This window comes from Heterodontus francisci, chromosome 36 (genome assembly GCF_036365525.1).
Source record: "Heterodontus francisci isolate sHetFra1 chromosome 36, sHetFra1.hap1, whole genome shotgun sequence".
Classification (NCBI taxonomy): domain Eukaryota; kingdom Metazoa; phylum Chordata; class Chondrichthyes; order Heterodontiformes; family Heterodontidae; genus Heterodontus; species Heterodontus francisci.
In genome coordinates this window covers 3,890,120-4,019,370 of record NC_090406.1, presented here as the reverse complement: position 1 = coordinate 4,019,370, position 129,251 = coordinate 3,890,120, and the positions used below count along the sequence as shown (strand labels likewise).

At 49.3% G+C, this 129,251-nt stretch overlaps 1 protein-coding gene and 2 long non-coding RNA genes across 5 annotated transcripts; 1 reads left to right on the top strand and 2 right to left on the bottom strand.

Annotated features, from left to right (window-relative positions):
* The first annotated feature begins 16,467 nt into the window (after positions 1–16,467).
* On the top strand, positions 16,468–126,418 carry LOC137351514 (single-stranded DNA-binding protein 2-like). 3 transcript variants are annotated; one of them, XM_068015983.1, is made up of 18 exons: positions 16,474–16,616; positions 17,231–17,303; positions 17,428–17,489; positions 20,239–20,323; positions 92,424–92,513; positions 99,200–99,283; positions 100,930–100,989; positions 101,245–101,311; positions 104,630–104,700; positions 105,321–105,388; positions 107,078–107,126; positions 107,473–107,508; positions 108,011–108,062; positions 109,272–109,342; positions 112,679–112,757; positions 114,047–114,075; positions 119,560–119,661; positions 122,477–126,418. In XM_068015983.1, the coding sequence occupies exons 1-18, from the start codon at positions 16,561–16,563 to the stop codon at positions 122,504–122,506; spliced, it is 1,164 nt and encodes a 387-aa protein (XP_067872084.1). In that variant the 5' UTR covers positions 16,474–16,560; the 3' UTR covers positions 122,507–126,418. The 3 variants fall into 3 exon arrangements, with proteins under 3 accessions (XP_067872085.1, XP_067872086.1, XP_067872084.1); XM_068015984.1 differs by lacking the exon at positions 99,200–99,283 and having other exon boundaries at positions 16,468–16,616; XM_068015985.1 differs by lacking the exon at positions 92,424–92,513 and having other exon boundaries at positions 16,472–16,616.
* On the bottom strand, positions 44,854–48,301 carry LOC137351340 (uncharacterized). Its single transcript, XR_010969489.1, has 2 exons — positions 48,183–48,301; positions 44,854–46,185 (listed from the first exon to the last, which is right to left on the bottom strand). It is a non-coding gene; the product is annotated as an uncharacterized lncRNA (long non-coding RNA).
* LOC137351515 (uncharacterized) lies at positions 75,102–92,312 on the bottom strand. Its single transcript, XR_010969511.1, has 2 exons — positions 92,205–92,312; positions 75,102–75,400 (listed from the first exon to the last, which is right to left on the bottom strand). It is a non-coding gene; the product is annotated as an uncharacterized lncRNA (long non-coding RNA).
* Positions 126,419–129,251: the final 2,833 nt, after the last annotated feature.

Sequence of the window (129,251 nt, the reverse complement as noted above, 5' to 3'; positions counted from 1 at the left end):
TTCACCACCTCACCCCTCCCCATCACCCTCACCACCTCGCCCCCTCCCCATCACCCTCACCCCCTTCACCCCTCACCCCCTCACCCTCACCACATCACGCCCTCCCCATCACCCTCACCCCATCACCCTCACTCCCATCACCCTCACCCCCTCCCCATCACCCTCACCCCCTCACCCCCCTCACCCCCTCCCCTCACCCTCACCCTCACCTCACCCTCACCCTCACCCCCTCACCCTCACCCTCACCCCCTCCCCATCACCCTCACTCCCCCCTCCCCCCATCACCCTCACCCCATCACCCCATCACCCTCACCCCCTCACCCCCCTCCCCCATCCCTCCTCACCCCCTCCCCATCACTCTCACCCCCTCACCCTCACCCTCACCCCCTCACCCTCTCCCCCCCTCCCCATCAACCCTCACCTCCTCCCCCCATCACCCTCACCCCATCACCCCATCACCCTCACCCCCTCACCCCATCACCCTCACCCCCCTCACCCTCACCCCCTCACCCTCACCCCCCTCACCCTCACCCTCACCCCCACCCCATCACCCTCACCCCTTCACCCTCACCCCCTCACGCCCTCCCCATCACCCTCACCCCTTCACCCTCACCCCATCACCCTCACCCCTTCACCCTCACACCCTCACCCTCTCCCATCACCCTCATCCCTTCACCCTCACCTCCTCACCCTCACCCCCTCACCCTCACCCCATCACACTCACCCCATCACCCTCACACCCTCACCCCCTCCCCATCACCCTCACCCCATCACCCTCACCCCATCACCCTCACCCTCACCCTCACCCCCCTCCCTACCCCCTCCCCATCACCCTCACCCATCCACCTCACCACCTCACCCCCTCCCCATCACCTTCACCCCTCCCCATCACCCTCACCCTCACCACCTCACCCTCACCACCTCACCCTCACACCCCATCACCCTCACCCCCTCGCTCTCACCACCTCACTCTCACCACCTCACTCTCACCACCTCACCCCCTCACCCTCACCCCCTCCCATCACACCCTCGCCCTCACATCCTTACCCCCTCCCCATCACCCTCACCCTCCCTCACACCCTCTCCCTCACCCTCACCCCATCACCATCACCCTCCCCCTCACCCTCACACCCTCACCCTCACCCCATCACCCTCACCCTCACCCCATCACCCTCACCCCCTCCCCATCACCCAACCCATCACCCTCACCACCTCACCCCCTCCCCATCATCCTCACCCCTTCACCCTCACCACCTCACTACCTCCCCATCACCCTCACCACCTCACCCCCTCCCCATCACCCTCACCCCATCACCCTCACCCCATCACCCTCACCCCCTCCCCATCACCCTCACCCCATCACCCTCACCCCATCACCCTCACCACCTCACACCCTCCCCATCAACCCCTCCCCATCACCCTCACCACCTCACCGCCTCCCCATCACCCTCGCCCCCTCACCCTCACCCCATCACCCCCACCCCATCACCCTCACCCCCTCACCCCCTCCCCATCACCCTCACCCCATCACCCTCACCCCATCACCCCCTCCCCATCACCCCATCACCCTCACTCCCTCCCCATCACCCTCACAACCTTACCCCCACCCCTTCACCCTCACCCCATCACCCTCACCCTCACCCCTTTCACCCTCACCACCTCACCCCCTCCCCATCCCCCTCACCCCATCACCCTCACCCCACCCTCACCCCTCCCCATCACCCCATCACCCTCACTCCCTCCCCATCACCCTCACAACCTTACCCCCCTCACCTTCACCCTCACCCCAAAACCCTCACCCTCACCCCTTCACCCTCACCCCCTAACCCTCACCCTCACCCCTTCACCCCCTCACTCTCACACTCACACACTCACACCCTCACCCACACCTCACACCCTCACCCTCTCACCACTCACCCTCACACTCACACTCACACTCACACCCACACCCCACACCCCACCCTCACCCTCTCCCCATCACCCTCTCACCCCTCCCATCACCCTCACCCCTTCACCCTCACCCCCTCCCATCACCCTCACCCCTTCACCCTCACCCCTTCACCCTCAACCCCTCCCATCACCCTCACCCCTTCACCCTCACCCCCTCACCCCCTCCCCCATCACCCTCACCCTTCACCCTCACCCCCTCCCCCTCACACCCCATCACCCTCACCCCTTCACCCTCACCCTCACCCCCACCCCCTCCCCATCACCCTCACCCCTTCACCCTCACCCTCTCACCCCATCACCCTCACCCCTTCACCCACACCCCTCCCATCACCCTCATCCCTTCACCCTCACTTCCTCACCCTCACCCTATCACCCTCAACCCTTCACCCTCACCCCTCCCCATCACCCTCACCCCTTCACCCTCACCCCATCACCCTCACCCCATCACCCTCACCCCATCACACCTCACACCCCATCACCCTCACACCCTCACCCCCTCCCCATCACCCTCACACCGATCACCCTCACCCCATCACCCTCACCCCATCACCCTTCACCACCTCACCCTCACCACCTCACCCTCACCCATCACCCCTCCCCATCACCCTCACCCCCTCACTCTCACCACCTCACTCTCACCACCTCACTCTCACCACCTCACCCCCTCACCCCTCACACCCCTCCCCATCACACCCTCAGCCCTCACATCCTTACCCCCTCCCCATCACCCTCACCCTCACACCCTCTCCCTCACCCCTCACCCATCACCATCACCCTCCTCCCCTCACACTCACACCCTCACACCCTCACCCTCACCCCATCACCCTCACCCTCACCCCATCACCCTCACCCCTCCCATCACCCAACCCATCACCCTCACCACCTCACCCCCTCCCCATCATCCTCACCCCTTCACCCTCACCACCTCACTACCTCCCCATCACCCTCACCACCTCACCCCCTCCCCATCACCCTCACCCCATCACCCTCACCCCCTCCCCATCACCCTCACCCCATCACCCTCACCCCCATCACCCATCACCCATCACCCTCACCACCTCACCCCCTCCCCATCAACCCCTCCCCATCACCCTCACCACCTCACCGCCTCCCCATCACCCTCGCCCCTCACCCTCACCCCATCACCCCCACCCCATCACCCTCACCCCCTCACCCCCTCCCCATCACCCTCACCCCATCACCCTCACCCCATCACCCCCTCCCCATCACCCCATCACCCTCACTCCCTCCCCATCACCCTCACAACCTTACCCCTTCCCCTCCTTCACCCTCACCCCATCACCCTCACCCTCACCCCTTCACCCTCACCACCTCACCCCCTCCCCATCCCCCTCACCCCATCACCCTCACCCCACCCTCACCCCCTCCCCATCACCCCATCACCCTCACTCCCTCCCATCACCCTCACAACCTTACCCCCTCCCTTCACCTCACCCCATCACCCTCACCCTCACCCCTTCACCCCCTAACCCTCACCCTCACCCCTTCACCCCCTCACACTCACACTCACACCCTCACACCCTCACCCTCTCACCCTCTCACCCTCTCACCCTCACACTCACACTCACACTCACACACACTCACACCCACACCCCATCACCCTCACCCTCTCCCCATCACCCTCTCCCCCTCCCATCACCTTCACCCCTTCACCCTCACCCCCTCCCATCACCCTCACCCCTTCACCCTCACCCCTTCACCCTCAACCCCTCCCATCACCCTCACCCCTTCACCCTCACCCCCTCACCCCCTCCCCATCAACCTCACCCTTCACCCTCACCCCTCCCCCACACACCCATCACCCTCACCCCTTCACCCTCACCCTCACCCCCACCCCCTCCCCATCACCCTCACCCCTTCACCCCTCACCTCACCCCATCACCCTCACCCCTTCACCCACACCCCCTCCCATCACCCTCATTCCTTCACCCTCACCTCCTCACCCTCACCCTATCACCCTCACCCCTTCACCCTCACCCCCTCCCCATCACCCTCACCCCTTCACCCTCACCCCATCACCCTCACCCCATCACACTCACACCATCACACTCACCCCATCACCCCTCCCACCCTCACCCTCACCCGATCACCCTCACACCCATCACCCTCACCCCATCACCCTCACCCCATCACCCTAACCCCATCACCCTAACCCCATCACCCTCACCCCCCTCACTCCCTCCCAATCACCCTCACCCCATCCACCTCACCACCTCACCCCCTCTCCACACCCTCACCCCCTCCCCATCACCTTCACCCTCACCCCCATCACCCCCTCCCCATCACCCTCACCCCCTCACTCTCACCACCTCACCCCCTCACCCTCACCCCATCACCCCTCCCCATCACCCTCACATCACACACCCTCACCCTCACCCTCACACCATCACCCTCACCCCATCACCCTCACCCATCACCCTCACCCTCTCCCCATCACCCTCACACCCTCACACCCTCACCCTCACACCCCACCCTCACACCCCCACCCTCACACCCCTCACCCTCACCACCCTCACACCCTCACCCCCTCACTCCCTCCCCATCACCCTCACACCCTCACCCTCACCCCCCTCCCATCACCCTCACCCCTTCACCCTCACCCCCTCACCCTCACCTCACCCCCTCCCATCACCCTCACCCCTTCACCCTCACCCCCTCACCCTCAACCCCTCCCATCACCCTCCCCTTCACCCTCACCCCTCCCCATCACCCTCACCCCTTCACCCTCACCCCTCCCCTCACACCCATCACCCTCACCCCTTCACCTCACCCTCACCCCACCCCTTCACCCTCACCCCCTCACCCCCTCACCCCCCTCACCCCCTCCCCATCACCCTCACCCCTTCACCTCACCCTCACCCCACCATCACCCTCACCCCTTCACCCCTTCACCCTCACACCCTCACCCCCTCCATCACCCTCATCCCTTCACCCTCACCTCCTCACCCTCACCCCCTCACCCTATCACCCTCACCCCATCACACTCACCCCATCACCCTCACACCCTCACCCCTCCCCATCACCCTCACCCCATCACCCTCACCCCATCACCCTCACCCCTCACCCCCTCCCCATCACCCTCACCCCATCCACCTCACCACCTCACCCCCTCTCCATCACCCTCACCCTCACCCCATCAGCCCCTCCCCCATCACCCTCACCCTCACCCCCTCCCCATCACCCTCACCCTCACCCCCTCCCCATCACCCCATCACCCCCTCCCCATCACCCTCACCCCCTCACCCTCACCCCATCACCCCTCCCCATCACACCCTCTCCCTCACATCCTCACCCCCTCCCCATCACCCTCACCCTCACACCCTCCCCATCACCCTCACCCCATCACCCTCACCCTCACCCCTCACCCTCACCCCCTCCCCACACCCTCACCCCCTCACACCTCACCCCATCACCCTCACCCCATCACCCTCACCCCCTCCACATCACCTACCCCTTCACCCTCACCACCTCACCCCCTCCCATCACCCTCACCACCTCACCCCCTCCCATCCCCCTCACCCCATCACCCTCACCCCCACCCTCACCCCCTCCCCATCACCCTCACCCCATCACCCTCACCCCCTCACCCTCACCCCTCCCCATCACCCTCACCCCCTCCTCCCATCACCCTCACCCCATCACCCTCACCCCATCACCCTCACCACCTCACCCCCTCCCCATCACCCCATCACCCTCACTCCCTCCCATCACCCTCACCACCTTACCCCCTCCCCTTCACCCTCACCCCTTCACCCTCACCCCTCACCCCATCACCCTCACCCTCACCCCTCACCCTCACCCCCTCCCCATCACCTCACCCCCTCCCCATCACCCTCACCCCCTCCCCCCATCACCCTCACCCCCTCCCCCCCATCACCTTCACCCCCTCCCCATCATCCTCACCCCCTCCCCATCATCCTCACCCCCTCACCCTCATACCCTCACCATCAGCCCCTCCCCATCACCCTCACACCCTCACCTCCATCACCCTCAACCCCCACCCTCACCCCTTCACCCTCACCACCTCACCCCTCCCCATCACCCTCACCACCTCGCCCCCTCCCCATCACCCTCACCCCTCACCCTCACCCCTCACCCTCACCACATCACGCCCTCCCCATCACCCTCACCCCATCACCCTCACCCCATCACCCTCACCCCCTCCCCATCACCCTCACCCCCCTCACCCCCTCACCCCTCCCCATCACCCTCACCCCATCACCCTCACCCTCACCCCCTCACCCTCACCCTCACCCCCTCCCCATCACCCTCACCCCCTCCCCCCATCACCCTCACCCCATCACCCCATCACCTCACCCCCTCACCCCCTCCCCATCACCCCCTCACCCCCCTCCCCATCACTCTCACCCCATCACCCTCACCCTCACCCCCTCACCCTCTCCCCCTCCCCATCACCCTCACCTCCTCCCCCCATCACCCTCACCCCATCACCCCATCACCCTCACCCCCTCACCCCATCACCCTCACCCCTCACCCTCACCCCTCACCCTCACCCCCTCACCCTCACACCCTCACCATCAACCCTCCCCACACCTCATACCCTCACCCCATCCCCTCCCACCCATCACCTCAAACCCCTCACCCTCAACCCCTCACCCCTCCCCATCACCCTCACCCCTTCACTCTCACCCCATCACCACCTCACCCCTCCCCCATCACCCTCACCCCCTCCCCCTCACCCCCCTCCCCCTCACGCTCTCCCCCTCACGCTCTCCCCCTCACCCCATCACGCCCTCCCCATCACCCTCACCCCCTCCCCATCACCCTCACCCCATCACCCTCACCCCATCACCCTCACCCCCTCCCCATCACCCTCACCCCCTCCCCATCACCCCATCAAACTCACCCCCTCACTCCCTCCCATCACCCTCACCCCCTCACCCCTCACCCCCTGACCCTCACCCCTCCCCATTACCCTCACCCCATCACCCTCACCCCATCACCCCCCCTCACCCTCACCCCATCACCCCCTCCCCATCACCCTCACCCCCTCACCCTCACCCCCTCACCCTCACCACATCACGCCCTCCCCATCACCCTCACCCCATCACCCTCACCCCATCACCCTCACCCCCCTCACCCCCCTCACCCCTCCCCCATCACCCTCACCCCATCACCCTCACCCTCACCCCTCCACCCTCACCCTCACCCCCTCCCCATCACCCTCACCCCCTCCCCCCATCACCCTCACCCCATCACCCCATCACCCTCACCCCCTCAACCCCCTCCCCATCACCCCCTCACCCCCTCCCCATCACCCTCACCCCCATCACCCTCACCCTCACCCCCTCACCCTCTCCCCCTCCCCATCACCCTCACCCCCTCCCCCCATCACCCTCACCCCATCACCCCATCACCCTCACCCCTCACCCCATCACCCTCACCCTCACCCCCTCACCCTCACCCCCTCACCCTCACACCCTCACCATCAACCCCTCCCCACACCCTCATACCCTCACCCCATCCCCCTCACCCATCACCCTCACCCCATCACCCTCAAACCCCTCACCCTCAACCCCCTCACCCCTCCCCATCACCCTCACCCTTCACTCTCACCCCATCACCACCTCACCCCCTCCCCCATCACCCTCACCCCCTCCCCCTCACCCCCTCCCCCTCACGCTCTCCCCCTCACGCTCTCCCCCTCACCCCATCACGCCCTCCCCATCACCCTCACCCCCTCCCCATCACCTCACCCCCATCACCCTCACCCCATCACCCTCACCCCCTCCCCATCACCCTCACCCCCTCCCCATCACCCATCAACTCACCCCCTCACTCCCTCCCCATCACCCTCACCCCCTCACCCCCTCACCCCCTGACCCTCACCCCCTCCCCATTACCCTCACCCCCATCACCCTCACCCCATCACCCCCTCACCCTCACCCCATCACCCCCTCCCATCACCCTCACCCCCTCACCCTCACCCTCATCCCCTCCCGATCACCTTCACCCTCACCCCATCACCCCCTCCCCATCACCCTCACCCCCTCCCATCACCCTCACCCTCTCACCCCCTCGCCCTCCCCCCCTCCCATCACCCCTCCCCATCACTCTCACCCCCTCCCCATCACCCCCTCACCCTCACACCCTCACCCCCTCCACATCACCCTCACACCCTCCCCATCACACCCTCACACCCTCCCCATCACCCTCACCCCATCACCCTCACCCTTCACTCCCTCCCCATCACCCTCACCCCCTCACTACCTCCCCATCACCCTCACCCCTCACCCTCAACCCATCACCCTCACCCCATCACCCTCACCACCTCATCCCACCCCATCACCCTCACCCCATCACCCTCACCCCCCTCCCCATCACCCCATCACCCTCACCCATCACCCTCACCCCCTCCCCATCACCCCCTCCCCATCACCCACCCCATCACCCTCACCACCTCACCCCTCCCCTCACCCATCACCCTCACCCCTTTACACCCACCCCATCACCCTCACCCCACCCTCACCCCCTCACCCCTCACCCACACCCCCACCCTCACCCCCTCACCCCTTCACCCTCACCCCTCACCCTCACACCCCTCACCCTCACCCCTTCACCCCATCACCCACACCCCCCACCCTCACCCCCTCACCCTCACCCCCTCACCCCCTCACCCTCACCCCCTCACCCCCTCCCCCTCCCCCCATCACCCTCACCCTCACCCCATCACCCTCACCCCCTCCCCATCACCCTCACCCTTCACCCCATCACCCACACCCCCCACCCTCACCCCCTCACCCTCACCCCCTCACCCCCTCCCCCTCCCCCTCACCCCCTCACCCTCACCCCATCACGCCCTCCCCATCACCCTCACCCTCACCCCATCACCCTCAACCCTCCCCATCACCCTCACCCCTCACCCCATCACCCTCACCCCCTCACCCCCTCACCCTCACCCCCTCTAACTCACCCCCTCACTCCCTCCCCATCACCCTCACCCCCTCACCCCCTGACCCTCACCCCCTCCCATTACCCACACACACCTCACCCTCACCCATCACACCCTCCCCATCACCCTCACCCCATCACCCTCACCCCTCACCCCTCACCCCATCACCCTCACCCTCACCCCCTCACCCTCACCCCCTCTAACTCACCCCCTCACTCCCTCCCCATCACCCTCACCCCCTCACCCCCTGACCCTCACCCCCTCCCCATTACCCACACCACCTCACCCTCACCCCATCACCCCCTCCCCATCACCCTCACCCCATCACCCTCACCCCCTCCCATCACCCTCACCCCCTCACCCTCCCCCCTCACCCTCACCCCCTCACCCCTCCCCATCACCCTCACCCCCTCACCCTCACCCCCTCACCCTAACCCCCTCACCCCCTCCCCATCACCCCCTCCCCATCACCCCCTCCCCATCACCCTCACACCCTCACCCCTTCACCCCCTCACCCTCACCCCCTCACCCCTTCACCCTCACCTCACCCCTTCACCCCATCACCCACACCCCCCACCCTCACCCCTTCACCCCTTCACCCTCACCCTCACCCCCCACCCTCACGCCCTCACCCCCTCACCCTCACCCCCTTACCCCCTCCCCATCACCCACACCCCCTCACCCTCACCCATCACCCTCAACCCATCACCCCCTCCCCAACACCCTCACCCCATCACCCTCACCACCTCACCCCCTCCCCAATACCCTCACCCCATCACCCTCACCCCCTCCCTATCACCCTCACCCCATCACCCCAGCACCCTCACCCCCCTCATCACCCTCACCCCCATCACCCTCAGCCCCTCAGCCTCACCCCATCACCCCCTCCTCATCACCCTCACCTCATAACCCTCACCCCATCACCCTCACCCCCTCCTCACCCTCACCCCCTCACCCCCTCTTCATCACCCTCACCCCCTCACCCCATCACCCTCAACCCCACCCCATCACCCCATCGCACTCACCCCATCCCCATCACCCTCGTGTCATCACCCTAACCCCCTCACTCTCACCCCATCACCTTCAAACCCTCCCCATCACCCTCACCCCATCACCCTCACCCCATCACCCTCACCCCCTCCCCATCACCCTCACCCCCATACCCCCTCACCCCCTCACCCCTCCTCATCACCCCTCCCCATCACCCTCACCCCATCACCCTCACCCCCTCCCCATCACCCTCACCGCCTCCCATCACCCTCACCCCTCACCCCTCCCTATCACCCTCACCCTCACCACCTCACCCTCACCACCTCACCCTTCCCCATCACCCTCACCCCATCACCACCTCACCCTCACCCCCTCCCCATCACCCCTCCCCATCACCCTCACCCCATCACCCTCACCCCATCACCCTCACCCCCTCACCCTCACCCTCACCCCATCACCCTCACCCCCATTCATCTCCCTCACCCCATCATCCTCACCCCCTCACCCTCACCCCATCACCCTCACCCCATCCCCATCACCCTCACCCATCCCCATCACCTTCATCACCCTCACCCCATCACCCTCACCCCCTCCTCATCACCCTCACCCCATCACCCTCACCCCCTCAACCCCACCTCATCACCCTCACCTCATAACCTTCACCCCATCACCCCATCAGCCTCACCCCCTCAGCCCCTCCCCATCACCCTCACCCCCTCACACCCTCCTCACCCTCACCCCTCACCCTCACCCCCTCACCCTCACCCCCTCCTCATCACCCTCACCCCCTCACCCTAACCCCTCACCCCATCTCCCTATCCCTCAACCCCTCCCCATCACCCTCACCCCATCACCCTCACACCATCACCCTAACCCCCTCACCCTCACCCCATCACCCTCACCCCATCACCCTCACCCCATCACCCTCACCCTCACCATCACCCTAACCCCCTCACCCTCACCCCATCACCCTCAACCCCTCCCCATCACCCTCACCCCATCACCCTCACCCCCTCCCCATCACCCTCACCCCTATATCTCCTCACCCCCTCCCCATCACCCTAACCCCCTCACCCCCTCCCCCCTCCCCATCACCCTCACCCCATCACCCTCACCCCCCTCCCCATCACCCTCACCCTCTCACCCTCACCCCCTCCCCATCACCCTCACCCCCTCACCCTCACCCCCTCCCCATCACCCTCACCCCCATACCCCCTCACCCCCTCCCCATCACCCTCACCCCATCACCCTCGCCCCCTCCCCATCACCCCATCACCCTCACGCCATCACCCTAACACCCTCACCCCATCACCCTCAACCCCTCCCCATCACCCTCAACCCCTCCCCATCAACCTCACCCCATCACCCTCACCCCATGCCCCATCACCCTCACCCCTCCACCCACAATCCCCCACCCACACCCCCATGACACCCACAAACCTCGTCCTCACCCCATCACTTGCAGCCCGCACACCCTCAACCCCGACCCCCACATGCCCACATTTTCTCCTTTCCGCTCATCACCTGAAGGTGCTGACGTCCTGGGGTAATATCCCCATGGAAGCTGTGCTCCTGCATTCCTCATCCTCCTCCCTGCTCTCTCTGTTGCCTGGACAGTCAGCGTCTTTGGGCTATTTGGCCATGGGGAGCATCAAGCCAGGCTCAATCCTGCCCTAATTCAATGTCCACTTGCATCCACTTGGCACTTTCTCAGGCAGCATCACTGGTCATTGCCGCCTCCCTGTCTCACAAAACTTACAGCCAATTGTTGCTCTGGGTCAGTTATCTCAGTGTTGATGGACCCTCCCAGGGCTGCTCATTCCTGCACTGAGGCCTTTAAGCTTGCCACTGGGGGGAGCTCTGTGATTAATTATTGAGGGTCTTGTTTTCCTCGTTGTTACCATTTATTTAACTAGAGTGAGGTTTATTCACCAATGGCTGGGCTTCTCTGGGGGCTGGAACTCTACACACATACAGTACTATACTAGACTAGAATCCTGACAGTGATCAATTTATCTTTTTCATATAAATACTGTATATTTTATAATAATTAATCACTCAGGACCTTCCTGGTCTCTGCATCTCAGCTGCTCACTGGATAAACTTGCAGCAAGTATTTCAACCTGTAAAACAGGAGTCTAGATAATGTATAATGATATTTTCTGAGCCTTCAAGCAATTGCTGTGTTTATTTTAAGCAATACTGGGTATAGTGTGGTACAACCTGTCTGGGCACAACTCCATGGTTTAGTTTAGTTTAGAGATACAGCACTGAAACAGGCCCTTCGGCCCACCGAGTCTGTGCCGACTATCAACCACCCATTTATACTAATGCTACACTAATTCCATATTTCTACCACATCCCCACCTGTCTCCTATATTTCCCTACCACCTACCTATACTAGGGGCAATTTATAATGGCCAATTAACCTATCAACCAGCAAGTCTTTGGCATGTGGGAGGAAACTGGAGCACCCGGAGAAAACCCACGCAGACACAGGGAGTACTTGCAAACTCCACACAGGCAGTACCCAGAATTGAACCTGGGTCGCTGGAACTGTGAGGCTGCGTTGCTAACCACTGCGCCACTGTGTCGCAGTTTAACTCGTGACCAAACAATCACTGACTTCATGGCTCCAATCTTCAACTTTTTAAACAATCTTTCAGATCCAATTACAGTTTTTGTTGCTTATCAGCACAAACTGAAAAAGTGAAAAACGGATTCGGAATCGGAAGGTAGGAAAGTGAACATTCCGGTAGTCGGGTCAGGCTCGGGTCGGGTTGGGTCGGGCACAGGAAAACATGGAAGGACTCGGGCTGGGTCGGGCAAGGGTCCAACGTATTTCTGACGGGTTCAGGTCGGGGTTTTTTTTCCAGACCCGAGCAGGCCTTTATCGTCCACCCTGCATAAATTTGTAAGTTTGAGCTCATCCAAAACTCTGCTGCCCATGTTCCTTATTGACACCAAGTTTAGTTCACCCTACACCCACTGTGTTCGCTGACCTACACTGGCTCCCTGTCTGGCAACACCTCTATTTAAAAAATTCTCATCCTAATTTCCCCATTTACCTCTCCATCTCTCTATTCTCTTTCTCCATCTTTAAGCCACTCTTTAAAACGTGCATCTTTGACCAAGCCTTTGGTCACCTGTCCATATGTGACTCAAAGTCAAAATTCTGTTCACAAACACGCCTGAGATGCATCTTGGGACATTTGACTACACTAAAGACTATATAAATGCAAGTTGCTATTGAATTGCATTGCTGTTTGTGGGACCTTGCTGTATGCAAATTAGCTCCTGCATTTTCCTTACATTACAACAATGATGAGGCAGTGAAGCAGTTAAGGATATCTTGAGCTTGTGAAATGACCAGCCTGGATTATGAGGTCTCTGGAGTGGGGTTTGAACCCACAACCATTTGAGTCAAAAGTGGGGGCAGAATACTACCCCACTGAGCCTAATGTAGACATCTGAACTGGGCTCAATGGGTGGGAAGTAGGTTAACTGTGACTCACTGGATAGGCTGACCAATCCTTTGTCCCCTTCACCGTCAGGTCAGACTACCTGAAGGTGCTGGGGATATGGTTCGGAAGGACCGGGGCGTGCACCAAAACCTGGGAGGAGCGGGTAGCCAAGGTACAACAAAAGTTGAGCATGTGGGGGCAGCGATCTCTCTCCATTGTGGGTAAGAACCTAGTCATCAGGTGCGAGGCGCTCACGTTGTTGCTGTACGTGGCGCAGGTCTGGCCCATACCCCACTCCTGCGTTGTGGCGGTCACCCAAGCCATTTTCCGCTTCATCTGGGGATCTGAAATGGACCAGGTCCGGAGGGACACCATGTTCAAACCTCTGGATAAGGGCAGGAAAAATGTACCCAACGTGGCCCTCATCCTGATGACCACCTTCGTGTGCGGCTGCATCAAGCTGTGTGTAGACCTCCAGAACGCAAACTCCAAGTGTCACTACGTGCTGAGGTTCTATCTGTCCCCGGTGTTGCGAAGGATGGGCCTGGTCACATTGCCGCGGAACGCTCCATGCAGTTGGACTGTGCCGTACCACCTATCCTTCGTGGAGCTGTTTCTGCGGGAAAACACTTTTGACCACCGATCCATCAGGCAGTGGTCTGCACGGAATGTCCTCAAGGCCTTACGGGAAAAGGAGATGGTGGATCCTGTCGGATGGTTCCCCGAGCAGACTGCCAAAGTCATTTGGTGGAATGCCTCATCACCAGAACTTTCAAACAAGCACCAAGATGTAGCTTGGCTGGTGGTGAGAAGGGCCCTCCCCGTCAGATCCTTCATGCACACCCGAAGTCTCGCCCCCTCCGCACAATGTCCCCGCGGTGGCTGTGGTGGGGAAGAGACGGTTGCCCACCTCCTTCTGGAATGTGTCTTTGCAAAGCAGGTGTGGAAAGAGATGCAGTGGTTTTTGTCGAGGTTCATCCCAAGCAGCTCTGTAACACAGGAGTCTGTGCTCTACGGGATGTTCCCAGGGACGCACACCGAGACAAACATCAACTGCTGCTGGAGGACTATCAATTCGGTGAAAGACGCCCTTTGGTCTGCCCGAAACTTGCTGGTCTTCCAGCTCAAAGAGTTGTCCATGACCGAATGTTGCAGACTGGCACATTCCAAGCTCCAGGACTACGTGCTGAGGGACGCACTAAAGCTTGGGGCAGCCGCAGCAAAGGCTCAATGGGGAAAGACCACAGTGTAAGGTCCCCCCACCAATCTGAACTGAGGGGCTGGACCCATGGGAAACCCCTCGAACTGTATCGGGAAAATTTTCATTTGCTGTAAATGTAAAAATGTAATTGGCATGACAAATGTGAAATGGAAGGGTTGTGAAGCAACTCATGATTGTATTGAAGGAAACTGATCTCCCTTGCAATGTTTGTATTTTTTGGTGCTGTTTGAAACTGTTCGGCAATGTAATTTTTATAGATTTTTATGAATAAAGTATATTTTGGAAATTAAAAAAAAAGTGACTCACTGGATAGTGTCAAGAAAACACTACATGCCAAATGAGAAATATTAATTCATCGGTTGGAAACCTACATTAGACTTCTAATGGAGAAAATCCTACAGTTAACTTAAAAAAAACTAGCCACTGCAATTTGCATCTGAAACACCTTTGCACATTCCAAGGCCCAACTGGAGCCTGACGTCTGAGAAGCCTTGGACCAGAACAATGGCTTGCTCTAAGTGATTGAATTACCTAGGATTGCTTCATTAGCATGGCAGTCAAGGAAATCCTGACACATTGATTTTGAAAGAGCAAACCCCTCTGGGTGTAAATATTGGCATCCTGGGGCCTTTGGAGCCAATTCTGAACCTTGTATCACATTAGAAGGTTCCAAAGAATCCCCCAAGGCAGTCATGTGACCATCTGTCCGTCTCTGAAAAAACTGGGAGTTTTGTTACACAGAAAAAGCGACAAGCAGTAACCGAGTGTGCAGCAGCAGAGAAGGCTGTGTGCCTCCCTTTCCCTCTCTCCCGAAAACATCAAGTTTGAAAACCGTCTGCAACAGTAGACCCTCCAAGCCTACAGACTGCTACAGCCAGAGACCAGGGAAGAGAGCCACCTATAATTCTGTCTCCAAGAAAACCCTGAGCAAAGCCGGCCAACCACAAAGTGCACTTTGACCAGCCAAAGACTTTAAAGAATACAACTCCAGCTGGAGGGCCACCAAATTATCCAACCTCAGACTGTGTATTTTTATTTATTTATTTCTGGACATTAATCCAACCAAAAATGCACTTTCCACTTTGTAATCTATTTGTGTGGGTGTGTGATCCTCGTGGGAATGTGTAGCATATTTTTAATTATTTTAGATCGTGTTTAGCTTGTTGAGTATAATCAACTTACCACTTTCTTGTTCAAACTCAAGAAAACCTGTCTGATTGGTTATTTCACAATCACATTAAAGGTAAAAGGTAAACAGTCGCTGAGGTGGTAAACACAAACACTGATAAAAAAAGAATAAACCCTGTTGTGGTCAAATAAGAGGAAGGGCAAGAGGGGCAACTGCGACCCCTCTCCTTACCTTGGCTGTAACAGTAGCATTCATACCTCTTGAAGTTGGGGGTTCAAGTCATAGGCCGACACTCTGGTGTCAGTACTGAGGGAGTGTTGCACCATTGGAGGTGCTGTCTTTGAGACTGAGGCCCTATCTGCCCTCTCAAGTGGCTGTGAAAGATCCCATAACCACTATTTCAATGAGTAGGGGAGCTCACCCCAGTGCCTGGACCCATATTTATTCCACAATCAGCATCATTAAACAAACAGCTGTTTGTGGGATCTTGCTGTGTGCAAATTGGCTGCTGTGTTTCCTGCATTGCAACAGTGAGTACACTTTAAAGAAGTACTTCATCAGAAGTGCTTCTGGGATATCCTGAGGTCGTGAAAGGTGTTATAGAAATGCAAGTCTCTTTTTAAGAATCTGCGGTGTGTTTCTCCCGGCAGAGGGAGCATGTAATCCATTAAAACCAAAAGAAATTATATATACAGAGAGAGAGAGGGAGAGCAATCCTCCAGCTCGAGTCGGTTTCAAGTTCCCCTTCGGAAAATGTGGCTGGTTGGTGCCCAATGGTCTGGGAGCTTTGCTTAGATGTAGCTATGGAGATGGCGAGTGGCTGGTTGCTTTGACAGGTGTGTGTTTCAGCTTTAAGAGGCAGACAGCGGCTATGTACAACAAGGGGAAAGGATGTACGGTTCCGTCGGACGGTCAGGCAAGGGAAAAGTAAGTGGCAGCGAGAGAGAGAAGGAGAAAGAGGAAGGGGAAAGAAGAGATGGGGAACATTTGTGGTTTTTGCAAGAATTAAAAGAAAGCCCAGAGTCTGCGGGAGCAGGCATTTTTTTTTGGAAGCGTTGTATTTACCGGGTTCTGGGGGAGATGCTGAACGGAATGTAGAGGGAGAGATTTTCCTGTAAAGTTTTGTTAATCTTCATGGCATTTTTAATATATATATATATATATATTTTTTAAATTTGGGTATTAATAAGGTTTCAACTCAAAAAAAACCCCACGCGTTTTCAAAGTGTGTTTCTGTTTGTTGCGATTTTACAAGTTTTAATTCTGAATAATACATTTTAACAAAAAAAAAATCAGCTTAATTTCATTGTGAATTTCAGAGCCTTTCTGTTCCGGGGAAAGAGACAGAGAATCTCGCTCCAGTCTGGGGAATATTTGCTCCCCATATATATTTATGCTGGGGTTTTGTGCCTGTTTTTTTTTCAGCTTCTCTCTACAAGATTTTTTCAAAATATAATTGTAAGATTAATAAGTGTTTGTTGCAAAAGAAGTTCTCCCTCGTTTATTTCTTTGAAGGAAGCCTGTGTTTGTTGTCTCTGTAGGTTAGCGCTCTATGTTTACGAATACCTGCTGCATGTGGGAGCACAGAAATCTGCACAGACTTTTCTGTCCGAGGTAAGGATCTCACTCTCTGTCTCCCGTGTGCTTTTAAAGTCCCCAAGGTTGAAATTTGCCTTTTTTATTTTGTGCCTCCTAATCCCTCCTCCGGCCTGATCTCTTTCCCTCTCCTGATTTCCAGATCCGTTGGGAGAAAAATATCACTCTGGGAGAACCCCCGGGGTTCCTGCATTCCTGGTGGTGGTAAGTTTTTGTCTCTTTGTGTTGTCTGTATAGTTTGATTTTAAAGTGTTTGATGTTTTCCAGGAGACTAGCTCCTCAAACAAAGGAAATGTGAGTCCAGATGGTGAGGGGGAGCTCCTCACCTCTCTGTATCCTGGCTGTTTATAGCTGCTCTCTTTCTCTCTCTCTCTCTGTACCTTCACAAACTTATTTGGATTGCTTGGGGTCTTAAAGGAGCATTCACTCGGGATCTGCAGGAATTGTGTGTGGAATGGGGAATTCTGAGCTGTGAAAATTCACTTATAGCCCCAGGCTCCATCCTCAGCCTGTGCTGATCTGACCCCCAAGTTAGTTAGTTAGTCTTGTCATCCCAGAGTTAGAGAGGGGTGAAACTCAGCCAGGTCTGATGTTCCCGGTCTCTGCCGGAAAGTGAATGCAGGTGTCCATCGGTGAAGGACGGGGTCAGCAATGACCCCCACAGTCAAATATCCTGCTCACAATCCCTGCCTCAGTTCATGCCATTACATCAAAGTGGGAAAGCTTTCTACAACTGCAGCTTGTTAAGAAGCAGTGCCTTCAGAAGAGATGAGGAAAAAAGTTCAGATCAAAGCAGGAAAGAGCGATCTAATTAGTCCCACTCTGCCCTAGCTCTCTCCCCATAACCCACATTTTCCATTTCAGGTCAATAAATTGGATAAATACTCGAAAGGAGGAAGCATTTGCAGGGCTATGGGGGAAGGAGCAGGGCAAGTGGGCGGCACAGTGGCGCAGTGGTTAGCACCGCAGCCTCACAGCTCCAGGGACCCCGGTTCGATTCCGGGTACTGCCTGTGTGGAGTTTGCAAGTTCTCCCTGTGTCTGCGTGGGTTTTCTCCGGGTGCTCCGGTTTCCTCCCACAAGCCAAAAGACTTGCAGGTTGATAGGTAAATTGGCCATTATAAATTGTCACTAGTATAGGTAGGTGCCCCGCACCCCCTTCCCCTGCACCCCCCCCACCCCCTCCCTCTACCCCTCCCCCTTGCATCCCCTCCTCCCACCGGCACCATCCTACACCTGTGTAGGGGCCCCAACAACCCCACTGCCTTGTGGGCGTCTCGGGAGAGACCAAGGCTAAGGGAGTAAACCCTAACAGAAAATCCGGAGCGGAACCCCGTAGGCGGTCATGTGTCACCTTTGGCATGTTTCCGGCAGTTCCTGCAGCCATACTGGTGCCAAACGTCGTGTCCTGCACTCCTTTGGACCCCACCAGAAAGGCCGAGAGGGGGGTTTTGACGACTGGGCAACTCTCAACCTCCATAAATTTGCCCAGGCATGCGCCATGGAGAGGTCACTCCATAGTTGCCTCACAGCGACTAAAACAACACGGAAGGCAGCAGCTTCACAAACCACTGACCACCTCCAGGCGCGTATCCATTGTCTCTCGAGATAAGGAGGCCCAAAAGAAAGAAGAAAAGAAAAGAATAGGTAGGTGGTAGGGAAATATAGGGACAGGTGGGGATGTTTGGTAGGAATATGGGATTAGTGTAGGATTAGTATAAATGGGTGGTTGATGTTCGGCACAGACTCGGTGGGCCGAAGGGCCTGTTTCAGTGCTGTATCTCTAATCTAATCTAATCTAATTGGATAGATGTTTCAAAGAGCTGGCACAGGGACGATGGGCTGAATGGCCTCCTATGCTGTACCACTGTATGATTCTATCTATCCAATTCCCTTTTGAAAGTTACTATTGAATCTGCTTCCACTGCCCTTTCAGGCAGCGCATTCCAGATCACAACAACTCACTGTGTAAAATAAATTTCTCCTCATCTCCCCCTCTGGTTCTTTTACCAATTATCTTAAATCTGTGTCCTCTGGTTACTGACCTTCCTGCCACTGGAAACAGTTTCTCCTTATTTACTCCATCAAAGCCCCTCATGATTTTGAACACCTCTATTAAATCTCCTCTTAACCTTCTCTGCTCTAAGGAGAACAACCGAGCTTTTCTAAACTCTCTGAAGTCCCTCATCGTGATGTTTGATTGGTCAGTGGGTATTCACATTGAATTTTGTCCATTGAAATTGGATTGGAGTAAAAGGGAACTGGGTTAACCTTCTGGGTACTAGGTGGGTATGTTCCTGTTCCCAGACAGTGGATCCACGACTGTACTGAGTGCTGAAATTGTTTGATGCTGCGTGCTGTTACATTAACCTGCTGCCGAGCTGGTCAGTGGAACTTTTACACTGAAAACTGTGGAACAGTTTGTGTTGTTGGATCCTGGACACATGTTGAAACCGGACTGGGGCGTATGGGAGCAGGACGTGGTGTACAGAGGAAGGTTTCCCATGCTGGTATTTGAACTGTGATGGGGCACTAGCGTTTGCAGCTCCAGGATTCCCAGATTGAGACTGGGATCAGAATCGGACTCAGATTTTAGGGCTGTGGTTTAGAGTGGGATTTGGATTGGGATTGGTTGAACACTGGAGCCTGTGAATATGGGTTGACTTTGCGATTGGATTAGAATGTTGTATCCTGCAAATCTGGGATGAGGAATGGGGTCAGGGTTGAGTACCAGAGGCTATGGGTCTGGGATGAGTTTGGCATTGAATACTGGAGCTTGAATGTCTCCTGTGGATATCAGGCAGAGGGGTTGTCAGTGTGGGGGGTAGGGAGTGTCTCAGTTTTGCGGTGGTGTGTGGAGGTTTTCCTGTTTGCTGATGTTGACAAATAAATGACAAATAAGTGAACTAAGAGTGGCGGAGAGATTAGTGACAATTTCTGTCTTCTCTTTCTAGTGTATTTTGGGATCTGTATTGTGCAGCTCCTGACAGACGGGAAACCTGCGAGCACTCGAGTGAAGCCAAAGCCTTTCACGATTATGTGAGTTTTATGCTAATTTTATTCATTATGGAAAGTGATTCTCTGCCTTGTTGGAGACAAATATCAGTTCTGGCAGGAGAGAGATTGTGTGTGTATCTGTGTGTGTATCTGTATGTTTCTATGTGTATGTATGAGAGACCGTGACTCCATTCTTGTCAAAGGATAGATGGATTTTAAGCGAGATTTGATTGTGCCTGAGTTGACCATAAGCAGAATATTCTGAACCCTACTCTCCATCTAATTTGCTTTGTAAAACTCTTGTTTGTTTCCCAGATATTCTGGTTGGGTTTGTAGGCAATCAATGTTCATAGAATTCTAGAACGTTTAGGGCACAGAAAGATGCTGTGACCCCTTAGTGGCGAGGGCAGTTGTACGTGGGAAACTTATCTCCTCTATAATCTGACAGTCTCAGCTTTTCGTATGTATTGGGTGCTGTATGTACAAAGTCACTATTTATTTAGCAGGTTAAGGATTACTCATTGTGTAACTGTACAGAGTTGCTGCTCATTCAGCAGGGTAAGGATTACTCACCAAATAACTTTTTAAAAAATTCATTCATGGGATGTGGACATCACTGGCTAGGCCAGCATTTATTGTCCATCCCTAATTGCCCTTGAGAAGGTGGTGGTGAGCTGCCTTCTTGAACTGCTGCAGCCCATGTGGGGTAGGTACACACACAGTGCTGTTAGGAAGGGAGTTCCAGGATTTTGACCCAGCGACAGTGAAGGAACGGTGATATAGTTCCAAGTCAGGATGGTGTGTGACTTGGAGGGGAACTTGCAGGTGGTGGTGTTCCCATGTATCTGCTGCCCTTGTCCTTCTAGTTGGTAGAGGTCGCAGGTTTGGAAGGTGCTGACTAAGGAGCCTTGGTGAGTTGCTGCAGTGCATCTTATAGATGGTACACACTGTTGCCACTGTGTGTCGATGGTGGAGGGAGTGAATGTTTGTGGATGGGGTGGCAATCAAGCCGGCTGCTTCGTCCTGGATGGTGTCGAGCTTCTTGAGTGTTGTTGGAGTTGCACCCATCCAGGCAAGTGGAGAGTATTCCATCACACTCCTGACTTGTGCCTTGTAGATGGTGGACAGGCTTTGGGGACTGATCAGGGAGGTGAGTAACTCGCTGCAGAATTCCTAGCCTCTGACCTGATCTTGTAGCCACAGTATTTATGTGGCTGGTCTAGTTCAGTTTCTGGTCAATGGTAACCCCCAAGATATTGATAGTGGGGGATTCAGCAATGGTAATGCCATTGAACATCAAGGAGAGATGGTTAGATACTCTGAAGAAGGGTCACTGACCTGAAATGTGGACTCTGCTTCTCTCTCCACAGATGCTGCCAGACCTGCTGAGTATTTCCAGCATTTCTTGTTTATATTTCAGATTTCCAGCATCTGCAGTATTTTGCTTTTAATTTGGTTAGATTCTCCCTTGTTTGGGATGGTCATTGCCTAGCATTTATATGGCCTGAATGTTACTTGCTACTTATCAGCCCAAGCCTGGATGTTGCCAGGTATTTCTGCATATGGACAAGGGTTGCTTCAGTACTTGAGGAGTCACGAATGGTGCTGAACATTGTGCAATCATCAGCGAACATCCCCACTTCTGACTTTATGATTGAAGGAAGGTCATTGATGAAGCAGCTGAAGATGGTTGGGCCTCGGACACTATCCTGAGGAACTCCTGGGACTGAGATGATTGACCTCCAACAACCACAACCATCTTCCTTTGTGCTAGGTATGACTCCAACCAGTGGAGAGATTTCCCCCGATTCCCATTGACTGCAGTTTTGCTCGGGCTCCTTAATACCATACTCGGTCAAATGCTGCCTGGATGTGAAGTCACTCTCACCTCAGCTCTGGGGTTCTGCTTTTTTGTCCATGTTAGGAGAAAGGCTGTAATGAGGTCAGGAGCCGAGTGGCCCTGGCAGAACCCAAACTGAGCATCAGTGAGCAGATTATTGCTGAGCAAGTGCTGCTTGATTGCACTGTTGACGACCCCTTCCATCACTTTGCTGATGATCGAGAGTAGACTGATAGGGTGGTAATTGGCCTGGTTGGATTTGTGTATAGGACAAACTTGGACAATTTCCCACATTGCAGGGTAGATGCCAGTGTTGTAGCTGTACTGCAACAGCTTGGCCAGGGGCGCGGCAAGTTCTGGAGCACAGGTCCTCAGTACTATTGCCGGAATATTGTCAGGGCCCATAGCCTTTGCAGTATCCAGTGCCTTCAGCTGTTTCTTGATATCATGTGGAGTGAATCAGATTGGCTGAAGATGGTTCTGTGATGCTGGGGACTTCAGGAGGAGGCCGAGATGGATAATCAACTCGGCACTTCTGGCTGAAGATGGTTGCAAATGCTTCAGCCTTGTCTTTTGCACTGATGTGCTGGGCTGCCCCATCATTGAGGATGTGGATATTTGTGGAGCCACCTCCTCCAGTTAGTTGTTTAATTGTCCACCACCGTTCAGAGCTGGATGTGGCAGGACTGCAGAGCTCAGATCTGATCTGTCAGTTATGGGATCACTTAGTTCGGTCTATTACAGGCTGCTTCTGCAGTTTGGCACGCAAGTAGTCCTATGTTGTAGCTTCACCAGGCTGACACCTCATTTTGAGGTATGCCTGGTGCTGCTCCTGGCATGCCCTCCTGCACTCATCTCTGAACCAGGGTTGGTCCCCCGGCTTGTTGGTAATGGTAGAGTGGGGGATATGCCGGGCCATGAGGTTACAGATTGTGGTTGAGTACAATTCTGCTGCTGCTGATGGCCCACAGCACCTCATGGATGCCCAGTTTTGCATTGCTAGATCTGTTCGAAATCGATCCCATTTAGCACGGTGATAGTGCCACACAACACGATGGAGGGTATTCTTAATGTGAAGATGGGATTTCGTCTCCACAAGGACTGTGCGGTGGTCACTCCTACCAGTACGGTCATGAACAGATGCATCTGCGGCAGGCAGATTGGTGAGGATGAGGTCAAGTAGGTTTTTCCCTTTTGTTGTTTCCCTCACCACCTGGCACAGACCCAGTCTAGCAGATATGTCCTTTAGGACTCGGCCAGCTCGGTCAGTAGTGGTGCTACCGAGCCACTCTTGGTGATGGACATTGAAGTCCCCCTCCCAGAGTACATTCGCCCTTGCCATCCTCATTGCTTCCTCCAAGTGGTGTTCAACATGGAGGAGTACTGGGTCATCAGCTGAGGGAGGGCGGCAGCTGGTAATCAACAAGAGGTTTCCTTGCCCATATTTGGCCTGATTCCATGAGACTTCATGGGGTCCGGAGTCAGTGTTGCGGGCTCCTAGGGCAACTCCCTCCCAACTGTATACCACTGTGCTGCTGCCACCACTTCTGAGTCTGTCCTGCCGGTGGGACAGGACATACCCGGGGATGGTGGTGTCAGGGACATTGTCCGTAAGGTATGTTTCCATGAGTATGACTATGTCAGGCTGTTGCTTGACTAGTCTGTGGGACAGCTCTCCCAATTTTGGCACAGCCCCCAGATGTTAATAAGGAAGACTTTGCAGAGTCAACAATGCTGAGTTTGCAGTTGTCGTTTCCAGTGCCTAGGTCAATGCTGGGTGGTCTGTCTGGTTTCATTCCTTTTATTAGACTTTGTAGCATTTTGATACAACTGAGTGGCTTTCTAGGCCATTTCAAAGGGCAGTTAAGAATCAACCACATTGCTGTGGATCTGGATTCACATGTAGGCCAGACCAGGTAAGGACAGCAGATTTCCTTCCCTAAATGGCATCAGTGAACTGTTGCTGTGCATTCAGCAGTAAGGACTACTCACTGTGATGTAGTTAGTGTGGAATACTGAGTCTTTTACTTTACATTTGGACAGTGACACCTTAAGACACTCTTTACAACCTACCTGTATGACCAACCTTTTGGTCGCCGTCCGAATACTTCCTTATGTGGCTTAGTGTCAAGCTTTGAATGTTAACGCTCCTGTGAAGAGCCTTGGGAGGTTTTACTATTTAAAAGATGCTATAGAAATGCAAGCTGTTGTTGTTCCCTCCACTTTATTGACCGTATGATAACTTTAAACAAACTGTAACATTGTTTACAAGCACATATAGGAATATCAGTGCTGGCTAGAGGCAGCTGAATATTAAATGCCAAAATGTTCCCTTTCCCTCCATTGCTACTACTTGACTCCAACCGTAAAAATCACCGAGCTTCCATTCTAGATTTCTGGTCATCCCACACCTCCCTAAAGGTGCTGGTTATCACTGCAATATAGGTTCCACACACACTGACTCTCACTGGGGTACTGGGTGCCACACGCACTGACTCTCACTGGGGTACGGGGTCCCACACGCACTGACTCTCACTGGGGTACGGGGTCCCACACGCACTGACTCTCACTGGGGTACGGGGTCCCACGCGCACTGACTCTCACTGGGGTACGGGGTCCCACACGCACTGACTCTCACTGGGGTACGGGGTCCCACACGCACTGACTCTCACTGGGGTACGGGGTCCCACACGCACTGACTCTCACTGGGGTACGGGGTCCCACACTCACTGACTCTCACGGGGGTACTCGGTGCCACACGCACTGACTCTCACTGGGGTACGGGGTCCCACACTCACTGACTCTCACTGGGGTACTGGGTGCCACGCGCACTGACTCTCTCTGGGGTACGGGGTCCCACGCGCACTGACTCTCTCTGGGGTACGGGGTCCCACGCGCACTGACTCTCCCTGGGGTACGGGGTCCCACGCGCACTGACTCTCCCTGGGGTACGGGGTCCCACGCGCACTGACTCTCACTGGGGTACGGGGTGCCACGCGCACTGACTCTCACTGGGGTACGGGGTGCCACGCGCACTGACTCTCACTGGGGTACGGGGTGCCACGCGCACTGACTCTCACTGGGGTACGGGGTCCCACACGCACTGACACTCACTGGGGTCCCACGCGCACTGACTCTCACTGGGGTACGGGGTCCCACACGCACTGTCTTTCACCGGGGTAGAAGTTTCCCAGCTACATGAATCACTCAGTTGTTTCAAACCACTACAAAAAATAACAAGGACCTCATGTCACATGATTCAGGAAAAAGGATCATAACCTCAGGGAAACTAGGGATGGGTAATAAATGCCAGCAATGCCCACGTCTCAAGGCAACAAGTTCCTGGAAAGGATATTCAGGTGGATCGCTGGCTTACAGCCAGGTTAATGATTGAATATCTCTGAGGGTGGTATATAATGGAATTGGGGAGGGGACCCTATTCCTGGACCGAGATGTCTGACTGAAAGAATGTCTTGCATTTCTATAAAGTCTGTCACATCCTCCAGACAAATCCCAAAGCACTTTAGAGGCAACTAAGTATTTTTTTGAAGTGCAGTCACTGTTGTCATGTCGGAAATGAAGGAAACAATTTGTTCGCAGCAAGCTCCCAAAAACAGCAATGTGATAAAGACCAGATTATCTCTCTTCATGATGTTGATTGATTGAGGGATAAATATTGGCGCAGGACACAGGAGAAAACTCCCCTGCTCTTCATCGAATAATGCCATAGGATTTTTATATCCAGCTGAGAGGACAGACGGGAACTTGATTTAACACCTTGTCCAAAGGAGAACACAACCAACCGTGCATGCTCCCTTGGTATTGTGCTGGGGAGTGTCAGCCTGGATTCTGTGCTCGAGTTTCTGGTTCGGGATTTGAACCCACAGCCTTCTAACTAAGAGTGTTATTAACTGAGCCACTGCTGATACTATGTAAGTGTGTTTGTGTCTGGAGTAATATCCTGTGAATGTTTCACTCTTTCTCTCTCATTGTCAATGGGATTTACTTGTTTGTTCCCTTATGCATCCACGTGGCTCAATAACACAATGGGCAAGGCATTTGACCACTCTGCCGTCTGGCGAGTGAATGAGTATGTTCCCTTCAGGGGAGACCCGAGGGCCAAACCAGGGCAGGACTGAGTTCTAAACGTTTGTTTCTTTTGAACAATATCCATCGATAGTAGAGGCTGGTCAGACCACATTGGGAGTAACTGGATTCAGTTCTGGACACTGCACCTCAGGAAGGATATATTGGCCTGGGAGGAGGGACAGTGCAGATTCACCAGGATGATAAAGGGGCTAAAAGGATTAATGATGAGGACAGGTTACATAGAGTTAGACGAGACTTGTATTCCCTTGAGTTTACAAGATTAAAGGGTGATCTAATTGAAAGTCCTGCATTTATATAGCACCTTCCACAACCTCAGGAAGTGATCTGTTTGAGGTATGTAAGATGATTAAGAGTTGATAGGGCAGATAGAGAAATATTTCTTCTGGTGGGGTGGGGGGGAGGAAGTCCAGAACAAGGGGGCAGAACTTTAAAATTAGAGCCAGGCCGTTCAGGGGTGATGTCGCACAAAGAGTATTGGAAATCTAGAACTCTCTGCCCCGAAAGTACTGCAGATGTTGGGACCAACTGGAGCTTTCAGAACTGAGGTTTTTTTGTTGGACAACAAGGTATATGGAGCAAAGGCGGGTAAATGGTGTGAGGATCAGCCATGATCTGCTAGAATGGCAGAATAGGCTTGAGGGGCTGAATGGCCTGTCTTCCATACAATGTTAATACACCTTTGTATTTGTAGCAGGCTGTTCTCTCGACATTTGGGCCCTGAGTTGAGAACAGTGATACTGTAATTGGTGAGTGTCGTTTTCTTCACTCTATACACCTTCACCCTCTGCCCACTATCCCCCGAAAGCCGATCAGCGCTGAAGGGACAGGCCAGGCAGGAGGAGGTGCCAAGAGGCTATTGACCGAGGATTGACGCTCAGTTCGCCTGACCCCCGACACTGACATTGGGTCTGATGTAGCAGATGGAAAGGCTGTTATTGATGGGCTGTCCTGTGAAATGGGTCCCTGGGTTCCTGTGAAGTGTGAGCACTGGGGACAAGCATCCACATTGAGCTGCTTACTGTTTCCATGGCAAAGTAAACCTTACCGTATGCTAGACACTAAAGACTCAAGTCTTTGCTAGGTAATGTAAATATGATTATCTACACTTGGGAAGTTGCCTTTGTTTTTTTTTATCAGATATGCCTTTCTAAAAGGGATGACCCTTTAGTTGTTTTTTCCCGCGTGTTGACTTTGGGGCAACTCCGTGTTAATTAAACAAAAGGCATAAGCATTGAGGATTAGAGATTACACAAACTAGAGTTGTATTCTCTGGAATTTAGAATGTTAAGGGGTGATTTTCTTGAAGTTTTCAAGATAGTAAAGGCGACAGATAGGGTAGAGAAAACTATTTCCACTGGTTGGGGAGTCTAGGACTAGGGCGCATAGACTAAACATTAGAGCCAGTCCTATCAGGAGTGAAATTAGGAAACACTTCTCCAAAGAAGTTTGGAATTGTCTTCCAATTGATGCTCAGTCAGTTGTAAATTTTAAATCTGAGATTTAGATTTTTATTAGATAAAGGTATTAAGGGATGTGGGGCAAAGGTGGGTCACAGATCAGCCAAGATCTCATTGAATGGTGGGACAGGCTCGAGGGGCTGAATGGCCTACTCCTGTTCCTAATGCAGCAGTGTAAACTTTACAAGGTAGAGAGATAATGCAATGATGATGTTTTCTTACATGAGCTAATATTTCGACTCCTTTAGTCTTGACCGTTTATCTCCCTTCATCCTCTTTTGTTCATTAAAGACCTGACATCAAACTTAGGACAGGAGGAGGCCATTCAGTCCCTCAAGACTGTCCAGTCAGATCATGGCAGATCTGTGCCTCAGCTCCAATTACTTTGCTCCACAACCCTTGATACCCCTTGCCCAACAAAAATCCATCCATCTCAGCCTTAAAAGTTCCAGTTGATCTCCAGCCTCCAGTTTTTTGGGAAGTTCCAGATTAACACTCCTCTTTGTGTGATGTCACCCCTGAACAGATTGGCTCTAATTTTAAGATTATACCCTCCTGTGCCGGACTCCTTCCACCAGAGGAAATAGTTTCTGTCTGGCTGGAATTTTACATTTGGGCGGGTCACCGGGACAGTTGGCCGGGCCCCAGTGAGGCAAGGGCAGTGGGGGGGAGGGGGTGTGGACTTTATTTCAGTGGGGGCGGTTGGGGCTTCGCGGGGGCACCCTCCGTGGTGCACTGGGTGCCCGATCAGGAAGGCCTCCCCCAGCCTGCAAGACCTGGCAGCCTTCTGAAATACCAGCAGCAGCAGGAGGAGGTTCTTATGTGACAGTTAATTGGCTACTTAAGGGTCTTGATTGGCCTGGGGTGGGCAGGCAGTTTCTCACCGCTGCCACCCTGCGTAAAATTGCAGCCGGGGTGGGAGGGCATCAGGAATGGTACCCCCTGCTTCCCACACAATTTTACGAACCCCCCCGCCACCAGCTCGTTCCTGTGCGTGGAGTCAGAGAAAATGGGTGAGATTCTAAACGAGTACTTTGCATCGGTATTCACCGAGGAGAGGGACATGACGGATGTTGAGGTTAGGGATAGATGTTTGATTACTCTAGGTCAAGTCGGCATAAGGAGGGAGGAAGTGTTGGGTATTCTAAAAGGCAGTAAGGTGGACAAGTCCCCAGGTCCGGATGGGATCTATCCCAGGTTACTGAGGGAAGCGAGAGAGGAAATAGCTGGGGCCTTAACAGATATCTTTGCAGCATCCTTAAACACGGGTGAGGTCCTGGAGGACTGGAGAATTGCTAATGTTGTCCCCTTGTTTAAGAAGGGTAGCAGGGATAATCCAGGTCATTATAGACCGGTGAGCCTGACGTCAGTGGTAGGGAAGCTGCTGGAGAAGATACTGAGGGATAGGATCTATTCCCATTTGGAAGAAAATGGGCTCATCAGTGATAGGCAACATGGTTTTGTGCAGAGAAGGTCATGTCTTACCAACTTAATAGAATTCTTTGAGGAAGTGACAAAGTTGATTGATGAGGGAAGGGCTGTAGATGTCAAATACATGGACTTCAGTAAGGCGTTTGATAAGGTTCCCCATGGTAGGCTGATGGAGAAAGTGAAGTCGCATGGGGTCCAGGGTGTACTAGCTAGATGGATAAAGAACTGGCTGGGCAACAGGAGACAGAGAGTAGCAGTGGAGGGGAGTTTCTCAAAATGGAGACGTGTGACCAGTGGTGTTCCACAGGGATCTGTGCTGGGACCACTGTTGTTTGTGATATACATAAATGATTTGGAGGAAAGTATAGGTGGTCTGATTAGCAAGTTTGCAGACGACACCAAGATTGGTGGAGTAGCAGATAGTGAAGGGGACTGTCAGAGAATACAGCAGAATATAGAAAGATTGGAGAGTTGGGCAGAGAAATGGCAGATGGAGTTCAATCCGGGCAAATGCGAGGTGATGCATTTTGGAAGATCCAATTCAAGAGTGAACTATACAGTAAATGGAAAAGTCCTGGGGAAAATTGATGTACAGAGAGATTTGGGTGTTCAGGTCCATTGTTCCCTGAAGGTAGCAACGCAGGTCAACAGAGTGGTCAAGAAGGCATACGGCATGCTTTCCTTCATCGGACGGGGTATTGAGTACAAGGGTTGGCAGGTCATGTTACAGTTGTATAAGACTTTGGTTCGGCCACATTTGGAATACTGCGTGCAGTTCTGGTCGCCACATTACCAAAAGGATGTGGATGCTTTGGAGAGGGTGCAGAGGAGGTTCACCAGGATGTTGCCTGGTATGGAGGGCGCTAGCTATGAAGAGAGGTTGAGTAGATTAGGATTATTTTCATTAGAAAGACGGAGATTGAGGGGGGACCTGATTGAGGTGTACAAAATCATGAGAGGTATAGACAGGGTGGATAGCAAGAAGCTTTTTCCCAGAGTGGGGGATTCAATTACTAGGGGTCACGAGTTCAAAGTGAGAGGGGAAAAGTTTTGGGGGGATATGCGTGGAAAGTTCTTTACGCAGAGGGTGGTGGGTGCTTGGAACGCGTTGCCAGCGGAGGTGGTAGACGCGGGCACGATAGCGTCTTTTAAGATGTATCTAGACAGATACATGAATGGGCAGGAAGTAAAGAGATACAGACCCTTAGAAAATAGGCGACATGTTTCGATAGAGGATCTGGATCGGCGCAGGCTTGGAGGGCCGAAGGGCCTGTTCCTGTGCTGTAATTTTCTCTGTTCTTTGTTCTGTGGCGGGGGGGGGGGGGGGGGTGCGTAAAATTGCAGCCTTTATCTACCCTACCAACTGCTTTAGATCACCCCTTAATCTTGTATACTAAAGGGAATACAATTAACGTTATGCACTTTACCCACTTATCAGAGGAGACTGTTTGTTTCTCCCTACTTGCTGTATTAAAACTCATCATTAATTTTGAACACCTCTATTAAATCTCCTCTTTCTCTGCTGTAAGGAGAGCAACCACAGTTCCTCCACGTAACTGAAATCCCTCATCGTTGGTATCATCCTCGTTAGCCTCCTTTGCACCGTCTCCAAGGCATTGACCTCTTTCCTGTAGTGTATGGCGCCCAGAAAAACATCACATCACTCCAACTGAGAGCAAGCCAGAGATTTGTAAAGGTTTAGGATAACATCCTTCATATATAGAATAACAGATACCCGGGAGTGAGTTACAGACTGGAATCTAATCGAGGGGTTCGGGGGGTTTATATATAGAATAACAGATACCCGGGAGTGAGTTACAGACTGGAATCTAATCGAGGGGTTCGGGGGGGTTTATATATAGAATAACAGATACCCGGGAGTGAGTTACAGACTGGAATCTAATCGAGGGGTTCGGGGGGGTTTATATATAGAATAACAGATACCCGGGAGTGAGTTACAGACTGGAATCTAATCGAGGGGTTCGGGGGGTTTATATATAGAATAACAGATACCCGGGAGTGAGTCACAGACTGGAATCTAATCGAGGGGTTCAGGGGGTTTATATATAGAATAACAGATACCCGGGAGTGAGTCACAGACTGGAATCTAATCGAGGGGTTCGGGGGGTTTATATATAGAATAACAGATACCCGGGAGTGAGTCACAGACTGGAATCTAATCGAGGGGTTCAGGGGGGTTTATATATAGAATAACAGATACCTGGGAGTGAGTTACAGACTGGAATCTAATCGAGGGGTTCAGGGGCTGGGGCAGGGGTTATTATAACTGCTGATATTTCTTTACCTGATTCTCTCATTGGTTGAAGCTGATGTTTTGAAATGGCTGTGAATCTGGCGATAATGTCAGGAGAATGAATGTGAGGTCGAACCCCCTGCCCGCCGACCCCCCTGCATTTCTGACAAACACACACACGCATCCCAGTCCCCACAGAGCGGTGTAACCATGGTAACGTAAGCAGAGCAGCATGAAAGGGTTAAAGCTGTAAGTCGGGACCAGAGGTTTTTCCATCTACAGAGTGACCTACTTTCATCCTGTAGCAGGATTGTGGCTGAATCCCAAGGGAATCTTTTCTCTCATTCCAGGCAAAACCTTCTGACTCCAGCATACTAAAATCTGCAAGCGTGGAATGGAAATTCAAATCCGCTCTCCCTGGGGCATTTGGGAGAGTCTCTCATCGTCAGGGGCTGAGGCAGCTGGGTTCAAAAAAAAAAGCAAATCTTTTTCCCCAGTTCCCTTCCCCCCACTACCGTCCCCCTCAGACATGCAGCAAGCTCTCCCAATTCTACAGCACAGAAGGCTTGTGATTTCTCTGCTGTCCTGGAGTGTTGAGATGGGGGGTTACCTCAGTAATATCACCGATCTCTAGCCCAGCCTCAGCTCATCTGACGCTGAAACCCTTCTCCATGCCTGTGTTACTATGCTCTCCTGGACAACCTCCCACCCTTAGAAACTTCAGTTCATCCAAACCGTTTCTGCTGGTGTCCTAACTCACCCCAAGTCCTGTTCACCCTTCACTCCTGTGTTCACTGATCTACATTGACATCTGGTCTTGCAATGCCTCGATTTTAGAAATTCCAATCCTGATTTCCCCATTAACTGGCACTCTCCCCTAATTTCCCCATTTACTGGCTCTCTCCCTCCCCCAGTTTCCCCATTTACTGGCTCTGTTCCCCCCAGTTTCACAATTTACTGGTGCTCACCTCCAGTTTCCCCAATTGCTGGCGCTCTTCCTCCAGTTTCCCCATTTACTGTCACTCTCATCCACTTCCCCCATTTAAGAACCAAGAACAAAGAAAATTACAGCACAGGAACAGGCCCTTCGGCCCTCCAAGCCTACGCCGATCCAAATCCTCTATCTAAACCTGTCGCCTATTTTCTAAGGGTCTGTATCTCTTTACTTCCTGCCCATTCATGTATCTGTCTAGATACATCTTAAAAGACGCTATCGTGCCCGCGTCTACCATCTCCGCTGGCAATGAGTTCCAGGCACCCACCACCCTCTGTGTAAAGAACTTTCCACGCATATCCCCCCTAAACTTTTCCCCTTTCACTTTGAACTCGTGTCCCCTTGTAATTGAATCCCCCACTCTTGGAAAAAGCTTCTTGCTATCCACCCTGTCTATACCTCTCATGATTTTGTACACCTCAATCAGGTCCCCCCTCAACCTCCGTCTTTCTAATGAAATTAATCCTAATCTACTCAACCTCTCTTCATAGCTAGCGCCCTCCATACCAGGCAACATCCTGGTGAACCTCCTCTGCACCCTCTCCAAAGCATCCACATCCTTTTGGTAATGTGGCGACCAGAACTGCACGCAGTATTCCAAATGTGGCCGAACCAAAGTCTTATACAATTGTAACATGACCTGCCAACCCTTGTACTCAATACTCCGTCCGATGAAGGAAAGCATGCCGTATGCCTTCTTGACCCCTCTTTTGACCTGCGTTGCCACCTTCAGGGAACAATGGACCTGAACACCCAAATCTCTTTGTCCATAAATTTTCCCCAGGACTTTTCCATTTATTGTATAGTTCACTCTTGAATTGGATCTTCCAAAATGCATCACCTCGCATTTGCCCGGATTGAACTCCATCTGCCATTTCTCTGCCCAACTCTCCAGTCTATCTATATTCTGCTGTATTCTCTGACAGTCCCCTTCACTATCTGCTACTCCACCAATCTTAGTGTCGTCTGCAAACTTGCTAATCAGACCACCTATACTTTCCTCCAAATCATTTATGTATATCACAAACAACAGTGGTCCCAGCACGGATCCCTGTGGAACACCACTGGTCACACATCTCCATTTTGAGAAACTCCCTTCCACTGCTACTCTCTGTCTCCTGTTGCCCAGCCAGTTCTTTATCCATCTAGCTAGTACACCTTGGAACCTATGTGCCTTCACTTTCTCCATCAGCCTACCATGGGGAACCTTATCAAACGCCTTACTGAAGTCCATGTATACGACATCTACAGCCCTTCCCTCATCAATCAACTTTGTCACTTCCTCAAAGAATTCTATTAAGTTGGTAAGACATGACCTTCCCTGCACAAAACCATGTTGCCTATCACTCATAAGCCCATTTTCTTCCAGATGGGGATAGATCCTACCCTCAGTATCTTCTCCAGCAGCTTCCCTACCACTGACGTCAGGCTCACCGGTCTATAATTATAATTATATATTTAGTGGCACTCCCCCCACCCCCCCCCCCCCCCCCGACCCCAGTTTCCCCATTTACTGGTGCGCCTTCCCAGTTTCTCCATTTATGGGCGCTCTCCTTCCAGTTTCCCCATTTACCAGCACATTCCCCCAGTCTCCCCATTTACTAGCTCTCTCCCCCCACTTGTACCATTTACTGGTGTTCTCCCCTAATTTCCAGCGCATTCCCCTGGTCTCCCCATTTACTGGTGCTGTACCCCAGTTTCCCCATCTACTAGCTCTCTCCTCCACTTTCCCTATTTTTTGGCACTTTTCTCCAGTTTTCCCATTTACTGCCGTTCTCCCCTAATTTCCCCACTTACGGATACTCTCCCCCAGTTTCCTCATTTACTAGCACTCTCCCCTAATTCCCCAATAATTGCCGGTCTCCCCCAGTTTTCCTATTTACTGGTGTTATTTATTTATTTTTTATTTAGAGATACAGCACTGAAACAGGCCCTTCAGCCCACCGAGTCTGTGCTGATCATCAGTCACCCATTTATACTAATCCTACATTAATCCCAAAACCCTCTCACATCCCCACCTTCCCTCAATTTCCCTACCTATACTAGGGGCAATTTATAATGGCCAATTTACCTATCAACCTGCAAGTCTTTGGCTGTGGGAGGAAACCGGAGCACCCGGTGAAAACCCACACAGTCACAGGGAGAACTTGCAAACTCCACACAGGCAGTACCCAGAATCGAACCTGGGTCTGTGAGCTGTGAGGCTGAGGTGCTAACCACTGTGCCACCTGTGTTCTCCGCTAATTTCTCCATTATCTGGCTCTCTTCCCCGTTTTCCCCATTTCCAGGTGCATTCCCCCTAATCTCCCCATTTAACACCACCTGCAAGTTCCCCTCCAAGTCACACACCATCCAGACTTGGAACTATATTGCTGTTCCTTCACTCTCACTGGGTCAAAATCCTGGAACTCCCTTCCTAACAGCACTGTGGGCGTACCTAACCCATATGGACTGCAGCGTTTCAAGAAGGCAGCTCACCACCACCTTCTCAAGGGCAATTAGGGATGGGCAATAAATGCTGGCCTCGTCAGTGACGTCCACATCCCACGAACGAATGAAAAACAAAATTCCTTCCTTCCTTAACCTGACAACATTTGATTCGGCCCCAGTCCGACTTGAGGTCTTTGGAATTCTCCAGTTTACTGGTGGGAATGGGGTTAATATTTGGAATTCTCCAGATTCCTGGTGGGAATGGGGTTAATATTTGGAATTCTCCAGTTTCCTGGTGGGAATGGTGTTAATATTTGGAATTCTCCAGTTTCCTGGTGGGAATGGGGTTAATATTTGGAATTCTCCCATTTCCTGGTGGGTATGGGGTTAATATTTGGAATTCTCCAGTTTCCTGGTGGGAATGGGGTTAATATTTGGAATTCTCCAGTTTCCTGGTGGGAATGGGGTTAATATTTGGAATTCTCCAGTTTCCTGGTGGGAATGGGGTTAATATTTGGAATTCTCCCGTTTCCTGGTGGGTATGGGGTTAATATTTGGAATTCTCCAGTTTCCTGGTGGGAATGGGGTTAATATTTGGAATTCTCCAGTTTCCTGGTGGGAATGGGGTTAATATTTGGAATTCTCCCGTTTCCTGGTGGGTATGGGGGTTAATATTTGGAATTCTCCAGTTTACTGGTGGGAATGGGGTTAATATTTGGAATTCTCCAGTTTACTGGTGGGAATGGGGTTAATATTTGGAATTCTCCGGTTCTTTGGTGAGTCTGGGGTTAACAGTTGTGGGTGTTGCTGTGCTCAGTATTTCCTGAGTTATGTTTGTATTGGCAGAGGCTCGAGCTCGTTATGGTGTCAGCAGCATTTGTCTTGTGAAACCAGTGATATTTTGGCTCAAGGCCAGGCCCCAAACAACCCAGGAGGAGGGAGTGGGGAGTGAGGGGGCACAGGGGAAGGGGAGGTGGAGTAGGTAGGGGGGGCAGTATTAAGGACTGTTACTGGTCCACACAGGATTGCATTTGCAGATCTTTTCCTTTTGCGTAAGCTGCTAGTAAAACTGTTGCAGCATTTTAAAGACGTAACTGAACAATGTAACTGAACAGGATGTTCTGTTACAATCTGCTCGTGTCCAAATACATTATCCAACTTTGAATTGTGCCTGTTCCCAGTCTGACTCTCGTTAGAGAAACCCCTGCAGCTCCCTTTGCATCTTGCGAAAGTGCTCATTCTCTCGTTTGAGAGTTAACTTCATATCCCCTGTATGGGCAGTAGAATCAGTTTTAACAACAACTTGCATTTATATAGCACCTTTAATGCTATAAGATGCTTCACAGGAGCGATTATAAAACAAAATTTGACACTGACCTTGTGATCCGATGTGGGGGGGGGGGGTCTGAAGATGGCTCCGGATGAGGCCCGCCACGGACTTTGATGGCGGCAGGGCCCAGCCTGATCCTCCCGGCGGCGGTGAGGCTCCGTGACGGCCCCGCCGTTGGGCGATGGGACCACAATTTAAATATGCAAATCAATAAAATTAATAATTTAAATACACTTGCCTTCAATCTTGAGGGCCAGCCGCGATCTTCGGCGCAGTGGCCGACACTCCCATGCCTTCACATCCCCGTCCGGGGAGACACGGCACCACGCTGGTGGGGAGGGGGGAAATGGGGTCTAAAACATGAAATGGGTGTCAGGATGGTGGGAAAGGTTGAACCTTAAACTTTGGGGGGGTGATGTTTGGGGGGGCGGCGGGGGGGAAGGTCAGATGTAAAAGGTCAATGTTTTGAGGGGGAAAGGCAAATAGTTATTGTAATTGTTATTGGGGCAATGGGAAAGGGGCATAAGAAATGTATTTATTTAATTTTGGGGGAATCTTTCTTTTAAATATGCCAGCAGGGCTGGTCTGCCCTGTGCTCAGGCAGCTGACCCCATTGCCGGGAACGGACTGTCCGCCCCCTCCACGTGATTGGCGGGGGGTGGGGCGCGCGCCGGCTATTTAAGTGAGCCGCCGCGCTTAAGATTGTCGCGGCTGTTTGGCGGGCCGCCTTGTTTTGAGCTTACCGCTGAGATCGGTGGCGGGCTCCTAAAATCCAGCCCAGGGAGTGGCTCTGCCATGGAGGCATTTGAAAATGAGGGTGAGAATCTTAAAATGGAAGTGTTGGTTAATTGGGAGCCAATGTGGGTGAGTGAGCACAGGGGTGATGAGTGAATGGGAGTTCGTGTGTGTGGGAATAGTAAGCTGACAGAGGCTATGTGCAATTTTTGATAGAATCCAGTCCTCACCTACCTGCCAGGTGTGAGTTTTAAATTTGAATTCTTTGCGATCTCTGCCCCAGTCCTGTCATCCCCCCCCTCTCCCCTGAACTTAGACACACACAGGGAAGAGTGCAATAAGCTTCATGGTGAGGGCAGTCCTGACACCCCAGGGCATTGAATGTTGGTACTGGGCATCTCAAACAGACCATGAGGCACAGAAAGCCAAGTGGGAAAATGATTGGACAACAGCTAAAATTAGCGCACTGGGAATCCCATCATCTTTCGCCCCACCTGCCCGGAGAAACGTTTATGGGGATAGTGCGGGAAGGTGGACTTGATGTAGAAAAATAGCCAGGATCGTATTCAATGGCAGAGCAGGATCAAAGGGCTAATTGGCCAACTCCTGCTCCTATTTCCTATGTTCTTATGTTGCTCGATCACTGACACTCACTGGGGTACGAATTCCAGTGGCACTGACACTCACTGGGTACGGATTCCAGTGGCACTGACACTCACTGGGGTACGGGTCCCACACGCACTGACTCTCACTGGGGTACGGGTCCCACAGAACTCTCTGATACTTCACCCAAGTGGCCCACTTCTTGACTCTGAACCCTGACAGCCAATGTCGACTGTCTAGATGACCCAGGATAACCAGACCCAGCCGACTTCTCCCTCACCCAACTCCCATATATGGTCTCTCGAAATATGTGCACAGGCATAAACCCACTCACGGTCTTGCGTGTTCACACACATGCTGTCTCACACCCACACACAGTCGTATGTTCTCACTCACTCACTCACTCACCACACACTTTCACTCACGCACTCACACACACTAACTCACTTGCGCTCACGCCTGCTCGCGCCCGCTCACACCCCCTCTCTCGCGCGCACCCCCTCTCTCGCGCGCACCCCCTCTCTCGCGCGCACTCACTCACACAAACACTCACACATTCACTTACTCACACTCACTGTCACTTATTCACTCTCTCACACACTCAGTCACTCACATGCACTCTCTCACGTGCACACTCACACACAAACAAACACTCCCACAGACACACACACACACCAATTATCCAATTGGATAAAAAATGGGCTTAAGGACAGAAAACAGTGAGTTGTAGTAAAGGGTTGTTTTTCAGACTGGGTGTTGGTAAACAGCGGTGTTCCCCAAGGGTCAGTGCTGGGGCCACTGCCTTTTTGCTATATATACGATGGATTCTGGAATACAGAGTAGAATTTCAAAATTTGCTGATGATACCAAACTTGGAGGTGAGACAAACAGTGAGGATGATATGAACCTCCTGCAACAGGGCATAGATAGGCTAGCAGAATGGGCAGAGAGGTGGCAGATGGAATTTAATACTGACAAGTGTGAGGTGATGCATTTTGGTAGAAGGCAGTTCTAAAGAGTGTGCAGGAAAAGAGGGACCTGGGGGTGCATGTGCATCGATCTTTGAAGGTGGCAGGACATATTGAGAGAGCGGTCAGTAAAACATATGGGGTCTTGGGCTTCATAAATAGAGACACTGAGTACAAAAACAGGGAAGTTGTGCTGAACCTTTATAAAGCTCTGGTTAGGTCACAACTACTGCATCCAGTTCTGGTCACCACACTTTAGGAAGGATGTGAGGGTCCTTGAGAGGGTGCAGAGGAGATTTACCAGAATGATTTCCGGGATGGGGGATTTTAGTTACAAGGTTAGGTTGGAAAAACTGGGATTGTTTTCCTTAGAGCAAATGAGATTGAGGGGAGATTTAATAGAAGTGAACAAGATTATGACAGGCTTAGATAAGTTAGACAAGAAAAAACAATCCTCATTAACTGATGGTACAAGGTCTAGGGGATACAGTTTGAAGGTTTTGGGCAAAAGATGCAGGAGGAATGTGAGGAAGAAATTTTTTACACAGCGAGTGGTAATGACCTGGAATTCGCTGCCCACAAGGGTGGTGGAAGTGCAAACAATCAATGAGTTCAAAAGAAAATTGAATGGGCAGTTGAAGGAAATAAATGTGCAGGAATACAGGGATCAAGAGGAGGAGTGGGACTGACTGGATAGCTCCATGGAGAGCCAGCATGAACTCGATGGGCCAAATGGCCTCCTTCTGTGCTATAAATGACTATGACTCAATTACTCTATGACACTCTCACACCTACACACTCTCGCACACAGACCTACGCACTCTTGGCTGCACACGCTTTCTCCTTTCCCAGTTCAGGGACTAACTTGTCATAGACCAGGAATGGAGACTGGGCTTATCCTTGTACCGGTCTCTCAATGCTGCACCAGCTGGTGCCTTTGCCTGCTGTGCATTGCAGGAGCTTGTGATAGATAATGTGATGGTACCTAGTCTGTTTGTGTTTGTTCGTTTTTCTCCTTGTGAGTTCTGCCGAATCGCCTGGCTGCTTTTGGTTTCATGTCTCCCAGACGCTGTTCCATAAATACTTAAAGAGATTGTTTAAAATATTCAGGCAAAAAACCCTACAAATTAAAGTCTCTCAACAGCTGGAGTGTTTGAGCTACATTGAGATCTCTGGTACAGTGTCAGTGTACCAGGGGTTACTCTCTAGCTCTCTCAAACCTGTAATTAATTTTTCAGCTAAATAGTTCCTGGTCAGTATTAACCTATATTTCAGTCTGCTTCGCTCACCTGTGATCATTGTCTCTCACTCTGTCTGGTCATTATATATACAAGTTATTGTTGCATGCCCTGTGTCTCTCCTCTCTCACTATCTCTCAGCCATTCTGTCAATATGTTACTGTCTCTCTTTTTCTGTCCTTTCTCTCTTTGTCTCCTCTTCTTTTTTGGTCTCTTTCTTTTTACCTCTGTCATTTCATTTCTCTGTGTCTCTGTTGGGTGGCTGACTGTTGATTTTTGAGTTCTCTGTCTCTCTCTCTTGTCCTTTTCTGTTTCTTTGTCTTTTTCTCACTCTTTCGTTTTTTCTATCTGTCTGTGTGCCTCTCTCTTTGTGTGTGTGTGTGTGTTTGTGGTGATCATCCCATCCCTGTTTGTATGTGCCTCTTTGTGTGTTCCCCTGAGTATGTGTGTGTCCGTGTATGTATGTGTCCCTGTCTGTGTGTGTTTCCCTGTATGTGACCCTATGTGTGTGTGTGTCTGTCCCATCTGTCACTCTTTGTACATGTGACGTCTCCCTGACTGTCACGTTGTGCTGCTCTGTTTTTGTAGCTCCCTCTGAGTCGGTGTCCCTCTTTCTGTCTGCCTGTCTCCCTCCCATTCTCTCCCTCTTTCTATCGCACTGATATTTGTTTCTTTCGTCTGTCTCACCCTCCCCTTCTCATTCTCCCTCCCACTCCAGAGACTTGAGTATTTAATCTAGGCTGACACTCCCAGTTCAGTACTGAGGGGGTAGGAAACACAGCAGCCAATTCGCACACTGCAAGGTCACACAAACTGCAATGTGATAATGACCACATCTTCTGTTTTAGTTGCTTGAGTGATAAATATTGACCAGGGAGAGCTTTCCTGCTCTTTTTCAAAATAGCAGCCATGGGATCTTTTAAGACTGCCTGAGAGGGCAGAGGAAGACCCAACAGACAGCACCTTTGACAGTGCAGCACTCCCTCAGTACTACACTAGGAGTGTCAGCCTGAATTATGAGGTTAGGTCTCTAGAATGGGGCTTGAATCCACAACCTCTGGCGAGAGAGCTGGCCACTGAGCTGAGGAAAATGCACTGCCTCACCCATTGCCAGAGGGGCACTGGAGTGAGGTTGTTGAAGAGCAGCAGAAGAGATCAGCGTGTATCCGACGCAGACACGATGGGCTGAATGGCCTCCTTCTGCGTCGTAATTTTTCTCTGGTGTACTTCTAGGGGTTTCCAACTCTAACTGGATGTATTCCAGGAGATTTCATCAAAAGATCTCCTGCCAACTGCCCCGTCCTCTCACTCTCCTCATTGGTCATTTGACATGTCCATCCTTGTCGCGCACAGCCAATCAGAAAGCAAACAGGCTCCTCCTTACCCTGATTGGATGATTCTTGACTCTAAGTCAAACAGTCTTTTCTTTTCCCCTCCCCTCCAACGCCAAGATATTTACAACTAATTAACAAAAGTGTTGAAAATTTTTGTTTGCCCCTATTCTCCTGGGCTTTGCTCTCAGCAACTGTCCTGGAGATTAATCTTGAATTTCTGGAGATTCCAGGACAACCCTGGAGGGTTGGCAATCCCTGGTCTACGCCCTTGGGCCCAGGCAGTAGGCATTCCATACAAAGGTTTCAATGAGCTCAGCTCCACTTGTGTCTATTTTGTGATTGAGTCATAGATTTGACTGTCCCATCAGGAGAGGTCAGGAGGTCTGGGGGGGGGGGAGCGGGTGGGGTGGTTCTAGAGTGATGTTAGTAACTTGCTGTCCGTGTCTGCAGTTGGAACAGGCTTGGGGGTAAAAAGGAGGAGAGCTGCTATCTGAGGATATTTTTCATCCTGTCTAGATATATATGACAGGGCATGGCAAATAATTTTCAGATATTGTGAGAATATACGAATTCAAGGATTTGGTTTTAGAATCAGTTCAATGTTATTTCCAATTTGAGCAGGAGAAACAGTTTTTGTCTTGCTTTAGTATTTTATCTTCGTTATCTACATATTGTGTGTTGTCTATTCTTTGGGATATATGTGTACGTATGCATCTATAGAATATATTTGCATACATAACTCAGACTGCAGTCTCTGCCGAGTTAATGAGATTCTGTGAAGTAGGCGCTGACTGTTTCAGAAGCCAGTCTGCTGCACAGGTCAACTTGCAGATTTAGGCCTCGTCTCCATGGCAACCCTGGCTTGCATATGTAAAGTCTGAGCACTTTGGGACTGCTGTAGACACTGAGCAGCCCCTCACCCACCTTGGGTTAGTCATCAAGAGCATAAACAATAGAGCAGAGGGGTTAACATGGAGACTTGGCAAATGGGCAATTAACCCCTTTGTTGCTGGATTTCTCCGTCCTGAAGACTATTGGAATGTCTCTGTCTTCACCCGGCCAGCAATTGCACACTGAAGTTGAGGCCCCCCCTGAATTGGAGCAGTGGGGCTTTAGGTTCTGGTAATTGCTGTACGCCTACCCCCCACCCCACCCCCATCCAAACATTGGGATTGTCCATCCATGCTCCGTTTAGGGAGGGTAGGGACCTGGGGCTAGGGGATGAAAACAGTCAGGAACCATCTTTAAGGTCGTCAATCCCCAGGATTGTCCTGAATTCTCCAGGAATTAAAGATTATTCTCCAGGATGTTGGTGTGAGCAACACCAGTGGAGAAAATGCTTATGGGCATTAAAAAAAAAGTAAGATTTCAGCCATGGCTCAGTGAGCAGCACTCTCTCACCTTTTGAGTCAGAAGGTTTGTGGGTTCAGAGACCCGAGCCCATAATCCAGGCTAACGCTCCCAGTGCAGTACTGAAGGAGTGCTGTACTGTCAGAGGTGCCGTCTTTCGATTAAACCGAGGCCCCATCCGCCCTCTCAAGTGAACCTGAAAGATCCCACACCCCCTATTTGAAAAAGAGCAGGGGATTTGTCTCCAGTGTCTGCAACTGCTGACGTAGCTAGGTAATTGTCACCATCTATTAACTTGCTGGTGCACTTGTAACTTGTAACTTTTAAGCTCTTGGCTAATGACCGACTTTCTCTCTTCAACATTTGTTTTCACGCGTGATAAATCATGATATCTGTAGTGTGACATCTGGGCCTGCTACTATTGCTCGTGGATACCCCCTGGAATTGCTCTCAATAAGTCAGTTCATTCAGGACAGGACAGGAAGGTTATATCATTTAATATGCAGTGTAGTATTCTGTTGCTAAGGCAGTGTTGGATTTCATTGGGTATCACTTGGGATAGAAACAGAAACTGCTTAAAATGCAAAGGCTGTCAATCAACATCTGGAAAAATGAAATACAGGTTAATGTTTTGGCTGAACGCCCTTCGTTAGACCTGAAAACTGAGCAATCAACAGTAAGGTTGCAAAAATAGAAACGTGGAAGTGAAACCCAACAGCATAGACCCAGTCCCAGAGAGGGAATCAGTGTGTTAAATTCCCTGCAAGTTGCTGAACAGAAAACAGGTGAATCATAGAATGGTTACAGCACAAAAGGAGGCCATTTGGTCCATCATGCCTCTGCCAGCTCTCTGCAAGAGTGTGAAGGATGTGGTTGTGTTAGCTTTTGTCTGCAGTTTAGAAACAGTCCACAGTTTAAGATTAATTTCCATCTGTAATGAAGTGTAAGGCACCTTGTGACATTTTTTCAAAGCTAAAGGCATGTTTGTACATTTTTAACTATATTAGTGAACCTCCTGTGGTATTGCTCACTGTGTTGGATGATGTTTTATCAGGGCCCCATTGCACCATGTAATGACAACGTATTATTCTGCTACTCAGGTGTGTGTATCCCTTTGAGGCCACACATTTTAATTGCTGTAAAGTAAACACTGGGTGATGTGTCGGAGTTTGAGCTGCTGGTCACGCCCAGCTTTCACTCTCTATTTGTGAAATGTAATAAGGCAAATCCCTAAGAGACTACAGATATTCTGAGTCCTGCATTAAATGATTGCTTCCTTTTCTTTATATTTTCTTCGAAAAGCAACATAGCAATGTGTTACGACAAGGTTCCCTTCCAGCCTTTACCTGGTCTTACCGTAACAGGGTTTAATTTTAAACACACCATGTTTTAGCTCCCCCTTGGTGAATCCTTGTTCACCGCTTTCCAATTATAAGACAAAGAAACCAGCAAAATCAGGCTTTCCCAGTTTTAGTTTTAGTTTTAGAGATACAGCACTGAAACAGGCCCTTCGGCCCACCGAGTCTGTGCCGACCATCAACCACCCATTTATACTAATCCTACACTAATCCCATATTCCTACCACATCCCCACCTGTCCCTATATTTCCCTACCACCTACCTATACTAGGGGCAATTTATAATGGCCAATTTACCTACCAACCTGCAAGTCTTTTGGCTTGTGGGAGGAAACCGGAGCACCCGGAGGAAACCCACGCAGACACAGGGAGAACTTGCAAACTCCACACAGGCAGTACCCAGGATTGAACCCGGGTCGCTGGAGCTGTGAGGCTGCAGTGCTAACCACTGCGCCAAAGAAGGAAAATAGAAATTTATTAAACTTAAACTCTAATTCGGTTCACGCCTACACGTCGTGCCCTACGCTAGCAGGCATACGCGATATACACATGCAAATAGAGACAGAAAAGAGTAGAAGAAAAACAAAGTGGAAAGGTTTGAGGCAATATCGGAAGAGTTGTTATTCTGGTTCTTCGCGCTCACTGTAGAGTCCTTGATTGTAGGTAGATCTTGGGGCCCAGTATTCTTCTTAAACCTTGTTCACTGTAGGAGACTTTTCTGTCTTGGGGTTCATGTGTCTACAGTGGGTTTTGGAATTCCATGCAAAAGAGATGGGAGTAGCCAGGAGAGGAGAGGAGCATTCTGCTTTCTGACGGCTCTCCGTTCAAAACTACAATTCAGAAAACCCCAGGTTGCCAAGCAGGTTAGTCATGTGACTAACTGATCTGACCATGTCTTGGCTCTGTGTATTGTGTGGATCAGGGAATGGTCCTTTGTCTACAAACATTGTCTGGTAATATGCAAAAATGTCTTTCCAGCCAGGGGCCTGGCAACCCCTTGTCACAGGCCTTCTCTTTTTCCCCGCAACAATTTGAAATTTAATGTCCGTGTGGTGAAATTACTATGCCTCATTCTTGGCAGGTGGGGGCCTGCATGACAAATGTCAGTGAAGTGTGGTAGAAATGCAAGCAAAGGACACTGTTCTCATGTTATGACTTTTATTAAAATATACTGGTGAATGTTACATTTCAAGCATCAATAAAATATTAATGTTAATCATCAGAAAGCTAGTAAATCAATAAATCACTCGGCTCTCAGCTGCCAATTTAGGAGTCATTAAATCACCATAAAAAATTCATAGTGAGTGATAATCTTGTGAGCATCGGGGAAGGTTTAAATGGTGACGCACCCTTGACGTATAGCACAATTGCCAGCCAATCAGATCAGTTGGAATGCAGGGCTGGTAGTTTTCCAAATCAATTGGATTGGTTGGATGGCAGGTTTGTAGCTTGATGGAACCAATTAGATGTTACCTCTCCACTGCTGGCCTTGCACGGGTTGGAGGGTTTTAAGATGAGCTGATGGTTTCTGAGAGGCACAGTTACATGTTTGCTTATTGAGTGTTTACCCCAGAAAAAGCTGTATTAAATGAACTGCTAATTTATTTTTTAAATCCTGTCAATTTCTTCAGGATGTATGGTGTAGAGTTGTCTAATGTAAAGGTTTATCCCCCCCAGTTGTAGCGGGTTTTTGAGATAAGGTGGATGTGAAAGTATTAATTACTTTATTTCACTGCTTACAAAATTGCCAGTCTTTGGGAGTATTGTAGGAAGTGGCCTTAGAGTGGGACTAGAGATTTCCATATATAGGGTTTTCCCACAGTGTAATGCCTGTAATGTGAATCAGACTGATGATTGTTTTGTAGGTGAGTGTAGTTTTTTAAAAGAAATTTGTTCATGGGATGTGGGCGTCACTGGCTAGGCCACCATTTAAGGTGCAAGGTCCTCCCACCAAAGTGAACTGAGGGGCTGGACCCATGGGAAACCCCTCGGGCTGTATACACCAGATATGGGTTTGCTGTAAAATGCACACAGCATGTAAAATGGAATGGAAGGGTTGTGAGGCAACTCACTCCTGTTTCGAAGAAAACTGATTTCCTTTGCACTTTTTGGAATGTCAACTTGGTGCTGTTTTGAATTGTTTTGTAGTACATTTTTTTACAAATTTTTATGAATAAAGTATATTTTGGGGAAAAAAAGGCCAGCATTTATTGCCCATCCCTAATTTCCCTTGAGAAGGTGGTGGTGGTGAGCTGCCTTCTTGAACTGCTGCAGTCCATGTGGTGTAGGTACACCCACAGTGCTGTTAGGAAGGGAGTTCCAGGATTTTGACCCAGCGACAGTGAAGGAACGGCGATATAGTTCCAAGTCAGGATGGTGTGTGTCTTGGAGGGGAACTTGCAAGTGGTGGTGTTTCCATGCAACTGCTGTCCTTCTAGGTGATAGAAGTTGTGGGCAGTGTCTCTATTATATTCTGTAATGTAAGGAATGACATCATTATTCAATTAGAGGACACGATGGGCTGAATGGCCTCCTTCTGTGCTGTAACAATTCTGTGATAAGAAGTTGCAAACCCAAGACTGGAGGCCGAGTTAGCTGTACCTGGGAGCATGGAACTTGGCTGCTTTATCTGTTGCTGCTGACCACGTTTCCGTCTACTTTAATGTTTGCAGTGTATATATTCATTTTTATTTAAAGTACAAGTTAAACGCCCAATGACCTGGTCATCATTTATCCCTCAACCAACATCAGTTTAAAAAAAACAACAGATTATCTGCTCATTTATCTCATTACTGTTAGTGGGACCTTGCTGTGCATAAATTTGCTGCCACATTTCCTACATTACAACAATGACTCCACTTCAGAAAGTAATTCACTGAATCCAAGCGCTTTGGAATGTCCTGTGGTGGTGAAAGGTGTTAAAGAAATGCAAGTTCCTCTTTCCAGATTTTTCTTTCTGTTTCTCTCTCCACTTTCTTTTACTTTCCTTTCATCTCCTTTCTTTCTCTGTTGCTTTCTCTTTGTCTTTTTTTCTCTTCCTTCCTTCCATTCTGTCTCCTGATTTCTTTATATTTGACTCCAAAAGTCTGGAAAATGGACCAAAGAGAGTGCCAAAGAATCTGTAACTGCCAGTCACCATAAACTGGTGCATTCTCCATGGCAACACCTCTAACAATCAGAGTCCACTTGCCAACCAATCAGCACTCTCTTCTCATGCAGTATAAATTTGTTATTTTCCCTTATATTGGTATTCTTGTGGGTTGTTCTGATGAGTGCAACACGAAAAGCTTCGACAAAATGTCTCAATTTCCAGCAATACTCAAGTTCTGTACTATCAAATGACAATCTGTGTTGTAGTTGGGAGGGGAGGGGGAGGGTTAGGGTGGGTGCAGGTGGAACGAGGGGTAGGGGAAAAGGTGGGGGTGGAGCGGGTTGGGGCAAGGTAGGGTGGGGGGTGGAGACAAAGCAAGGGATGACGGGTAGGGAGGGCTTGGGGTGAAGGAAGGGGTGAGTTGGGGTAAGGGTGGGATGAGGGGGATAGGGGTAAAGGTGGGGGAGGGTGGGTGGAGTAGGAGCAAAGGAGGGTAGGGGTGAAGGTGGAGGCAGGGACAGGGGAGGGATGAGTGTGTACTTGCCTGTTCACACGCAGGGTGCTGCAGTGCTGCAGATCCATATGGGACTGCACAGGAGTCAGTGACTCAGTAAATGGACGGGAGGAGAGAGGGGATATCGAATATTCTAAGACCTTGTCAGGTTGAATTGTTAGTAAGTGAGAATTTGATTTGAATGCTGGAATTGTAGAGGCAATTGTCGGTGTTGTTTAGTTTGCCGTGAGTTCGAGGCGTGGTGAGGGGATTGAGAATGTGAGGAGAGATCTCTCCAGTCTCACCGTCCCCCGTGAGCCCTGTGCATACACCAGGGTCATTTTACTTAAAGAAAGAAAAGAAAGACGGAATTGCATTTCTGTAGCACCTATCAGGACATCTATACATGCTTTACAGCCAATGGAGTTCTTTTTGAAGTGTAGTCACGGTTGTAATTTAGGAAACATGGTAGCCAATTTGTGCACAGCAAGATCCCACCAACAGCAATGAGATCATGACTAGATAATCTGTTTTTACTGATGCTGATTGAGGATAAATTTAAACTTAAATCCGGGCAGTGTGTCAGTTGGTCTCAGTTCAGCAAAGATCTGCTCATTGCAATTTATAAGGTGCAGCTGTTCGTACAATCTTACGTCGCAGGAGGCCATTCAGCCCATTGTGCCTGTGCTATTCGATTAGTTTGACTCCCCCTGCTCTTTCCCAGTAGCCCTGCAAATTTTTCCCCTTCAAGTATCTATTCAATTCCCTTTTGAAAGTTACTATTGAATCTGCTTGCACTGCCCTTTCAGGCAGCGCGTTCCAGATCACAACAACTCACTGTGTAAAACAGATTCTCGTCTCCCCCTCCAGTTCTTTTGACAGTTACCTTAAAATTGACTTCTCCTTTGTCCAGCTTAAGCTGTTGATACCACTGAGTGAGAAAACCATCCCACATGTTATGGGACATCTCAGGAGGGTTAGGGAGGTAGGGAATTGGGGAGGAGGTGGAGGGGTCAGGGTGCGATTGATGACCTTTGCTCTGTGAATCGTAACTAATTGTGCAAAGACTAACACTGCAGCAAGGCTTTCTGGCAGTAAAAACCCCGCAGCGGAACAGTGAGAGGATTTTTGGTTAAATCCGTGTCTCTGATCTAAGCAGTTCCTGGTTTTAGAGATCAAACCTTTGAATTCATGGGGTCGGATTAAAGAACAGAATTATGTGACGGAGTTTTACTCCCCTGCTCCCCTGAGGATGCTGAATCTCGCAGACACAGGGTGGGACTTCTCCGTCTGCTGCCTTTATCACTTGACCCAGGCTGTCAGAAGGCTATTCCACCAAGCGAGGCATCACAGCTGAAGGTGAACATATTTTCCCAGACACCTTCCCACTGACCCCATGTCCAATCACTTTCTATTGGGGTCACCAAAAGTATAGGCTGATGGGTCGGTAATTGGCCGGGCTGGACTTGTCCTGCTTTTTCTGTATAGGACATACCAGGGCAATTTTCCACATTGCAGGGTAGATGCCAGTGTTGTAGCTACACTGGAACAACTTGGCTAGGGGAGTTGCTTGTTCTGGAGCATAAGTCTCCAGTACTATTGCCGGAATATTGTCAGGGCCCATAGCCTTTGCAGTATCCAAAGCCTTCAGTCATTTCTTGATATCACCCCGAGTGAATCAAATTGGCTGAAGTCTGGGATCTGTAATGCTGGGGACTTCAGGAGGAGGCCGAGATGGATCATCAACTTGGCACTTCTGGCTAAAGATTGTTGCAAATGCTTCAGCCTTATCTTTCGCACTGATGTGCTGGACTCCCACATCATTGAGGATGGGGATATTTGTGGAGCCACCTCCTTCAGTTAGTTGTTTAATTGTCCACCACCATTCACGGCTGGATGTGGCAGGACTGCAGAGCTTAGATCTGATCTGTTTTTTATGGGATCACTTAGCTCTGTCTATCGCATGCTGCTTACGCAGTTTGGCATGCAAGTAGTCCTGGGTTGTAGCTTCACCAGGTTGACACCTCATTTTGAGGTATGCCTGGTGCTGCTCCTGGCATGCCCTCCTGCACTCTTCATTGAACCAGGGTTGGTCTCCTGGCTTGATGGTAGTGGTAGAGTGGGGGATATGCCGGGCCATGAGTTTACAGATTGTGGTTGAGTACAATTCTGCTGCTGCTGATGGCCCACAGCACCTCATGGATGCCCAGTTTTGCATTGCTAGATCTGTTCAAAATCTATCCCATTTAGCACGGTGATAGTGCCACACAACACGATGGAGGGTATCCTCAATGTGAAGGTGGGACTTCGTCTCCACAAGGACTGTTGGGTGGTTATTCCTACCAGCACTGTCATGAACAGATGCATCTGCGGCAGGCAGATTGGTGAGGATGAGGTCAAGTATGTTTTTCCCTTTTGTTGTTTCCCTCACCTGCCGCAGACCCAGTCTAGCAGCTATGTCCTTTAGGATTCAGCCAGCTCGGTCAGTAGTGGTGCTACCGAGCCACTCTTGGTGATGGACATTGAAGTCCCCCACCCAGAGTACATTCTGTGCCCTTGCCACCCTCAGTGCTTCGTTCAAGTGGTGTTCAACATGAAGGAGTACTGGGTCATCAGCTGAGGGAGGGCAGTCGGTGGTAATCAGCAGGAGGTTTCCTTGTCCATATTTGACCTGATGCCATGAGACTTCATGAGGTCAGGAGTCGATGTTGAGGACTCCCAGGGCAACTCCCTCCCTACTGTATACCACTGTGCCACCACCTCTTCTGGGTCTGTCCTGCCGGTGGGACAGGACATAGCCAGAGATGGTGATGGTGGTGTCAGGGACATTGTCCAGAAGGTATGTTTCCATGAGTATGACTATGTCAAGCTGTTGCTTAACTAGTCTGTGGGACCGCTCTCCCAACTTTGGCACAAGCCCCCAGATGTTAGTAGGGAGGACTTTGCAGGGTCGACAGGGCTGGGTTTGCCGTTGTCGTTTCCGGTTCCTAGGTCAATGATTGGTCTGTCCGGTACTGTGGAAGTGCTGCACTGGCAGAGGATCAGCACTGTGGGGGAGCTGCACTGGCGGAGGATCAGTATTGTGGGAGCGCTGCACTGGCAGAGGATCGGTACTGTGGGAGCGCTGCACTGGCGGAGGATCGGTACTGTGGGAGCGCTGCACTGGCGGAGGATCGGTACTGTGGGAGCGCTGCACTGGCGGAGGATCGGTACTGTGGGAGCGCTGCACTGGCGGAGGATCGGTACTGTGGGAGCGCTGCACTGGCGGAGGATCGGTACGGTGGGAGCGCTGCACTGGCGGAGGGTCGGTACGGTGGGAGCGCTGCACTGGCGGAGGGTCGGTACGGTGGGAGCGCTGCACTGGCGGAGGGTCGGTACTGTGGGAGCGCTGCACTGGCGGAGGGTCGGTACTGTGGGAGCGCTGCACTGGCGGAGGGTCGGTACGGTGGGAGCGCTGCACTGGCGGAGGATCGGTACGGTGGGAGCGCTGCACTGGCGGAGGATCGGTACGGTGGGAGCGCTGCACTGGCGGAGGATCGGTACGGTGGGAGCGCTGCACTGGCGGAGGATCGGTACGGTGGGAGCGCTGCACTGGCGGAGGATCGGTACGGTGGGAGCGCTGCACTGGCGGAGGATCGGTACTGTGGGAGCGCTGCACTGGCGGAGGATCGGTACTGTGGGAGCGCTGCACTGGCGGAGGATCGGTACTGTGGGAGCGCTGCACTGGCGGAGGATCGGTACTGTGGGAGCGCTGCACTGGCGGAGGATCGGTACTGTGGGAGCGCTGCACTGGCGGAGGATCGGTACTGTGGGAGCTCTGCACTGGCGGAGGATCAGTACTGTGGGAGTGCTGTACTGTCAGGTGCTCTCTTAGGGATATAAAAGATCCCATGGCTGCTAGTTGGAAGAAAAGCAGGAGAGCTCTTCTGTTGACCTTGTAAAAATTTATCTTTTAATCAACATCACTAAATAAAAAATTATCTGCTCATTATCACATTGCTGTTGTGGGATCTTGCTGTGTGCAATTTGACTGCCATGTTTCCTCCTTAGTGCGAATAGTTTGGATGGAGCAGTTTTTGTCAGGTGTGTCCAGGAAGGTTTCCTGACTCAATATGTAGATAGGCCGACTAGTGGGGAAACTATGTTGGACTTGGTGCTTGGCAACGAACCAGGCCAGGTGGCAGATCTCTCGGTGGGAGAGCATTTCGGTGATAGTGATCACAACTCCCTGACCTTTACTATAGTCATGGAGAGGGACAGGAGCAGACGGGATGGGAAAATATTTAATTGGGGGAGGGGGAATTACAATGCTATTAGGCAGGAACTGGGGAGCATAAATTGGGAACAGATGTTCTCAGGGAAATGCACGACAGAAATGTGGAGGTTGTTTAGGGAGCACTTGCTGCGACTGCTGGATAGGTTTGTCCCGATGAGGCAGGGAAGGGATGGTAGGGTGAAGGAACCTTGGATGACAAGAGATGTGGAACAGCTAGTCAAGAGGAAGAAGGAAGCTTACTTAAGGTTGAGGAAGCAAGGATCAGACAGGGCTCTAGAGGGTTACAAGGTAGCTAGGAAGGAACTGAAGAATGGACTTAGGAGAGCTAGAAGGGGACATGAAAAAGTCTTGGCGGGTAGGATTAAGGAAAATCCCAAGGCTTTCTACACTTATGTGAGGAACAAGAGGATGGCCAGAGTGAGGGTAGGGCCGATCAGGGATAGTGGAGGGAACTTGTGCCTGGAGTCAGAGGAGGTAGGGGAGGTCCTAAATGAATGCTTTGCTTCAGTATTCGCTAGTGAGAGGGACCTGGTCGTTTGTGAGGACAGCGTGGAACAGGCTGATATGCTCGAACAGGTTGAGGTTAAGTGGGAGGATGTGCTGGAAATTCTGAATGATATGAGGGCAGATAAGTCCCCGGGGCCAGACGGCATATACCCAAGGATATTACGGGAAGCGAGGGAAGAGATTGCTGCGCCTTTGACGATGATCTTTGCGTCTTCACTGTCCACTGGAGTAGTACCGGATGATTGGAGGGTGGCAAATGTTCCCTTGTTCAAGAAAGGGAATAGGGATAACCCTGGGAATTATAGACCAGTCAGTCTTATGTCGGTAGTGGGCAAATTATTGGAGAGGATTCTGAGAGACAGGATTTATGATTATTTGGAAAAGCATGGTTTGATTAGAGACAGTCAGCATGGCTTTGTGAGGGGCAGGTCATGCCTCACAAGCCGTATTGAATTCTTTGAAGATGTGACAAAACACATTGATGAAGGAAGAGCAATGGATGTGGTGTATATGGATTTTAGCAAGGCGTTTGATAAGGTTCCCCATGGTAGGCTCATTCAGAAAGTAAGGAGGCATGGGATTCAGGGAAACTTGGCTGTCTGGATACAAAATTGGCTGGCCCATAGAAGTCAGAGGGTGGTAGTAGATGGAAAGTATTCAGCATGGAGCTCGGTGACCAGTGGTGTTCCACAAGGATCTGTTCTGGGACCTCTGCTCTTTGTGATTTTTATAAATGACTTGGATGAGGAAGTGGAAGGCTGGGTTAGCAAGTTTGCCGATGACACGAAGGTTGCTGGAGTTGTGGATAGTGTGGAAGGCTGTTGTAGGTTGCAACGGGACATTGACAGGATGCAGAGCTGGGCTGAGAAGTGGCAGATGGAGTTCAACCTGGAAAAGTGTGAAGTTTAGTTTAGTTTAGAGATACAGCACTGAAACAGGCCCTTCGGCCCACCGAGTCTGTGCCAACCATCAACCACCCATTTATACTAATCCTACACTAATCCCATATTCCTATCACATCCCCACCTGTCCCTATATATTTCCCTACCACCTACCTATACTAGGGGCAATTTATAATGGCCAATTAACCTATCAACCTGCAAGTCTTTGGCATGTGGGAGGAAACCGGAGCACCCGGAGGAAACCCACGCAGACACAGGGAGAACTTGCAAACTCCACACAGGCAGTACCCAGAATCGAACCCGGGTCCCTGGAGCTGTGAGGCTGCGGTGCTAACCACTGCGCCACTGTGCAGGTCGAATTTGAATGCAGAATACAGGCTTAAAGACAGGATTCTTGGTAGTGTGGAGGAACAGAGGGATCTTGGGGTCCATGTCCATAGATCGCTCAAAGTTGCCAACCAAGTTGATAGGGTTGTTAAGAAGGTGTATGGTGTGTTGGCTTTCATTAACAGGGGGATTGAGTTTAAGAGCCGCGAGGTTATGCTGCAGCTCTATAAGGCCCTGGTTCGACCACACTTGGAATATTGTGTTCAGTTCTGGTCGCCTCATTATAGGAAGGATGTGGAAGCTTTAGAGAGGGTGCAGAGGAGATTTACCAGGATGCTGCCTGGACTGGAGGGCATGTCCTATGAAGAAAGACTGAGGGAGCTAGGGCTTTTCTCATTGGAGCGAAGAAGGATGAGAGGTGACTTGATAGAGGGGTACAAGATGATGAGAGGCATAGATAGAGTGGATAGTCAGAGACTTTTTCCCAGGGTGGAAAGGGCTATCACCAGGGGGCATAATTTTAAGGTGATTGGAGGAAGGTTTCGGGGAGATGTCAGAGGTAGGTTCTTTACACTGAGAGTGGTGGGTGCGTGGAATGCACTGCCAGCGGTGGTAGTAGAAGCAGGTACATTAGGGGCATTTAAGCGACTCTTGGATAGGTACATGGATGATAGTAGAATGAAGGGTAGGTAGTTAGTTTGATCTTAGAGTAGGTTAAAGGTTCGGCACAACATCGTGGGCCGAAGGGCCTGTACTGTGCTGTACTGTTCTATGTTCTACATTACACAGTGACTACACTTCAAAAAGTATTTCATTGACTGTGAAGCGCTTTGGAATGTGTTGGTGTTTTGAAAGGTGCTATAGAAGTGCAAGTCTGTCTTTAATGCTCCCTCTCTGATTTTGGCTAATTGAGCTTTGGCTAGGGAGGGAAGTTGAGACACATGTGGATCAGTCAGAGACCACCAGGGGTATTCACCCCATCGGGGAATGCACCCATCCATCGTACGAGAGCCTCACAATGCCTAATGTGGTCCTGATGTGCTTTACAAATATATATCCATCAGATTAGTGAGTAAGGATTAGAGAGTGACAGAGACAGAGAGGCAGAGAGAGGGTTCGAGAGGCCAAGTGGGTGAGTGAGAGACAGATGGAGAGAGAGAGAATGAGAGAGACGGAGAGAGAGATATGAGATATGAGGTTGTGTTTTGTTTCTGCCTGTGGCATCTGAAAAGAATTTTATTATTTAAAAACATTTTTAATGGAAATCCTGGCAACAGGCCGTGAGTTCACTGACCTCACAGTGAGTGTCGGTTGTGGTCTCCCTGTACAATTATAGGTTGTGCGGCTGGGCAGTCGGCAGTGAGTGGCTCCCCTGCCCTCTGGTGCTTGGCAGGTTAACGCTACTGCCATGGCAATGACTTCTGTCTGTTGCAAAGAAATGAGGGTAACAATGATTGACAGGGGTGAGCCTGGTAAAGACCATGTGCCTGCCCACTCTGCTGCGTCTGATGATTTGCAAATGTTCACTGACTGCAACTTGCATAAGGAAACACTTAGGCTTCTGCCCCGGATCCAGGGGCACTCCCTGGGTCCTACTGTCCATCCAGTTTGTCGTCTTTTAACACCAAGATCTGACACCCTTAAATTCTTCAATAATTTGCTCCTCCCCTCTCTCCTGAAGGTGCTGACTCACACTGTGTTCCTCCAGTTCTGGCCTCTTACTCATCCCAATTTCAATCGCTCCACCATTGGCAGTCGTGTCTTCAGCCGCCTGGGCTCTCAGCTCTGGAATTCCCTCCCTAAACCTCTCCCTCACTCTCTCTTCCTTTAAAACGTTCCTTAAAACCTACTATTTAACCAAGTTTTTTGTCACCTGTCCTAATATCTCCTTATGTGGCTCGGTGTCAAATTTTGTTTGATAATCACTCCTGTGAAGCACCTTGGAACGCTTTATTATGTTAACAGTGCTATATAAATGCAAGTTGAACCTTCAGCAAGAACACATCACCCTGAAAGTTTCTTCATTTTAATTATTCATCCAATTCCCTTTTGAAAGTTATTATTGAATCTGTTTCCACCGCCCTGTCAGGCAGCACGTTCCAGATCACAACAACTCACTGTGTTAAACAATTTCTCCTCATCTCCCTCTCTTGTTCTTTTGCCAATTATCTTAAATCTGTGTTCTGATGAAGGGTCACTGACCTGGGGCGTTGGCTCTGCTTCTCTCTCTCCACGGATGCTGCCGGACCTGCTGAGTTTTTCCAACACTTTCGGTTTTTGTATCTTAAATCTGTGTCCTCTGGTTACTGACCCTCCTGCCACTGGAAACAGTTTCTCCTTATTTACTCTATCAAAACCCTTCATGATTTTGACCACCTCTTCTTAACCTTCTCTGTTCTCAGGAGACCAATCCCAGCTTCTCCTGTCTCTCCATATAACTGAATTCCCACATCCCTGGACATTCTTCCCAGCTGCACTGGTGGAGGATCAGTACTGAGGGAGTGCTGTGCTGTCGGAGGGTCAATAGATGCACTGGCGGGGGATCAGTACTGAGGGAGTGCTGCACAGTCGGAGGATCAGTACTGAGGGAGTGCTGCACTGTCGGAGGATCAGTACTGAGGGAGTGCTGTGCTGTCGGAGGGTCAATAGATGCACTGGCGGGGGATCAGTACTGAGGGAGTGCTGCACAGTCGGAGGATCAGTACTGAGGGAGTGCTGCACTGTCGGAGGGTCAGTACTGAGGGAGTGCTGTGCTGTCGGAGGGTCAATAGATGCACTGGCGGGGGATCAGTACTGAGGGAGTGCTGCACTGTCGGAGGGTCAGTACTGAGGGAGTGCTGCACTGTCGGAGGGTCAGTACTGAGGGAATGCTGCACTGTCGGAGGGTCAGTACTGAGGTCTATGGAACCTGTACCCCAGTGAGAGTCCGTGTCCTCACGAACAGAGTGGAGTAATGTTGAAGATAAAAATTAATAGCTGAAAATTACATTTTGATATTTCTGCTGTGCTGATTCATGTCTGTTTCTTGTGGAGGGGAGATTAGGGATTGTTTGAAAACTGCAACTGCCTTGATTGAAAGGGTTGAGACAACCCTAAGTGACTGGGTTTAAAGGATCACGGGAAGGAAAAGAGGAGGGAAGCTGTTGTCAGCTGCCAGAGGCTGTTCTGCAGAATAACAAAGGCCTGAGAAGTGGCTGGCAGTTGATTGAGGGGATGGGGGGGTGGGGGAGATGGAGGGGAGTCAGGAGAGGGAAGGATGGGGCTGGGTGCAGGGGTTGGGAGGAGGGGGTCTGCACAGCAGCAATGGCAGTGGGTCAGACAGAGTCATTGCAAAACCAAAATCCAGAACCAGAAGTAAAGAACAAGGACTTGTGACCAAAGGGGCACTGAGCAGGGGGGGAGAGGCAGTCTGTGCCAAGGGACGTCTCCTCAATTAACTGTCTGAGGCCCAGAGCTCTCTCGTCAGACATTGTTCACAGCAGTGTTTTCTTGTTTTGAGCACACACTGGGTATGTGTCAAGGGGAATGCACTACATGTGTGACGTTAACCCTCTGCCCTCTCAGGTGCCTGTAAAAGATCCCATGATGACTATTGGAAGAACAGCAGGGGAGTTCTCCCCGATGTCCTGGCCAATATTTATCCCTCAACCAACACCACAGAAACAGAATACTGGGGTCATTTGCTGTGTGCAAATTCGCTGCTGCATTTCCTATATTACAACAGTGACTACACTTCAAAAAGTATGTCATTGGCTGTAAAGTGATTTGAGATATCCTGGCATGGTGAAAGGTGCGATAGAAATCTAACTTCTTCCTTAACAGTGAATATTTCTTGTCTCCATGTTACAAAAGAGGATATTGAAGCATTGGAGAAAGTGAAATGAAGATTTATGAAGATGGTACAAGAACTGAGAGATTAGAACAATCGACAAAGGTTGGGATTCTATTCTGCAGAAAAGAAAAGGCTGAGGAATGACCTGATCGAGGTCTTTAAAATTACAAAGAGTTTGATAGGGTAGATGTAGAAAAGATATTTCCACTTGTGGGAGAGACCAGAACTAGGGGGCATAAATATAGGATAGTCACTATGGTTTTGTGAAAGGGAAATCATGTTTAACCAATTTATTGGAGTTCCTTTGAAGGAGTAACATGCGCTGTACTAGGATTTCCAGAAGGCATTTGACAAGGTGCCACATAAAAAGTCATTGCGCAAAGTAGGAGCTCATGGTGTAGGGGGTAACATATTAGCATGGATTTTTGGCTGGCTGCCAAAAAACAGAGTATGCATAAATGGGTCCTTTTCTGATTGGCAGGATGTGATGAGTGGAGTCCCACAGGGGTCTGTGCTGGGGCCTCAACTTTTTTACAATTTATATCAATGATTTAGATGAGTGATGGCATGGTAGCTAAATTTGCAGATGACACAAAGATAGGTAGGAAAGTATGTTGTGAAGAAGACATAAGGAGGTTGCAGACAGATATAGATAAGTTGAGTGAATGGGCAGAAATCTGGCAGATGGAGTATAATGTGGGAAAATGTGAAACTGTTCACTTTGGCAGGAAGAATAAAAAAGCAGAGTATTACCTAAATGGAGAAAGACTGCAGAACTCCGAGGTGCAGAGGGATCTAGGTGTTCTAGTGCATGAGTCAGAAAAGGTTAGTATGCAGGTCTTCTTCTTTGGCCTCCTTGTCTCGAGAGACAATGGGTAAGCGCCTGGAGGTGGTCAGTGGTTTGTGAAGCAGCGCCTGGAGTGGTTATAAAGGCCAATTCTAGAGTGACGGACTCTTTCACAGGCGCTGCAGATAAAATTGGTTGTCGGGGCTGTTACACAGTTGGCTCTCCCCTTGCGCTTCTGTCTTTTTTTCCTGCCAACTGCGAAGTCTCTTTGACTCGCCACACTTTAGCCCCACCTTTATGGCTGCCCGCCAGCTCTGGCGATCACTGGCAACTGACTCCCAGGACTTGTGGTCAATATCACAGGACTTCATGTCACGTTTGCATACGTCTTTAAAGCGGAGACATGGACGGCCGGTGGGTCTGATACCAGTGGCGAGCTCGCTGTACAATGTGTCCTTGGGGATCCTGCCATCTTCCATGTGGCTCACATGGCCAAGCCATCTCAAGCGCCGCTGGCTCAGTAGGGTGTATAAGCTGGGGATGTTGGCCACCTCAAGGACTTCTGCGTTGGAGATGCGGTCCTGCCACCTGATGCCAAGGATTCTCCGGAGGCAGCGAAGAATTGAGACGTCGCTCTTGGCTGACATACATTGTCCAGGCCTCGCTGCCGTAGAGCAAGGTACTGAGGACACAGGCTTGAAACACTCGGACTTTTGTGTTCCATGTCAGTGCGCCATTTTCCCACACCCTCTTGGCCAGTCTGGACAGAGCAGCGGACTCCTTTCCCATGCGCTTGTTGATTTCTGCATTGAAAGACAGGTTACTGGTGATGCAGGTACAGCAAGTAATAAAGAAGGCTAATGGAATGCTATCCTTTATTACAAGAGGAATTGAAAATAAAATTAAGGATGTTATGCTTCAGTTATACAGGGCATTGGTGAGACCACATTTCGAATACTGTGTGCAGTTTTGGTCTCTTTATTTAAGGAAGGATGTAAATGCGTTGGAGGCAGTTCAGAGGAAGTTTACTAGATTGATGAAAGGTCACAGTTGAAAGGTCACAGACCTGAAACGTTAACTCTGTTTCTCTCTCCACAGATGCTGCCAGACCTGCTGAGTATTTCCAGCACTTTTTCTTTTTGTTTCAGATTTCCAGCATCTGCAGTATTTTGCTTTCAGGTTACTACATTGATACCTGGAATGAGCGGGTTGTCTTTTGAGGAAAGGTTGGACAGACTGGGCTTGTTTTCACTGGAGTTTAGAAGAGTGAGGGGAGACTTGATTGAAGTTTATAAGATCCTGAATGGTGAATGTGGAAAGGTTGTTTCCTCTTGTGGGTGAGTCCAGAACTAGGCGGCACTGTTTGAAAATTAGGAGTCGCACTTTTAGGACAGAGATGAGGAGAAATATTTCTCAGAGGGTTGTGCGACTTTGGAACTCTCTGCCTCAGAAGGTGGTGGAGGCGGTAACATTGAATATTTTTAAGGCGGAGGTAGATAGATTTTTGTTAGGCAAGTTTATCAAAGATTATTGGGGTGGATGGGAGTGTGGAATTCGAGACAGAGAAAGATCAGCCATGATCTTATTAAATGGTGGAGAAGGCTTGACTGGCTAATTGGCCTACTTCTGCTCCTAATTCATATGGTCATATGGTCACTAATAAATCCAATAGGGAATTCAGGAGAAACTTCTTCACCCAGAGAGTGGTGAGAATGTGGAACTCACTACCACAGGGAGTGGTTGAGGTGAATAGTATCGATACATTTAAGGGGAAACTGGATAAACAGATGAGGGAGAAAGGAATAGAAGGATATGCTGATAGAGTGAGTTGGAGAGGAGGTGGGAGGAGGCTCGTGTGGAGCATAAACACCAGCACAGAGCAGATGGGCCGAATGGCCTGTTTCTGTGCTGTCTGTTCTATGTAATATCATTAAAACCAACTGCAGCTCCTACTCTTCGTAGCTAAAAGTTTTTGCTTGGAGTTTTACTTTAATGGCAGGTACGTCACAGAGAGATTCCCCACAGGATGATGTTTTGCTCCTGCTGAGTCCGTGTGAAAAGCTGAACCCAGGTTCTAATTATCTTTGTTTAATTAATCTCACTAACAGACGGTGTTATTATGGTTTGATATCTCCAAAGGTTTTTAATGATTTTATCAAAACTCTGAGCCATCCCTCAGCAGGGTTTATTTTTTTATTCATTCTTGGGACGTGGATGTTGCTTGCAAGGCTGGTAATTAATGCCCATCCCTCATTGCCTCTTGAGAAAGAAAGACTTTCATTTCTATAGCGTCTTTCACAACCGCAGGGTGTCCCAAAGTGCTTTACAGCCAACTTGTGCACAGCAAGCTCCCACAAAACCAGCAATGACATAAAATGATTTGGTGGTGTTTTTGAGGAAGGATTATTGACCTAGGACACCTCTCCCACTCTTCAAATAGTGGCCATGGGATCAGATGGTACCTTGGTTTAACGCCTCACCCAAGAGATGGCACCTCCGACAGTGCAGCACTCCCTCAGTACTGCACAGGGAGTGTCAGCCTGGATTATGTGTCAGCCTTGGCTCTAGTCTCAAATTCTGTCACTTTATGAGCTACATAGTTTTATAGAAAGAACATTTATATCGATTAGTGGGTGGCACTCTTGCCTCTGAGTCAGAAAGTTGTGGGTTTAAGTCCCAGTGCAGTGATGTGAGCTCAGAATCCAGGCTGATACTGGCAGTGTAGTACTGAAAAAAGAAAGACTTGCATTTATATAGCACCTTTCATGACCTCGGAACATCCAAAAGCGCATTTCAACTAAAAAAGTACTTTTGACGTGTAGTCACTGTTGTCGTGTAGGAAATGCAGCATCTAATTTGCACACAAGCTCCCACAAACAGCAATATGATAATGACCAGATAATTTGTTTATTAGTGATGTTGATTGAGAATCCAGGACACCGGGGATGCCTCCCCTGCTTTTCTTTGAAATGGAGTCATGGGATCTTTTACATCCACCGGAGAGAGCAGTCAGGGCCTCAGTTTATAATCCAAAAAATCAGCGCCTCCAACAGTGCAGCACTCCCTCAGTACTTCACAGGAAGTGACAGCCTAGGTTTCTGTGCTCAAGTCCTGCAGTGGGACTTAAACCCAAGACTGAAGGACTCCAAGGCAAGGGCGCAACCCACTGAACCACAGCTGATACTGTTCTGTACCTTGTCTGCTCTCTCAAGTGGATGTAACAACTCCACAGTCACTACTTTGAAGGAGTGCAGCAAGGTTGTCCCCAGAAACCTGGGCCAGCTCACTGTGGGGCCTTGCCTTCTGAGACCAAGTCTCACTGGGCTGACCAGCGTGCTTAACACAGACCAGGCTAATGGTGAACACAGCCAATTGTAACAGGTTAAAAAGTCTGTACAAACGAGGTTTGTGTGCCAGCATAATAATGTGTGTTACATAAAGGAGCAGTATCTGGGAGGGGGAAGGGAGAGGCAAAGCAGAGATTGTGATTTATGCACTTTACTATTAATGACGGATTCGTTGCAGTAAGTATGAGAGAGCTGGAAAATCAGAGAAGAGAAAAATTGCATTTCTATTGTGCCTTTCACAACCGCAGGATGTCCCATAGTGCTTCACAACCAATGAGGTACTTTTTGAAGAGTAGCCACTGTTGTGATGGAGGAAACACGGTAGCCAATTTGTGCAGAGCGAGATCCCACAAACAGCAGCATGAAAATGACCAGATGATCTGCTTTTGTGATGTTGATTAAGGGATAAATCTTGACCACAGGACACTGGGAGAACTGCTCTGCTCTTCTTCAAAATAGTGCCATGGGATCTTTTACATTCACCTGAGAGGGTAGACGGGGCCTCAGTTCAATGTCCCCTCTGACAGAGCACATCAACAATCTCTTGAGGCCTGGATGGCCAATTCCGGTCTCTTGTGCATCCCCAATTTTAATCTCTCCATCATTGGCGGCCATGCCTTCAGCTGCCTGGGCCCTAAGCTCCAGAATTCGTTCCCTAAACCTCTCCACCTCAAATCCTCCTTTTGAGATGCTCTGTAAAACCTACCTCTTTGCCCAAGCTTTCAGTCACCTGTCCTAATATCTCCACATGAGGCTCGGTGTCAAATTTTATTTGCTAATCGCTCCTGTGAAGTATCTTGGTAGATTTTACTATGATAAAGCGGTTTTATAAATATAAACTAATGGCACTGTGTAAATGACCACTGGCAACACCTACGCAGTCGTATTCAGCTGACCTCCGACACCGGAAACATCAGAAGAATGTATGATGGCATTAAGAGAGCTTTTGGGCCAATCATCAAGAAGATTGCCCCTCTCAAGTCTAAATCAGGGGAAACGATCACTGACCAACGCAAGCAAATGGACCGCTGGGTTGAGCACTACCTAGAACTGTACTCCAGGGAGAATGTTGTCACTGAGACCGCCCTCAATGCAGCCCAGCCTCTACCAGTCATGGATGAGCTGGACGTACAGCCAACAAAATCGGAACTCAGTGATGCCATTGATTCTCTAGCCAGCGGAAAAGCCCCTGGGAAGGACGGCATTACCCCTGAAATAATCAAGAGTGCTAAGCCTGCTATACTCTCAGCATTCCATGAACTGCTTTGCCTGTGCTGGGACGAGGGAGCAGTACCACAGGATATGCGCGATGCCAATATCATCACCCTCTATAAAAACAAAGGTGACCGCGGTGACTGCAACAACTACTGTGGAATCTCCCTGCTCAGCATAGTGGGGAAAGTCTTCGCTCAAGTCATTTTAAACAGACTCCAGAAGCTGGCTGAGCATGTCTACCCTGAGGCACAGTGTGGCTTTCGAGCAGAGAGATCGACCATTGACATGCTGTTCTCCCTTCGCCAGCGACAGGAGAAATGCTGCGAACAACAGATGCCCCTCTACATTGCTTTCATAGATCTCACCAAAGCCTTTGACCTCGTCAGCAGACGTGGTCTCTTCAGACTACTAGCAAAGATCGGATGTCCACCAAAGCTACTAAGTATCATCACCTCATTCCATGACAATATGAAAGGCACAATTCAGCATAGCAGCGCCTCATCAGACCCCTTTCCTATCCTGAGTGGCGTGAAACAGGGCTGTGTTCTCGCACCTACACTGTTTGGGATCTTCTTCTCACTGCTGCTCTCACATGCGTTCAAGTCTTCAGAAGAAGGAATTTTCCTCCACGCAAGATCAGGTGGCAGGTTGTTCAACCTTGCCCGTCTAAGAGCAAAGACCAAAGTACGGAAAGTCCTCATCAGGGAACTCCTCTTTGCTGACGATGCTGCATTAACATCCCACACTGAAGAGTGCCTGCAGAGTCTCATCGACAGGTTTGCGGCTGCCTGCAATGAATTTGGCCGAACCATCAGCCTCAAGAAAACGAACATCATGGGACAGGACATCACAAATGCTCCATCCAACAATATCGGCGACCACACTCTGGAAGTGGTTCAAGAGTTCACCTACCTAGGCTCCACTATCACCAGTAACCTGTCTCTCGATGCAGAAATCAACAAGTGTATGGGAAAGGCTTCCACTGCTATGTCCAGACTGGCCAAGAGGGTGTGGGAAAATGGCGCACTGACACAGAACACAAGAGTCCGAGTGTTTCAAGCCTGTGTCCTCAGTACCTTGCTCTACGGCAGCGAGGCCTGGATAATGTATGTCAGCCAAGAGCGACGTCTCAATTCATTTCATCTTCGCTGCCTCCGGAGAATCCTTGGCATCAGGTGGCAGGACCGCATCTCCAATGCAGAAGTCCTCGAGGCGGCCAACATCCCCAGCATGTACACCCTACTGAACCAGCGGTGCTTGAGATGGCTTGGCCATGTGAGCCGCATGGAAGATGGCAGGATCCCCAAGGACGCATTGTACAGCGAGCTCGTCACTGGTATCAGACCCACCGGCCGTCCATGTCTCCGCTTTAAAGATGTCTGCAAACGCGACATGAAGTCCTGTGACATTGACCACAAGTCATAGGAGTCAGTTGCCAGTGATCGCCAGAGCTGGCGGGCAACCATAAAGGTGGGGCTAAAGAGTGGCGAGTCAAAGAGACTGAGCAGTTGGCAGGAAAAAAGACAGAAGTGCAAGGGGAGAGCCAACTGTGTAACAGCCCCGACAACCAATTTTCTCTGCAGCACCTGTGGAAGAGTCTGTCACTCTAGAATTGGCCTTTATAGCCACTCCAGGCGCTGCTGCACAAACCACTGACCACCTCCAGGTGCTTACCCATTGTCTCTCGAGACTAGGAGGCCAAAGAAGAAAGCGGTTTTATAAATATAAACTAATGTTGCTGTTTGTGGGAGCTTGCTGTGCGTAAATTGGCTGTTACATTTGCTGCATTACAACAGTGACTACACTTCAAAAAGAAGTGGTTCATTGGCTGTGAAGTGCTTTGTGATGCTGGTTTAATGTCTCATCTGACAGACGGAGATCAGCCATGATCTGAAAGAACAGTCAGAGCAGGTTTGAAGGGCTGAATAGCCCCCTACTGTTCATTTGTTTTGTGGTGAAAGGGAGAGGGGGCAATCTCTTTGGTTTGGAGTCTCTCTCTGAGACTTAGTGGATGATAGGAGACTCTCTGGCTGGGGAAGGGATGCAGACGGGTGGAATGTGAGCTGGGGGGTTTGGATGTGTAATGGGAGGAGAGTAGGGGGGTTTACTCAGTGTATTGCAGAGCCTGGGGCTGCCTTACAGACTCCCCATTGTCTTGCAAATGATTTGTGCGGTGCTGCAGACTGCACTGCCCCCCTGCACTGATCCAGACCTGTGATATATGAGCAGGCGGGCCACAGGGCTGTCTGGAGCTGCCTCCAAAATCTGTACCAGATTCCTCTGGGTCCAAACACCCACCAGTTCAGTTATAGAAGGAGAAAACTTGCATTTCTATAGCGACTTTCACAACCTCCAGATCCCCCAAAACATTTTACAGCCAATGAAGTACTTTTGAAGTGTAGGCACTGTTGTAATGTGCACAGCAAGATCCCACAAACAGCAATGTGATAATGAGCCAGATGGTCTGTTTTAGTAATGTCGGTTGAGGGATGAATGTGGGCTCCAGGACACCGGGGAGAACTCTCCTGCTCTTCAAAATAGTGGCCATTGGCTCTTTTACCTGCCTGAGAGGGTGGACGGGGCCTCAGTTTCATGTCTCATCCAAAAGATAGCACCTTAGACAGTGCAGGACTCCCTCGGTACTGCACCAAAGAACAAAGAACAGTACAGCAAAGCAGAGTGACAGCCTGGATTATAGCCTCAAGTCTCTGGAGTGGGACTTGAACCCACAACCTTCTGCCTCAGAGGCAGAGTCAAAGTTACCTATTGAGTCTTAACTGACACTCCCATTCTCTCTTCCCCCTTGCTGTCTGGCAACTCTTTGAGGTTGCAGATACTTTTGGCATCGACTACCCCCACTCCCCACTCCCCTTGTAGCAAATGGGCACGTACCATCAGCAAGCCCATTGATATCTGCAGGGTCCTAGAGCTCTCCCATTCTGGGGCTTCAGCTTTGAATTCTTTAACCTCTATTTCCTCCCCTGGAATTAGTTCTAGGGTCTCCCTCCATTAGCCTTCTTAACATGCAAGCGTCAATGGTGAATCCGTCAGCAGGCTCTTCGTTTATGAAAGGCATCACAGCTGATGCTCTCATGCACCTGATGTCTGCACGCATGGCACTTTCCAGTGATCCAAGGATCATCGGATGGTGATCAGGAGTGGGAACCCTGGCTGAGGCATGTCGAAGCCAATTACAATGCCTGGCATTGAATCTGGTGCCTTCATGATCCATATGGCTCAGGTTAACGATGCATTTATTCATTCAGTCATCAAGAGTATGGGGGAAGGCTGAGTTTTTCTCTCCGCACCCATCTCTTCTTATCACCAATCTCCTGTCCCACTCCCCTCCAGCTCTTGCTCCCTCTCGCTTCCTCCCATCAGCATCAGACTGATCATTCTTGAAACTGAGACACCTGCATCTCTGCCTGGCAGGCAAGTGAATGTTCAGCATTTAACAAACTGCACTGACCAGAAAGCTCAGATATTTCACCTGTCTCTGGATGGCTTTGAATTGAGGTCCCAGAGGTGAAAGGTCAATGTTGACCATGTACTGCTGATCAGTTTTCCCAATCCAATTCACTGCCCCCATTCCTGATTTGATTTATTGAACCCTCATTCCTGATTCCATAAACGAAAGCCCGGGACAAAGTTTTGCTTCCCAGCAATTTCCTGCTTCCTCTCCCTTGCTGCCCTCCTACTCTGTCTTTCTCTCATTTCCTTCTCTCCCATCTTTCTGTAGTATAAATATGTAAAGGGTTAATACTGAAGACAGTGAGAGAGACCCCTCCCACTATATGAGTGATGATGTCACATGAGGAGAAGAAGAAGGTATAGCAGCACAAAGGATGCTAGCTTAGGTGGCTTGCTGAGAGTGTATATAGTAACAGTAAATAATAAAGGGTCATTAGTTAACCTTTACCGGAGTCTAAGACTTTCTGTAGAACACCCTACAATGCTACTAATACAAACCAGACACCGCAACACTTTCCTTCCTGCCCCGACTCCCATTCCTTCTTCCTTCCATCTCTCCTTCTTGCTTCCTTCCAACCCACTCCTCTTCTGCTTTTTCCTACTTCTCTCCCTTCTCTTTCTTTCTCCTTTCCTTTTCTCTCCACCCCCCTGTCTCCCTCCGTCTCCTCCATTTTTCTCTCTATCTCTTACTCTCTACATCTCTCTGTCCTAACCCCGTCCTCTCTTTCTCTCCGTTTTTTCCCTTCCTTCCCAGTACTTTCTCTCTCTCTCCTCCTCTTTGCTGCTCTCTCTCTCTCCTTCTCATCCTTTTCCTTTCTCTCCACCCACTCTCCCAACCCTCCCCCTCTCCTTCCATTTCTTTTTTAGAATGGGGAAGAGATTGTATTTGAAGACTGGATCAGTGATATTTCTGCCAAGGCCTTGCCTGGGGTTGGGGGAGGGGATGAGAGGTGAGGGCTTCCCATCTGTTTCTCTTTAGATTCTGTGCAGATGTTGATCCTTGCCCTGAGTCTCACTTACTGCACACACACTGCCCCTCAACCCATCTGCTCACACTTCATTCTTTCAAATTGACTGTCTCATTCTCACACACTCCCTCACTCACTCCGTTTTTCCTGGTCTCCATCTCTGTGTCTCTCCTTCCCTGTCTCTCTCTGGCTCATTCCATTTGTCTCCCTTTCTTCCCCTCCTGTCTCTGTGTCTCTCTGCTTCTCTCTCTCTGTCTTTTCTGTTTTCTTTCTCTTTCCCTTTCTCCAAAATCTGTGGTTCACCCTCTCAATCGGCCACAGGGCAGCAATCCCTGAAAAGTGCAATATATTTTTGGAGAACATTAGCAGCTTCTAATGGCGGAGATGTCTTCTGCAAAATGTGGCTGCAGCTGCAATGAAAGCTGATTAATCCCTAGCCACTCCTGGATTATTTGGGCAAGTTTTGTGTGTGTGTTAACCAGCATTTTATAAGGTACTAAATCTCCAATGGCTTTTCACACAGGGAGCAAAAACCAGATGTATTCTTCATACAAGGTTGGGGGTTACAGTGTGGGGGATAATTGAACCAGCACGTGTCCCGTTTTAAAGTAACAGAGCTGTCCTTATTTTCATATTTCAATTTTAAATTCCTACGTGTGACATGAGAGTGACTGCCCTTGACATCAAGGCAACATTTGACCAAATGTGGCATCAAGGAGCCCTAGCAAAATTGAAGCCAATGGGAACTGGGGAAAAACTCTCCACTGGTTGGAGCCATATCTAGCACAAAGGAAGATGGTTGTTGTTTTTGGAGGTCAATCATCTCAGCCCCAGGGCATCACTGCAGCAGTTCCTCAGGGTAGTGTCCTATACCCAACCATCTTCACCTGCTTCATCAATGACCTTCCCTACAACATAAGGTCAGAAATGGGGTGTTCGCTGATGACTGTGCAATGTTTGGTCCCATTCGTGACTCCTCAGATACTGAAGCAGTCTGTGTCCGCATGCAGCAAGACCTGGACAACATTCCAGCTTGGACTGAAGTAACATTCACGCCACACAAGAACAGGCAATGACCATCTTCAACAAGAGAGAATCTAATCACCTTGCCCTGATGTTCAATGGCATTACCATTGCTGAATCCCCTACCATCAACATCCTGGGGGCCACCATTGACCAGAAACTGAACTGGAATAGCCATATAAATACTGTGGCCACAAGAGCAAGTCAGAGGCTGAGAATTCTGTGGTGAGTAATGCACCTCCTGACTCCCCAAAGCCTGTCCACCATCTACAAGGCACAAGTCAAGAGTGTGATGAAATACTCTGCACTTGCCTCAATGGATGCAGCTCCAACAACAGTCAAGAAGCTCGACACCATCCAGGACAAAGCAGCCTGCTTGATCGACACCCCATCCACAAACATTCACTCTCTCCACCATCGGTGCACAGTGGCAGCAGTGTGTACCATCTACAAGATGCACCGCAGCAACTCACCAAGCCTCCTTCAACAGCACCTTCCAAATCCGCAACCTCTACCAACTAGAAAAACAGCAGACACACGGGAACACCACCACTTGCGAGTTCCCCTGCAAGTCACTCACCATCCTTCACTGTCACTGGGTCAAAATCCAGGAACTCCCTTCCTAATAGCTTTGTGGGTGTACCTACACCCCAAGAACTGTGGCGGTTCACGAAGGCAGCTCCCCACGACCTTCTCAAGTACAATTAGGGGTGGGTAATAAATGCTGGCCTTGCAGCTATGCTCACATCCAATGAATGAACCTTAAAACAAGAATTTCTAACAGAAGTTGCCTGTGCAAACTTCTTGTGCTGTAATTGAACCTCCTGCCAGTAGGGACACTGCCCTTATAGGAAACAGATGTAATTACAGCGTGACGAATTTATATAGGCAGTTTCCAGTAGAAATGTTGACATAGGAATTTATAATGGAAAATGTTGATTGTAATCAGTTAGATTGTTCCGGTGGTGATGTCAGGAAGCAGTTCTTCACACAAAGGGGAGTGGAAATCTGGAACTCTCTCCCGCAAAAAGTTTTTGAGGCTAGAGGTCAACTGAAATTTCAAAACAGATTGATAAGAATTTTGTTGGTTAAGGATATTAAGGGTTCTGGAACCAAGGTAGGTAGATGGAGTTAAAATGCAGATCAGCCATGATCTAATTGAATGTCAGAATAGGCTTGAGGGGATGAATAAAACAAATTTTAAAAATCGCTGATTCCTGAGATGAACTGATTGTCTTATGAGGAAAGGTTGAGCAAGTTGTTTTATACTCATTGGAGTTTGGAAGAATGAGAGGTGATCTTTTTGAAACATAGAAGATTCTGAGGGGGCTCAGCAGAGCATGTTTTCCCTCTTGGGGGAATCTAGAACGAGGGGGCACAGTTTCAAAATAATGGGCCTCCCATTTAAGACTGAGATGGAAGAATTTCTTCTCTGAGGGTTGTTAATCTTTGGAAATCTCTTTCCCAGAGAGCAGTGGAGGCTGGGTCATTAAATATATTCAAGGCTGAGTTAGATGGATTTTTGATCTACAAGGGAGTCAAGGGTTATGGGGGCTGGCAGGAAAGTGGAGTTAAGGCCGCAATCAGATCAGCAATCATCTATATTTTTTTGTTGCCCATCTCTCATTGCCCTTGACATCTAAGTGGCTTGCTAGGTCATTTCAGAGGGCAGTTAAGAGTCAACCACATTGCTGTGGGTCTGGAGTCACATGTGGGTCAGACCAGGTAACAACAGCAGATTTCCTTCCCTAAAGGGACATTAGTGAACCAGATATTTTTATTACAACAGTCATTGTTTCATGGGACTAGCTTGTAATTCCAGATTTTTATTAATTAATTGAATTTAAATTCCACGAGCTGTCATTGTGGGATTTGAACCTGTGTCCCCAGGACATTAACCTGGTCTTCTGGATTACTAGTTCAGTAACATTACCACTACGCCACCATCTCCTGCTCCTATGTTGCTGTTTAGGCTGTGGTTTGTTGGAGATCTGCGCACAGCTGGGGAGGATCTTTGAGAGTTGGAAGGACACAGTGAAGATGAGAGGGTGCAATTAACAAAGGAAGGCGTGAGAAACTGGGTTACAAAGGATTACATATGATGTATGTTTTTTCAATGGAGAGGCAGGTTCAGCGAGTGAATTTAATCGAGGGAAGTGAAATTAGGAAACGTTCTGAAAGGGTAAACGGTGAAACATTTGGCAATAAGGTGCCTGGACTCAGGATTTGATCACTAAGAAGAACGGGCAAGTTAGAAGAATTATTTTCACACAACTTGCATTTCTATAGCTCCTTTCACATCCTCAGGATTTCCCAAATTGTTTTATTCCCGACAAAATACTGTTGAAGTGTTGTCACTATTATAGTATAAGGAAATTCAGCCGCCAATTTGTGCTCAGCAAGATCCCACAAACTGCAATGTGATAATAATCAGATCATCAGTTTCACTGATGTTGGATGAGGGTTAAATATTGCCTCATCTGAAACACACCACCTCTGACAGTACAGCACTCCCTCAGTGCTGTAGAAAGAGTGTTGACCTGGATCATGTGGTCAGGTCACTGGAGTGGGACAGGAACCTATGACCGTCTGCCTTGGAGGTGAGAGGGCGACCAAGCTGACCCTTGTACTGGGATCAGCTGATTTACATCAAATTTACAGCACAGAAACAGACCATTTGACCCAACTGGTCTATTCCAGCGTTTATGCCCCAGACGAAACTCCTCCCACTTTACTTTTCATCTCATCCTATCAGCATATCCTTCGAATCCTTTCTCCCTCATGTGTTTATCCAGCTTCTCCTTAAATGAATCTATACTATTCAGCCCAACCACTCCCTGTGACGTTATTAAGAAGAAGGGAAGGGAATTTTTAAATCGGTTTCTGGATTCCAGGAGTTTCCTGTCGCCTCATTAGACTGAACTGTCCTGAAGAAAATGTAAAAAGGGTAAATTTAATGTCTGATTATTTACACCTGCCGCAGCCTGGGAGAGAGGTTTCACTTCAAATCAGTACCTAAAATCATATTTTGGTAAAGGATTAGGCATGTACATTTTCATCTCTCTATACTTGGTTAGCAGAGCATTTAGAAAAAAGTGGTAGAATCGGGCAGAGTCAGCATGGATTTACGAAAGGGAAATCATGCTTGACAAATCTAATAGAATTCTTCGACGATGTAACTAGTAGAGTTGATGAGGAGGAGCCAGTGGATGTGGTTTATTTGGACTTTCAGAAGGCTTTCGACAAAGTCCCACATAAGAGATTAGCATGTAAAATTAAAATGCATGGGATTGGGGGTAGTGTATTGCGATGGATAGAAAATTGGTTGGCGGACAGGAAACAAAGAGTAGGAATAAATGAGTCTTTTTCCGAATGGCAGGCAGTGACTAGTGGGGTACCGCAGGGATCGGTGCTAGGACCCCAGCTATTCACAATATATATTAATGATTTAGATGAGGGAACTAAATGTAATATGTCCAAATTTGCAGATGACACAAAACTGCATGGGAGGGTGAGTTGTGAGGAGGATGCAGAGAAGCTTCAGGGTGATTTGGACAAGTTGAGTGAGTGGGCTAATGCATGGCAGATGCAGTATAATGTGGATAAATGTGAGGTTATCCACTTTGGTAGCAAAAACAGGAAGGCAGATTATTATCTGAATGGCTATAAACTGAGAGAGGGGAATATGCAGCAAGACCTGGGTGTTCTCGTACACCAGTCGCTGAAGGTAAGCATGCAGGTCCAACAGACAGTAAAAAAGGCAAATGGTATGTTGGCCTTCATAGCGAGAGGATTCGAGTACAGGAGCAGGGATGTCTTGCTGCAATTATACAGGGACCTTGGCGAGACCACATCTGGAGTATTGTGTGCAGTTTTGGTCTCCTTATCTAAGGAAGGATGTTCTTGCTATAGAGGGAGTGCAGCGAAGGTTTACCAGACTGATTCCTGGGATGGCGGGACTGACGTATGAGGAGAGATTGAATCGGTTAGGATTATATTGGCTGGAGTTCAGAAGAGTGAGAAGGGATTTCATAGAAACCTATAAAATTCTAACAGGACTTGACAGAGTAGATGTAGGAAGGATGTTCCCGATGGTGGGGGAGTCCAGAACCAGGGATCATAGTCTAAGGATACGGGGTAAACTTTTCAGGACTGAGATGAGGAGAAATTTCTTCACCCAGAGAGTGGTGAATCTGTGGAATTCACTACCACAGAAAGCAGTTGAGGCCAAAACATTGTATGTTTTCAAGAAGGAGTTAGATATAGCTCTTGGGGCGAAAGGGATCAAAGGATATGGGGGGAAAGCGGGAACAGGTTACTGAGTTGGATGATCAGCCATGATCATAATGAATGGCGGAGCAGGCTCAAAGGGCCGAATAGCCTACTCCTGCTCCTATTTTCTATGTTTCTATGCCCTAATGGGTAAACACTGTGGTCCTAGGTTCTACTGCTGGTCTGTACTGAGTGCGCTGGGATTGTAGGGGGAGAGTGATAGGAACACCAGCAGTAGCCCAGGGGATGCGGTTCCTTATCGCATTGCAGTGAGAAACCTCCGCTGGAACGGGCACGTGAAGCTTTGGGTGAGGGACGGATGCAGCCTCCGTGGCAATGCCCCATATAGTGCAATAACCTCGTGCCAATGCTCTCGGTCTTACAGATAAGAACCTGGAATTCAAGTCAATCATTCAGCCCACCTTGCCGGCTCCATCATTTTGACAAATCTATTTCTTGTTTCCTGCCGACTCCCTGAATATTTACCTACCCTATAATACTCAATTCCATAACACCTTAAATGACTCTGTGCCTCTGAGGCTGTCTGTTCCATGTTCAAAAAAACCCTTGTGTGATTTGCTGGTTCATCTCAAATTCTAAGATTCCGTTCCTTTTAGCTGGATTCGTCAACGAGACAGAATAGTCGTTTCTGATCACTGATGTCAATTCTCTTCAATCCCTTGATCAAGTCAGCTGTGCTCTTGTACGGCAGTGACAACCAGTACCTCAGTGAGTCAGTGTGTGTGTGGGTCTGTACCCCAGTGAGAGTCAGTGTGTGGGGGACCCATACCCCAGTGAGAGTCAGCGTGTGGGGGACCCATACCCCAGTGAGAGTCAGCGTGTGTGGAACCCGTACCCCAGTGAGAATCCGTGTGTGTGGGTCTGTACCCCAGTGAGAGTCAGCATGTGTGGAACCCGTACCCCAGTGAGAGTCAGCGTGTGTGGAACCCGTACCCCAGTGAGAGTCAGCGTGTGTGGAACCCGTACCCCAGTGAGAGTCAGCGTGTGTGGAACCCGTACCCCAGTGAGAGTCAGCGTGTGTGGAACCCGTACCCCAGTGAGAGTCAGCGTGTGTGGAACCCGTACCCCAGTGAGAGTCAGCGTGTGTGGAACCCGTACCCCAGTGAGAGTCAGCGTGTGTGGAACCCGTACCCCAGTGAGAGTCAGCGTGTGTGGAACCCGTACCCCAGTGAGAGTCAGCGTGTGTGGAACCCGTACCCCAGTGAGGGTCAGCGTGTGTGGAACCCGTACCCCAGTGAGGGTCAGCGTGTGTGGAACCCGTACCCCAGTGAGGGTCAGCGTGTGTGGAACCCGTACCCCAGTGAGGGTCAGCGTGTGTGGAACCCGTCCCCCAGTGAGGGTCAGCGTGTGTGGAACCCGTCCCCCAGTGAGGGTCAGCGTGTGTGGAACCCGTCCCCCAGTGAGGGTCAGCGTGTGTGGGTCTGTACCCCAGTGAGGGTCAGTGTGTGTGGAACCCGTACCCCAGTGAGGGTCAGTGTGTGTGGAACCCGTACCCCAGTGAGGGTCAGTGTGTGTGGAACCCGTACCCCAGTGAGGGTCAGTGTGTGTGGGTCTGTACCCCAGTGAGAATCAGTGTGTGTGGGTCTGTACCCCAGTGAGGGTCAGTGTGTGTGGAACCCGTACCCCAGTGAGGGTCAGTGTGTGTGGGTCTGTACCCCAGTGAGGGTCAGTGTGTGTGGAACCCGTACCCCAGTGAGAGTCAGTGTGTGTGGATCTGTACCCCAGTGAGAGTCAGTGTGTGTGGAACCCGTACCCCAGTGAGCGTCAGTGTGTGTGGAACCCGTACCCCAGTGAGCGTCAGTGTGTGTGGAACCCGTACCCCAGTGAGAGTCAGCGTGTGTGGAACCCGTACCCCAGTGAGAGTCAGCGTGTGTGGAACCCGTACCCCAGTGAGAGTCAGCGTGTGTGGAACCCGTACCCCAGTGAGAGTCAGCGTGTGTGGAACCCGTACCCCAGTGAGAGTCAGCGTGTGTGGAACCCGTACCCCAGTGAGAGTCAGCGTGTGTGGAACCCGTACCCCAGTGAGAGTCAGCGTGTGTGGAACCCGTACCCCAGTGAGAGTCAGCGTGTGTGGAACCCGTACCCCAGTGAGAGTCAGCGTGTGTGGAACCCGTACCCCAGTGAGAGTCAGCGTGTGTGGAACCCGTACCCCAGTGAGAGTCAGCGTGTGTGGAACCCGTACCCCAGTGAGAGTCAGCGTGTGTGGAACCCGTACCCCAGTGAGAGTCAGTGTGTGTGGGTCTGTACCCCAGTGAAGGTCAGTGTGTGTGGAACCTGTACCCCAGTGAGGGTCAGTGTGTGTGGGTCTGTACCCCAGTGAGGGTCAGTGTGTGTGGAACCCGTACCCCAGTGAGGGTCAGTGTGTGTGGGTCTGTACCCCAGTGAGGGTCAGTGTGTGTGGAACCCGTCCCCCAGTGAGAGTCGGTGCGTGTGGAATGTTTATTTACAAATTATTAGGGTTACTGCAACGTGATGGGCGCTAGGACCTGAAGGATGCCTGTGGCAATGTGAAGATGCCCATCCCCCCCATACACTGTTTGTGAGCCTCGGTCCCCAGGGAGCAGCGGGGGAGGAGACACCGCTTTAAAGCAGCGAATAGCAGGACTCAATTCGCAGCTCCCCCGCCACCCCCACCGCGCATGGTGATTAATTGTGTTAAACAGGAGCAGAGAGAGAGGGAAAGGGAAAGAGAGGGAGAACAGAGAGAGACATTGAGAGAGAGAATGGCTACATTACTAGTTACATTAACACTCTGTGCCACGTGCTGCTTACAATATCGGTGACAATGTGAGGGATGAGCTGTCACAGGGAGAGAGGAAACTGGCCTGCAGATTAAGTAAAAACTTTACGTCAAATATAAATAAAGATCATTTATTTGTCCCCTCATCAACCAACCCTCACTTGGGTACAGGTCCCCTGGGGCATCTCACTACAGCAAGTGTTCTTCATCTGTACCTCATTGGCTGGGATGCCCTGAGGTGGTGAAAGGCGCTATGGAGATGCAAGTCTTTCTTTTATTGCTGTATGTAATAAGCATTATGATTGTGGATGTAGTTGATGCCATGGTGGAGATTGAGGTGTCTCAGCCTGCTGTGGACTCTGAACTCCAGGACTGCTGCCTGGAACTTGCAGAACTGAACCGCTGCTATTTTCTGCCTGTTGACAAATAACACCATTAATTCAGGCCAATTAATTGTACACTTGTTCGTGTCAGAGACGGGTCTGTGCAGTCAGACTTGCCCTTCCTTTGCGATCCCGGTTAATATGCGACCTGACCCGGGTTAGACTCGGTGAGCACGGGATCATTTTCTAATTGAGAGTAAATGGAATTGTCTGACTGCGGCTTTAGCTGGTTTGTAGCTGGTTGGTGGATGGTTTCTTTGACCTCCATGCTTCTCGTTTCACACTGAGTGTTGGAAGAGATTGGACTGATTGCGTAAATATATTATAGTTCGGGTAAAGTTTGAGGGTTTCCCTCCGGTTTTTAATGACCGGGGTTTAATCTCCTTCACAACTTCCTCCTCATTAACTCTCTGCTGACCCTCTTTTCTCACGCCAGTTATTCTGCTTCGCTAAAGCAGTCTGGGAGGAAATAAAACTGTCTCAAACAATCGAAGATTGTGTCCAACAGTCTCTTCCCCATTTCTCCTAAAGACAAGGACTGCTGCTGGGATACGGGTTTCACCGACACTGACTGTCGCTGCGGTATTAATCTATCACTGCATAACACTGGGGTACAGTACTGGTGGGGACAGGTCTGTCAGTGTATAACACTGGGGTACAGTACTGGTGGGGGCAGGTCTGTCACTGTGTAACACGGGTACAGTACTGGTGGGGACAGGTCTATCACTGCATAACACTGGGGTACAGTACTGGTGGGGACACATCTGTCACTATATAATACTGGGGTACAGTACTGGTGGGGACACATCTGTCACTATATAATACTGGGGTACAGTACTGGTGGGGACAGGTCTGTCAGTGTATAACACTGGGGTACAGTACTGGTGGGGACAGGTCTGTCAGTGTATAACACTGGGGTACAGTACTGGTGGGGACACATCTGTCATTATATAATACTGGGGTACAGTACTGGTGGGGACAGGTCTGTCAGTGTATAACACTGGGGTACAGTACTGGTGGGGACACATCTGTCACTATATAATACTGGGGTACAGTACTGGTGGGGACAGGTCTGTCAGTGTATAACACTGGGGTACAGTACTGGTGGGGACAGGTCTGTCAGTGTATAACACTGGGGTACAGTACTGGTGGGGACAGGTCTGTCACTGTATAACACTGGGGTGCAGTACTGGTGGGTACAGGTCTGTCACTGTATAACATTGGGGTACAGTATTGGTGGGGACACATTTGTCACTGTATAACACTGGGATACAGTACTGGTGAGGACAGGTCTGCCGCTGTATAACACTGGGGTACAGTACTGGTGGGGACAGGTCTGTCACTGTATAACACTGGGGTACAGTACTGGTGGGGACAGGTCTGTCACTGTATAACACTGGGGTACAGTATTGGTGGGGACAGATCTGTCACTGTATAACACTGGGATACAGTACTGGTGGGTACAGGTCTGTCACTGTATAACACTGGGGTACAGTACTGGTGGGGACACGTCTGTCACTGTATAACACTGGGGTACAGTACTGGTGGGGACACATCTGTCACTGTATAACACTGGGGTACAGTACTGGTGGGGACAGGTCTGTCACTGTATAACACTGGGGTACAGTACTGGTGGGGACAGATCTGTCACTGTATAACACTGGGGTACAGTACTGGTGGGGACAGATCTGTCACTGTATAACACTGGGGTACAGTACTGGTGGGGACACATCTGTCACTATATAATACTGGGGTACAGTACTGGTGGGGACAGGTCTGTCACTGTGTAACACTGGGGTACAGTACTGGTGGGGACAGGTCTGTCGCTGTATAACACTGGGGTACAGTACTGGTGGGGACAGGTCTGTCGCTGTATAACACTGGGGTACAGTACTGGTGGGGACAGGTCTGTCACTGTATAACACTGGGGTACAGTACTGGTGGGGACAGGTCTGTCGCTGTATAACACTGGGGTACAGTACTGGTGGGGACAGGTCTGTCGCTGTATAACACTGGGGTACAGTACTGGTGGGGACAGATCTGGTAGCGAGAATGGGAGTAATTTGAGGGGGTTGTTTATGGGGTTTGCTACAGTGAGATTGGAGTGGAGATGTTGGGACTCAGGGAAAACATTATTTGGAACCGTGTTTCAGATCCGCAATTAGATATTCAGATGTGAAAGCGTTAAGTTCGCTCTTGGCTACTTACTATAAGCAGGCAACCTGCCCTGTGCTCTGCCTCATGATCAATGCTGTGAATCTGTGTCTTTCCCGACACATTTGTTTGTTCGTAACTAATTTCCCTGATTGATGCTGCAATTGCCAAGGAGCAGGGCCATGTCATCTGAATGATCTAGAGGGTCTCTGCTGCCATCGCGCCCCCTACCCCCAAATCCCCACCCACGCGTACTCCCCCATCCCTTCCACATCCCCTCCCACCAGTCTGAGGTGGGACGAATCTCTGGTCCGCCTCTTCCTCAACTCCCCGACCCCGCCCTCCCCCAGCATTGTTACAGACAGAACCTGGGTTTGAACACGTCCCACAGCAGAAATGTGCACACCACAGGCTCATGTCTTCCTCATCCCAGAAATCCTTTTCTGATCCGACCACCATTTTCAGTTCCACTCCTGTAGTCCAAATCTAGCCTCTTGTGCATCCTCGATTTCCATCGCAGCACCATTGATGGCCACCTCTCCAACTGCTGAACCGCTACGCTCCGGAACTGCCTACCTAGAGCTCTCTGCCTTTCTCTCCTCCTTTAAGATGCTCCTTAAAACCTGTCTCTCTGGCGAAGCTTTGGTCATCTGTCCTAAGATCTCCTTATGTGACTCAGCATAACACTCTGTTAGTCACTGAATCATAGAAACCTTTCATAGAATCATAGAAATTTACAGCACGGAAGGAGGCCATTCAGCCCATCGTGTCCACACTAGCCAACAAGTAGCCATCCAGCTTAATCCCACTTTCCAGCTCTTGGTCCGTGGCTTTGTAGGTTGCAACACTTCAAGTGCATATCCAAGTACTTTTTAAATATTATGAGGGTTTCTGCCTCTACCACACTTTCAGGCAGTAAATTCGAGATTCCCACCACCCTCTGGGTGAAATAATTATCCCTCAAATTCCCTCTAAACCTACCTCTTACCCAAAATCTATGCCCCCTGGTTATGGACCCCTCAACCAAGGGGAATAGGGCCTTCCTGTCCACTCTATCTAGACCCCTCGTAATTTTATCCACTTCAATTAGCTCTTCCCTCAGCCTCCTCTATTACAAAAAAAAACAACCCTAGCCTATCCAATCTTTCCTCATAACTGAAATTCTCCAGTCCAGGCAACATACTTGTAAATAAAAGCAAAATACTGCAGATGCTGGAAATCTGAAATAAAAACAAGAAATGCTGGAACCACTCAGCAGGTCTGGCAGCATCAGTGGAAAGAGAAGCAGAGTTAACGTTTCGGGTCAGTGACCCTTCTTCGGAACTTCTCCGCAACATCCTTGTAAATCTCCTCTGTACCCTGTCTAGTGCAATCACATCTTTCCTATAGTGCGGTGACCAGAGCTGCACACAGTACTCCAGCTGTGTCCTAACTAGTGTTTTATACAGTTCCAGCATAACCTCCCAGCTCTTGTAGTCTATGCCTCGGCTAATAAAGGCAAGTATCCCGTATGCCTTCTTGACTATCTTATCTATCTGTACAGCCACCTTCAGGGATCTGTGGACATGCACTCCAAGGTCCCTCTGTTCCTCTACACCTCAGTATCCTATTATTTATTGTGTATTCCCTTGCCTTGTTAGCCTTCCCCAAATGCATTACCTCACACTTCTCCAGTTGAACCCCATTTGCCACTGTTCCGCCCACCTGACCAGTCCATTCATGTCTTCCTGCAGTCTACAGCTTTTTTCTTCATTTTCAACCATATGGCCAATTCTTGTATCGTCTGCAAACTTCTTAATCATACCCCCTACATTCAAGTCCAAATCATTGATATATACCGCAAAAAGCAAGGGACCTAGTACTGAGCCCTGCAGAACCCCATTGGAAACAGCCGTCCAATCACAAAAACATTCATTGACCTTTGCTTCCTGCCTCTGAGCCAATTTTGGATCCAACTTGCCACTTTGCCTTGGATCCTTGCGCTTTTACTTTCATGACCAGTCTGTCATGTGGGACCTTATTAAAAGCCTTGCTAATATCCATATAGACTACATCAAATGTGCTACCCTCATCAACCCTCCTTGTTACCTCCTCAAAAAATTTAATCATGTTAGTCACTCATGACCTTCCCTTAACAAATCCATGCTGACTGTCTTTGATTAATCCGTGTCTTTCTAAATGAATATTTATCCTATCCCTCAGAATTTAATTCCAATAATTTTCCCACCAACAAGGTTAGGCTGAGTGGCCTGTAATTACTCAGTCTATCCATTTCTCCCTTTCTAAACAATGGTACAATGTTAGCTGTTCTCTGGCACCACACCTGTAGCCAGAGAGGATTAGAAAATGATGGTCAGAGCCTCCACTATTTATTCACTTGCTTCCCTTAACAGCTGAGGATACATTTTCTCAGGACCTGGGGTTTTATCCACTTTCAAAGATATCTCACACTCTTTCATTGTAACGACCCCTGCCTCTACACACACGTTACCCTTATGGTCCTGAATAGGCCCTACTCTTTCTTTAGTTATCCTCTTGCTCCTTATGTGTTTATAAAAAAACTTTGGGTTTTCCTTGATTTTACTTACCAATATGTTTTCATGCCCTCTCGTTGCTATCCTAATTTCCTTTTTAATTTCACCCCTACACTTTTTATACTCCTCGAGGTTTTCTGCAGTATTGTGCCCTTGGTATCTGTCATAAGTTTCCATTTTTTCTTTATCCTCTTCTTTAAACCTTTTGACATCCAGGGAGCTCTGGATTTGTTCATCCCACCCTTTTTCTTTAAGGGCACATACTTGCTCAGAACCCTCACTATTGTCTTCCTTGAATGCCTTCCACTGATCTGGCACTGATTTGCCTTCAAGTAGCTGTGTCTAGTCAACTTTGGCTAAATCACATTTAGCTCAGTAAAATTAATTTTTCCCAATTGGGAACTTTTATTCCTGGTCTATCTTTGTCCTTTTCCGTGACTACCCGAAATCCATCTGAATTATGATCTCTTCCACCAAAGTGCTCCCCAACTGATACTCTGTCTAGCTGCACAGCTTCGTTCTCTAAAACTATGTCCAGAACTGCCTCTCTTGTTGGGCTTGCTACGTACTGGTTAAAAAGGTTCTTATAAACGCATTTTAAGAATTCTGCTCCCTCTGTGCCTTTCATACTAATTCTCTCCCAGTTAATATTGGGGTGGTTGAAATCCCCCACTATTACTGCCCTATTGTTTTTGCACTTCTCAGAGATTTGCCTACATATTTGCTCATTTATCTCCCTCTGACTGTTTGTTTGAGGTCCATAGTACACTCCTGATAGAGTGATTGCCCCTTTTTTGTTCTTCAGTTCAACCCATATGGCCTCAATTGATGATCCTTCTACCATATAATTTCTCCTCACAGCTATAATTGTTTCTTTAATCAATATTGAAACCCCCTTCCTTTTTTTAGGAACATAGGAGCAGGAGTAGGCCATTCAGCCCATCAAGCCTTCTCCACCATTCAATACGATCATGGCTGATCATTCACTTTAATGCCTTTTTCCCCACACTATTCCCATATCCCTTTATGTCATTGGTATTTAGAAATCTGTCAATCTCTGCTTTAAACATACTCAATGACTGAGCTTCCACAGCCCACTGGGCTGGAGAATTCCAAAGATTCACAACCTCTGAGTAAAGAAATTTCTCCTCATTTCGGTCCTAAGTGGCTTCCCCCTTATTTTGAAATTGTGTCCCCTGGTTCTAGACTCCCCAACCAGGGGAAACATCTTACCTGCATCTACTCTGTCTATCCCTTTAAGTATTTTGTAGGTTTCAATGAGATCACCTCTCATTCTTCGAAACTCTAGAGAATACAGGCCCAGTTTCCCCAATCTCTCTTCATAGGACAGTCCCACCATCCCAGGAACAAGTCTGGTGAACCTTTGTTGCACTCCCTCTATGGCAATAATATCTTTCCTAAGGTAAGGGGACCAAAACTGCACACACTACTCCAGGTGCGGTCCAACCAAGCTTCTATATAATTGAAGCAAACCTTCACTACTCCTATACTCAAATCCTCTTGCGATAAAGGCTAGCATACCATTAGCCTTCCTAATGTCTTGCTGTACCTGCATATTAGCTTTCAGTGGCTTATTGACGAGGACACCCAGGTCCCTTTGTACATCTACACTTTCTAATCTCTTACAATTTAAGAAATACTCTGCACATCTATTCCTCCTACCAAAATGGATGACCTCACATTTTTCCACATTATATTCCATCTGCCACATTCTTACCCACTCACTAAGTCTGTCCAAATCCCCTTGAAGCCACTTTGCATCTTCCTCACAACACACATTCCCACCTAGTTTTGTGTCATCTGCGAACTTGGAAATATTACATTTGGTCCCCACATCCAAATCATTGATATATATTGTGAACAGCTGGGGCCCAAGTACTGATCCCTGCCGCACCCCACTAGTCACAGCCTGTCAATGCAAGAATGGCCCGTTCATTCCTACTCTCTGTTTTCTGCTTGTTAACCAATCCTTAATCCATGCCAGTATATTACCTCCTATCCCATGTGCTTTAATTTTGCTAACCAACCTCCTGTGGGGGACTTTATCAAAAGCCTTCTGAAAATCCAAGTATACCACGTCCACCAACTCCCCTTTATCAATTCATCCTCAAAAAGCTCCAACAGGTTCATCAAACATGATTTCCCATTCATAAATCCATGTTGACTCTGCCCAATCATTTCATTATTATCCAAGTGTCCTTTTATCACATCCTTTAGAATAGATTCTAGCATTTTCTCTACTACTGATGTAAGGCTAACTGGTCTATAGTTCTCCACTTTCTTGCTCCCTCTCTTCTTAAATAGTGGGCTGACATTTGCTACCTTCCAATCTGTAGGAATAGTTCCAGAATCTATATTATATATTTTATCCCCCTCTTTATCTCATCTGAAAAACCCTGTGACCAAGAATGTTGAGCTGCCATTCCTGCCCTTTTAGCCACGTCTCAGTAATAGTTATAATATTATACTCCTACATGTCAATCTGTGCTTTCAACTCAACTGTTTTATTCCCTCAACTTCTTGCATTGAAGTATATACATACCATTTAGCAGTGCCAAACTCCTTTGTTGTCAATTTTCCAGCCTTTATTTCCTCTGCTTTCCAAACGCGCTTACTAATTTTCTGCCTTCCATTTCCAACTTTTCTTCTCTCCCTTCTGAACCTACTCTCAGGTTCGCATTCCCCTGCCCAGCTAGTTTAAACCGTTCCCAACGGGCACGAGCAAAACCTCCGGCGAGGATATTGGTCCTGGCTTTGTTGAGCTGCAACCCATCGACTTGTACAGGTCCCACCTCCCCGAGAAGTGGTCCCAATGCCTCAGGAATCTAAAGTCCTCCCTCCTGCACCATCTCTCCAGCCACATTAGCTCTATCTTCCTATTACTGAACTCAGTAGCACATGGCACCAGGAATAATTCAGAGATTACTGCCTTTGAGGTCCTGCTTTTCAGTCTCTCTCCTAGTTCCCTAAACTCTGCCTTCAGGACCTCAGCCCTCTTTCTGCCTGTGTCATTGGTGTCAATATGGACCACGACCTCTGGCTGTTCACCTTCGCCCCTCACAATGTCCTGCAGTCACTCAATGACATCCTTGATTCTGGCACCAGGGAGGCAGCATACCATCCTGGAGTCATGTCTGCAGCTGCAGCAGCACCTGTCTGTTCCCCTCACTAGCGAATTCCCTCTCACTATTTCTCTTCCACTCTTCATTCTCCGCTCTGTGCAGCTGAGCCACTGATGGTGCCATGGACTTGGCTCTGCCTGCACTCCCCGGAGGAACCATCACTCTCACCAGTATTCAGAACTGAATACCAGTTGGAAAGTGAGATGCACTCATGGGGTCCCTGGCCTGCCTGTCTGGTCCTCCCTGCACTTCCTACCTGGTCCTCCTTGTCCTTCTGGTGGTCACCCATTCCCTCTCTGCCTGTACATTTTTAAACTGCAGGGTGACCACCTCCAGAAACATGGTATCAACGAAATTCTCAGCTTCACGCATGCCGCGTAGTGAATCTAGCCGCCACTCAAACTCCGAAATCCAGAGCTCGAGCTGCTGGTTGTACAGGCCACAAGGAGCATTGAGAATTTCTCATATGCCAGAGTGTTGAAAGAGGTGACTGCAGAGATAGTGAATGCATTGGTGATCATCTTCCAAAATTCTATAGATTCTGGAACAATTCTACAGACCTGTCAGCCTGACATCAGTAGTAGGGAAAATGCTAGGATCTATTATAAAGGATGTAAAAACTGGATGGACACTTAGAAAATAATGGTAGGATTGGGCAGAGTCAACATGGATTTATGAAAGGGAAATCATGTTTAACAAACTTGTAAGAGTTTTTTGAGGATGTAACTAGCAGAATAGATAAGGGCGAACCATTGGATGTAGTGTATTTGGAATTTATGAAGGCTTTCGATAAGGTCCCACACAGGAGGTTCATGAACAAAATTAGAACACTTGGGATTGGGGGTAATTTACTGGCATGGATTGAGGATCAGTGCTTGGGCCCCAGCTATTCACAATCTATATCAATGATATGGATGTGGGGACCAAATGTAATATTTCCAAGTTTGCTAATGACACAAAACATAGGTGGGAATGTGACTTGTAAGGAGGATGCAAAAAGGCTTCATGGGGATTTAGACAGGCTAAATGAGTGAGAAAGAACATGGCAGATGGAATATAATGTGGAAAAATGTCAAGTTATCCACTTCGGTAGGAAAAACAGAAATGCAGAGTATTTATTAAATGATGAGAGATTGGGAAGTGTTGATGTCCAAAGGGACCTGGGTGTCCTTGTTCATTAGTCACTGAAAGCTAACATGCAGGTGCAGCAAGCAATTAGGAAGGCAAATGGTATGTTGGCCTTTATTGAAAAAGGATTTGAGTACAGGAGTGAGGAATTCTTGCTGCAGTTGTTTAAAGCCTTGGTGAGACCACAACTGGAGTATTGTGAACAGTTTAAGTCTCCTTACCTAAGGAAGGATATACCTGCCATAGAGGAAGTACAATGAAGGTTCATCAGACTGATCCCTGGGATCATGGGATTGTCCTATGAGGCAAAATTGAGGAGACTGGGCCTATATTCCCTACAGTTTAGAAGAATGAGAGTTGCTCTCATTGAAGCATAGAAAATTCTTAGAGATCGACAGGGTAGATGCAGGAAGGATGTTTCCCCTGGCTAGTGAGTCTCGAACAAGGGGACATAGTCTCAGAATAAGAGGTAGTCAGTCCATTTAGGACTGAGATGAGGAGGCATTTCTTCACTCTGAGGGCAGTAAATCTGTGGAATTCTCTACCCTAGAGGGCAGTGGAGGCTGAGTCATTGAGCATGTTCAAGACAGAGATCAATAGCTTTCTAGATATTAAAGATATCAAGGGATATGGGATAGTGCGGGAAAATGGTGTTGAGGTAGATCATCGACCATGATTTAGTTGAATGGGGAGCAGACTCAAAGGGCCAAATAGCCATTCCTGCCCCTATTTCCTATGTTCCTATGTATGGGATGTGCATTCCATGGGGCTGAGGTTCCCTGCTATTCCTTTACTTTCTAGATTATTATGTAGAAATATTTATCAGCTACTCACCAGGTCTCGCTGTCTCCCGCTCCCTCACTCAGGCCACTCCTTGTCTTGCAAAAGACCAGAAAAGCACCTCCTCCTTCACTGCACCAAATTCCCTCACTCACCAAATTCCCTGAGTTAAATACGCTGTTAAATCTGTACTCTGTCGAGCTGTAATTCATTCTACTTATTTCATGCATAAGCAAAAGCCTCCTGTATTGATACTATAAATATATCAATTGAATGGGCAGTGTGAGGGATTCTTATACTCACTGAATTTCTGGTCATAAAATATCACTCATGAGTCACAGTTTATTTCCTCTGGTTTGCTGTCATTCATCAGAATACTTACCCTGCTGAATAAACAGTGACTCTGTACAGTTACACAGTGAGTGACCCTCACCCTGAATAAACAGTGACTCTGTACAGTTACACAATGAGTGAACCCTACCCTGAATAAACAGTGACTCTGTACAGTTACACAGTGAGTGACCCTCACCCTGAATAAAAGGTAACTCGGTACAGTTACACAGTGAGTGACCCTCACCCTGAATAAAAGGTAACTCGGTACAGTTACACAATGAGTGAACCCTACCCTGAATAAACAGTGACTCTGTACAGTTACACAGTGAGTGACCCTACCCTGAATAAACAGTGACTCTGTACAGTTACACAGTGAGTGACCCTCACCCTGAATAAACAGTGACTCTGTACAGTTGCACAGTGAGTGACCCTCACCCTGAATAAACAGTGACTCTGTACAGTTGCACAGTGAGTGACCCTCACCCTGAATAAACAGTGACTCTGTACAGTTACACAGTGAGTGATCCTCACACTGAATAAACAGTGACTCTGTACAGTTACACAGTGAGTGATCCTCACACTGAATAAACAGTGACTCTGTACAGTTACACAGTGAGTGACCCTCACACTGAATAAACAGCGACTCTGTACAATTACCCAGTATGTGACCCTCACCCTGAATAAACAGTGACTCTGTACAGTTACACAGTGAGTGACCCTCACCCTGAATAAACAGTGACTCTGTACAGTTACACAGTAAAATCTTTGATTAATGAGCTAAAAGGATTTTGGACCAGTAAAACATTTTGTTTTTAATAATGTTTCAAATGATGGCCCTGTACACGGTGGCATCCCCTCTTATGGTGCTGACCACACCCATCCATAGTGATCCACACCCACTCACACTGATCTACACTGACCCACACCCACCCATACTGACCCCACCCATCCACACGCACCCACACTGGCCCACACCCACCCACACTGACCCACACCCACTCGCACTGATCTACACTGACCCACACCCACTCACACTGAGCCATACTCATTCACCCTGACCCACACCCACTCACGCTGATCCATACCCACTCACACTGACCCACACTCATTCATCCTGACCTACACCCACCCATACTGATCCACACCAGCTCACACTGATCCACACCAACTCACACTGATCCACACTCATTCACCCTGACCCAAACCCACCCATACTGACCCACACCAACTCACACTGACCCACAATGACCCGCACTCACCCACACGCACCCACATTGACCCACACGCACCCACACTGACACACACCCACCCTATACAGACCCACACCCACCCACACCCACTCACACTGATCTACACTGACCCACATCCACCCACACTGACCCATACTCATTCACGCTGACCCACGCCCACTCACGCTGACCCACACTCATTCATCCTGACCTACACCCACCCATACTGATCCACACCAACTCTCACTGACCCACACCCCCTCACACTGACCCATACTCACTCACGTTGACCCACGCCCACTCACGCTGACCTACACCCACCCATACTGATCCACACCAACTCGCACTGACCCACACCCCCTCACGCTGACTCACACTGACCCACACCCCCTCACGCTGACTCACACTGACCCACACCCGCCCACACTGACCCACACCCGCCCACACTGACTCACACCCGCCCACATCTACCCATACTGACCGACACTGACTCACACCCGCCCACACTGACTCACACCCGCCCACGCTGACTCACACTGACCCACACCCGCCCACACTGACTCACACCCGCCCACATCTACCCATACTGACCGACACTGACTCACACCCGCCCACGCTGACTCACACTGACCCACACCCGCCCAAACTGACCCACACCCGCCCAAACTGACCCACACCCGCCCAAACTGACCCACACCCGCCCAAACTGACCCACACCCGCCCAAACTGACCCACACCCGCCCAAACTGACCCACACCCGCCCAAACTGACCCACACCCGCCCAAACTGACCCACACCCGCCCAAACTGACCCACACCCGCCCAAACTGACCCACACCCGCCCACACTGACCCACACCCGCCCACACTGACCCACACCCGCCCACACTGACCCACACCCGCCCACACTGACCCACACCCGCCCACACTGACCCACACCCGCCCACACTGACCCACACCCGCCCACACTGACCCACACCCACCCACACTGACCCACACCCACCCACACCCGCCCACACTGACCCACACCCGCCCACATCTACCCATACTGACCGACACTGACTCGCGCCCGCCCACGCTGACTCGCGCCCGCCCACGCTGACTCGCGCCCGCCCACGCTGACTCGCGCCTGCCCACGCTGACTCGCGCCCGCCCACGCCCGCCCACGCCCGCCCACGCCCGCCCACGCCCGCCCACACTGACCCGCACCGACCCAGGCCCACTGACCCGCACCGACCCAGGCCCACTGACCCGCACCGACCCAGGCCCACTGACCCGCACCGACCCAGGCCCACTGACCCGCACCGACCCAGGCCCACCCGCACCGACCCAGACCCACCCGCACTGACCCAGACCAACTGATCCCCACTGACCAGTGAAGCCCAAGTTTAGTGTCCTTTGATGAAATATTTGATCTTAGTTGGGGTAGAGGTTGGGTGAGTTGAACGGGCTCAATTCCCTTGGAAGAGGAGGGGCCAGGGCAACCTGATGCAATGAAGAAAGGGTACTTTCCATGGCCCCCTAGCAACAGTCAGGATCTTCAAGGTAGTTAGGATGGGAATCCAATGAAAGTGAATGTTACAGATTCTGACAGAGAAAATTGGTGACATTTATTTTTCCATTTTTTTGCTGAAATACTGTGGCTACAAGAGCAGGTCAGAGGCTAGAAATTCTGCAGCGAGTAACTCACCTCCTGACTCCCCAAAGCCTGACCACTATATACAAGGCACAAGTCAGGAGTGTGATGGAATACTCTCCACTTGTCTGGATGGGTGCAGCTCCAACAACACTCAAGAAGCTCGACACCATCCAGGACAAAGCAGCCCGCTTGATTGACACCCCATCTACAAACATTCACTCCCTCCACCACTGACGTACAGTGGCAGCAGTGTGTACCATCTACAAGATGCACTGCAGCAAATCACCAAGGCTCCTTCGACAGCACCTTCCAAACCTGCTACCTCTACCACCTAGAAGGACAAGGGCAGCAGATGTATGGGAACACCACCACCTGCAAGTTCCCCTCCAAGTCACACACCATCCTGACTTGGAACTATATCGCCATTCCTTCACTGTCACTGGGTCAAAATCCTGGAACCCCCTTCCTAACAGCACTGTGAGTGTACCTAACCCACATGGACTGCAGCGGTTCAAGAAGGCAGCTCATCACCACCTTCTCAAGGGCAATTAGGGATGGGAAATAAATGCGACACCCACATCCAATGAATGAATAAAGAAATAAAGCTGAACTAAGAGCCTTGGTTAGATGAAGGGATCATTGTGTCTTTAAAAGATACAGACCATGTGTTAGCTGTAATTTGAATTGTAGTTTTAGATACACTGCAAGCTCCGGTAAGCTAGTGATACAGACCTGACTCTTGGGGCCATGAATGATTGACAGGTGAAGGGTTTTAATGGGCACTTGAGAGGCATAAGAACCTGGGGTTACTATGGTTACTGGCAGTGCAGTGCCCGTTCACCTGACTAAGAGATGGATTTTGCGAAAGACAGGAAGAAACAGCTCTTGATGTGTCTCTGTCCTGATCAATTTTTAATAATTTTGAATACACCACTGGTTAGTGAAGTGAAGTGTGGAGAGTTGATTGTTGAGAGCTGAATGGGAAAAGTCAAACTCCGAGTCAAGCAGCTTTTGGGGTTTTTCTCCCTCTTTCTGCCTTGATTTTGTTCCTGATTTAGCAAGACTGGAATCACGTTCGATCAGGATTGAGTCCAATTAGAGAGTGGGCTAGGTGGCCACAGGCTCAATTGGGCAGAGTAGGTGAGGACAAACCCAGTGTTAGAGTAGTCTGAGTGTGTGGTGTGTGTATAACTGCGTGTGCAATGTGTGTATACTTGTGTTTTATGTCTGTGCATGTGTGATTCTCTGTATGTATATGTATCTCTCTCCCTGTGCGTGTGTGTCTCTCGCTCTCTGTGTCTGTCTGTCTCTATGTCTATGTGTATCTATGTTTGTGTGGCTTTTTTTTTTCTTATTGGTTCATGGGATGTGGGCATCACCAGCTAGGCCTGCATTTATTGCCAATCCCGAACTGCGTTTAACTGAGTGGCTTGCCAGGCCATTTCAGAGGGCAAGTAAGAGTCAACCACATTGCTGTGGGTCTGGAGTCTGAAGTCACATGAAGGCCAGACCAGGTAAGGATGGCAGATTTCCTTCCCTAAAGGACATTAGTGAACCCAAATGGGTTTTTACAACAATCGACAATGTTTACACGCCCAACATCAGACTAGCTTTTTTTTTAAAGCCATGTTTTTATAAATTGTATACAAATTTCACCATCTGCCATGGTGGGATTCAGACCCATGTCTCAGAACATTGGTCTATGCTTCTGGATTACTAGACCAGTGACAATGCCACTATGTCTGCACACATGGGCAAGTGCATGTGAATGTGTCTGGGGAGGTGGGTGCTGGGGCTTGGCTACATTGTCTACACTTCTGTGTGACAAACAGCCCCTCAGGCGATGGAGCTCAGGGCAGTGCCCAGTGTTGTGCCCTCACAATCACTGCGCGATTCTCAGGCATTCCCTGATGATGTCAATGTTACAATTGCCAAAAAGCGGCTGCAATGTTCTTCTGATTAGTATGCATGGCTGGGTCTCAATAAAACATTCCCTGATTGGCTGGGGAGTTGCAGGAAGCAGAGAGTGCTGTGATACATAGCCTGGGGACTGTTACTGGAGGAGGGGGAGTAGTGGGGGGTAGGGGTTGGGCATGGAGTAGGGGTGGGAAGGAGATAGGGGGTGGGTAAGGGATAGTGGGGGGTAGGGGTGGACAGAGGGTAGTGGGGGGCAGGGGTAGAGGGTGGACAGAGGGTAGAGGTGGGCAGGGGTAGGGTTAGAGGGTGGGCAGGGGGTGGACAGAGGGTAGGGATAGAGGGTGGACAGAGGGTAGTGGTGGATAGAGGGTAGTGGTGGACAGAGGGTAGGGGTAGAGGGTGGACAGAGGGTAGTGGGGGGTAGGGGTGGAGGGTGGACAGGGGGTAGTGGTGGGCAGGGGTAGGGTTAGAGGGTGGGCAGGGGGTGGACAGAGGGTAGGGATAGAGGGTGGACAGAGGGTAGTGGGGGGTAGGGGTGGAGGGTGGACAGGGGGTGGACAGAGGGTAGTGGTGGGCAGGGGTAGGGGTAGAGGGTGGGTAGGGGGTGGACAGAGGGTAGTGGTGGGCAGGGGTAGGGTTAGAGGGTGGGCATGGGGTGGACAGAGGGTAGTGGGGGGTAGGGGTAGAGGATGGACAGGGGGTGGACAGAGGGTAGTGGTGGGCAGGGGTAGGGGTAGAGGGTGGGTAGGGGGTGGACAGAGGGTAGTGGTGGGTAGGGGTAGAGGGTGGACAGAGGGTAGTGGGGGGTAGGGGTAGAGGGTGGACAGGGGGTGGACAGAGGGTAGTGGTGGGCAGGGGTAGGGGCAGAGGGTGGGTAGGGGGTGGGCAGGGCTGAGGATATGAGCGGTACAGACTCATGTGAATGGTGCCTGCGTAGGAGTTTTGCAGACATAGCGTTATCTTCCTTCCACTAGGCTGCGTGTGCGTTTAACACATTCACCAAGCCGTGGCTCACTGTGACACTAAACCACATTCCTCAGTATCGACTGACACTGTCTGCTATTCCCCGCCCTTCACTGTGGACTGCAACTGAGAATCAGTGTGAACCCAAAACAATAAGATAAAATTAAACCTGAAAATACATGCCAGATTGTCAGGTGACACAGGTTGCAGCTTAGAACACACAGTTTACATTCAATACTCCACATTCCCGGGTATCTGTTATTCTATCTCTAAACCACCCATACCCCTCGATTAGATTCCAGTCTGTAACTCACTCCCGGGTATCTCTTATTCTATATATAAACCTCCCTGAACCCCTCGATTAGATTCCAGTCTGTAACTCACTCCCGGGTATCTGTTATTCTATATATAAACCCCCTGAACCCCTAGATTAGATTCCAGTCTGTAACTCACTCCCGGGTATCTGTTATTCTATATATAAACCCCCTGAACCCCTAGATTAGATTCCAGTCTGTGACTCACTCCCGGGTATCTGTTATTCTATATATAAACCCCCCTGAACCCCTCAATTAGATTCCAGTCTGTATCTCGCTCCCGGGTATCTGTTATTCTATATATAACCCCCCCCCCCCGAACCCCTCGATTAGATTCCAGTCTGTGACTCACTCCCGGGTATCTGTTATTCTATATATAAACCCCCTGAACCCCTAGATTAGATTCCAGTCTGTGACTCACTCCCGGGTATCTGTTATTCTATATATAAACCCCCCTGAACCCCTCAATTAGATTCCAGTCTGTATCTCGCTCCCGGGTATCTGTTATTCTATATATAAACCCCCCTGAACCCCTCAATTAGATTCCAGTCTGTGACTCACTCCCGGGTATCTGTTATTCTATATATAAACCCCCCTGAACCCCTCAATTAGATTCCAGTCTGTATCTCGCTCCCGGGTATCTGTTATTCTATATATAACCCCCCCCCCCCGAACCCCTCAATTAGATTCCAGTCTGTGACTCACTCTATAGTGTGTGGCGATTCTTTCTGTTTGCTGTTGGGTGTTCGAGATTGTTGCCTCTCTCCTTTAAAGTGGAGTGCTGTGACGACCTTTGGGTTGTGTTGTGACCAGTGACCAGTGACTCAGTGCATTCCTCTGCTGTGTGTGGGTGTCTGACTGTGACATGGAGAGCTGCTGTGAAGTGTGGATTTTCACTTATTGCTGCTTGTGTTTTTGTCGCAGAGCGCAGCAGCCGCACCGAGTCCTGTACTGGGAAACATGACACCCAGTGAGGGGGCACCGGGTGTGCCTCTGCCCCCTGGCTTCTTTCAGGTACTCTCAGCTTAAACATTGTACAGATAACAGAGGGAGAGGGTATGGGACCTGTGGGGCTGCATGAGGTGGGCACAAAAGGAATGCCCCGGGGCACCATTTTAAGACAGTGAGAAGCGGCCTGTTCACAAGCCTGTAACTAACAATAACTTGTATTTATATCGTGCCTTTACCATGGTGAAACTGCTCTGCAGAATTTGTTTCTTCCCTCCCACCCCCACGCCGAGCTTTCCATCCAGAGATCAGGAATAAATGACCTGTTTCTATTCCCCCCCCCTCCTGGCGGTTATTCCCGGTTTGGCACTGAGCCCCACCGAGCAGGAAGGGCCTGGGTTGAACCCACACTCTTGGCTGAGTTGGCTTTGGGGGTATCAGCACCCCTGGGTGAAAGCTTCCTGCTCCTCATTACCATCCAATGACCTCAGCTGCAACCTGCCTAGATGACAGGATCTGGGCTGGTTTACGATGCCCACTGTAGTTGAATATCCGCCAACACTGGCTTTGGTCGAATCAGTGGTGAAGAGCGGGCACTCTGGTGATGTACTGGGGAATGATCAATGTTATTTGTTGTCCCTCTCTCTTTCTCAATTCTATCTCCCTCATTCCTTCTTTCTTTCACTCTCTCCCTCTCCTTATCTCTGTATCACTTTCTCTCTGCTGTTTATCTCCCACCTTCCCTCTCTGCTATCTCTGTCTCCCCCTCTTCCTTCTGTCTCACTTCCTCTTTCAATCCTTCTTATCAATCTTACTGGCATCTTTGTTTTCTCTCTCCTCGCCCTCTCTTTTTCATCCACTTCTCTCCAATCTATATCCTTCTGTCACTCTCTGTTAACTCTGTCTTGCACAATTTCTGATATCCTCGTCTCCCTCACTTTCTACTTTCTTTGTATCGTATGTTCTCTCTCTAGTATCTGACTCTGCTGTTTCTCTTCCCTCTCTCTTGCAAACTGCTGTCCACGTTTTATGTTTTCTCTGATTCTGTGGACTGTTTGTGCTCTCTCTGATTCTCTCTGATTTCTGTGTTTTGTGCTCTCTCTGATTCACAGATATCTGTGTTTTGTGCTCTGATTCGCTGATTTCTGTGTTTTGTGCTCTCTCCGATTCACAGATATCTGTGTTTTGTGCTCTCTCTGATTCGCTGATTTCTGTGTTTTGTGCTCTCTCTGATTCACAGATATCTGTGTTTTGTGCTCTCTCTGATTCGCTGATTTCTGTGTTTTGTGCTCTCTCTGATTTGCTAAAATCTGTGTTTTGTGCTCTCTCTGATTCATAGATATGTGTTTTGTACTCTCTCTGATTCACAGATATCTGTGTTTTGTGCTCTCTCTGATTCACAGATATCTGTGTTTTGTACTCTCTGATTTGCTGATATCTGTGTTTTGTGCTCTCTCTGATTCACAGATATCTGTGTTTTGTACTCTCTGATTTGCTGATATCTGTGTTTTGTGCTCTCTCTGATTCGCTGATTTCTGTGTTTTGTGCTCTCTCTGATTCACAGATATCTGTGTTTTGTACTCTCTGATTTGCTGATATCTGTGTTTTGTGCTCTCTCTGATTCGTTGATTTCTGTGTTTTGTGCTCTCTCTGATTCGTTGATTTCTGTGTTTTGTGCTCTCTGATTCGCTGATTTCTGTGTTTTGTGCTCTCTCTCTGATTCGCTGATATGTGTTTTGTGCTCTCTCTCTGATTCGTTGATTTCTGTGTTTTGTGCTCTCTCTCTGATTCGCTGATATCTGTGTTTTGTGCTCTCTGATTCGCTGATATCTGTGTTTTGTGCTCTCTGATTCGTTGATTTCTGTGTTTTGTGTTCTCTCTCTGATTCGCTGATTTCTGTGTTTTGTGCTCTCTCTCTGATTCGCTGATTTCTGTGTTTTGTGCTCTCTCTCTGATTCGCTGATATCTGTGTTTTGTGCTCTCTGATTCGTTGATTTCTGTGTTTTGTGCTCTCTCTCTGATTCGCTGATTTCTGTGTTTTGTGCTCTCTCTCTGATTTGCTGATATCTGTGTTTTGTGCTCTCTCTGATTCGTTGATTTCTGTGTTTTGTGCTCTCTCTCTGATTCGCTGATATCTGTGTTTTGTGCTCTCTGATTCGCTGATTTCTGTGTTTTGTGCTCTCTCTCTGATTCGCTGATTTCTGTGTTTTGTGCTCTCTCTCTGATTCGCTGATTTCTGTGTTTTGTGCTCTCTCTGATTCGTTGATTTCTGTGTTTTGTGCTCTCTGATTCGCTGATTTCTGTGTTTTGTGCTCTCTCTCTGATTCGCTGATATGTGTTTTGTGCTCTCTCTCTGATTCGTTGATTTCTGTGTTTTGTGCTCTCTCTCTGATTCGCTGATATCTGTGTTTTGTGCTCTCTGATTCGCTGATTTCTGTGTTTTGTGCTCTCTCTCTGATTCGCTGATTTCTGTGTTTTGTGCTCTCTCTCTGATTCGCTGATTTCTGTGTTTTGTGCTCACTCTCTGATTCGCTGATTTCTGTGTTTTGTGCTCGCTCTCTGATTCGCTGATTTCTGTGTTTTGTGCTCGCTCTCTGATTCGCTGATTTCTGTGTTTTGTGCTCGCTCTCTGATTCGCTGATTTCTGTGTTTTGTGCTCGCTCTCTGATTCGCTGATTTCTGTGTTTTGTGCTCGCTCTCTGATTCGCTGATTTCTGTGTTTTGTGCTCGCTCTCTGATTCGCTGATTTCTGTGTTTTGTGCTCGCTCTCTGATTCGCTGATTTCTGTGTTTTGTGCTCGCTCTCTGATTCGCTGATTTCTGTGTTTTGTGCTCTCTCTCTGATTCGCTGATTTCTGTGTTTTGTGCTCTCTCTCTGATTCGCTGATTTCTGTGTTTTGTGCTCGCTCTCTGATTCGCTGATTTCTGTGTTTTGTGCTCGCTCTCTGATTCGCTGATTTCTGTGTTTTGTGCTCGCTCTCTGATTCGCTGATTTCTGTGTTTTGTGCTCGCTCTCTGATTCGCTGATTTCTGTGTTTTGTGCTCGCTCTCTGATTCGCTGATTTCTGTGTTTTGTGCTCGCTCTCTGATTCGCTGATTTCTGTGTTTTGTGCTCGCTCTCTGATTCGCTGATTTCTGTGTTTTGTGCTCTCTGATTCGCTGATTTCTGTGTTTTGTGCTCTCTCTCTGATTCGCTGATTTCTGTGTTTTGTGCTCTCTGATTCGCTGATTTCTGTGTTTTGTGCTCGCTCTCTGATTCGCTGATTTCTGTGTTTTGTGCTCGCTCTGATACTGTGCCTCTGACACATCTATTGTTTAAATGCTGTGGCTGTTATTCTGCAGACAGCCCTGCCCCCATGTGGAGATTTGTATTTGCTGCAGCCTTCCCACAGATCGACACACAAACTCACTGCCTTTCATTTCCAGTCAGTATGTGTCAGTGAGAGGGAATCAGTTCCCTCACTCTCAGGCCATCTGTCTTGTGTGAATTATAGGCTGAGCCCTGGCTATAACGTTAACAGCAATGAATTGATTTTAAAAATATTTCTGCTTCATTGCACAAAGCAGACGCATGCTAACCAACATTCCGTCATTTTTCTTGGCGTGCAGATGCGAGTTCTTTAAGTGTGCAGCCCCTTTAAATTTAAAGGGGCCGCCGTGTGCAGGATGTTCTGGGTTGCCACATGGCTGTGCAGCTTAGAGTGAACATTGATGAAAACCTGCAGTTAAAACTGGTACTTTAACTAGTTAACAGGTAGTTACTTTGCCACGTTGAATAAAGGTAAGGAGCTGTTTATATGCAGCTCAAAATTTCAATAGTTTACATAAAGTTCACAGCCCAGAACCAGGCCATTCGGCCCAACTGGTCCATGCTGGTCTTTATGCTGCACACAATCCTCCTCCCAGCCCTCCTCTTCTCCATCAGCATAACTTTCTATTCCTTTCTCCCTCATGTGTTTGTTTAGCTTCTCCTTAAATGTATCGATACTATTCGCCTCAACCACTCCCTGTGGTAGTGAGTTCCACATTCTCACCACACACTGGGGAATGAAGTTTCTCCTGAATTCCCATTTGGATTTATTAGTGACTGTCTTATATTGATGGCCTCTAGTTCTGGTCTCTCCACAAGTGGAAACATCTTCTCAGGGTCTACCCTGTTAAATCATTTCAAAATCTTAAAGACCTCTATCAGGTCATCCCCCAACCTTCTCTTATCTAGAGAAAAGAGTTCCAGCCTGTTCAGCCTTTCCTGATGGTTATATGTATAGTATATGGTATACGGTTACATGTATATCATGGTAAATGTATATTATATGGTGTATGGTTATATGTATATCATGGTATATGTATATTATATGCGCATGGGAAAGGCTTCCACTGCTATGTCCAGACTGGCCAAGAGTGTGTGGGAAAATGGCGCACTGACACGGAACACAAAAGTCCGAGTGTATCAAGCCTGTGTCCTCAGTACCTTGCTCTATGGCAGCGAGGCCTGGACAACGTATTTCAGCCAAGAACGACGTCTCAATTCATTCCATCTTCACTGCCTCCGGAGAATACTTGGCATCAGGTGGCAGGACCGTATCTCCAACACAGAAGTCCTCGAGGCGGCCAACATCCCCAGCTTATACACCCTACTGAGTCAGCGGCACTTGAGATGGCTTGGCCATGTGAGTCACATGGAAGATGGCAGGATCCCCAAAGACACATTGTACAGCGAGCTCGCCACTGGTATCAGACCCACCGGCCGTCCATGTCTCCGCTTTAAAGACGTCTGCAAACGCGACATGAAGTCCTGTGACATTGATCACAAGTCGTGGGAGTCAGTTGCCAGCGATCGCCAGAGCCGGCGGGCAGCCATAAAGGCGGGGCTAAAGTGTGGCGAGTCGAAGAGACTTAGCAGTTGGCAGGGAAATAGACAGAATCGCAAGGAGAGAGCCAACTGTGTAACAGCCCCGACAAACAATTTTATCTGCAGCACCTGTGGAAGAGCCTGTCACTCTAAAATTGGCCTTTATAGCCACTCCAGGCGCTGCTTCACAAACCACTGACCACCTCCAGGCGCGTATCCATTGTCTCTCGAGATAAGGAGGCCAAAGAAGAAGAAGATGATTATATGTATATCATGGTATATGTATATTGTATGGTTATATGTATATCATGGTATATGTATAGTATATGGTTATATGTATATCGTGGTATATGTATATTATATGGTATATGGTTATTTGTATATTATATCCTGGGGTTGAGTTTCCACTTTAGGTGCAATTGACAATCCAGATGCAAACTTTACTCAAACTTGCACTGGTTATTCACACATGAAATTATGCTTCAAGTTTCTGCTCACACTCAGTTGCATAAATCCTACGAACACATGAATTAGGAGTAGGAGTAAGCCATAAATGTAAAATCATCCGTGAACCAGCACAATTGGGCAGCGTGTTAGAGGATAATATTTTGTAAAAGATGTTAAGGATGTAAATGCGTTGGAGGCAGTACAGAGGTTCACTAGACTAATAACCTAGAACGGGTGGGCTGTCTTCTGAGGAAAGATTGGTCAGGCTAGGCTTGTATCCACTGGAATTTAGAAGAGTAAGAGGCGACTTGATTGAAACATATAACATCCTGAGGGGTCTTGACAGGGTGGATGTGGAAAGGATGTTTCCCCTTGTGGGAGAATCTCGAACTAGGGGTCACTATTTAAAAATAAGGGGTCGCCCATTTAAGACAGAGATGAGGAGAAATCTTTTCTCTCAGAGGGTCGTGAGTCTTTGGAATTCTCTTCCTCAAAAGGCAGTGGAAGCAGAGTCTTTGAATATTTTTAAGGCAGAGGTTGATAGATTCTTGATAAGCAAGGGGGTGAAAGGTTATCCGGGGTAGGTGGAAATGTGGAGTAATCAGTTCAGCCATCAACTTATTGAATGGCGGAGCAGGTTCGAAGGGCCGAGTGGCCTACTCCTGCTCCTAATTCGTATGTTCGTAAAAGATTGCGGAAACACCATTTGTGCTGGATGTAGCTCCTGTGAAGAAGTTCCTTGATCTTTTGCACTGGTTTGGCCAGTTTCAGGAAACTCCAGGCCATAATTTGTCTTTTCCCTCAGGCCCAAGTAGCAAACTGCTTCCTGATGCTAAGTTTAGACCCTCAATGTCATAGCCACACAGTAACGTCCTGCTCTCCCGATGGTGGTGACTCTGTGCTGGGTTCTGTTCCACAGATTCAGGTCATCGGCCCAGCCTGGCCAACCTCTGCACGCAGGCATGTTCCAGCATGGATCAGGAAATAGCCATTAAAATTACTGGGTCTTGAGAACATGGGATTTTAAACTGCATTCAAATTCTCAAACTGCTGGGGTGAGATTCGAACTCAGCTTCTCAGTACTTTATTAGTCCAGGTGTATAACCATCATATTAGCATATGCAGAGCTGATTGTTCACCTCCTAACTCCGGCCAGTTGGAGCACTTACATCCCGTGGCTTAGGTGAAATAATTCAGAACAGGGTGGGCCTTTATTCCTGTGGTCAGTGCCATTCCCCGGGGGTTGAATAGAATCATACATCACAGGACAAGGCCATTCAGCCCATTGTGCTTATGCCAGCTCTTTGAAGAAAGCATCCAATTGGCTCCAGTCTCTTCCTCATTCCCCATAGCCCTACACAGTTTTCCCCTTCATGTTCCAGTGAGAGGCATTTTAATCGCAATTGACCTCTGTCCCAGTGGTCACTGATCATTTTATTTCTTCTCCATCAAAGGGACCCCCAGGATCGCAGCCATCCCCTCACACACAGGCACCTCCGCACAACCCCAACAACCCCATCATGGGCCCCCATGGTCAGGTAAGTGCTGTCTGACACTGGGGTGGGGCTCTGGGGAGGCAGAGAGCTTGAGATCTGACTGTGGGGTGAGTCTTATGTCCTGGCTGTAGGGGAGGGAACAGACTGTGGAGAATGGTGGGGCCAGGTCACAGGAGGAGCTGCAGTGTGGAGGCAGGGCCAGTTCATGGGGGAGTGACAGACCGTGGGGGCAGGGCTCAGTCATGGGGGTGGGGCTCACGTAGCTGCCGGGCATTTGTTTCCCAATGTCAGGGATTCTCCTTGAGTGCACATGGAGATGGATAATCAAGAGAAACTATTTCCTGTGGTGGGGAAAGTCCAGAACAATTGAGCATAACCTTAAAATGCGAGCCAGGCTGTTCAGGAGTGATGTCAGGAAGCACTTCTTCACACAAAGGGGAGTGGAAATTTAGAACACTCTCCCCCAAAATGCTGTCGAGATTGGGGGTCAATTGAAAATGTCAAAACTGGGGTTAATAGATTTTTGTTGGGTAAGGGGGTTAAAGGTTACTGAACCAAGATGGAGTTGAGATACAGATCAGTCATGATCTAATTGAAAAGCAGAACAGACTCGAGGGGCTGAATGGCCTCCTCCACTCCCTATATGAGGCTGATTCTGCCACACTCACCATCCACACACCCCTTTCCCAGCTGGGCTCACTGGGCAGCGATCAGGAGCAGAATTTTCTTTACTACTCACTAGGGTGCCGAGGCTAATGGTAGCCCACTCTATGCCCAATAAAGCTGAGATACACTAACTCAGCACAGGTTGGAGGATGGGAGCCTTCCTGACTCGTGTTCCTCAGTGCCACAACTGGTATTGCACTTCCCAACAGATGGGAGGGCTATATTTTGAATTTTTAACGAACCCATTAGGTGAATGCTGATTTACTGAGTGGGTGGAAACCAGGGTTAAAAATCACCTGCCTATTGGCAGTACTCATGCAATGGGAAATGAGTTGGGCAGTCACACCACAACCAATGCAGTGTAGAGGGAGCTTTACTCTGTATCTAACCCCGTGCTGTACCTGTCCTGGGAGTGTTTGATGGGGACAGTGTAGAGGGAGCTTTACTCTGTATCTAACCCCGTGCTGTACCTGTCCTGGGAGTGTTTGATGGGGACAGTGTAGAGGGAGCTTTACTCTGTATCTAACCCCGTGCTGTACCTGTCCTGGGAGTGTTTGATGGGGACAGTGTAGAGGGAGCTTTACTCTGTATCTAACCCCGTGCTGTACCTGTCCTGGGAGTGTTTGATGGGGACAGTGTAGAGGGAGCTTTACTCTGTATCTAACCCCATGCTGTACCTGTCCTGGGAGTGTTTGATGGGGACAGTGTAGAGGGAGCTTTACTCTGTATCTAACCCCGTGCTGTACCTGTCCTGGGAGTGTTTGATGGGGACAGTGTAGAGGGAGCTTTACTCTGTATCTAACCCCATGCTGTACCTGTCCTGGGAGTGTTTGATGGGACAGTGTAGTGGGAGCTTGGCGGTCGTTGCAGAGCTTTGCGATGTTGCTGGGAGGTGTTCTAAGGTACTTCGTAAATGCACCGAGTTCTCCACTGCTCTGCTGCAGTTGTGGGTTTTCAGAGATGTTCAGTGTGAATGGGTTTGATGTTCCTGCCTGTGACGAGTTTTTATTTGCCCCTAACAGCCCTTCATGTCTCCTCGGTACCCAGGCAGTCCCCGCTCGTCCCTCCGAATATCGGCACAGGTGAGTGTTGACTGAATGGAATCAAAACTCCACCTGTCCTTCGAACCTAGTCTGACACATCACAGACTGGAGAATGGGATCCCCAACACCTGTCAGGCGTTCGTCAATGGGAGTCTCATTGCATGTTCTGTTCCTGCAACTGTGTTATTTCTCAACACTCAAAAGGGCACCTGAGAAACATCAGACACAATCTTGGGGAGTGGTGGGGGGAGGGGCTCTGTATTAATGCTTCCTGTGTTTGCTTTATTCCTGCAGCCTCCTGTTGGAGTCCCAGGGTCTCAGCCCCTGTTACCGAATGCCATGGATCCCACCAGGCAGCAAGGTAGATACTGGAACTGGGAGACTGTAAATCACGTGCAGGGACTAATAGACACATGTCAGCGGGCCAGTGCCTCAGCAATTCGCAGCCACAGACCGGGATGTTAGTAGTGCCAGCAGCAGCTGATCCTAACCTGGACTATTCCATCCTAGAAGCATCATCCTTCCCCCTACCCCCCCCACCATGGGATGTTTCCCAACCCCCGCCATTGGACCATTCCTCTGGGTCTATTCCTGGGGTCGGAGGAGCAGAGCTGGCTGTGTCTGTGGATGTTCAGGCCAGAGTCCATTGGCCCAGCAACCAGTCACATTGCAGGATTGAACACTGCCTGTGACCAGCTGTCTCACCTTCTCTAGAACAGGAGAACCAGAAGACAAGGCCATGCTTCAAGGGGTGGGGACATTCCAAACTAATCTGGGGAAACGATATTTCAGTGGAGTGGCCAATCTATAGAACAGACTCACCAGGGTGCGGGTGGGATCGTTGGTATTGATTCAAATGCAAAATAGAGAGATTTCTCACAGAAAATAACATCTGGGATCTCGTATTTGAGTAATTTGAAACATGACGTGTACTGAGTGGAGCTCGGAAGGAGCTTGTTCCCAAAGCTTTCCACCACTGGGGGATTTCCTCACCTCATGTCTGGGTCTGTTGTCCACTTATTGATCGAGATTGATCGCTGTGATTAATCAACAGCTCCATCATCATTGTATCATGTAATTACCAGGATGGTTGAAGGTGAATTAGATGGACTGTGGTCTGTTCCTAGTATTCATACAGGATTCACGTACCAGACATGAGGGAAAGATAGTGGAGTTAAAAGTCTAGACATTTCACAGACAGAAATCTGGGCTTCGATTGCAGAACTTGAAGTGAACCGATAAGGTTTTCACACCAGGATTTCTTTGTACTTAATTGTATGCAGGTGGTGAGCATTAACTGGGGATTCACTTGTTTTTTTATAAATAGGAACAGACTGAAACTGTGGTGGTTGGGTTAGGAGGTGTGGGTTGTAATGTGTATCTCTGTAAATAAACGCCTATAAAGTGCAAAGATTAGCTGCAATTCTATCCTGGACCACCTGGCTTTCTAGAACATAACATCCTGGGCTGTGGGTAGGCAGGAAGTCAGCAGAACTCCATTCATCAAAAATCACAGACGGCACAGAGTCGAGATTTCTGTGATCTCCAGGATTAGTTTCCTGGGGAGTGTTTAGCATTTACACGGGGTCCCTGGGGAGTGTGTCAGTATTTACAGAGGGTCCTGGGGGAGTGTCAGTATTTACAGGGGATCCTGGGGGAATGTGCCAGAATTTACACGGGGTCCTGGGGAAGTGTGTCAGTATTTACAGGGGGTCCTGGGGGAATGTGCCAGAATTTACACGGGGTCCTGGGGAAGTGTGTCAGTATTTACAGGGGGTCCTGGGGGAATGTGCCAGAATTTACAGAGGGTCCTGGGGGAGTGTGTCAGTATTTACGGGGGGTCCTGGGGGAGTGAGTCAGTACTTACAGGGGGTCCTGAGGGAGTGTAAGTACTGACTCACTCCCCCAGGACCCCCTGTAAATACTGACACAATCCCCAGGGACCCCCTGTGTCAGTATCTACAGGGGGTCCCCGGGGGGGTGTCAGTATTTACAGAGGGTCCCGGGGGAGTGTGTCAGTATTTACAGGGGGTCCCCGGGGAGTGTGTCAGTATTTACAGGGGGTCCCCGGGGAGTGTGTCAGTATTTACAGGGGGTCCCGGGGGGGGGGGTGTCAGTATTTACAGTGGGTCCCCGGGGGAGTGTGTCAGTATTTACAGTGGGTCCCGGGGGAGTGTGTCAGTATTTACAGTGGGTCCCGGGGGAGTGTGTCAGTATTTACAGAGGGTCCCGGGGGAGTGTGTCAGTATTTACAGAGGGTCCTGGGGGAGTGTGTCAGTATTTACAGTGGGTCCCCGGGAAGTATGTCAGTATTTACAGGGGGTCCCCGGAGACTGTGTCAGTATTTACAGGGGGTCCCCGGGGAGTGTGTCAGTATTTACAGGGGGTCCCTGGGAAGTGTGTCAGTATTTACAGGGGGTCCCTGGGAAGTGTGTCAGTATTTACAGGGGGTCCCCGGGGAGTGTGTCAGTATTTACAGGGGGTCCCCGGGGAGTGTGTCAGTATTTACAGGGGGTCCCGGGGGGAGTGTGTCAGTAGTTACAGGGGGTCCCCGGGGAGTGAGTCAGTATTTACAGAGGGTCCTGGGGGAATGTGTCAGTAGTTACAGGGGGTCCCCGAGGAGTGTGTCAGTATTTACAGAGAGTCCTGGGGGAGTGTGTCAGTATTTACAGGGGGTCCTGGGGGAGTGTGTCAGTATTTACAGTGGGTCCTGGGGGGGGGGGAGTGTGTCAGTATTTACAGGGGGTCCTGGGGGAGTGTGTCAGTATTTACAGGGGATCCTGGGGGAATGTGCCAGAATTTACACGGGGTCCTGGGGAAGTGTGTCAGAATTTACAGGGGGTCCTGGGGGAATGTGTCAGTATTTACAGGGGATCCTGGGGGAATGTGCCAGAATTTACACGGGGTCCTGGGGAAGTGTGTCAGAATTTACAGGGGGTCCTGGGGGAGTGTGCCAGTATTTACAGGGGATCCTGGGGGAATGTGCCAGAATTTACACGGGGTCCTGGGGAAGTGTGTCAGAATTTACAGAGGGTCCTGGGGGAGTGTGCCAGTATTTACAGAGGGTCCTGGGGGAGTGAGTCAGTACTTACACTCCCCCAGGACCCCCTGTAAGTACTGACTCACTCCCCCAGGACCCCCTGTAAATACTGACACACTCCCCAGGGATCCCCTGTGTCAGTATCTACAGGGGGTCCCCGGGGGGGGGGGGGTGTCAGTATTTACAGAGGGTCCCGGGGGAGTGTGTCAGTATTTACAGGGGGTCCCCGAGGAGTGTGTCAGTATTTACAGAGAGTCCTGGGGGGGTGTGTAATTATTTAAAGAGGGTCCTGGGGGGTGTGTCAGTATTTACAGTGGGTCCTGGGGGGGGAGTGTGTCAGTATTTACAGTGGGTCCTGGGGGGGGAGTGTGTCAGTATTTACAGTGGGTCCTGGGGGGGGAGTGTGTCAGTATTTACAGTGGGTCCTGGGGGAGTGTGTCAGTATTTACAGGGGTTCCTCGGGGAGTGTGTCAGTATTTACAGGGGTTCCTCGGGGAGTGTGTCAGTATTTACAGGGGTTCCTCGGGGAGTGTGTCAGTATTTACAGGGGTTCCTCGGGGAGTGTGTCAGTATTTACAGGGGTTCCTCGGGGAGTGTGTCAGTATTTGAGATGATAATTTTCCTTTGTGTTCTATTCAGGGCATCCGAGTATGGCAGGTCCGATACAGAGAATGACAGCTCCACGTGGACTAGCAAGTATGGGGCCGCAGGTAAATGACCCATTCCCAGTCAGCACTTCACTCATCCATCAGCCCTCGGCCATTCCACGCTCCGAGGTATCGACAGCACGTCTTCGTTATATGTCTATGCTCATGAATTAGCCTTTGATATGACCGTGTCTTTCTGCATTCCCAACGCTAATTCTGTCCCCGATGCACAAACCCCCTCACCCTCATGACTCTCTTCTGGACAAGATGGACTCGGAGCCAGTTTTTGAGCCTCTCACACAATCCGTCCAACAGCAGAGACTGTGGAAAGTATCTCAGTGACTGTGATTTCATTTTGTCTCATTGTTACAGGTCAGGCTGTACCTGTTGAACTCTCCCAACAGCAGTTTTGTGGTCTTGGGTGCAATTAAAGGTGAAAATCCGTAGTCTACTTCACAGTGAGTCCAAAGCAGGACCCTGGGGCCGGTCTTCAATAACTGCTTGTGTTATACAGCTCAGTGATAAATGCACATTCCTGTGCTGGTACTGAGCCCCATACACAGAGTGAAAAGCCCCAAGCACCGCCCCCAGCCTGTGTTGAGTCAGTTGGCCTCATGTTCTGTTCCTGATATCCTCAGAGTTTTTGCTGTCTGATTCCTGTCTGCTTTACCTTTCTTTTCCAGAGTTACGGAGGAGCGATGCGGCCCCCACCTAACTCTTTAGGAGGTCCTGGAATTCCGGGAATGAATCTGTAAGATTTCCTATTGGATTGCGATTGCTGTAGCGTTTCGATGTGGTGTGTGTTCACGAACTCCCAGCTAGTGGAGACTGAGCCTCTTAAATTATCAGTGACTGAGAGATACTGCAGAGAATGGGACAGTGGGATCATCATAAAATCTTACAGCACAGAGGGAGGCCATTCAGCCTATCGTGCCTGTGCTGGCTCTTTCAAAAAGCTAATCAATTAATCCCACTCCTCCATTCTTTCCCCATATCCCTGTAACTTTCTCCCCTTCAACTATTTATCCAATTCCCTTTTGTAAGTTACGATTGAATCTCCTTCCACCGCCCTTTCAGGCAGGGCGTTCCAGATCACAACAACTCACTGCGTTAAAAAATGTTACCTCATCTCCCCCTCTGGTTCTTTTGTCAACCACCTCGAATCTGTGTGCCTCCACTTACTGACCCTCCTCTCACTGGAAATTGTTTCTTCTTATTTACTCCATCAAAACCCTTCATAATTTTGAACACTTCTATTAAATCTCCCCTTAACCTTCTCTGCTCTAAGGAGAACAATCCCAGTCTAGAGAGCAATCTAGTTTTAGTTTTGTGTTAGATTGCAAAGGGTTGGCACAGACACCATGGGCCCAATGGCCTCCTGTTGTGCTGCAAATTTCCCTGGTTCTAGTGTGAGAGCCAAGAGAAAAAGAAAGAACTTGCACTTCTATAGCGCCTTTTACAACTGCAGGACATCCCGAAGCGCTTTACAGCCGATGAGGTACTTATGAAGTGTAATGACTGTTGTAATGTAGGAAACATGCAGCCAATCTACGCACAGCAAGATCCCACAAATAGAAATGTGCTAATGACAAGCTTTATCTGTTTTACTGTCTGGCTGTTGGTTAGGACGGTACAGGAATTGGGGGCTGAATTTTCAGCCATGGGGGGTTCAAGCACGCATGTGAGTGCGAATTAACGATCGTGTTCTTACATCCTGATGCCTCTGGAAGGTGCCGCAATTTTCAGAGAGGGTGGGGCTGGGGAGCGGGGAATCCACTTGCCCCCAATTAACATCCTGTTAAACTCACTCAGGAGCTTGTTAATGAGCTGGGGAGGGCCAGAAGGGAATTTTCAAAGAGAAAAGCTGGAGGAGCAAACAGTCCCGTGCCCGTAAGTGATTAGCTGTCGGGAGCAATGCAGTCAGACATCGATATCGACTATTATTCAAAGAAATTTTTTGAAAAGTGTGATTGAAACACGGAGCTTCACCTGCCTTCCTGTTCACTGTTTGGTCACTAGTTTGCACCGTAATACTGTTGGCCCTTTGATCTGCTGCCTGTAGGGTCATTCGATCATTTGCATTTGAATGTAGTGTCACATCCGCCGCACTGACACAGCGCGGGATTGGGACCTGAAAACTATCCCAAAGTTGAGGCCCCAACCCCGGAATGAAAATCCAGCCCTGGGTGTTTGGTGCTTGCGAGGGAGAGGAGATCAGAGGGGCAAAGGCCACAGTCGGATCAGGAGGATGGAGAGGTTGTGATCGAGAGAGGGAGAGGCTGCTGGTGAGGGAACTATTACTGCGATCCCCTGCCACTGAGAGGGTCCCCTGTGTGCAGGAGGCCTTCTGGTTAATGGAAGGGTTTACTGGGCTCAGGAACCCCCAATGAGCAGCCCCAGTATATGATATCTGTAACACAGGGTTGTCATTCTGTTGCAGGGGCCCAGGTGGAGGGAGAACATGGCCGAACCCACCGAATGCTAACGCCGTAAGTAATGGGTGAACGGAGGGAGTTGGAACGAATTGAGCAGAGAAACAGCCTTTGTTTGAGATTAACTCTTGGTTCACCACAGTGACTGTTTCAGATGTCCCCAACCTGTTAACAGTCTAATCACTTTCCAGTAAATGCATTAAAACAACTCTAATTCAGCAGCTCCCTACAGTCTCCAGGCCCAGCCTTACATTATCACAAATATTGCAGAATAAGCCTTTAATATGTGGATTATATTTTATATTAAACAAACTATGTCTGTTCTACCTGATGACCCTGTACTTGTTCACTCAATTAACAGAAATTGAATCTAACGGATTCTCTCTCTCTGTCTCTGTCCTAGATTCCATATTCCTCATCATCACCAGGCAGTTATGTGGTGAGTTTATCAACTTGACCTCAATATAACCTAACAGTTGCATTCTTTCACATTTGGGCAAATCCCTCCCTGCATCCAGCTTTCCCCCACCCCCCCCCTGCTGTGGCAGGAACCAATCCCCCACCTCCCTCCCTGCATCCAGCTTTCCCCCACCCCCCCCCCCCCCTGCTGTGGCAGGAACCAATCCCCCACCTCCCTCCCTGCATCCAGCTTCCTCGCTTTTCCCCGTCTGCACTGGCAGGTGTACCATTCCCCAGCTTCCCCTCTCCTCCATAACTCCTACCATCCTCTCCCCACTCATTTACTGCCCCTCACTCTCCCCCTCCCTCCCCTCCATGAGACTTTCCCTCCTCTACTCTCCCCCACTCTGTATTCCCTCTCCCCTCTCCCCTTGTTCCCACTCCCTGTCTGATTAGTCTCCCTCCCACCCCAGGGGACCTGTATTCTGAGATGGGGGTTTATTTCTAGTCTGTTTGGAATAATGTGATATTTTCTCTCTCAGGGTCCCCCAGGCAGTGGTCCCCCCGGAACACCAATCATTCCCAGCCCAGGAGGTATGGTGTCTCTTCCCACTGATCATTGCAGCATCAAAGCTAGAGAGCAAGGGGAGAGGGGAGGGTGCTTTGGAATCATAACTAGTGGAGAGTGAGACTGGTCAAAATACTTTACATTTTGAAATGTTTAATTTAATTTATTTCTTCAAAATAAAGTCTCATTCACAAAGTAAAGCTCCCTCTACACTGTCCCCATCAAACACTCCCAGGACAGGTACAGCACGGGGTTAGATACAGAGTAAAGGCTCTCTCTACACTGTCCCCATCAAACACTCCCAGGACAGGGTACAGCATGGGGTTAGATACAGAGTAAAGGCTCTCTCTACACTGTCCCCATCAAACACTCCCAGGACAGGGTACAGCACGGGGTTAGATACAGAGTAAAGCTCTCTCTACACTGTCCCCATCAAACACTCCCAGGATAGGGTACAGCATGGGGTTAGATACAGAGTAAAGCTCCCTCTACACTGTCCCATCATTCTTTTCTTCACACAATCAGGGGGCGGCACAGTGGTTAGCACCGCAGCCTCACAGCTCCAGGTACCTGGGTTCGGTTCTGGGCGCTGCCTGTGCGGAGTTTGCAAGTTCTCCCTGTGACCGCGTGGGTTTCCGCCGGGTGCCCCGGTTTCCTCCCACAGCCAAAGACTAGTAGGTTGATAGACAAATTGGCCATTGTAAATTGCCCCTAGTGTAGGTAGGTGGTAGGAGAATTGAGGGAAGGTGGGGATGTGGTAGGGAGTATGGGATTAAAGTAGGATTAGTATAAATGGGTGGTTGATGGTCAGCACAGACTCAGTGGGCTGAAGGGCCTGTTTCAGTGCTGTATCTCTCTATGACTCTATGACAATCTTTGATTGTGGCTGAGAATTCTGGTTTTTATTGAGTTTGCCCAAGTTTTGTGCTTGTGCCCAGGTAGACACAGAGACCATTCAAACTCATTTCACACAAGACCCTGGGCGAGCTATATAGGAGGCAATTAACACATTGGTCTAAGCTGCCTTCAGACCCAGAGGTGAGAGGCCACTATCTAATCTCACTGCTCCATGTGGCTGAGGTCATGATAGCAATAATTGTAAATCAGGATCATCTTTTGAATGGAATTATTTCCCTAAAGGTTCTTTTGACTTGTATAAAACTCTGACGGACTGTGACCTACCCCACTTGGAACTGCTACCCATCCACCTACGGCTTCTGTTGCTCTTTTTTTAGATTCCACAAACTCCAGTGAAAACATGTACACGATGATGAATTCCATTGGACCCGGAGGGAGCCGTCCCAGTGTAAGTCCACGCCAGTAACAGGGGCGACCCAGCAGATTAGTCGCTTGTGTGTTTAGTCTGGATCTCAGGTCTTTGCTGATCTTGGCCTCGGGTGTTGGTCTCAGTACCTCTGGATTAGTCCATGTGGGGGTGGGGACGGGTAGCCTGACTTCCTGCTCCTGATGAACAATACAGTCACAGGATTGGGATTGGCTGTGATGCACACTATAGTCAAATAGCCTGCTGTCACTCATTGTTTGTACTCGCAAATGAGACTTGAGTCAGATGACTGAGGGGAATGCCACCAATGGAACTGTACCCAGAGACAGTCAGCACCTTCAGGAGGAATGAGATGTACTTTTACCCCATAACATTGTCCATGTACGCCCTGTCTAAACTGAGCTGCTGCTGAAACCTCATTCATGAGAGTGCTCACCATTTCTCACCCTCCGTAAACTTCAGCACATTCAAAACTCTGTTGTCCGTGTCCGAACTCGCACCGAGTCCCATTCACCCATCACCTACTGTGTTCCTACATTGACTCCCGGTCAGGCAACTCCTCAATTTTAATATTCTCATCCCTCCGTGGTCTTGCCCCTCGCTATGTAATCTCTTCCAGCCCCACAACTTTCTGAGATATCTGCACACCCCTGATTCCACTTTCTTGAGCCTCCCCGATTTTAATTGTTCCACCATTGGCGGCCGTGCCTTCAGCTGCCTGGGCCCCGAGCTCTGGAATTCCTGTCCTAAACCTCTCCACTTTTCTCTCTCCTCCTTTAAGCTGCTTCTTATAATCTTTTGATCACCTGTCCTAACATCACCTTATGTGCCTTGGTGTCAAATATTGTTCATTAATCTTTGCCTTTGCTCCATGACCTTTTGGTCAGCTATGTGGCCTTATCCAATCTACATCTTCTCCTTTGTTATCTCTTGCCCCACCCCCGGATCACTTGCTTATAACCTGTGACATTTCTAATACTTGCTCGTTCCGAAGAAGGGTTGAACTTGTTCTCACGTTGAACAACTTCTCCTTCAACTCCACTCACTTCCTTCAAGTAAAAGGTGTTGCTATGGGTACCCGCATGGGTCCTAGTTATGCCTGTCTTTTTGTGGGATATGTCGAGCATTCTTTGTTCCAGCCCTACTCAGGCCCCCTCCCCCAACTCTTTTTCCGGTACATTGATGACTGTATCAGTGTCGTTTCCTGCTCCCGCCCCGAACTGGAAAACTTTATCAACTTTGCTTCCAATTTCCACCCTTCTCTCACCTTTACATGGTCCATCTCTGACACTTCCCTTCCCTTCCTCGACTTCTCTGTCTCCATCTCTGGGGATAGGTTGTCTACTAATATTCATTATAAGCCCACCGACTCCCACAGCTACCTCGACTACACTTCTTCACACCCTACCTCCTGTAAGGACTCCATTCCATTCTCCCAGTTTCTCCGTCTTCGACGCATCTGCTCTGATGATGCTACCTTCCATGACGGTGCTTCTGGTATGACCTTTTTCCTCAACCGAGGATTTCCCCCCACTGTGGTTGACAGGGTCCTCAACCGTGTCTGGCCCATTTCCCGTACCTCTGCCCTCAACCCTTCCCCTCCCTCCCAGAACCGTGACAGGATTCCCCTTATCCTCACTTTCCACCCCATCAGTCTCCATATCCAAAGGATCATCCTCCGCCATTTCCGCCACCTCCAGCGTGATGCCACTACCAAAGGCATCTTCCCCTGTCAGCATTCCGAAGGGATCGTTCCCTCCGCGACACCCTGGTCCACTCCTCCATTACCCCCACCACCTCGTCCCTGTCCCATGGCACCTACCCTGCAATCGCAGGAGGTGTAATACCTGCCCATTTGCCTCCTCTCTCCTCACTATCCAAGGCCCCAAACACTCCTTTCAGGTGAAGCAGCGATTTACTTGTACTTCTTTCAATGTAGTATACTGTATTCGCTGCTCACAATGTGGTCTCCTCTACAATGGGGAGACCAAGCGCAGACTGGGTGACCGCTTTGCGGAACATCTCCGCTCAGTCCGCAAGCAAGACCCTGGGCTTCCAGCTGCTTGCCATTTCAACACTCCCCCCTGCTCTCATGCTCACATCTCTGTCCTGGGATTGCTGCAGTGTTCCAGTGAACATCAACGCAAGCTCGAGGAACAGCATCTCATCTACCGATTAGCCTGCCGGACTGAACATTGAGTTCAATAATTTCAGAGCATGACAGCCCCCCATTTTACTTTCATTTTTAGTTGTTTTTTTCTTCTTTTTTACATTTTTTGCAACCTTTTTTTTGCATTTATTTCATTTCATAGTTTGTCCAGTTTGCTTACCCACTGTTTTTTCTCATGTTTGCACTTGCTGCTGTTCAATATTCAGTCCGTTAACACCTTTTCTGTACTAATGCTTTGTCTTTCAAAACACCATTAACATATTGTTTGCCTTTGCTCCATGACCTTTTGGTCAGCTATGTGGCCTTGTCCAATCTACACCTTCTCCTTTGTTATCTCTTGCCCCACCCCCACCTCACTTGCTTATAACCTGTGACATTTCTAATATTTGTCACTTCCGAAGAAGGGTCACCGACCCGAAACGTTAACTCTGCTTCTCTTTCCACAGATGCTGCCAGACCTGCTGAGTGGTTCCAGCATTACTTGTTTTTATTTCAGATTTCCAGCATCCGCAGTATTTTGCTTTTGTTCATTAATCACTCCTTTGAATCACTGTGGGACATTGAACTACATTAAAGGCACCATATAAATGCAAGATGTTGTTGGGAGGAAGAATGAACTTGTAATTATAAAGTTCCTGATAAGATCCTCAGAGTATCCCTTGCAGTGTAGTCACTGTTGTAATGTAGGAAATGAGGCAGACAATTTGCACTCAAGATCCCACAAGCAGCAATGTGTTAATGACCAAATAATCTGTTTTTGTAATGTTAGTTGAAGGATGAATATTGGCAAGGACACTGGGGAGAAGAACTTCCTAACCTTCTTTGAAATAGTGGCTGTGGGATCTTTAACATCAACCCGAGAGCGCAGGCAGGCCTCAGTTTAATGTTTCATCCAAAAGACAGACTTCCAACAGTGCAGCATTCCTTCAGTACTGCACTGGGAATGTCAGCTGAGACTATGGGCCCAAGTGTCTGGAGTGGACTTGAACCCACAACCGGCTATCTGTGAGGCAAGAGAACTACCCATGAGCCAAATGAGTAAAACTAGAATAATATCTAATGTTGAGGAATAATGGGTGGCTTGTGGTAGCCCAGTGTGATGCCCTGTCTGTCAGTAAGGTCAGCCGCAGGGACACGAAGTGACTCATTGTCAGGTATTAATATCATCTTTCTCTTTTCTCTCTCAGTTCCCAATGGGTCCAGGAGCTGAGGGATCACTGGGTGGAATGGCAGGCATGGAGCCTCATCACATAAATGGCACGCTAGGTAATACCATGTGGCCCGGAATAACAGAGTAAAAAAATCCCTGAACCTGGAGAAACAGAGTAATAAATCCCTGAGCCTGGGGTAACGCAGAGTAATAAATTCCTGAGCCTGGAGTAACAGAGTAATAAATCCCTGAGCCTGGAAAAACAGAGTAATAAATCCCTGAGCGTGGAGTAACACAGAGTAATAAATCCCTGAGCGTGGAGTAACACAGAGTAATAAATCCCTGAGCCTGGGGGTAACAGAGTAATAAATCCCTGAGCCTGGGGGTAACACAGAGTAATAAATCCCTGAGCCTGGGGTAACACAGAGTAATAAATCCCTGAGCCTGGGGTAACAGAATAATAAATCCCTGAGCGTGGAGTAACACAGAGTAATAAATCCCTGAGCCTGGGGGTAACAGAGTAATAAATCCCTGAGCCTGGGGTAACACAGAGTAATAAATCCCTGAGCCTGGGGTAACAGAATAATAAATCCCTGAGCGTGGAGTAACACAGAGTAATAAATCCCTGAGCCTGGGGGTAACAGAGTAATAAATCCCTGAGCCTGGGGGTAACACAGAGTAATAAATCCCTGAGCCTGGGGTAACACAGAGTAATAAGTCCCTGAGCCTGGAATAACACAGTGTAATAAATCCTTGAGCCTGGAGAAACAGAATAATAAATCTCTGAGCCTGGGGGAGCACAGAGTAATAAATCCCTGAGCCTGGAGAAACAGAGTAATAAATCTCTGAGCGTGGAGTATCACAGAGTAATAAATCCTTGAGCCTGGGTAACAGAGTAATAAATCCCTGAGCCTGGAGAAACAGAATAATAAATCCCTGAGCCTGAGTAACACAGAGTAATAAAACCCTGAGCCTGGATAACGCAAAATAATACACCCCTTGGTCTGGGGGAACTGAGTAATGCACCCGTGGGTTTGAGGGAACACACAGTAATACAGCCCTGGGCTTGGAGTGAGACAGTGTAATACAGTACTGGGTAAATTTCTGGGCTGAAGGAGTGAGGATGAGGTGAGTGAGGGGGTATGGGTAAGGGAATGAGGAGTATTGGAGCCTCTCCCCCTCCCTGTGTTTCCCATCTTCTGGCCTCCCCCCATACCCCCAGGCTGTACCCCACCATGGGTACTAGGCTGTGTCAGCACCCCCTGGGGAACAGCCCTTCACCCTTTTCCATTCACTCCAGGAGTTGGTTGGAGAGGCGAATCTGAAGATTAGGGACAAATCCAAGAGGAGAGGGAGAGTTGAGCCTAGGGCTGTGATTGGCTAATTGCTTCTTTCTATTTTACAGGTTCTGGTGATATTGATGGATTGTCAAAGGTAAGTTACTCCCCAGAGCAGGTTGCAGCTTGGCGATTTCTCTGGCCTGTTGTTATAATCAAGTCTACAGCATGGAAACAGGCCATTCGGCCCACAGGTCTGTGCTGGTCTTTATGCTCCACACAAGGCTTCGCTTGCCTTACTGCATCTCACCCTTTCAACATTGTTTTTTATTTGTTCATGGGATGTGGGTGTCGCTGGCCAGGCCAGCATTTATTACCCATCCGTAATTGCCCTTGAGAAGGTGGTGGTAAGCTGCCTTCTTGAACCGCTGCAGTCCATGTGGAGTAGGTACACCTCCTCCTGAGGTTCCCAACATCACAGATGCCAGGCTTCAACCTTTTGATTCACTCCATGTGATATCAGGAAATGGCCGAAGGCACTGGATGCAGCAAAGGCTACGGGCCCTGACGGCATCCCAGTTGTAGTACTGAAGACTGGTGCTCCAGAATTATCCGCACCCCAGCCCAGCTGTTCCAGTACAGCTGTAACACTGGCATCTACCCACCAATGTGGAAAATTGCCCAGGTATGTCCTGTACACAAAAAGCAGGACAAATGCAATCCAGTCTACTCTCAATCATTAGCAAAGTGACAATGCTATGAAGTGGCACTTACTCAGCAACAACATGCTCACTGATGCTCAGCTTGTGTTCCACCAGGGCCACCCAGCTCCAGATCTCAATACAGTCAGTATAAAAGATCTAAATTTAGAGGTGAGGTGCAAGTGATTGCCCTGGACATCAAGGCAGCATTTGACTGAGTACGGCATCAAGGAGCAAAACTGAAGTCAATGGGAATCAAGGGGGAAAACTCTCCACTGATTGGAGTCATATCTAGCACGAAGGAAGATGGTATTGGTTGTTGGAGGCCAATCATCTTAGCCCCATGGGATATCACATGGAGTGAATCAAAAGGTTGAAACCTGGCATCTATGATGTTGGGAACCTCAGGAGGAGGCTGAGATGGATCATCCACTCGGCACTTCTGGCTGAAGATGGTTGCAAATGCTTCAGCCGTGTCTTTTACACTGACATATCCCTTAATTCCTTTTGCCCTCGTATGTTTATCTAACTTCCCTTTAAATGCAGCTAAGTTATTTGCCACAATTACTCCCTGTTCCATATTCTCACCACTCCCTGGGTAAAGACGTTTTGCCCGAATTCTCTATTGGATTTATTAATGACTGTCTTATTATTCATGGTCCCTGGTTTTGGCCTCACCCACAAGTGGAAACATTTCTTTCATGTCTACACTATCAAAATCCTTCAGAATTATCAGGTCACCCTTCAGCCTGCTCTTTTCCAGAGAAATGAGCCTCAGCCTGTTCAATCTTTTCTGATAGCTTTTGCTGCTAAACAAAATTCAGAAGAACTTTCACAGGAAATTAGACATTTCTAACTCGTTCAAGGAATTGAATTTGTTTCTGATTGCATTCACCTCATTCTGCAGTGCAGGAGGTGCTCACCCACTATGGTACAGAGTGGCTTTTCTTCATGTGTGACCCCTGCAGTAGGTTAATCGACCTTGAGAATCATCGCAGTCAAGACTGATCCAAATAAAAGCGGCTGCCAACAAAATATAGTTATAGAATTGTATCGAGACTTGCGTTTCGATAACAACTTTCGGGACCCCAGAATGTCCCAAACCTTTTTACAGCCAATGAAGTACTTTTCGAAGTGTAGTCACTGTTGTAACGTGGGAAATTCGGCAGCAAATTTGTGCACAGAAAGATCCCACAAACAGAAATGTCATAATGACCAGATGATCTGTTTTTGTGTTGTTGGTTGAGGGATAAATACTGGCGAGGACAGTGAGAAGAACTCTCCTGCTCTTAGAAATAATGGCTGTGAAATCCTTTATGTCCACCTGAAACAGCAAACGAGGTCTCAGATTAACATCTCAACCAAAAGAACAGCACATCTGACAGTGCAGCACTCCCTCTGTACTGACCCTTCGACAATGCAGCACTCCCTCTGTACTGACCCTCCAACAATGCAGCACTCACTTGGTACTGACCTTCCGACAGTGCAGCGCTCCCTCAGTACTGACCCTCTGACAGTGCAGCACTCCCTCTATACTGACCCTCCGACAATGCAGCACTCCCTCTGTACTGACCCTCCAACAATGCAGCACTCACTTGGTACTGACCTTCCGAAAGTGCAGCACTCCCTCAGTACTGACCCTCTGACAATGCGGCACTCCCTCAGTACTGACCCTCTGACAGTGCAGCACTCCCTCTGTACTGACCCTCCAACAATGCAGCGCTCCCTCAGTACTGACCCTCCGACAGTGCGGCGTTCCCTCAGCACTGACCCTCCGACAATGCAGCACTCCCTCAGTACTGACCCTCCGACAGTGCAGCGCTCCCTCAGTACTGACCCTCCGACAGTGCAGCACTCCCTCTATACTGACCCTCCGACAATGCAGCACTCCCTCAGTACTGCCCCTCCGACAGTGCAGCATTCCCTCAGTACTGACCCTCCGACAGTGTAGCACTCCCTCAGTACTGACCCTCCGACAGTGCAGCACTCCCTCAGTACTGACCCACCGACAGTGAAAGACTCCCTCAGTGCTGACCCTCCGACAGTGCAGCACTCCCTCAATACTGACCCACCGACAGTGAAAGACTCCATCAGTGCTGACCCTCCGACAGTGCAGCACTCCCTCAGTACTGACCCTCCGACAGTGCAGCACTCCCTCAGTACTGACCCTCCGACAGTGCGGCACTCCCTCAGTACTGACCCTCCGACAGTGCGGCACTCCCTCAGTACTGACCCTCCGACAGTGCGGCACTCCCTCAGTGCTGACCCTCCGACAGCGAAGCAGTCCCTCAGTACTGACCCTCTGACAGTGCATCACTCCCTCAGTACTGACCCTCTGACAGTGCATCACTCCCTCAGTACTGACCCTCTGACAGTGAAGCAGTCCCTCAGTACTGACCCTCCGACAGTGAAGCAGTCCCTCAGTGCTGACCCTCTGACAGTGCAGCAGTCCCTCAGTGCTGACCCTCTGACAGTGCAGCAGTCCCTCAGTACTGACACGCCGACAGTGAAAGACTCCCTCAGTGCTGACCCTCCGACAGTGCAGCAGTCCCTCAGTGCTGACCCTCCGACAGTGCAGCAGTCCCTCAGTGCTGACCCTCCGACAGCGAAGCAGTCCCTCAGTACTGACCCTCCGACAGGGCAGCACTCCCTCAGTACTGACCCTCCGACAGTGCGGCACTCCCTCAGTACTGACCCTCCGACAGTGCGGCACTCCCTCAGTGCTGACCCTCCGACAGGGCGGCATTTCCTCAGTACTGACCCTCTGACAGTGCATCACTCCCTCAGTACTGACCCTCTGACAGTGCATCACTCCCTCAGTACTGACCCTCCGACAGTGAAGCAGTCCCTCAGTACTGACCCTCCGACAGTGAAGCAGTCCCTCAGTACTGACCCTCTGACAGTGCATCACTCCCTCAGTACTGACCCTCTGACAGTGCATCACTCCCTCAGTACTGACCCTCCGACAGTGAAGCAGTCCCTCAGTACTGACCCTCCGACAGTGCAGCAGTCCCTCAGTACTGACCCACCGACAGTGAAAGACTCCCTCAGTGCTGACCCTCCGACAGTGAAAGACTCCCTCAGTGCTGACCCTCCGACAGTGCGGCACTCCCTCAGTACTGACCCTCCGACAGCGCGGCACTCCCTCAGTGCTGACCCTCCGACAGCGAAGCAGTCCCTCAGTACTGACCCTCCGACAGGGCAGCAGTCCCTCAGTACTGACCCTCCGACAGGGCAGCATTTCCTCAGTACTGACCCTCTGACAGTGCATCACTCCCTCAGTACTGACCCTCTGACAGTGCAGCAGTCCCTCAGTACTGACCCACCGACAGTGAAAGACTCCCTCAGTGCTGACCCTCCGACAGTGCAGCAGTCCCTCAGTGCTGACCCTCCGACAGTGCAGCACTCCCTCAGTACTGACCCTCCGACAGGGCAGCATTTCCTCAGTACTGACCCTCCGACAGGGCAGCATTTCCTCAGTACTGACCCTCCGACAGTGCAGCGCTCCCTCAGTACTGACCCTCCGACAGTGCTGCACTCCCTCAGTACTGCGCCGACAGTGCTGCATTCCCTCAGTACTGACCCACCGACAGTGAAAGACTCCCTCAGTGCTGACCCTCCGACAGTGCAGCATTCCCTCAGTACTGACCCACCGACAGCGAAGCAGTCCCTCAGTAGTGACCCTCCGACAGGGCAGCATTCCCTCAGTACTGCCCCTCCGACAGTGCAGCGCTCCCTCAGTACTGACCCTCCGACACTGCTGCGCTCCCTGAGTACTGAGCCTCTGACAGTGCAGCACTCCCTCAGCACTGAGCCTCCGACAGTTCAGCACTCCGTCAGTGCTGACCCTCCGACAGTGCAGCATTCCCTCGGTACTGACCCTCCGACAGCGAAGCAGTTCCTCAGTAGTGACCCTCCGACAGGGCAGCATTCCCTCAGTACTGCCCCTCCGACAGTGCAGCGCTCCCTCAGTACTGACCCTCCGACAGTGCAGCGCTCCCTCAGTACTGACCCTCCGTCACTGCTGCGCTCCCTCAGTACTGAGCCTCCGACAGTTCAGCACTCCCTCAGTACTAACCCTCCGACAGTGCAGCACTCCCTCAGTACTGCACTGGCAATCTCAGACTGGATCATGGACTTGACTCTCTAAAATGGGTCTTAAACCCACAACCTTCTGACTACCTACTGAGGCATGGCTGATGTATCGTGTATGCTTGTGGAGAATTTGAGCTCAGTACTCCTGATAAATGGAATTGGCATCGGACAGGAATTTGTGTAAGTTTAGAAGACGAGTTACCAGCCCTGGATCTGCATCACACTGGAATTGGAGGTTATTTTGTCGGACCCTGCAGTCCCAAATGGGAGCACAATTTGAGGCAAAGGTCGGTGGGAGAACAGCATGACAGTGTTAATAGCCCTGTGTTTGACACACTCACTGTATCAGTGTGTCAGCCTGCAGGAAATACTGGCATCAGTGAATTAACCTGCTTTAGTAAATTTACAGATTTACTTTTTAAATCGTTTCAAACTTGTATTCAGTCTCCATCTAGTGGCCGTTTGATTTAGATTTAGAACATTACAGCGCAGTACAGGCCCTTCGGCCCTTGATGTTGCGCCGACCTGTGAAACCATCTGACCTACACTATTCCATTTTCATCCATATGTCTATCCAATGACCAATTAAATGCCCTTTGCTGGGACTGTTTTCACCTTCTTGCTTCAGTTCCTGATGTTTGTAAAAGTTAGTTGAAATGAATGGTCCTGGATGAATTCTTCAATTATTCATCATTTCTGGAATTTTTCGCATACACTAGGAGTTTACTTTGGGGACTAGAGGAAGGGAAGGATTTGCTATTGGGGAGTGTAGTGAATCCTGGGAATGGGTTATCACAGCTTCTCTGATGTTAGTACAGCAACAATCAACATCCTTTTCCTTTTAGAATTCCCCAAACAACATGACTGGGATGAGCAATCCTCCAGGAACTCCACGTGACGATGGCGAGATGGCGGGCAACTTCTTAAATCCATTCCAAAATGAAAGTGTAAGTTCGGTTACTGCTTGGCTCTCTCTCTCTCTCTCTCTCTCTCGGCTATTTCCTTCCACCTCTTCTGTCAGTGCTAACTCTGTCCAGCCTCAGTTAACTTAGCCAGGTGAAGATTGTCATAAAAATCTAATGACCTTTAGGTCCTTTAACTTTGAGGGTGGACTCTCAGCATTTGATCAAGGGGCCTAGTCCTGTCTATGCCTGATATCCACAGACTTTCCAACAGAAGTCACTGGAACTTGAGCAGGAACCCCTCCCTCCAATCCAGGGGTTACTGGACAGTGATGGGGAAGGGGAACCCTGGCTGATTTCCCCCTCCCTCCAATCCAGGGGTTACTGGACAGTGATGGGGAGGGGGAACCCTGGCTGATTTCCCCCTCTCTCTAACCCAGGGGGTCACTGGACAGTGATGGGGAGGGGGAACCCTGGCTGATTTCCCCCTCTCTCTAACCCAGGGGGTCACTGGACAGTGATGGGGAGGGGGAACCCTGGCTGGTTTCCCCTCAACCCAGGGAAATTATGCAAATTCACACTTTTATCCCAGCTGAAACCAGGTTTTTATTAACAAATTCTTGGGATGTGGGCATTGCTGCAAGGCTGGAATTTATTGCCCATCCCTAGTCACTCTGAGAAATTGGTGGTTGGTCTTCCTGAACCCTTCTAGGCCCCTTCAGAGAGCAGTTAAGAATTTGCCGCATTGATGTGGGACTGGAATCACATGTCGGCCAGACCAGGTAAGCATGGCAGATTTCCTTCCCTGAACGGATATTAGTGAACCAGATTGGTTTTGACGACGATCGATGAGTTCATGGCACCATAACTGAGACTAGTTTTCAATTCCAAACTTTTATTAATTAATTGAATGCATTTGTTAATTGAATTTAAATTCCACCAGCTGCAATGATGGGATTTGAACCTGTGTTGCTCGGGCATTAGCCTGGGCCTCTGGATTATTGGTCCAGTAACAGAACCACAGCACAACCAAGCCTGGGCTCATTCTGCACAGGCTGGGGATGGAGCCTATGAGCTGACTGAACTGTTTGGCTCAATCCCACACCGGGATGATGCAACTTCACCCATCAGGTGACCGCGTGGGTTTCTGCCGGGTGCTCCGGTTTCCTCCCACAGCCAAAGACTTGCAGGTTGACAGGTAAATTGACCCTAGTGTAGGTAGGTGGTAGGAGAATTGAGGGAAGGTGGGGATGTGAGAGGGTAATGGGATTAATGTAGGATTAGTATAAATGGGTGGTTGATAGTCGGCACAGACTCGGTGGGCCGAAGGGCCTGTTTCAGTGCTGTATCTCTCTATGACTCTAACCCCATTTCTTCATTCTGTTCTCTGTGTAGCGAGATGTGTATCACTGAAATCCATGTGCGAGTGTGTGCGCACATGTGTATATGGTGCACTTGCGAGTATGAGTGTGTGTGTATTAAAAACTTTACATGCTAAACCTTTATAAAACACTGGGTTAGACCCAGCTGCAGTATTGCGTCCAATTCTGGGCACCACAATATAGGAAGGATGTGAAGGCTTTAGAGAGGTGCAGAAAGTATTTATAAGAATGGTTTCAGGGATGAGGGACTTCAGTTCCGTGGATAGATTGGAGAAGCTGAAGATGTTTTCCTTAGAGAAGAAAAGATTGAGAGGAGATTAGATAGAGAAGTTCAAACTCATGAAAGGTCTGGACAGAATAGATAGGGAGAAACTGTTCCCATTGGCAGAAGAGTCGAGAACCAGAGGACACCGATTTAAGGTGAGTGGCAAAAGAACCAAAAGCGGCGACATGAGGAAAAGCTTTTGTTTATGATCTGGAATGCACTGTCTGAGAGTGTGGTGATGACAGATTCAATGGTGGCTTTCAAAAGGGCATTAGGTAAACACCTGTGGGAAAACAATTTCCAGGGCTGCAGGGAAAGAGCTGGGGAGTGGGACTACCTGTCGGCAGCTAGCTTGGGATCGAGAACCTGAATGGCCTTTTATGCTGCTATCATTCTATGATTCTATGGTCCGTGTTGGTGTTCATGCCTCAAACATGCCCCTGTCCACTCGTCATGTTTTGCATTCTGAAGTGCACTTACTGTCCACAAAGCTTAATCCTGTTGCAATAGTTGGTCACATTTTTGCATCAAAATTTACCTCTGTAAATTGTTGCGTGAACTCTTTTCATTAAATTTTGTTATGTCAACTGTCACAATGTATTTGCAGATTCTGGCCATTATTTAAGTCAGAGATGGAGAGGAATCTCTCTACCCCAGAGGGCAGTGGAGGCTGAGCCATTGAATATATTCAAGGCTGAGATAGACAGATTTTTGAGTTATAGGAGAGTCAAGGGTTATGGGCAACAGGCAGGAAAGTGGAATTGCAGCCAAGATCGGATCAGCCATGATCTTATTGAATGGTGGAGCAGGCCCGAGGGGCTGAATGGCCTACTCCTGCTCCTATTTCTTAAGTTCTTAGGTGGCTACATACAGCCACGTTCTGAAGTCTCTTCCTCCCAACTTTATCATCAGCATCAGGTGACCTCTGGTAACCTTTGGGCGATGAGGGGAAATGTTTTTACACTGCGATGTGTTGTGACCTGGAATGTGCTGCCTGAAAGGCAGTGGAAGGAGATCCAACAGAAACTTTCAAAAGGGAATTGAATAAATATTTGAAAAGGAAAATTTGCAGTTCTATGGGGAAAGAGCAGGGGCGTGGGACTAACTGACTAGCTCTATAAAGAGCCAACACAGGCACAATGGGCTGAATGGCCTCCTCCTTTGCTGTACGATTCTATAATAATCTTTCATGTGCTGTGCTTTCTTTTTCCAGTACTCCCCCAGTATGACAATGAGTGTGTGACCGAACCCTCCAGACCCCCCTCTTCTGATCCTCATGCAACCCTGCTGGAAATGAGAAGAAAAAGTTCATGTGGGAGGTCAATCTCATTCGAAATAAATAATATTTAATGGACAATTACTTGAGCAGCAGTGTCTGCTGTGATGCACTGTAGTAAATCCTCGGGAGTTACGTTGGGATGAGCTGCTCATAGAAGCCTGAGGCCTGCTGGAGGAACTGAAGAGGTCACCTTTACACATGGGGGGGGGGTTTGGGAGGGGATAACAGAGCGAAGGGGCAGTGCAAGGCGATCAAAGACATTTTACTGTTTTACGACACAGTTTTTGTATAAAAAGTATTGTCTATTCAGATAACAAACAAAAAAAGTCTGAATCCTTGAGCATCCCCAAACCAGCTCACTGTTTGAGTATTTCCGTTACTTAGCACTGTGTTTCCAACATGACACTATCCTATCCCTAACTCAATGGTTCCGATTAACCTCTGGTGATCTTCGAAATGAGATTGAGTGGTGGAGAGGGGCTCCTTTTTACAGCTAATAAGCCAGGATGTCCATCACCAGCCTGGTGTTGTCTATGGGCCCTGAAGCCTGTAATGTGGCACTGCTGGGAGGGGTTCTAAGCCAAACGCAGACCCTCAGCTGGTGTAACCTCTTGGTAGCCCACCCATCGAAGCCGGAACTCCTCTCTTAGCAGGGTAACGGGGGGGGGGGGGGGAGGGGGGGTGGTGTTTTGGTGTTGGACAGTTTACTCCCATCTTTTCATAGTTATATGAACAGGTGGCACTGTATCTGTCTCTCTCTCTCTCCTAAAACCTGTCACAATGGACACAGAGGAGTCTGTTAGCAAACAGTCTTTTCAGAAAGAATTTCAGGAACGTTTTCTGGGAAAGAAGTTGGTGACAGTGAGCCATACCAGTACCAATATTGCTGCTCGCACACTTAATCGCCAAGGAAATGGAGTGTTCTGCTGCCTGCTGACACAGGCTCTGGTGTGGTTTAATCATACTCAGATAGTCCAGCAAGTCTTCTAGTTCAACCACTGTTCATTTCCAGAGGATCCGCAACTCCTTGCCACCCAACACTCGATCCTTTCTATAACTGCCATTGCCTTCCTCTGCTCTGATTGAAGGATCTCAACTCCTAACTTCACTCCAGTTTGTTGTAAACTTAATCCGAGTCCTCCTGTGAGTGTTTTGAAGATTCGCAAAACTCTAAGTCTATATTGTTCAGGGGTTCATGTCTTTGGGGCACCGAGGACCTGTATTTGTACCTGAGTTTTTCTGAAAAAGGGCTCCTCAGAGTTGTTCCCCTCCCCCCCCCCCCCCCCCCCCCCCCCACTCCACCTTCCACGGACTGGTCGGTGAATGCATCGCAGCACACGACTGAGAGGGTCTTAGATACATGCCCTGTTCTGTGCTGAAATCAGCTAACATACATAGACTAAAGATGTATCCTGAGACCTTTGTGGGTCAAAACTGCCCAGAGAACCAACTGGTCTTTTGGGTGCAGCTTCATGAGTGAGAGAGATGTGAATTGATGAGGTGTAACTTACCAGAGCACAAACCTATTTCCTACAGCTCCTGATCCAGGTTCCCAACCCTTCCTTGTAAATGTTGTAATTATTTACTAGTTCTGGCTTCTGTTAAAGGTTCTGCCATTCAGTTGGTACTTGGGACCTGTTCTGTGGGACATTCGGGGGAAGGGCTCTGAATTTCCTCAGCTCACTGTGGCAACAACTGACTGCTGCTCAGGTGTATGTTTTCAAGAAAAGAATTTGGCCTTAGTGTTGCATCTCAAAGTGCTCCACAAACAGTGGCGTCGCCATTATTTGTGTGAACATGGCAGCTTTCCTGCACATAACAAGATCTCGCAAACTGAATGAGATGATCAAGTAATGTGCTGGTGTTGTTTGTGTTAATAATGTTGGGAAGGACACTGGGAGAGCTTCCTTCTCTTCCAGTGTGTCCATGGGATCTTTAACATCCATCAGGACAGATAGATGGGGCTCAGCCTAACATCTCATCCAAAGGACAGTGGAGCAAGTCTATTGCAGGGTGAATCTTGGCCATTTCAACCTTGGAAGGAAATTATTGGGAGAGCTTCATTGAGTTGTACAAAACTGTAAATGGTAGGGAAAATGTAAATTCAGAACATTCTGCCAATAAGCAGTCACAGAATCAAATAGGGAAAAAGTTAATTTAGGCCCAATCACACATGGAGTTGGGGAGGTGGAACAATTTAAGAAACAGTTGGATGAAACTGTTGAGGGTTTCTAGTTGAATGGCCCAAATGGTCTCCCTTGTCTTGGTAGAAAAACTGACAGTTTGCCCAGAGTAGGCAAAATGTTCTTCTTTGGATTATTCCATGTAACAGACTCTTCCACTCTCCCACCCAGGATCTCCCGGTGGGCTGATGTTATGTTGAATGCTTCCTCTGATCCTCGGGCTCTTACATGGCAGTTATTCTGATCCAATTCTTGTGAATAAACCTGTGCCACCCTTCAGAAGATTCTTCACTATTGGGAATGTATTACCTGGTGTGGTACTGAGCCAAATAGATCAGGATCAACTGCTGATGGTTGATTCCTTGATCTCCGCCCTCAGTGCTCTCATCCAGTTTTAGAAATGGTCCTCTCTGCCTCTGCTGCATGCTCCTGCTCTCCTGCTTGTGCACATTCTCTCACACACTTTGGCACAATTCCGCTCACGTTTTCTTTCACAAGCTCCGTCTTTCGCGCACTCTCTCCCACTCCATGTCTGTTGTGTTTTTCTCCTATAGGAAGGTGAGGAGACCCAGTGCCCACTCCGTAGGTCAAGTCTAGCTTCAAACTTCCCTCCATAGAATTAAATCCACTTTTTCACCGGTTTTATTTTCCGTCCATTCCTCGGGTTCTGACACTAAAAGAGTGATTGACATGTGGAGATTACAATCTTGAAATTGCCTGCAACATATTCTCCCCACCCAAAGCATTGTGTTGCCATGGTATCAGTAACTTGTGGTGAAGGGCGAGGTTACGAGGAGGGATTCGGGGGTGGGAGATGCTGTCGCATTTCAGTAATGCATTAGAGGGTAAAGTAACGGTGCCAAGGGAGCATTGCACTGAAAACCCATCCATTCGGCCCTGAATGTGTCAAGGGGGTTTCAGTGAGTGAACAGCTTGCTCAGTGTGGTACCGAACCAAACAACCCGGGAGCTAGCATACTGTGATCACTGGACACATGTCGGACTGCTTCAATTGCCCGCAGTAACCCCAAGGTTAGGGAGAGAGGTTTAAACTAGCCAAGGTTTCCCCCCCCAACCCCTCCGCCATGGATTACTGTCCGTTAGCCCTGCTGGAAGCCTGGTGTGTGTGTGGGTATCAGGCGCCAGGACATGCTGTAATAACCTTTAGACCACATAACCAGACAATGTCTCTTTCATGAAACATGTGGGAAGTTTCTTGGGGAAGTCCCATACCCTAGGATCTCATACCCTCGTCAGAGTCGGCACGTTTTTGGAGGAGGGAGAATATAGGGGTGTCAGTCAGACCAGATCACCTTCTAAAATGAATTTGTGTCTTGATTATTATAAAATACAAAGTTTGCCACTTGATACCAAGAAGGACCTCAGTCGCTTTCTGACCCTCATGTTTTATTAGATATATTTTTTTAAATATCTACCTGTTATGAGTCTGTACAGCCCCATATTCCCATTGTCTGCCAATTGATGTGTAATTGCATTAAACCTTTGTGTTACATCCTGACAGTATTGAGCACAAAAGTTGGCTCCTGCCCCAGGCAGTTTGCTGATCCCAATCCCATGGGCCATGGTTTGCTATAGTCGTTCTGTGTAGTATATATATTATGTCACCTGTATGTTCTTTATATATTGTAAAAATTCTTTAGATGGTCAGTTGCATATTAAACTGCATCAATAAATGTTGTGGATCCTTTTCTTATTTCTTGCCTCCTTGACGTAGCTCTCTTTCAACAAGGAAACGTCTAGATTGCACCAGTGTTTCTCTGGACTAGACCCCAGCATCCCAATGATTCCCTCTCTCCCCATACCCTTTAATATCCCACCCAGTCTAATCCCACTCTCTCCCTCACTCCCCGCACCCTTTAATATCCCACCCAGTCTAATCCTGCTCACCTGACCACTCCTCACACCCTTCAATATCCCAGCCAGTCTAATCCCACTCTGCTGCTCACTCTTTGATAGCCCACCCAATGTGATCCTGATCTCCCATGTCTGGAGGGAAGGGAAGTGAGAAGGAGGAGGTACAGAGGAAATGGGGGAAATTAGGAGAGGGGGAAATGGGGAAAACAGTAAAGGGGTAGGGAGTGCCCTTATCGATCATCGTATTCCCTGTATGGGTTAGTGATTGAGATGTAATCTCATTGACACAGCACTATTGGTCTGAAAGTGGCTATTCCTTCTGATTCCTCAACAGAGTTGAAGAGACTCTCACGTATTGCCCTGGGGTCAAGGGGAAATGTCTAGGTACTGCCCTGGGATTGAGGGAATTGCCAGGTATTGCCCCAGGATAATGGACATTGAGGGTTGCATATACAAAATGATTGTGGAGAGAGTACAGAGACAGAAACACTAAGGGGACACTACACAATTGAAGTGGGTCAAAAAACAAGGAAAATGTTAGATCGGAGCATAAGCATTAAAGGTGCTATGTAAATGCAAGTCATGGTTCAGATATTGTTCAACAGGAAGTTTGCAGAAAGGGCTTTTCAGTGACAGCTGCTCCACCCACACACTGGATTCATTGTCCCAGCTCGATGACAGTAAACATTGTAATCAAACCACTTGCCCTGACAATCAGCAAAACCTGCCCAGGTCAGTCTGTAATATGTCAACCTGAAATAAGTGTGGCAATTCTCAACTCAGTTCCCACAGCTCCTGTGGGAGCTAAACTGCCTCTAAATCAGCTATCTAAACAGAAAATGGGAGGCTCATGGGGAATGATCAGTTTTTGCTGTAGTAAGGGATTGGGGCAGTATCTAGCCCACACTACACCTTGCCTGAGAGCATTTGCTGTGGCAGTGCTGGAGGGTGCTCTCTCCTGAGCCAGCACTGTATCCTCCCTGGGAATGTTTGCTGCAGCAGTATAGGAGCTTTACTTGCGGCCAAAGGTTAGTGTAGTTTTCTGTGGCTGTGCAGTCTCAAAAACCTGCTTTTATTTCCAATCAAACATAATCCATGGCTTTTGCTGGGTGAAGTAACTACAAATGTCTGTGGCCTTTAACACAGACAGTAACTATACAGCTTAAAGTCAGATAAAGTTCAGATCAAATACAAAGCCAAATGCAAGCATTACAATCACCCCAGAAGTTACAGGCATTGAATAACTCTGGAACTCGAGGATAGGAGTAAGTTTGACCAAATGCGTGGATTTTAAAAGTAGGGACTGGAGGTGAGGCAAAGAGCAGAGCACCCAAAGGGAGGAATCCCAGAGTTTAGGATCTAACTGGCTGACAGCACAGCTGCTAATGGTGGGGTGATGCAAGGCAGAGTACACAAGAGGCCAGAATAGGTTAGAGATCAGGAGGAATGAACTATGTTCAGGATCCAAGAAAAGCTTTCCATTTGACCTGCTATTTCCCTTACCGCACATCTCCTCAAACTCATACTATGAGGTCAGTTTGCCACCAAACATTTCTCTCCAGTTCCTTCAATGTGCCAAACATCTCATTCTCAACAAAGATTGCTACAAGGTGTCTGGTATGGCTTAGCTGTCAGCAATGACCTGCGTCAGGTCATGGGTTTAACTCCCACCATGATACCAAACTTGGAGGTGTGACAGGGACGATGATACCAATCAACTGCAGCAGGGCATAGATAGATAGCAGAATGCACAGGCAAGTGGCAGATGGAATTTAATACTGAGGGATGCAAGGTGCTGCATTTTAGCAGCAGGGATACGGAAAAGGCAAAATAGTCTAAATGGAACTATTCTAAACATTATACAGAGACAGAGGGGCCTACGGGTTTCTGTGCATAGATTTTTTGAAGGTGGCAGGACATATTGAGAGAGTGGTTAAGAAAGCATATGGGATCTTGGGCTTCAGAAATAGAGGTATGGTGTACAAAAGCAGTGAAGTTATGCTGAATCTTCATAAAGCTCTGATTAGGCCACAACTAGAGTACAGTATCCAGCTCATACATTAGTAAGGATGCGAGGGTCCTTGAGAGGCTGCAGAGGAAATTTACCAAAATGGTTCCAGAGCTGAGGGATTTTAGCTACAAGGTTAGGATGGAGAAGCTGGGATATTCTCCTTGTAACAAAGGAGATTTAGGAGAGATTTGATAGCGGTGTACAGGACTATAAAGTTTGGATAGGGTAGACAAAGAAAAGCTGTTCCCATCAGCTGATGGTACAAGGACTAGGAAACACAGATTGAAGGTTTTGGGCAAGGTGGGGTGAGGGAGAAATGCAAGGAAGAATTAAAAAGAAAAATGCAGCAAGTGTTAATGACCTGGAACTTGCTGCCTACAAAAAACAGTGGAGGAAGTAATTTCAAAGAGGAAATTGGATGGGTACTGGAGCTAAATAAACTTACAGGGCTATGGGGATAAAGCCAGGGAATGGTACTGATTGAATTGCTCTCCAGAAAGCAGACATGGACTTGATGGGCCAAATGGCCTCCTTCAGTGTCATTGCAGCTATGACACTCCAGGGACTAGCATACCATAATCCAGGCTGTGGGAAATACCAGCTTTCAGATGAGACAAGGAGTTAAACTAAGACCACCTGTT

Bases quoted from the DNA above. Each gene is read 5' to 3' on its own strand.
- LOC137351514 (XM_068015983.1), top strand. From the start codon at position 16,561: ATGTACAACAAGGGGAAAGGATGTACGGTTCCGTCGGACGGTCAGGCA. The intron at 92,514-99,199 runs GTACTCTCAGCT...TCTCCATCAAAG, and splicing joins TGCCCCCTGGCTTCTTTCAG to GGACCCCCAGGATCGCAGCC. The intron at 112,758-114,046 runs GTAATACCATGT...TCTATTTTACAG, and splicing joins TCACATAAATGGCACGCTAG to GTTCTGGTGATATTGATGGA.